The 132,426-nt window shown below is 39.6% G+C and overlaps 2 protein-coding genes across 2 annotated transcripts; both read right to left on the reverse strand.

Annotated features, from left to right (window-relative positions):
* Positions 1 to 1,661: 1,661 nt before the first annotated feature.
* On the reverse strand, positions 1,662 to 74,613 carry arid3c (AT rich interactive domain 3C (BRIGHT-like)). The gene is made up of 8 exons (XM_063898127.1): positions 74,362 to 74,613; positions 73,431 to 74,072; positions 32,159 to 32,231; positions 16,360 to 16,543; positions 12,759 to 13,003; positions 9,946 to 10,236; positions 8,649 to 8,738; positions 1,662 to 7,644 (listed from the first exon to the last, which is right to left on the reverse strand). The coding sequence occupies exons 1-8, from the start codon at positions 74,392 to 74,394 to the stop codon at positions 7,469 to 7,471; spliced, it is 1,734 nt and encodes a 577-aa protein (XP_063754197.1). The 5' UTR covers positions 74,395 to 74,613; the 3' UTR covers positions 1,662 to 7,468.
* Positions 74,614 to 86,646: 12,033 nt separating this feature from the next.
* mamdc2a (MAM domain containing 2a) lies at positions 86,647 to 123,602 on the reverse strand. Its single transcript, XM_063897652.1, has 14 exons — positions 123,450 to 123,602; positions 121,979 to 122,188; positions 106,887 to 107,137; positions 102,168 to 102,252; positions 101,929 to 102,066; positions 99,520 to 99,776; positions 96,615 to 96,708; positions 95,562 to 95,708; positions 91,130 to 91,395; positions 90,524 to 90,620; positions 89,730 to 89,876; positions 89,208 to 89,467; positions 88,521 to 88,605; positions 86,647 to 88,398 (listed from the first exon to the last, which is right to left on the reverse strand). Exons 2-14 carry the CDS (start codon positions 122,145 to 122,147, stop codon positions 88,337 to 88,339), a joined length of 2,058 nt encoding a protein of 685 aa, XP_063753722.1. The 5' UTR covers positions 122,148 to 122,188; positions 123,450 to 123,602; the 3' UTR covers positions 86,647 to 88,336.
* Between the last annotated feature and the right edge of the window lie 8,824 nt (positions 123,603 to 132,426).

Below are 132,426 nucleotides of genomic sequence, written 5' to 3' on the forward strand. Positions count from 1 at the left end.
TCACTGCTTCCTCCTGCTGTGTCAGTCTTTCTGGATGTAACACACCGTGCACAGGTCCATTATCCACAGAGCAACGAGAACATTTCCCCCCAAAACACTGCTGACATTTTTCTCTCTGTCTGCTCACAGCTCCATCCAACACCTTCACTGCAGATTGATGCTTCACCTCATTTTATAGTAGTGTTATTGATTAGCACTGTGCTTGTCAGTGGTGCATAAAATTAACACTGTGTTATAGGGCATGGATTTCTGTCAGCCCTTGACAAGATAACCCATTATCGGACGACCGCTCCTAATTTGTTTTTGTTTATTCAGAAGTATAAAGTAACGTTCAGCCAGCCCCAATAATAAGTCTATTACCTGCAAATCCTCGTCGCACCATCGACAGCCACTAATCTTTGCTGCTCCTAATTACATCAGGATTCTCAACCTTAATTAACCAATCTTTAGGCCATTTTACCTGCTTAATGCTGCACTCAACCAAACTGCCTGCTCTTGCTGAATAGGAGTTTCCCGTCCCCGGCAGAAAGCAAATGTCCTTAAATCTTAGGAGTTGTGTTTTATTGAATTATATGTAGTTTTGTTGTACTTGGGGTTCGGTCTTTCTAGTTGGCAATCACATTTCAGGGTTACCCACACTTTTTTAGGAATAATTACAAATAATAATTACATGCTAGAATACATAGTTTGTCTATGCATGTTTCAGTGCTCATTGGTATGGTGGTGCAAATGCACTTTAACAGCCTAAAGACCTCCATTAGGAGAAACGCACTGCAGCTTCAGAAACAGATATAAATACACAAATGTCCCAATACACATGCAAATGAAGACACATCTTCACCAACTTGAGGAAACATTGTTAAATAAAAGAGCAGCATAAACAAAACGCTGCAAATACAAAATGCTGCAAGAATAGGTAGTAATTCAATCATGGGACACAAAATACTTAAAAAATGTTAAACAATCAAAAATGTATGAATAACAAGAAATGCAATTGTGTGAGTAATATTATAAATGCAGCTGTAAAACAGTGACACTGAAGTTAAGCAAGCATGAATGCAGTTTGGCCTAAAATCAAAGTAGTTCTTTTGAATTTTAATGATCCTTGGTATATAACATTTGGTTTTTCTTTGGTAGAGGGGCATTAAACAGGTAATAATATATAATAACAACAACAATAATAATAATAATAATAATAATAATAATAATAATAATAATAATAATAATAATAATAATAATAATAAAAACCATGCAAGCTATTAGAATTAAGCATTAGCCCTTTAAAATGCTAAATATATCATATAATGTCATGGATGCTTAAATGGCACCAAATTTAGGAATGACCTACAGGCCATTTCTCTGGGAGCCAGGTGATTAAGGGCCACCCTTTATCATGGCAGTGTAAATGCAGGTGAATGAATGTCAATCGTTTGCACTAAAGTCAGAGGCAGTATGTAGAATATTTTTGTAAAAACAAAACACAAACCAAACTTATGAGGGACATTAAAACCTCTGGTAAGAATCTTCAGTAGTATCCTGCTTTTGTAAATTGAATGCCTGTCCATTATAAACCCAGCTCCATCTGCTCTGAATAAGAGGGACAGGTTGTAGAACTGGACTAGGATTCATGACAAGAACAAGAAGGACACACAGTGTTTCACTGAAGTTAAAAGCATGATTTTATTTCTAAATACGCTACAAGTCAAATGGCAAAACAGGAAAATCTCTTTCACTTCTTTTTTGTAAATTTTTAACCCCTGAGCACCACAATCCAGCATTCCCATAATGCACTGGATTTATCCAAGATGAACTAAAGGGAAATAAAAGAAACATTTAAAGCTTCATACACAGCTAATTAAGCGATTAGTGTCTAAAAACTACCAGCATAGCATAATACAAAGTAAACCACATGTTATTTGATTAGATAAGTAAATTCTTTTTTTTTCTGCATGCAGAGCTGTCGCTTTGTCTTTGCTTGTCTGCTCTGCCTTTGGTAATGACCTAAAAATCATGTGAGCGTGGTCACAATTTGAAAAACTCTTTGGTGAGAAGAATGCAGGACCTGATGTGTTCAGTGTCGGCATCATTCAGCAGTATGTACAGCAGGACGTGGACAGGGCTGACCTATGAGGAGCACCTGGATCATGGAAGTAGAAAATGTACACTGTCCTACATGACCCCCTTTCAGAGGCAACATGTGTACCACCATCTTGGACAGCCATCTCCTGGACAATTAAGTTGCTCCAATTTTTGGGAGGGAATGGAGGCGAAGGCATTATACTTAGTTACCTTCAAGGTTCACCTGTCTGTATTGACTGAAATGGAAGACTCTCCATGTTGACTAAAGCCATTTTTGTTACTTCACCTTCAAAGTCTCCAAGAAAATCACCACCCAATGCAGTTCCAATTTACAGAACCTCTGACTGACTCCAGGAACGTGGTACACATATGTAATTGATCATCACAAACGGTAATAAGGTGAATGGATCTAAGACTATTCTCTCTAATCTGGACAGAGGTAAAGTGGGAGAAGCAGCTACTATTGTATAATTGTCTTTCTACTCAAATTCTTGGTGACTTCTTGGAGTGGTTGGGTGTATCACAGGTAAAGAAAAGTCAGAGTTCATGGTGCAGCAGAAGGAACCATCAACTTCCAGAACCCTGGATACCTAAAAATGAAACAACTTCTCCCACTTTGCAACTCTATAGAGGGGTGCAGGATGAGTGTTAGCATTTTACCAATTCCAATTCTCTGAAGTTTTTTGAACTAAGACTACTAACATCATCACGCCGAACATTAGCCACCTTTAGCTTAGCAGTGTGGACGAAAAGTCCTGCAAACGAGATGTAGTTTGTTGATAGCCTATTACCTATTCATGCTTCGGAAAACATAAAAGTAGTTGTAATATGTGGAAATGATCCTGCTGAACAAAATGGGTAAGTAACATAAACGTGTGTTTGCCACAGATCTTATTTTCTGGAATAGAACCAAGTCCAATAGAAAAATCCCATTGCTTTTTTGTTGAGAGAACCCTTGCGATGCTAACTACCAGATCGGCCAACACAAACACATCATCAATGCACCACTATTGCAGAGCTGAGGCCCATTAATACTGATCTGCTATCAGTGTTTCAGTGTTCAAGGATGCAACACAAAGTGTATAAGGAAGGGATTCTTTCCTTGGACCTTTGTCTACCTGCACATTTGTCTGATTGCTAGAGAACACATTTCAAGTAAACATGAGAATCATAAAGCACAACCACCATCTTATTGGCTGAGGATTGTCCTCTGCTGCACGATTGTGTTTGTACAAATTCAACATCACCATCTATACATAAAGTCACATAATATATTATTAGCTTTATCACCAGTAATCAGCCTAGAGTGTTACACTGTCATCATAAGCTAGTCAAAGCATTTTAAATCAAGAACTGTGAACATCTGCATGAAGAGTGAGACCAGGAACACAGCGTCTCAGCGAATACAATCTAAAGGGATCATCCTCTGGGGAACATGAATGTGCTCAGTAGATTATTGGGAACCTGCCTGTTGATACGTTTTACAAAATCTTGGACTGATGGTGTTGCCAGAGTAAAGGTTAAGGCTGCTTTGTTGAGAGAGCAAATGTAATCGAAACCTCATTTAAGTGGTGTAAATTAGTAAAATGATCAAATGTATTGGCCTGTCTTTGTTGTTTATCGAAACATTTGCTTCTAAGAATAGTAAGCCACACATGAAGTGAACTTAACAAAGACGTCAATGATTCCTGCTGGACAAGCTTTTTTTGACATATTTTTGACATTTTTCAGTCGATATGATATATCGGGCTATGAGCTTATATCAGCTGATACATATTCCCATCAGTTAGTCTGATGTTGACTTCAGTGTGATGGTACAATCTGAGAGTCCTTTACGTGCTAAACTGCACCTTACAGTCACTTTGGAAATCAGAGCTTCTGACACCGCCATCCTCAGGACAGGAAAAATATCAAATCTGAGCCATTCATTGTTCCAATCTGCTGTCTTCCCCCCCGCTGTATGTTCATGTTCTCATGCAGATTGGATTCGTTTGACAAGCGTACCTACTGTGTTCCACAAAAGGCTGTTTTGTTGCGCCGGCACAACACCCAACGTAAAAAGCACTTTGAACATGTTGCTTAACTAATCTATTGGTTTTTTCATTGACTGAAAAGCATTTTGTGTTCACACAAATACATGGATATGAAACACCATGGATACACTGGCAATAAAGATTGTGGACATGCTTGTTGGCACAGTCTATAACAAATGAGGTAGATGTGTGTCAATAAAATATTCCCTTCTTTGGTATAATCATACAAAATATGAAAAAAAAGAAAAATCCAGTGATCTGTTGAAGTAAAACATTGGTTTTCAGGTGGCTGTACAATAAAAAATAAATGGAATTTATGAGGTATATCTTGTATTCATTCTATGACTATGTACAGGGAGATTGGTGAGGTATCTGCATTCCAGAAAACTCTTCCAAAGGGTTTGCAACAGAGTGGTGGAGCTGAATGCAACGTTTGCAGCATCGAATATAAAACACAATAAATAAAATCTGCAATTAAATGCTTTAACAGACTTAATAAAAACCCATATATGTTCAAACTACATCCCATTTCCCTTCATAATAAAGACAATATTTGATATCTTATTGATAACTGAGAAAGAAAGAGAGAACTTAAAGATGGAAGAGCTTTCTGATGTTACACAAGTGCATTGCTAAAAAAAAAAGAAACCTGGGTTCTGTTCACAATATAAAACTTGTGAGTGACTGATAACAGTTTCCTACAGACGACATGTCTTTGTGTGTCGCCTCCTTTGTTTCCGATCACTTACTGCCTCGGGAAGAAGTGCTCTGCTCGTTCCTCAAATGATTTCAATGCCATACAAGCACTCTCTTGATTCATCTCTTCCCAAGGCTATGTCACGCCAGCTTTGTGCTTATTATGCATCTTATATGTTAACAAACACCACTGATATATTCTACATGCTAGTGGTCCTGGCTTTACTCAATGTGCGTTGCAGAAGATTTCTTCAAAGAACAAATGCAATGTCATGTGCCGCAGCTCTACCGACTCAGAGATTTCTCTAAGTTTTTCTGACCACAACCACAAGAGTGGGCCAATATGTGGATCGCAACATTTGCTGTAGTGAATGAGGAAACCATTGGACCGGAACAACGTCTGCATCACATCAATTCAATCTGTCTCTTTCCACTCTGCAAGCGAGAGGACAGTTTTTGTCATCAAGTGAAAGAATGATTCTCTGTGATCTTGACTAACAATTTTGTTTTAATACTAATAAATGTTTGAATATTTTGCGATCTTTACTAACTAAAAATGCATTCCACAAGTTGGGGCATTTCTTGTGTCAAAAAAATCAAGTTTATGATCACAGCAACAAAAAAAAACCCTAGGGGGAAAAAGAATAAACTAATGTGGTCAGCAGCCTCCTAACATCCATACTGAAGGTCCCTTTACACTGAAAAACTGAAACGTTGACTTTGATTATGTCTACAGATTTCACATAACTGTATTAGTTGAAAGCAATAATATTAAGTTTAGATACAAAACATTAGGTTCAACTTAATAGTATTGGTTGCAACTAACCTAATAATATAATGTGAAATTTGTTGACATGATACATTTAGCTAAGTCAACGTTTCAGTTGTTTCAGTGCAGCAGACACGATTAGTTAGTGAGCAGTGGCTGGGAGCAGACTATTTCATGGGAAGAATTCTCTCTTTATCTCATATCTCAGCTAGCTATCATAGTTTCTGACAACAGCTAACATACTAACGGCTAATAACTGTGAGCCAAACGCATAATAAACTCATCCCTACAGTGTGTGGTTGATGTCCCAGAATGCAATATACACTTTCTTATACAAATTTGTCCCAGGGGCCAAACTTAGTACTGCATTAACAAAGCCTCATTAGAGCACCATTAAAAAAAGAGTACATGGAGAACTGATGAGGGTCAGTTATTACATCATATTAAAGTAATCAAAAAATAAAAAGATCATATCTATAACTCTGCCTTAGCAGAGTCTACTAAATGTGTGTGTGTGAACTGTGTTGAATGATGGCTTTCCGGATTGGTAGGTTCTTGTCATGTGTATATCCTTGTCAGGAAAATGAATGGTCGGTGGTGCAAGCAATACATCTTTGGTGAAATTGTCCAATTTATATTGTCCAATGTTGGTTTGAGCTGATGCAATTGTACAATTTCTTGTACACAGTGTGTTTAAATTAGGCACACACTAAAAAAACGGAATGTCAACAGATTTCAAATCACTGTATCAGGTTAGTTGAAAGCCATAATATTAAGTTGAACCTTGAAATATTTTGTATTTAAACTTATTATTATGGCTTTCAACTAACTTAATACAGTGATGTGAAATGTGCTGACACAATACATTTAATTAAAGTCAACGCTTACACTGCTCTGGGACCCATGTTCCTCAGGGGTTATATATGTGATAAATTCTTTGTAGTGACTTTAATATTCATTTACTTTTTGTGCTGTGCACAACACAAAACAGATAAATACATGATTGTAGAGGGACCCTGCAAAATATAGTTGTAATCCTGTTTTTTAGATAGTATTACGATTCGATTTGAATATCTTGAAGTGAATGTGCTCATTGTACAAACTAGCAGACAGTGGGCCTGATGCTGGGGGATCCAACTGATCAGTTGACTTTGGTTTGATACTGTTGGATGGCGCTATGTGTTAACTGTGACCTTGTGCTTCCATTAGCCTGCTGGCTAATAAGCAAGCTAACATGTTTCTGATTGTCTGCTGTTTAAGAGAAGAGACTGCTTGCAAGCACACAAACATAGCTCCGTCCAGCCTTAATGACCATATTAATGAGTGTAGACAGGCTTTTTACCCATTACATGAAGATGTCCTGTTAGGACGTGCTTGTATTCTCGCCATAATCTTTGATAATTGGAGCTTATGCTCATTGAAAACGCTGGACGTGTTTACCAATATGGATTTGTTTTTCTTCTTTGGTATCAGCTGTAAGTAGTGAGTTTCATAAAGCAGACAAACATCATTTCCTGCTGAAGGTCAGCTGTTCATCTTTTGATTGAAATGTTGCACAATGAGGATTCTTCATTTGGCTTCACCCAGGTTTCACCAGAAGCTGAAGGGCGACCATGCGTTTGAAGTGTTCAAGACAATAGTAACACTCACAGGTCCTCCAAACACACCGCTAACTCAGAGCAGGAAGATGGGGAAACGGGGGACTGGAAGATTTCTTGCATGTAAAAATGTTAACTACTCTTCAGTCTGACCTAGAAGGATTGTGATGAAGAGAGCCTCCGTCAAAACGAGTTGAGGGTGGCTTTCTCTGATGTGTCTCTAACTGCTTGGTGTCTTTCAGAGGATCTCCTCCCTGGTAAGTCTGGAGAGGAGGTGAAGAGGGACAGGAAACTCAGGGGGAGGAGTTTCTGTGTCCATGGAGCGAGGAAGAGGAGGAGGAAGAGGAGGAGGAGGAGCAGGAGGGCTGGAACTGTGAGGGACTGCTCTTTCCCTGAGTCTGACAGTTGCCGTGTCTCCCGCGGTGTCCCGTCATCGCTGCTATGGCTGACTGCCGAGCAAACAGGACGCCTGAGGAGCAAACAGCAAGTCCAAGTCAGCAAACTGCACACCAAGACCTGCCAGGCTTTAAGTGGGTTTGACTTTATTTAACCCTGATTAACTTTCTTTTATGGGAATGGTCAGTTGTGGAGGAAGTAGTTTGATTCTTTATTTAGAAAACTGCAGTAAAATTCCTGATTTTAACTTAATGTTAATTGAGTAGCAGAACTCACTTTTTCAGTGTTATTGTATTATAGAATATTATCATTCTGTTTATTCACCGATACATTTAATGTTACCATGGTTGAATAACTGTAAAAGAGGAAAAAGTACTACATTTGTCTCCAAAATGTAGTTAAGTAGAAGAATATGTAGGCTAAAATTGAAATACTCAAGTAAGTACATGTATATCAAAATAGTATTTTCTTTTCAATACTTTTTGGTCTATGCTGTGCAGAGACAAATTCAAATTGTGTTAAATTTGTTTTACTGAACATGACTATGTAGGCGGAGTTGATTGAAATGAGGGAGACTGAATAACATAAACTCATTTAACATCTGAAAACACTTTTCTCAGGCCTCAGTTTATACATAATAATAAGAAAATACATCAAATCAATGATTAGCTTAGGACACACACACACACACACACACACACACACACACACACACACACACACACACACACACACACACACACACACACACACACACATACACACATACACACACACACACACACACACACACACACACACACACACACACACACACACACACACACACACACACACACACACACACACACACACAGAGGCAGGCAGGAACATAAGACAATAAGCCCCATCGACCTGAACTCCACAGGCCCAATTTTGAGATATTTAACTTTTTTAACTCTATTGGACTGCCACTTCATTACGATGGATTTTATAGCAAAGACATCAAATTGCGTAGAGGACTAAGCACCAGGGTGCTGCTATAACTTATTGAATTTCCTGCCTGCAATTACATCAGCAAACGGCCCCTCTATTTACCTGTGTAGACAACTCCATTTATTTCTATTGACATGTTGATGCTGCTAATGCCGTTGGTAGACAGGTTCAATGCGGTCTCTTGTCTATCATCTGTCAAGAGAGGAGGCAGAGAACGAGAGAGAGAAAAACTCAATATGAGCATTTAGAAAGGGAACAGAAGAAGCAAGAGGAGCGCTCGCTGGAGTATTGGTGATAATTCAGAGAGTGACAGGATAAGGAGAGCTTTATTAAAGAGTTCTTGGGAGAAAGACCTGTCAAAAGATGTTACAGCCATTTGTACATGTCACTTATAGATGAATCCTATAGCCGCACACAGTGTGAAAACTTCTGAATAGAAGTGACTGGTTCTGAAATAACAAAAGTCTTAAGCAAGGCTGCTGTGATATCAAACCTTCTGTAAACACAAATTTATCTGTCTAAGTGTAACTGGGTGGAGACAAATAATAGTGTTTGGATGTAATCTTTAAATGACAGTGTTTATATGTGAGGGCCAGAGCCAGACGACCAGCGTGGGAATTAACCTGAGAAAGATTCTCACTCATTTTTCCATCACGTATCAAGTGCAAAGCCCGCTATTATGACTAATATGAGAGAGGCAGTGATGCAGACAGAAATGATATCACACTTGAGCAGATAGGCCCCTTATTCTTCCTTTAGCCTCTATCATTAAGTCATATGTGACTTATGGCTTGTCAGGAGCCGCGCTGGCTGCAGCCTCAGCACAGCGGGACGGGCATTTTTACTCATGACACGCTGCATTCTGCCTGTGGTCAACAAGAACTATTTCTTCATCACATCTATGGGGCTTGAGCTTTAAATTACACATGTTATATGATGAACTATGTGCACATTAGTGGTCCACAGCTGGATCTCTCTGGCACGCCATTAGCTGTTTTGGACACCACCCACAGGGGCAGACACACTGTCATTTAGGTCTAATAGCACCACCCAAGCATTTAAAACACCTGATTTTAAATGATGCATCCAAATCAGGATTTCACTTGTTGAATGGTTCAGAAAATACTGCATGGAAATATCATAAACATGTTACAATTAGTAAAAAGATTACTTTTAAGAGGCCATATTCTGCTCCTTCTTAGGTGTATATCAGTATGTAGTGTCTCTCCTGGGACATGTCTCCATGCTTTAATGTTCAGAAAGCTCTTTATGTTTCTCATACTGCCTGTGCTGCAGGAAAGGGAAACCCCCAAAAAGCATGAAATGGCCTCTTTTAACATTTGACTGATCTTCATCAGTGATAAACAATGAATTCAATCTATGATCACATGTCACTCACCTCTGTTGTTGAGTTTGATGTTGAGGGGCAGCTGGGAGGCCATGGCCAGCAGGTTCTGCTGCAGAGCGTGCTGCACCATCCTCTGCTGCTCCTCGGCCACCATCATCATCTTCTTCTCCGGCGGCTCACCACCCTCCAGCTTCTCTCGGAGCTGCTCCAGTGCCGCCGCCTGGACGGCCGCTGCTGCCTGAGCTGCGGCTGCCTGAGCGGCCATGGCTGCTGCGTGATGGCTGCTGTGAGACATGGAAAGGCCCCCGCGGCTGGGCAGGCAGCTGGCCATCATGGACTCCTCTGGAGAAAAGAAGAAGAAGAAGAAGGTAATATCTGTCTCTAAACACACGTCTTCCGGCCTGTGCATGTCACATGGATTATCAAAGTCAAAGTCAACTTTATTGTCAATCTTTCAATTTGTGTGTACAGACAGAGAGATCGAAGTACTGTTTCCCACAGTCCCAATGTACACAAAAGTAAAAGTAAAAATGTACAAATATATATCAAAATGTGTATATACATACACACCTGTACACCAAAAATTATATATATATATATATAAATACACACATGAATATATATATAAACACATGAAAAGGCATAAATAACAGTCATTATATACAAAATGACAATTACTAAAGAAGAAAAGAAAATGTACATAGTCCTCAAGTTCTCATTAAAATGCACTAAAGTTAATAGAAATGTTTTAATAATGGTTTTATTTTTGTATTCATTTACCTCCTAATGTGTGGCAAAACCCTTTCCTAGAGTTCTGCTTTGTGGTAAGATTAAGTAAAGGTTGATTTACTTTAAAACGATGTTGCTGAGGGTTCCATTCCATTAGCACTGGAACCTACTTTGCATTATTCATCATTTGCTGCCCACAATTCTTGCTGATTATTAACAAAATGCCAATATTTTTGTATGTATAGAAGCATCAAATCCTCTCTAACAGTTTATTTAATAATATCATATTAACAAGAACGTGTTTAAGCAACAAAAAAAAGTAGAACGATTGAAGCAAATCTAGAAAGTATACATACAAAATACCTGACACCTCACATACCATACTCATTTATTCATAAGATATTTCAACAGTTTACACAGTACGTACGTATAACGATATCATCCTCATTATATGTACTCGGGGAGGGGGGGTGAACACCAGGAATCACTGTTTCGATTCCTGGTGCGGACTGCGGACCAAGAACTCCTAAACTGCTCCCAGGCTCTGACACATGGCAGCCCTTTTGCTCTGACACCTCTCCAAACAACATTTGCATATGTTTGTTTGAGGCATAATGTTTATGGGTCCCATTTGCACTGTATATATCCCCATTTTATGATTGGAAAAATTCCATTTGAAACATTATGATTAGATTGTTCTTGGCCACTGTGGGCTAATACCTGCAGGATTCATGCACTGAAAAAACTGAACTGTTGACTTTAATTTTTTTATTATGTCAACAGATGTCACATAACTGTATTAGGTTAGTAGAAAGCAATAATATTAAGTTGAACTTAATATGTTTTAATATATTTGATTTCAACTAACCTTATAAAGCTATGTGAAATCTGTTGACATAATGCTTTTAAATAAAGTCAACGGTTCAGTTTGTTCAGTGTGCTTGATTATAAACTACCGTGCGTTGTGTTGGTAAAGCTGGCGGGGAACATAAAGCGACCAACAAAGGCTCACATGGTGCAGAAGGTGAGACCAAGAACAAATGCTTACCCGTCAGGAACACCTGATGCTTCCAGATTTTTCTATTTGTTAATTGAAACAATGTAAGTAATATGTAAACCCCCAGCTAAACGACACTGATATCCAAAATAACTGGCTGATGTCTCCATGGCACGCTACACTGATTACTCAGAGGCTGTTTTTCCTCGCGGAGCTGTAATCAAAGAGCTCCTGGGTTCTTCGTGGGGCATTAGTGTGTCTCGGAAAACGCTGATATGAGGAAGTCCTGCAAGATGTTTCCTCTTTGGGGGAACGAGCACACTACCCACAAGTTGCATGAGAATGAAAGAACAGAAATAAAGCAGCTATTGTGACACTTATTCCTGATGTGTGAACACACAGACTTCTTCTTATGTAGCCGGGTGATCCTGCAACTGTTTCTCAAATAGATGTTAAAAACATCATGTGACAGCTTTTCTTTGACAAAGTGTTCATTCAGAGGAAATGAATCATCCCTTGGGGTGACAGATTTTTATTTGGGTGTCCTGCTGATTGCATCATGCCTAGATTACTTTTATCATTAATATTTCATCACACCAACTGCATGCTTTTGTGCCAGATTTCTGTTTGCAAAAAGTGCACTGCACAATGTTTGTTGAAGGGTTGTTTGCACATATTTTAAAATTATCCCCTGAGTATGTCAACAGAGTCATGTCATCCTTATAACTCTGCTGCGTTACAGTATTTATTTTTGACAAACCTGCTGTTTTTATTCACACTTTCTTTCGCATTTTTTTTTTTTATGGTTGTGAAGATAATGTCAATTAAATGCAACCCTTCATGCAGTTAATGATTCACATTAAAAGCACCAGGCCTTCCAATTTGACAATAAATGCCAAACATTTTAGAAACCTCCTCTGGAGGGGACACTCCATTTACATGCACTAAAACCGATATAACACACTACATGAAAGGGAAAACCCCAAAGAGCACAATATGGCCTCTTTAATAAATAAGTATGGAAACAGACATACTGTAAACAACAAGTGCACATGGAGGAAGTGTTGAGTTTGCATAAACAAATACTTTGAATATACTATTTTATCATGGCTTAACATCTTATGTGGTCTGATGTTACCTTTCTTGATCACAGGCACCTGGGAGATATGGCCAGAGTTGTGCGTGGGCATAGAGAGGTGGGACAAGTGCATCTTCGGTGAGGACATGAGGGTGGGGGTGCCCACAGGAGAGTAGTTGAAGATGGCCGAGCCGTAGCTCTGCCGACGGCCTTCCCGCCGGTTGCTGTCGATAGCTGCCTGAAGCTCACCGGGGGAGCTCAGGCCTCGCTTTTCACATTCATACGGGTAGAGGTACTTCATATACCTGCAGGGAAGGAGAGGAGAAGGAGGTGAATGATTTACTTTGTTTCTGTCACATGTTGTCAATCAGTCGTTCATCAATCCATATGTTTGGAGAGACATCGAAAAAACTGTCCCACAATGAAACCATTACAGTTCAAAATACACTCTTCAACCATTGAATCGTTTAAAGGGTTTACCTGAAGATGCTTTAATTTCCAGTTTTGTCACTTTGGTTTTTTATGAATAATACATAAATTGCCCAATGCCATCTACCTTTAATCAGAGATGGATTACCATGCATTTTAGTAAACTGACAGTCCGCTTTCTCCACTAATCTGGTTTCTTAAAAGTCACGTACATTTGAGAAAGGTTTCCTGATATGGAATAAGAGAAATCACCTAATCCCAGCTAGTCTTCACCCAACATGTTCACACCTAAAATGGGTTGCTAATCATCTTTTTGAGACTAAGGACTGTAGAGTGGAGAGGGAGGATGAAAGAAGGGAGCACTTTACAGAGCAATTTGTCCTCCAATTTAAAATGATCTAAAATAAGACAAAAACTAACATAAAGAACCCATAGAATAAGTTCAATTCCACAGCTGAATATCTGATTGACCTCAGTAACATTTGAGCTGTGAGGAAGAACTTTGTCTGCCTGTCCTCCTGTCAGTTTGCTCAGCCACACCACACACACACACAGAAAGTTACAACCAACACAACGTCCTCCACCAACAGCTCAAACACTAACTAAAGTGTGTGTGTGAGTACTAATATGATGCATGTATTCTTTATCTTTAGTAATCAGGGATCATGGATCACTGTGCATGTTAACACACTTACTGCTACTTTATACAATCATATGAACCCTAAGGGCTTCAGCAGCTAACCTCCTCAAATATAGCCAGTTAATAAACCTATGAACATACTGCAAATGTAGTATAAGGCACATACATCCAGAACATACAGTATATAACCAGGCTTGGGGAGTAATGTAAAAGGATTACGCAATCAGAATACAAAAAAGGGGAACTGTTTTCCCTTACAGTTACATAAAAAAATGTTATGAAATTACTGTTACATTTCTAAAATTGGGGATTACAATTTCACTATAGATGAGTATTTCACACAAAAAAACTGAAATGTTCACTTTAATTAAATGTATGATGTCTACAGATTTCACATAACAGCAAAATTAAGCAATAATATTAAGTTCAGTGGGTTCAATATTATTGCTTTCAACATATGTGAAATTAGTTAAAATAATACATTTCATTTAAGTCAAGTTTCAGTTTTTACAGTGCATTAACACTCGTGCTTGCAGCCACCTTTAAAAGTTTAAAATGTTGATGCTGTTATGAATCTTTAGAGATCTTTAGATTGTGTTCTACTGAGTCTGTCATGAATAATAATACAACAATAATAATAATAAAATAACAATAAAAATAAAATAACAATAAAAATAATAAAAATAACAATAATAAAATAACAATAATAAAATAAAATAACAATAAAAATAAAATAACAATAAAAATAATAATAATAAAATAACAATAATAAAATAATAATAAAATAACAATAATAATAAAATAATAATAATAATAAAATAACAATAATAATAAAATAATAATAATAATAAATAATAATAAATAATAATAAAATAACAATACATTTCATGTATTGCACTTTACATTTTTAGCAATCTCAAAGTGCTACAGAGCAGGAAAAACAATTTAAAATTAATGCAATTAAAACGTATTAAAAATGATCAAGTTCAATAAATAGTTAAAAGGAGAACCTATAAAAGGCATTTAGCAAAATGCTTTTTTAAAAAGATATGTTTTTAAGTTTCGTTTAAAAACATCTGTAGTCTGCGGGTTCTCATGAACATCTTTAACATGGATCATGTGACGATGTTCATGAATGTTGATACAGTCTTTACACGTCCAAATGTGTGTGGTATGATAAGTCAAATGGAGATCTGATGATTTGAACCTCATAATTAGAAACATAATAAAACTGGAGCTGGCGGAAATTAATTAACCAAAATGGCATAGGTAATTGTGTGTTTCAAAATCTAATTGTTGTCTTGCATTATTACCAAACACCTAGTTTTCAGTTTTTCCTGCATAAAAATATCCACCTGTTGGTGAATGTGAAAGTTGTATATTTTTGAGGGCATCTGAAACATCCTTTGCACATAAGATTTGAACTCTATTTATACTGAGAGGTATTGCATTGCAGCACTTTCCGTACAAAGGGTGCAAATATATCTACAATTTGAACACTAATACGTTGAACAATCAATTGATGTACTGTATGATTACTAAATTGTTGTTCTTTCCACCTTGTATGTCTCTCAGCTTACTGTGTGTAACTATGCTTCCTAAAACAATACAGAGACCAGATTCATAAAAACATCCTGCCCTGACGATGATGCATGCTCAGGCTAAAACCTTATATCTTCAACTTTTTAATTATAGCAATTATCTTGCTTTTAAATAATTGTAAGTAACAACTCCTCACAGGGTCTACAGGGTTTCTTCAGTCCTGAAGGCATGAATACCAAAAAAAAGGTGCAACGTTTATAAACCTCCTGAAGCCAGTGCAAAAAATGCAACACACTTCAGAGGTATCAAATATTTCAAAATAATAATAAAAAATATGTTTAGCACTCTCCTGTGATTGTGTGGTGAGGAATAAAGTGCAAACTCAGTGTAATCTAACAACACTGAGACTCCAGATTAAATGCCAAGCTCTCTAAAGACTATAATTACCATGAATCACAGCAAGGACTGGCAGGTAGAGACCACACACGCACCACTGCTGCAGGAAGTGAACATGACTATGCCTTTCACCTGACTGTGCACGTATAATTAAATAAGCCTTTGATAGGCATTTCAAGAAAAAATAAATAGTCGTATTTTCAGATTTTCTCATACTGCCTGTGCTTCAGCACCTCTTTTCACCCTCTGTCTGAAACCAGAGCCCAGTCTGCTTTGATTGGTTAGCTGCCCGGCTCTGTTGTGGTTGGAGAACAACTGAGAGATGTCCCGCCCCTTAGCCTATCACAAACAATGTGTTAGAGCGCTAGTCAACAGAAGCGCAAGTGTTGTGATGTCATTATATTACGGAAGTTAACAAAGTAGTCAAAAGGAGGCGTTTCAGGCAGGTGAGGGTCAGGGGGGAGCATGTGTGAGAGAAACTCCCTCTAAAGGGTACAGAGGGATTTTAGCCTTTGCAGACCATTTACATGCAAAAAACCTATAGTTCACTACAGGAAAGGGAACACACCAAAAAGCGCAATAGAGTCATGTTGGACACACACTGACACACACTTGTGGCGTGTGTGGTGTTGCGGCGCAGCTGCTGGTACTCACTGTGTTCTCAGAGTGAAAGCTGCACTGGTAATGGAGGTAGGGAGGTTAAGGCCTTTGGTGATCTCACGCCATATTTTCTTATTGATGACTTCCACTAAGCCGCCTTTTTCTGTGACGAGCTTGTAGAGCATGTAGAGATCCAACACCTGCTTGGCCATGATAGGAATCCGATTCACTGGAGTCCCTGCAGAAAGCAAACACAATATCCACAATCAATTCCATTAACTTTGGTTCCTCCCGTCAATAGGCTTATGCACCTTCTTATAAGGCCAATTTATCTCGAGCCAGTCACATTTCTGACAGCTCTGTTAACACCAGGAAATATAACTTTCACAAAAAGTTTCTAATATCTTATATGTGCATCCACTGGAAAGGCTTTATCGATTATAAATGCTTCATTAGAACGACATGCAGGAATGATCTCTTGAGAAAAACTGTGCAGATATAATCTCACTTAATTATGCAACACATCAATCTTAAAAGGGACATAAGTTCCTGATGCTCCCAGGAAATGTTCTGTATTTTTATATAACACAGTAGATATCAGACATTAAATAAAGATAAAATAACAAACAAGGTTAAAGGAAGAACAACAGCACCACGGATAAATGAGTCTGTTCAAGCCTGTTTAAAACTCACAAAAACTATCCGTAGAAAACGGAAGGTAATCTTCCATTAATGACTGCCAACCTGTCCCCTTATTAGCAGAAAAAAGAGGCTCAGACAATAATTAGTATTTGCAATTTAATGTGAGGCAATAAAGAGAGAACGACCGGCTCTTTGTGAACATTCCAAAGTGGTTGACCCTGAGATAATTAACCTGCATTTTGCTGATAGAGTTCCATTGTGCCCATCGGATTTACCATAATAGCAATCAATAGAGGCAGAAATATAGTGCAAACAACAGCAGTGGGGCCTTTACAGTGAGGGGGGAGGAGAGCTCTGAAGTATCGTCTGAGGTGGTAAAACCACATCAATTAAGGCCAGTAATTACGGCTTCATTTCGCGGTGCTGGCATGTGAACGAATGAGACACTATTAAAACAAAAGATTGATGTTCCCCTTCTCTCACGAGACAATACCGGCAGTAAATCTGAAGCTGCACTGCCTCCACATCACTCTTTGGAGAGGAAAGTGCCAGAGAGGCTTGATTGAGACAAAAAATGATTTCAGCAGGTTACAGTATGGATGATCCTTCATAACAGGCATGAGGCGTATGAGTTTGTCTGAAAAAAGGGATACAGAATGCAAAGGGACTAATCCAATCTTCATGATCCAAAATCCTTATTAAAAAAAAGTAAAGCACATAAAATATCAAATACATGCGCATCCAAGGCAAAATGTAGGTATCCAAGTAAAAATATGTAGCAGCATTATAAAAGTAATCGAGGCAGCAGCCAGTTATAACAATAATGTGTTTAGCAAATTGCACAAGTGTGATTGCGCAGATCTTATGTACGGTGGCCAACAGGTGCAAACTCAATACAACAATTGACAAAACATGCACAGCGTTTACTGACAGCGCTGCATAAACAAAATGCTGTAAGGAGCTCAAAACACAACGGCAACCTGGGGACACTAAAAAGGGATGCACACAGCTGGGAGCGGAGCGTTGAAATTCAGGGATTATAACGGTCACTGTTGGCAGAGTTAGTCTGTTTCATAACTGTAAGTGTTTCAGAGTACATTGGAAATGACCAGGTTAGCTAGCTAGCTTACAGCAGATCTGCAATGTTATCGGAAGGAATCACGTGATCACATTGTAAGTATAATAGAACATACATTTTAGGTAAGTCTCCAGTGACCGTGACGGTAACATGTTTGCAGCTGTTGGCCACCATACTCATGAGCCTACCATTCATGTGGAAATGATTGCAGTATTTGTATCACTAGAGTAAATTATATTTTGACAATAAAGGAAGTCGTACCCCTGCCATAATCCAAGGGTTAACTGAATGAATGCATAGAGTGTGATTAACAAATATATTTTTTGTGTTACGTGTAAAATTGGTGGTTGATAATGTGGTATGAAAACACAATTGTAGTTCTCCTAGGGTCTGTATGAAGTGTGATTATTATCAGGGAAAATTGACAGTAAAATAACACGATACAAAACCAAAGCAGAAGTACATCGTCTCCTCCTCTGCCCTTCTACAGCTCTATCTTTATTACCGCTGATTATAATGTGCATCCATGCTGATCTATAAAACTATTATTTTGTTGAAGACACAATAGCCAACCAAACAAGGATTGAGGTAATAAATAAAAGCTCAGCCTTTGTCGGACAGAATCTGAGGAGAGACAAGCCTCTTAAAACAAGATTTATGTGCTTTCAATACCCAGGGTGATGTATTTGTCTCTCTGATTCCCTGAAAGAGATATAAGGCATAAAAGAGTGAGGATGGAGGCCTTTTGTCAGCACAAACTATCTCATCAGGTCATGTATCATTATTACAATGAGCAATGGTGGACAAGGTGGGAGAAATCCACTTTGCAGAGTCTAACAGTGGTCTTCAGTTAATCCCTCAGCTGCAAAGACAAGAGGAGTTTGTAATTGGAACAATGTGGAGCATCAGGGGCTCTGGTAGTGCAGTAATCATCTTTATGCTTGGCTTCATCGCTGATGCGCTCACTTTGCACCCCACCCGATAATGGGATGAGAATTTCTCCTCCTCATTGACTTTGCTCTTTTAACCCATGAAATGAACGATTAATGCAGCGTCACAGGGGAAACCAACTGTTTATCTAGCTCTGCTCAACTGCCGAAATTAAGATGAGGAGGAGGGGGGAGCACACAACCTACCACACATTGCCATTTTTCAATAAATTCCATAAAAAATCCAAAGCAAAAAACACTTGAGTACTGTCTGTGTATCAGAGAAGGATACCTCTTATAAAGAAAAAAGGATTGTGTTAAAGCGGCTTTATTTACCATGTTACCCATCATGCTCCAGTGTGTTAGCATGCTAACATGTGTTAATGAGCACAAACACAAGGTAAAGCCGAGACTGGGTTTGCAAGTAAATGGGAATAAAGAAATTACAATTTTGACTTGGATAAACTACATTAAGGATATTTAAAACTATAGTTCTTACAGTGCTCATAAATATTGAGATTAACCGAAGGACAACTGGTGATTGTAATGCCTGTAAGCTGTTTTGTTATTTAACTACCAATACAACAATTTGCTTTAAGGTTAAACTCAGATCAATAATGCAATTTAAATTAATTTATCATAATGTGGACCTGTAGCGGACTGTAAAGACAACATGTAGTTCATCTTCTCACAACTTCTACATAGCAATACAGTATATCTATAAGGAGACAGATCACAAACTCAATAAAAGTGTGGTTTTATTGAGTTATTTAATTATTAATGTGATTCTGGATTCATGCTTTTGGAAGTGGTAATGTAATTGCTCTTGGCTGATAAATATTGTGTTGCCAGATCTTACAGTCTCTCATTGTAACGTCACCATTAGGTAAGGCGACATGGATAACAAATGTAATACCATAATCTTATACCTTGATATCGACATTACAACATTTTTGTACTGTAGTCTGCCGGTGCTATCTGAAGATAAAACTATCCATGAGTTATGTGAAAAGAAGAGGGTAATGCACTGAAAAAACTCAAAGGTTTATTTTGATTAGATGTATTCGGTCAACAGATTTCACGTAACTTTATTAAGTTAGTTAATAGTAAGTTAGCAATAATATTAATTTTAAAGAAATTAAACATTAGGTTCAATATTATTGCTTACTAAGTTGAAATTTGTTGATACGATACATTAAATTAAAGTCAACATTTCAATTTATTTAGTGGGGCAAATAATAGAACAGCTTGTACAGGCTGGTTATTTCATAAAATAAGAAATAAATCAAAATACCTCCTGTAACCAGGAAATACTACGGTATAACAATATTACAATCTCTATAATCCATCAATCAATAGTTTTTTTAATAGTCTATTAATATAATTTTGCCCAGAGGATCTTTGCAGTCCGTACAGCATGCGAAACACCATGTCCTTAGACCCTTTGAGTGATATGATATCAAATCCTAATATTCATAACAATAGAGTATATGGTTCAGCTCCAAAATGTGTATTATCTTCCAATTTGGCAGTCTGAGTTTAAAAGAAAAACTCAAGTTGAAACACCATGGTACCCCCCAGCTTTATTGAATTATTATTATGAAACAAACCGCTGGTAGAAATATTTGCAGATTTAACCTTATGTCCTTCAACGGAAAAGAGCTAACTGCTAGCTTAAAATAGAAGATGCTTCTTTTGCCTTCTGTTTGTGTGATTCAGAGTCAATGGTGTCAGGAAAATAACTGCTTCCAGGATCTCAAGTATGTTTTTAAGAGGATTACCAAATATGAAAGCCAAACAACAAAGTGGAAAAAACTGTCTCGTTAAATGAAGCATGGCAATCAAAAACAAGGAAGTGCGCAGTGTAGAGGAGAGTGCGTACTCAGGGTTATCACCTGTGTCAACCTGTATGGGAAATAGCATATTTTGTCAATAATTTACTTAAATAAACAGTTATTATGACAGAACATGAGCCAGGCCTTAGTTTAGTTTCCCCCTGACTTTAATTTGGTGGATTATGTCAACAGATTTCACATAACTGTATTAGCTTAGTTGAAAGCAATAATATTAAGTTGAACCTAATAGATATTTGTTTTACTTGTTATTATTGCTTTCAAATAACCTAATACAGTTATGGGAAATCTGTTAACATTATATATTTAATTAAAGTCAACGTTTCAGTTTTATCAGTGTGTGTCCGCTCTAAGAAGACTGCACTAACGAGTAAAACATCCAATAAAGAAAGGCGACTCAAAGGTGAAGGCAGGAGCAAAGTAAGGAGGAATATTTAGTGTCACAGCGATCGAAGACTCAGCCATTTTTTAAAGTAACTCTCAAGTAGCCTTTTCTTTTGCCACATAGTATTCCTAAGCAATTAGGTGGGGGACAAAAGTTGACTTATTTGACAAAAAGTGCTGATGGTAAGTCCTCAGAGATAATAATCAATTAATAACCACAGCCCCAGGGCAACAGTAAATCACCGTGGGTATTTATCAACACACAAAGGAGGCCATCACAGCCATTGTCTGCTCCACTTTTGATGGAATCTCTCAGTGAGGATCCCATGTCTCTGCTTCACAGACTGAAAAAACATCACAAAGGTGTTCTGACCATCTGCTGCACGATTCAAGCCATAAAGGTCCCTTTGACAAGAGAACATATCTCTATTGAGGGGAAAGAACAGAAAGTGAGACACTAGTCTGCACTGAACACAGCTTTATTTTTATATATGATATGATACCACCTCTGTCTTTTCCCCAAACTTTAATTTATATAACAGGAAGTCATTGCTTTCATTTTCATTTGAAGGCAACATAATTCCAGGGATCAAAGTGTCCATACATGACTGAATAAATGAAATTGATTGTTCTGCCCTCCTTAAGCATTTGGTAGCTTGCGTATTATATGTGGGGAAATACTGCCACCTAGCGGACAATACTATTTACAAAGTCGCGCAGGTTTACTTTCTTTTTCATTGTCGAGTTGACTTGAGTTAGGAGATCATACGGGTACAGTTTCTGCCGGATTCCTCTTCAAAGACTTACCTTTAACGCGCGAGCTTTGGACATTATTAGTCTGTAAGTGCCTATTCTTTGTTACCACATTCAATGCCATGTAGACAATTAAGAGTTTATGTTGAATGTATGTCTCTACATCTCTAGGATAATTTGTCACTTAGCCATGCTAGCTCTCGTGGTATCATGCTACCTGCTATGTACTGTAATATTATCTTCGTGAGATTTATGTATCCTTTGTTTCTGTTTGTTTCAGTTTTACAAAAAAGAATATCCATGTCCTTTATAAATACTTGCTTGGTGAACAAAGTAAACGGAAGAAAACCAACACTTCTTGCCTCGCTTGAGTTCATCAACTATATTTATTAGACGACAAATTGTTAGCTAGCTGTCTAGTTCTGCAAGCTAGAGAACGCAGCACGAGGACAGCATAGTAAAAAGACTACAGCGCGGCGAGTTCAAGCACAGAAGGTAGCCTTAGAAGACCACGATGCTTCATGCGGGCGGAGCAGAGGGTGACGCCACCGGACAAGCACAAGGTGCTGCCGCTCTGGAGCTACTAGAAAACGGCAATGAGGCAACCCAAAACCAAGAACCATTCCGAACACCCGACTCCCGGTCACAGGTGTCCAAGAAGTCCAACGGATTCTCCGCAACGTCAGCAGCTATCAGAGCAAGCGCCAAGTCAAAAGCTGCACAGGCCCAGCTGACCTTTGCGGAGAGAGAAGCAACAATGATGAGGCAGAAAGCTGAGCTCGAAGCCAGTCTCCACGTTCTCACCATTCAAAAGATGGCCGCCGCCGCTGAGGCAGAAGCTGCAGCCTACGAGGAAGAGGAGGTTGAAAGCGGGGAGAAACATCATGAGCCATACGTCCCGGGAAAGCCTTTAAACGCCTTAGAAGCACTCAGCAGGACTCAGCTATGTTTGGCAGACAACCACCACCGCCAACACATGCTCCACTGCACTCCTACAGACCAGCCGCACATGCAGCCGCGCCAGCTGCTCATCATAGCCCCACGCCACTCATCAGCAAGGTAAAGCAAGAAGAACCTTCTCCATATAAGTCTCCAATGATGCCGCCACATCGCGGCTCTACACCCAGGCCCTCATGTCTTCAACGACAGTGCCGTCACGGAGAAGGAGGAAAGCGGGGAGCCGGATGAGGACACGCCCAGAGTCACTTCCAAGTGCACAGAGATTTGCGGCAACGCAGACAGCCCACGCTCATGTGCCAAGATCTGCCTGGTTAAAGCCTATCCTGCTGGGAGAAAAGAGAAAGCTGTGAAGATGTATGCAGTGCTGGACGAACAGAGTAACAAGTCACTCGCAAAGACAGAGTTCTTCAATCTCTTTGGTCTCAAAGCCAGTCCAGCCCCATACACACTGAAGACCTGTGCGGGGACAACAGAGACCTCCGGCAGACGAGTCAACAACTTCACGCTTGAGTCGATGGATGGGAAACTACAACTCCCCCTCTCCACGCTCATCGAATGTGACATGGTGCCAGATGATAGATCTGAAATTCCATCTCCAGATATTGCAAAGCACCACCCCCACCTGCAGCGAGTGGCGCACAGGATTCTAGATGTGGACCCAAACGCACCCATCCTCCTGCTCCTGGGAAGAGACATCCTCAGAGTGCATAAGGTGCGTGAGCAAATCAACGGGCACACAACGCTCCTTATGCACAACGGCTCGACCTGGGCTGGGTCATCGTGGGTGACGTCTGCCTGGGGACAGCCCACAAACCAGCTGAAGTCAACGTGTACAAAGCCAATGTGCTACAAAATGGCCGAACGTCTTTTCTCCATCCCTGTCCAAATAACATCCAGGTGAAGGAAGGCTACAGCAACACACCGCATCGACACAACCCTCCCTCACTCCCCTGTGATGAAGAGGCAGGCTGGGCAGCGAGCACAGACAGCCTCCGCCTCTCAGTGTTCGAGAGCTCCAGAGACGACAACAAACCGGCTCCGTCAATGGATGACAAAGCATTCCTGACCGTCATGGACAGAGAGGTCTACCAGGACGACGGCCACAGCTGGGTAGCACCGCTGCCGTTCCGGTCGCCACGGCAACCTCTCCCAAGCAACCGGGAACAAGCAGTCAAGCGTCTTGGGTCACTGAGGAGAACACTAGAGAAAAAGCCAGAGATGAAAAGCCACTACACAGAGTTTATGCAGAAAATGCTGGACAACGACCAAGCTGAACATGCACCACCACTGGAGGCAGGTAAAGAACACTGGTACCTCCCCTCATTCTGTGTTTACCACCCAAAGAAGCCGGGTCAAATAAGAGTAGCGTTTGATTCAAGCGCTGAATGTGAAGGCGTCTCCTTGAATGATGTACTCCTCAGCGGCCCAGACTTAAACAACACGCTGCTGGCCGTGCTTCTACGGTTCCGTAAAGAGCCTGTCGCTGTTACAGCAGATGTGCAGCAAAGGTTTTACTGCTTTGTGGTCAGATGTGATCATAGAGACTACCTCCGCTACCTCTGGTATGAGGACAATGATTTAGACAAGAAAGTGGTGGAGTACAGGATGAAAGTCCATGTATTCGGAAACACCCCGTCACCCGCCATTGCTATCTACTGCATGAGACGCGCTGCTGAGAAAGGTGAAGCAGTATATGGCTCTGATGCAAGACAGTTTGTGGTGCTACGCGGGCAGCTACAGAACCAGAAGATGGCGGACCTGCCTGCCGACAGACTCACACCAGAGCCTCCATTCACCAATGTGGGCCTTGATGTCCTCGGGCCATGGGCCATGGGCCATCATGACACGGAGAACAAGAGGAGGAAGTGTAGACAGTAAACGCTGGGCAGTGATCTTTACCTGCATGTCAACCAGAGCTGTCCACCTCGAGCTCATTGAATCCATGTCAACCGACAGCTTCATCAATGCACTCAGAAGATTTTTCGCCATCCGTGGTCCAGCCAGACTTCTCCGCTCTGACAGGGGGACTAACTTTGTTGGAGCCTGTAAAGAGCTGGGCATTAACACGGAAGACACAACCATAACAACATACCTCCAAAGTAAGGGGTGCTCATGGGTATTCAACCCACCACACTCATCACATATGGGGGGTGCATGGGAGAGGCTTATTGGCGTCGCCAGGCGCATTCTGGATGCCATGCTGCTTCAGACCGGATACACCCGCCTCACACACGAGGTACTGAGCACTCTCATGGCCGAGGTAATGGCCATCATGAATGCCAGACCCCTGGTGCCTGTGTCCTCCGACCCTGACATGCCGACAGTCCTCACCCCAGCGATGCTACTAACCCAGAAGATGAGCACTGTCTCCGCTCCCTCTGGGAGCTTCCAGATGGCTGACCTGCATGGTAAACAATGGAAACACGTCCAGTGCCTTGCAAACACCTTTTGGAAGAGATGGAGAAGGGACTACTTGTCCACTCTGCAGGGCCGCAGAAAGTGGACCGATGAAAGGCCAAACGTCAAGGTCGGCGACGTCGTCCTGCTCAAGGACAGCCAAGCCCACAGAAACGACTGGCCTGTGGGAGTGGTTGTCAACACTCTGCCAAGCAGGGACAAGAGGATCCGGAAGGTGGAGGTCAAAATAGCAAAAGAAGGGACTGTTAAAGTGCTTCTGAGACCTACCTCAGAAATAGTTGTTCTTCTCTCAGAATAGTTAGAGAAATGTTTGTTGTGTGCCGACAGAACTTTGTGTGATTTCTGTTTAAGTAAATTTGTAGTGACATAATATTATTATGCCAAGCGGGGAGTGTTCTGCCCTCCTTAAGCTTTGGTAGCTTGCATATTATATGTGGGGAAATACTGCCACCTAGCGGACAATACTATTTACATTTCCTCTTCAAAGACTTACCTTTAACGCGCGAGCTTTGGACATTATTAGTCTGTAAGTGCCTATTCTTTGTTACCACATTCAATGCCATGTAGATAATTAAGAGTTTATGTTGAATTTGTGTCTCTACATCTCTAGGATAATTTGTCACTTGCCATGCTAGCTCTCGTGGTATCATGCTACCTGCTATGTACTGTAATATTATCTTCGTGAGATTTATGTATCCCTTTGTTTCTGTTTGTTTCAGTTTTACAAAAAAGAATATCCATGTCCTTTATAAATACTTGCTTGGTGAACAAAGTAAACGGAAGAAAACCAACACTTCTTGCCTCGCTTGAGTTCATCAACTATATTTATTAGATGACAAATTGTTAGCTAGCTGTCTAGTTCTGCAAGCTAGAGAACGCAGCACGAGGACAGCATAATGATAGTGATGATTAATAAAGGCCCATCTTATCTTAATCTGAATTTAAACAATGACATCAACAGAGAAACGAAATTGATGTAGAAAGTCAGACCTAATATTTGAAATCTGGCCATTAAGGACTAGTGCAGTGATGACGTATCTCTGTCGGCCTACAGTTAGCTTCTCAAGTGCTTCTTTGACTAAAAGCAATGGGATTTTTCCATTGGATTTTGGAATATTACCAAAATCAAGATCTGTGGCACGGCTATGATACTTACATGATTTAAAAGCAGTATAATTTCCACAACTTTATGATTATTGTAGCATAAATGCAATCACCCAAAGGAAACGCTAATGCTAGGCTATAAACAAAAGGTTCAACACGGTCACATGGCGAAACATCACCATCGCTAAGCTAAAGGTGGCTAGTGTTCGGCGTGATGGCGTTTAGTGAAGCTTCACAACATTCACCAGTGGGGTATTTACTGATGAATTGAATATTGTATATCTACAACAAGTAATCCACTGTGATTCATGTATATCCAACAAAATCTATTTGCATGTACATTATGTGTGATATATGTAATTGTTTTAGTCATCACATGAATGCCATACTCAACAATGTAGTTATTTTTAACCCAGACGTTGATTTGTTTGTCACATAAGTGTGCCACTTCTGCACTAAACCCTAACCCAGTTTTTACCACAGTCCTCATTTCAATTGCTAATCCAAAAACATATTAAACAAATTGTTGACTTCGAGACGAGGGGACCAGAAGGGTAAAATGCTAACTCATTTTCGGGGTTTTAGGACTCATTTCTGCACCACTGTATTGCTACTGGTGTTTGGTGAATCCCTGACAATGCTAGACTGAAACATATGCAGTCAGACCAAAGCAACAGTCTACCAACATGATCTAAACCTGTTTATCTGAAGTTAAAACTGTGGACACAACAACAGTAAGAAAAGTAGGTCGCTGTTGAAGCAGGAAGTGGTTCTGTAACTGGATTTAACTCTATCCTTCATTCCTTCTTTTAATCCCTTCATAGTTCAATAATTAGCCACACCAACACCTCCTTCAGAAACTGGATACTAGACATAACCTGTAAGCAGACTCTAGTGTATTAGGTTATAGAACACTGCACGCATTTCTCTGCAAACTTGCCTGTGCACGAAGTCAGACAGTCGTTGGTGTATGAGAGAAATAGTGGGGAAGCGATGATGAGAACATTAGGAAGACTAGCGTGTGCTAGACAGAGAATCATTTATTCACCATTGACTCTGTTTCGGTTTGTAAAAATCAATTAACAAACAAACAATATGAAAGTCCATGTGAACATTTGACTGCAGCCTATGTGCGAGGACTGAATGGCTGAATACAATTAAAGGCAGAAGAGAAATCAATGACGAGCAGTCTGCCATGTTTTTTTAAAGGTTTAATAGATCTGCAACAGCGTCTTTGAATAAGCAGACTGAAGGGGTCCTCTTGTTTCTAGAGTGCCAGTGAATAGTGTTAAAGCACCCTTAGCAGAAATGCAATATCATATGCATAATTGTGCTTTATAGGGTGTAATCACATGAACCCTGGAATGGCGACATTTGACGTGGCACAACATTCAGCCGTTCGCAGAGACCACCGGTCCTGACTGAAAGACGTGGATCATGTATTATTAAACATTTTAAAACGTATGCCATAATTTTCCAAAGTGATTATTTGTTTTTACGCTTAATACTATAAAAATGATCAATTGAAGTTTCCCTGTGTTGGGGAGTGTGGCGTTTGTTCAAATGATTTCCAACATCTTTGAATGGTGATATGCCCAGTGATAGATGTGAGGAGCATATATTGCATAGAGCTTAATTCATTCGAAGATGTTCATACTAATACTACTTATTGGTATTTGTGTGGATTTATACATGTGGACAGGGGATAATGCTGATGTTGGAATTGTTGAGACTGATGAAATTATTTTGGTATCAGAAGCGCTCTGCTTATATTCGGCAGTTTTTAGTGAGCTATGTTTGAGCGGGCTAAGCTTATATCAGGTGAACAGTGCGCATGGAGCCTAAGCTCTGAAGGTTTATGGCTGATGTTGCTCTCCTCATTGGGCTGCCTGCTGTCCAGTGGTCAAGATGTTTGTCATTCAGGAAAGGTAACATTCACTCTGATAGGATTTAAAACAGAGAGTAAGCTGCATGGAATCTCCATATTTGAGAGGTTGTAAAACTCCTTTTCTCACATTTTCCCATTAAACATTAATCAGATATCAATGATGAATGACTAATTGATCTTTTGACAAACAGGAAAAAAAGTCATTCTGCTGACCGAGTGCCAGATGAGAAACCACTCGTGTTACTTTGGAAGGCCATTATACAAATGATATATTTTTTACTTAGGAGGAAGTTTGAAGACTCGCTAGTTTAACTTCTCAATATCCAAAACAGCCAAAGGCCCGTTATTTATTCAATTATTTCATTATTTGTATTACTATCATTGTTACTTGCACATGTTGTATGGCTATAGTCACTCTGGGCATTTGGGTGTGGTTTCATGGTACTTAGTGTACCTGCTTAGATATTTTTACATAGTGATGGCTTGTGTTATTTTCTTCTTTAAACATCGGGAAAGGACAATTCAAGGACTCTTTTATAAAAGTATCACAGAGAAAGCGTAGTATAGCCTCGGAGAGCTTTTTTATTGGAAGTTTAGTTACAACTGCAACCTGCGCTGTGAGCCAAAAATCATAAACGCTCCATGTGCATGCTGAACTCAAAGCTGGCCAAGCCATACAATGACAGTCCAGCTCAGAGGAAAGCCCAAACCTCTTGGTCCGGATTTACTTTTCACTGGGATCTCTACTTAGAGAGCCAGCCTGGCTGACATCTCTTTGTCCCCGCAGAATGACAGTGATGTTTTCAAGAAACATTGATTGGGATATTTGAGCAGTCACAGTTGTCAGAGGCGAGAGGTGAAGATAGGCTGCCGCTGATCTGCTCTGCACTGACAATGTCTCTCTACTCTAAGTCCAAAATCAATCTCTAATTGAACGCTCCAACAACAATCCATACTGTCTCTAAACCCAAGTGACCGCCCAACTACATCATTACTTCGTCAACGTGTGCTTTCTGCAGCTGTCACCACACACAGCTGGACTCCGCTCCGACGGGACTTGCTTTTTGGGATTTCCATAAACGGTAATGTGTCAAACATCGAAGTGTACAGTGTTAACTGCAGCTGGAAATACAGCAGTTATAAAGACAAGTATAAAATGAACATACTCACAATTTAACTCATTCCCCTGAAATGAATTGTTAATCGTGCTCATTGTACCACATTTGTTAATATCAGAATATAAAGAAGGATTCATGTGATACACAGGGTTGGGAAGAATACTTTTGAAATGTAATTCGTAATGTAATCTGATTACGTTCTGCTACGTTTGGATTACTTAAACATTTGACCCAAAATGAAAAATTACAGGGGAAAATAAAAATCAATAAATGTCTTTAGTTTAAGTGTATTATGTCAAACAGAACAATGTGACCTCAGAAAAGAAGATATTTAGGATCAAAAGCCCTCCTAAATTACAGGCTAGGCTTCAGAATAGTATAGTTTACAAATGCTGTTGATTTAAATAGAGGAATTAAAATCTAAAACGTTTGGTTTAATAAATCAGGTGCCACCTACTGAAATCTAAAAATATATTTAAAATAAAGGAGTAACCTTAATGAGAACCAATAAGAAAATTCAGGACGTATGTCTGTCTATACTATATTGATCTTTATTTGACATTGGATTGAAACATTGTATCCTGCTCCTCCCTTAATATTCACATTACCATTTTTTTCCACACAAACTTTAAACATTAACAAATGTTCAGCATTTATATTTGTATTCTTATAGCTGGGAGTCTTTAAGGTTTTAGACTTTGTTTATTTTTTCTTATCCTGCATGGGTAAAACAGATCATTATTTGCTCTCTAAAGGCATGCAATGAAACTGTAATCTGTATCTTTTTTTCTATTCTGCTGACTTAATCACTGATTAATTAGTTACATGTAACCTGTTACGCCCCAAACCTGAACTTACAGAACACACTGGTAAAGGTTGACATGCACTGGTGTTCCAAAGCTAAACATGCGGAACATGTTGACAGCCGCTTATTGTCCTTTGATTCACATTATCAGGGAATTCTTGACTCTTCTTGAATATGTATTACTGATCACTTTTAATATCAACACTGATCAGGGGCAACTATTTTAATATTTGTATGAACTGTGTCATTGAAAAGATACGTCTTTGTGTTATAACACATTTAAGTTTGTAAACATATACTTTCTGATTTAGAGATTCCCACTTTAATAAATCTCCTCTTAGCTTATGGCTGATGTGACCTGTAAACTAAACGTTAATAGTTTAATATTACTGCATTTTGTTATCCAATGTGAACAATTATAACTTATTTTTGGTGGAAGAAGTAATTAAATATTTTCCTAAAAAATACATTAATAATAATAAAAATAACAATAGCAGAAATCTATGAAATGTTAACTAGTTTTATTTCCAGTTCTTTCTTATTAAACAAATGGAGTCTGGTCTTATCTTGTCTGGTAAAACATTTCAATCTAAGAATTGAAAACAACGAATAGATCAAAAACTAATTAAAGACAGTATATCAATAAGTTTGTTCGCTATAACGACTGTGCCAAATCCATGTGTAGATTTTACTTAACACATATGCCAACAGATCCTTTAACTATATAAAATAAAGTTGCAGAAAGGGAAACACTTGGACAATGACATTTAAAAAAAGAAAATCATCTTTAAACTTGAATGCATTCCAACTAACCTTAGATGTTATAATAAAATAAAGATTTTAATTAAGCTTTCTGCCATTAAAATACATAACATTGTTCCTATGCATTTTGATTTGAAATCCATTTTCTGTTCATCTTCATCTTCTTCATCTTCATATGGATGATTAGCAATTATTGTTTATGGAGAATAAACCACACTAAAACCCCCTTGTTTTGATTCCAGGTCCATTGTGCAGCTGAGGACATTATGTATCTGCAGACATGTAAATCATTGTGTGCCAAACAACGAATTCAAAGTAACAAAAACATGGCAGCCTTGGGCTCCTAAAATAGACTCTCATTGTAAGTGGTAGGGCCTTTTATTCTCTGCTGGGTGGTTAACTTCCTTATGTTATGGAAGGGTGTGAACACGCATCTCTTTCCCCCACTACAAAACCAGCGGCTGCCAGCTGAATCCTTACTTTGGGAAAACACAGCATCACACTGCAAGAGGCCAATAAAAGAAAACCTTCGTGATGTTGTGAGGAGGCCAGGGTGTTGCCCTGATCACGCCACGTCTGTAAACATCAACTTGACTTATAATCAGCTGGAATTTTCAGAATTGAGTTTAGATTCAAATAAAAAATAAAAGCTTCACACTGAAAAACCTGAAACTTGACTTTAATTAAATGTATCATGTTTACAGATTTCACATAAGTGTTTTAGGTTAGTGAAAGCAATAATATTACCTTGAACCAAATATATATACATTTTTAGACTCAATATTACGACTTTCAACTAACCTAATACCGTTATGTCAACGTTTCAGTTTCTACAGTGCACTTGCTTGCTTTTTCTGCAGCTTTCAACTCAATCTAATAGACCTTAAAACCACCTTTTGAGAAGTCAAAACTTTAAAAAATCAAAGGTGGCTTTGGTATCTGTTAACAGGTAGTGAACTGAAAAGTAATAATTGTAATAATAATTTAATATCATGTGAAACGTTATGAGAGACTTCCTCCCAGGGCATTTGATGTGCTGAAATGTTATCATCTTGCTATTGATGAACATATCAGGGAATAATGGAGGGGAATAGTGTGAAGTTACACATCTGAACATTTTCTCTGAAAGAAGAAGCTTATTGTTGTGGAAATCACCTACCCCGTTTCTGCATGAAGCTGAATAGGTCATCGAGAAACTCTTTGCGCTTTTCCCCATCGTCCAATTCATACAGCTGAAAAGAAAGGAAAGAAATTGAATGCATTAGACATTTTTACCAGAGAAGAAGAAGGCCATGCATGTTTGATCATTGAGAGGGTGGGGGAGTTTTCATGAACTCTGAGGATTATGGCCAATGCTGTGAGGACAATGATCTGAGACAATCTGTGAGACCTTGAGCCAGAGCAGCTCCTGACCAACAGACGGCTCAAACCTTCAGCACAAAGACTCAGCGCCACACCGCTGCAGGAACAATATCAGGAAGATGCTTTCTGCCCATGAATAGCTTTCTCACATCTTAGAGAGGTATGCCTTTGTCAGCTCGAACCAAATGACCATCAGCGACCCCTTCAAAAAGGTGAGCACAAACATGCTGAAGTTATCAAATGCGATACTATTTTAAATATCCTATGCTCACTTTTTTATACAACAAAACAGAAAAGAGAATATCCTTTTCATTATCCATATTAACTTCCATTCTACTTATGCCATGCAGAATGAGTTTTTTGTTGTTGTTCATTTGTCCGTGGGACCTTATGTCAGGTGGTGCGATCATTTATTAATTATTAAGAAGGAATATTTCATTTTCCATGATCACAATATTACAAAGACTGTCATAATGACCCCATCTTAATATTGAAGGTGTTAACTTATCTGATTTCACATAGTACATTTTATAATAAAGCACATTTTAATCCAGAAGTGCAATATCTCTTATTTAACAACTGCTCTAACTGGCTGCTACTGCTGCTGCTAATACTGTAATAACACTGTGTAATATATACCGTTAACCACTTACTGCTGTTATTGCTGGCTGCTTCTTCATTACTTTTGTATGTTCATTCACTTTATAATGCTGCTACTTACTGTATCTTTACTACCTTTGGATGTGTACTTATTTAATGTGCTTACCTTCTGCTTTAATATGTAAGTCTTCTCTTTTATTGGGTCTTTTCCTGCACTGGATAACAACATTTCACTGGCAGACAAACATGATCATTTTCTATCTTAGGCTTGAGCTCTTATGCCCACTGTAGAGACGAGTTTCTATTTGAAAAGGAAAAGATAAATATAAAGCCTGAGAATAAAAACCTATAATATCTCAGCAGGGTATCTCCGTGTGTCTGGCCCTCCGTATATTTTAGTAGCACTTCTTCCCTTATTGGCATACCCATTATGATCCTCATCGTGCCCTATTCACTGCTACAACGGCAGTGTCAAATAGGCTTTTAAATGGGCCTCTCCAGCCAGATACAGCTGATGGAAATATGTTAGTGGCTATGTTCACTTTCAGTAAGGCCCAGAGCCACGTTAACAGGCCCACTTAATCAATACTGGAAGACAGAGGGATGACCTTTGGAATCAGTGGGGCCCTGTGGACGAGGCCCCAGAGATAATAACTGATCATTTAGAAGTGTATTAGCTGTCACCAATATTAAAGGACCAGAGCAGGTCAGCACTCAGGAGAAAACCATGGGGGGGGGGATGTTAAGGGGAGGGTTCCGGAGGTGGTGTGTATGTGTGTGTTTGTGAGTGCATTGTGAGTGCTGCACTGCAGGCAGTCCATGGTGCAGGCAATATCGAAAGGTAAAGGAACAGCAAGCCATTGCAAAAATGTTAAGTGCACAAATGCAGAGCGGAAGACAATGCCGCAGGATCAATTGTGAGGCCCATGGAGTGCAAAGGCATATATGCAGATACAATGATGAGCATAGGGGCAATGACACATATGTCAACATGCACACAAACACACCACAGCTGGTAAACTCAGCTCAAATATCAATTTTTCAAAGATGTCAAGAGGCTTCAATAAAGACGGCAAAGAATCATTTTCACTTTGGAACTGTGAGTTGGGATTAATGGTGTAATGTGAGAATACGATTTGGAACTTTTGGAATGTGAAATAAATCCATCTTTACTGATAAACCCGTTCACTTTTGAACTTTAATATTAGTTTTTTTAAAGGTCTTTACATTTGTTGTGTCAAATTAACAAAGCCTGCATAGAGCTGTTCTTATAATACTAATTCAGTGTTCATCAAGGGTTGTGACTGCAGCACTGAGGTGTACGTCAGTGTGCATTGAGAACCCTGTATGCAATGCTTCTGATGTGTACTCGCAGCTGCTGGAAGTACACGTTGCCCTGAGGTTCTCACAAGTGTGTAGTTGCAATAATTGTTTTTTTAGTCCTGTTACACACACACCACTGTTCCTGTCACCGGAACACTTAAAATAGATATACAGTTTATACTTAGACAGTGATTCCTGTCTGTGGCCATTAGACCGTTTATCTTCTTCTGTTTAAATAATATTCTATTCTTTTGATTTCATTTAAATTTCATTGGACATATTTCTTTAATTTCTTATGTTTATATATCTTATTGTATCTTCCATTGCAAGTTTTTGCTTGTTGTGTTTTTATAAAATACTTTATATATTTATTCTTCACACAGTTCTACTATTCTACACTCTATTCGTCAGGTTTCCCTGCAAAGAGTTGAGTGAGAAAGGGAAAAGTGACCGGCCGGCATTCCTCTCTGCTGAACTTTGTTTTCTGTTTTCCCTTTGTGTGTGTGTGTGTGTGTGTGTGTGTGTGTGTGTGTGTGTGTGTGTGTGTGTGTGTGTGTGTGTGTGTGTGTGTGTGTGTGTGTGTGTGTGTGTGTGTGTGTGTGTGTGTGTGTGTGTGTGTGTGAAGTAACTGGAGGGACAGACAGGCTGAGGCAGGCTGAAGGACACTGGGTTCAGCTGAACCTGAAGGCTCTCCGGCTGTCAGTCACCAGGTCAGTTGAGGGAAGCTGACGTTGAACTTGGAAATCTCTCCTGGCCTTTTCCTTACACAGAAACTATACCTGTAACTAAAAATCTACTCTTTTATACTTTGTATTTGTGTATATTTTTTAGAAACACTGGCGACTTAACCTTTGAGAACAGACAAAAGAAATAAAAGAATCATTTAGAAAAGACCACACTGAAAAAACTGAAACGTTGACTTTAACTAACCGTAATACGTCTGTATTAAGTTAGTGGAAAGCAATAATATTAAGTTGAACCTTTTATTTAGACTTAATATTTTTGTTTCCAACTTACCTAATATAATAACATAATACATTTAATTAAAGTTTGACTTTTTTTCAGTTCAAGAAAACAAAACTGAAAGTAGCAGCAGATGGTTTGTTGGGATACAAATCGGAACAATATCTCATGATTTCGATTTTAAACAATAAGACTTCTAAGATAGATAGAAGATATACATTTTAGTGAGGAAAAGGGTCTGCAATCTTATTCAACACTGAAAAAAATGAGAAATGTTTTATGTAATAAGTTACAAAGGTTAGTTGAAAGCAAAGATATTAAGTTTGAATACAAAATATTAGTTTCAACTTAAATCTATTGCTTAACAATAACCTAATACAATTATGTGGAACATTTTCAGTAAACGATGTTGTCTACAATATGCATACATGCATTATTCCCTGTGAATCATGTGTGCATAACTAATGTAACTACTAAAGTGAGGTACTTACAGAAGGAAAACACATTGAATATAAATATAGCACCAAGTGGAACTTACTTTTATTCATGACATATCAATCCATCACTATTGAGTTCCGAATAGTGCACTGAAAAAACTGAAACGTTGACTTTAATTAAATCTATTATGTCAACAAATTTCAAGTCAACGTTTCAGTTATTTCAGTGTGTGATATATCTCAATTTGGAGTAGCCATGTCACGTGAAATGAGATATAATATACTGTACAATGACAAGCTGCAGACTGAGAAATGTAAACAAAATGAGATACTCATGAGAAGTGTGTAAGTGACCACTTAGAGTGTGTGTTTGCATGTGTGTGTGAGTAATAATCAGAAAACAATGCTGCTGGTCATCTTCCAGTTGGCTTTGTGCCACCAGTAACAGCTCTCCGCTGACAAAGACACACACACAGCCCCACAGACACAGACACAGACACACAGACACACACACACACACACACACACACACACACACACACACACACACACACACACACACACACACACACACACACACACACACACACACACACACTCAAATAACAGAAGCAGGAGATGTAGAAGCTAATATGAAGAGGCAGGCTGTGCCTTTACAGGATTAAGTGGCAACAACCTGACCATATATTGGCAGCTCTAAGTGTTATTTTACTATGTAACACACACCAACACACATTCAGCGAGAGCCTCAAGTCTCAAGAAAGTAAGGCAAGACGATTTATTAACCAGAAAAGGTAAAGGTAAACGGCTCAAATTGATTCAAAACTCAAGAAGTGAGCGCTTTCAATCCTCCCATATCAATTTGCTTTCTAGGACACTGGACTTTATTATAAGTATTCTGAAACTACATATTTTGAATTGTATTGAAATATTTAAAATAAAAGGACTGCAATCAAAAAGCAAAGAATCCCAGTTACAAAATGACGTAAGTGATAGAATGCCTAATTACTGAGAAAAGGAACCCTGACGAGGGGTACATGAATCAATGATTTGACCCAACATATTGATTCAAAGATGGTTTTATGAACTAAAAAACAAATTTAAGACAACTAGTACAATATTGCACACAGCAAAGTTAGTTAAAATGACAGCATCACTTATGAGGGTTATCTGTTTTCAGTCTTTAAATACTGCAAAAGACCCACCGTACAGTTTACTTCCTGTCTGTCTTCTTCTGCTGTTCCCTTTATTGTTTACTTCCTGTCTGTCTTCTTCTGCTGTTCCCTTTATTGTTTACTTCCTGTCTGTCTTCTTCTGCTGTTCCCTTTATTGTTTACTTCCTGTCTGTCTTCTTCTGCTGTTCCCTTTATTGTTTACTTCCTGTCTGTCTTCTTCTGCTGTTCCCTTTATTGTTTACTTCCTGTCTGTGTTCTTCTGCTGTTCCCTTAATTGTTTACTTCCTGTCTGTCTTCTTCTGCTGTTCCCTTTATTGTTTACTTCCTGTCTGTCTTCTTCTGCTGTTCCCTTTATTGTTTACTTCCTGTCTGTGTTCTTCTGCTGTTCCCTTTATTGTTTACTTCCTGTCTGTCTTCTTCTGCTGTTCCCTTTATTGTTTACTTCCTGTCTGTCTTCTTCTGCTGTTCCCTTTATTGTTTACTTCCTGTCTGTCTTCTTCTGCTGTTCCCTTTATTGTTTACTTCCTGTCTGTCTTCTTCTGCTGTTCCCTTTATTGTTTACTTCCTGTCTGTCTTCTTCTGCTGTTCCCTTTATTGTTTACTTCCTGTCTGTCTTCTTCTGCTGTTCCCTTTATTGTTTACTTCCTGTCTGTCTTCTTCTGCTGTTCCCTTTATTGTTTACTTCCTGTCTGTCTTCTTCTGCTGTTCCCTTTATTGTTTACTTCCTGACTGTCTTCTTCCTCTGATATCTCTGTCATTCAGCTCTCTGTTGCTTTATTATCTTTTTGAGTTCTTGTTCTATTCTCTTTTCTTAACCGGGGTCAGTTTAGACATCATGAGTCCAAAGTGTTGTGCTCTCCAAAATGAAAAACGAAAATGAAAATGAATATTCCATGGTATGTAGTAATAGACAATTTGTAAAGCAGAATATAATACTGGACTAAACTCATCTGACAAAAAGTATGCCGCATGTGTAGAAAAGCAATAATATGTGTATTTAGTTTATGATTAATTGGCTGGTGTATGTTTCAAATTGATATGGTTTATCATTTGTCGATAATAACTATATCTCAACTGTTATTACTTGGAAAAATTAAGTTTCAGACACATTCCAGTTTTTATTGCTATTTACACACACAATTATTTCATGAGAAGAGGTGAAAAATATATGTATTCTAACTTTATGGGAAATAGTGAATATTACCTTTATTATTCTTATTATTTGTATTTTTTGTTACTCTTTTTATATGTGATATTTCAACTCTTTGTTTGTTTATTAACTTGAATGTATTTGTACTATTACTGTTCTCTTGTTCTGCATGGCGGGAAGCTAATGGGTGTCAAAGATACACACTTGTGTATTTTGTTTTTGATACTGTATGTAATTCAAAGTTGCTATGTTGTTTAAGGAAAAGGCTTTAAGTAATCTGTGTATACACTTAACAGATGCATCGCAATATTCTAAAAAAAAATGCTTTAAAGGTCTGCACATATGTGTTTTAAGTGGATGTGTGTGTGTGTGTGTAGAGGACCAACATGTCTGCTTCTGCTTCTGTGCTAAAACACAATGACCAAAGCCATTATAAGCAGCTTTCACATGTCATCTGGGCCACTTCAAAGGCCAACATGGCCTCCAGCCAAACAGACAGATACAAGGCACAGTAAATCAGTGCAGACACCACCTCACCAGGCTGCTCCTCCCACCCTTTAATCCTCAGAACCTCCTCCATCTGATCTCTTCTGCTCCTGCAGTATTAATATGCAACAATGCTTCTGCTTTCTATAAGAACACATGCTTTAGATCTAAGAACACCGTTGTAAGTGTGTAAGCAGAACAACAACCAAAATGTGAACTGACAGAAAAGGAGCATTTTAGAGACACATGCATAATTAGGGTTTTGTATTTCATTATATGTAGGCCCCTTGTTGTTCTCTCTCCTCTGTCAGCTGTTCTGTTCTGTAGGCTAATACTTTAAGTGTGAATCTATACGCCTACTGCCTGAATCTGCTTTATGGTTTCACTTTATTTGGTTCATTTGTTCTGTTTTTAATGCAGCAGGTGAACCTGTATGTTCATTAAATAGTGTGTGTGAGCTTAACTATACTGAAAAAAACAGAATGGTTGACTTAAATTTAATGTATTATGTCAACAGATTTCACATAACTGTCTTAGGTTAGTTGAAAGCAGTCATATTAAGTTGAACCCAATATTTTTTATTCAAACGTGATAAAGTTGACATGATAAATTTGTAAAAGTTAACGGTTCAGTTTTTTTAAGTGTGTGTGTTGAACTAAAACGGAGAGTTTTCTGTCAGCTCAGATTGTATTCCTGCTTTTTTAAACTGTAGTATGTGCTCATGTGTTTCAGTCTTGGTGTGTAGGCTGCTGCCTGAATATGCTTCATGAAAGGCAGATTTCCCTATCCATAAAATAATTTCTGATCCTAAATATCTTGGTTTCTTCTTTTTTAAGGTTACACTGATCTGTTGTCTTACAAAATACATCTTATTTATATTTATTTTATATATATATATATATATATATATATCCATGTGCAATACGTTCAATACAGAGGATATCCAAAAGTAACAGAAAGTAATCAGGTTGAATTACTTTTATATTCTGATACTCAGATTAGGTAGTAATTGCAACGGAATACATGTTTTCAGTAACCCTGCCAACCCATGCTAATTACTTATTCATGTTAAAGCTAAAAGAAATGTTCTCTTCAAATCAAGTTAAAAAGTAAAACTACTGCTTGTCAGTTTGTAGTTAACAATTATTTATTTATTTCACAATGGTTAGCAATTTTTATTGAAGGAGCCTGCATCTCTGAATGATTAACATTGGTGGTTTTGAGGATGGAATATTCAACATGATGTGCAATAGTATAGGCCAGTCGCTCAACACCCGATCTTCCATTGACCAATAAAGCAGCAGTGTAGCACCAACAACACGTTGTCATAAGTCATGAATAACAAGGGAGGGAAGATGTTCTAGGAGTTCTAGAAGTGAGACTTTTTTGCAATTGTACTGTCCAATGATTACTTTTATACATTTTTGATAAAGCCTCCACACCTTAATGTGTGGTCAAGGTTTCAGTTTTTCCAGCGCAGTCCCACTACAGACCAGTTCCTAAGATCTTTTCCTTTAGTGTGTTGGCCGGGATTTTCCCGCCCTTATTGTGTTTGTCCTGGAGCTCTCAAGGCTACTGTTCAAATTATCCCCACATGAAAACCACCATGTCCTGCATTCTTATCAAAAATAGATTTAAAAGCCAGTGACCCAAAGCAGGTGTGCAACATTGGTTAACAAATCCCTCACCACCACCTCGCCCTCTTCCTGTTGCATTTAACAGCTCAGTGTCCCATTACTGAGCCTGCCTCCACTCAGATCTCCACCAGTGCTAACACATTCCTCCCTAGTAAAACACTAACTGTAATTTTTCTGTCTAAATGGCTGGGTCAGTGGGTCAGTCCTGAGCGGCTCAGGGACTCTGATTAATTACTACAACCAGAGCGACAGGACAATTAAGTCCCACAGCTGAGGAGTTTTAGCACAGTTTAATGTAGTGTTTCCCACACTGAAAAAACTGAAACGTTGACTTTATTCAAATGTATTATGTCAACAGATTTCACATTACTGTATTAGGTTAGGTGAAAGCAATACTATAATGTTTAAATAAAAAGTATTAGGTTCAACTTACTATTATTGCTTTCAACAATACAGCTGAAGAGAAAGACATACAAAAAACATGTTTCTAACTTAATTGTCAGTGCCTATCAGACTGACAAAAAACTGTTTCTCATTGCATTGTGACATGTAGGCATGGATTCTAGAAATGTAACATGTAGCTTTTCAATGTGTTTCACTTATAACCCTGTTGACTAGTAAATCACACACTTATGGCCTGGCCTTTTATTACAAAAGGGGGTACATTAATGAACATGTTTTCGAGGAACATTGATTTAAATTACAATTTGAAGGTAAATGAGATCTTCTAAATACAAAATACTTTTCTGCTCCTGAGTTCATGTGCCAAACTGTAAATCTTCAAATAACAACTGGCACTCAAATAATGCTCAACATCAATTTAAATGTTTTACTCAAATACCCATTTATTGATTTCATTTCTACTAGTAACTTTTAATTTACACTTTGGTAGATCAGTGATAAGCTACTGTTAGGTTTAAAGCCTAGAAAGAAAAAGATTCTAGAGGTTTTTATTGTGAAACATCTCTCCAGGAACTGTTGAATTTGTGATATCAAATCATTTGACAAAACAGAAAGCCAAAAGATTAGGGAGAGTTTGAACGTGTGATATGAGTCTGTTATACTGATTTTATTAGACCTTTGGAAATGTACATCATTCAGATTTTCTTTTACCAAATTAATATTGACGAACTGTAAGAGCCAACAGCATCAATGGCTGATAAAAAAAGACACTTTTGAATACATTCTGCCAAAAGTATAACTTAATAAGGGACATTCAACATGAAGTTGTATCTCTATGATGACAATGTTTTAGTAGAGTGATGTAAAGACCCTGCATCACCTAACTGAAGAACATTCATTTTCGTTAGCACATTTTTGGATGTGCTTTAAATGTGCACATCATTGAGATGAAAACAAACACTGTAAACAACAAAGTGCAATGATTTAGGTGGTGAGGATAAAGAAGATCACAATGAATGTCAGAATTGTCAAAGAAACGTCCCCCCCCACCTCCACCAACACACAGAGTGTAACTGCAGCCTCAGCATGAACAGTCAATGAGCAGCAGGCAGTGTGTCCAACACAATACAACAGCGGCCGGCTGGAAGCTGCTCCATGTTACACGATCTGCTGACACACTGAGGTCACGCTCAATTCACTGAATCTCCAACCGCTAATCAGGCAGATCCCTCTCCATCACTGCACCCCCCGGCCTCAGCTCTGCTGCAAACTGCCCACTACCGAACCCCCAATCCATTTATATTATTTTAAGTGTTGGTCTATTTTATTCAACAGTTAAGATTTTGGGTACCTTAATGTAAAGCACGTACTACACTGCAAAAAACTGAAACCTTGACTTTACCTAAATGTATTATTTCAATAATGGCAATAATATTAAGTTAAAATAGAAAATAATTGGATTAACTTAATATTATTTTTTTCAACCCCATACAGTGCAGAACATGTGGAATTCTATATTATATTATATTATATTATATTATATTATGTTATATTATGTTATATTATATTATGTTATATTATGTTATATTATGTTATATTATGTTATGTTATGTTATGTTATATTATGTTATATTATGTTATATTATATTATGTTATATTATATTATATTATGTTATATTATATTATGTTATATTATGTTATATTATATTATGTTATATTATATTATGTTATATTATATTATATTATATTATGTTATATTATATTATGTTATATTATATTATGTTATATTATATTATATTATATTATGTTATATTATATTATGTTATATTATATTATATTATATTATGTTATATTATGTTATATTATGTTATATTATATTATATTATATTATATAACAAACAGGGGTGTTATGGTGTGCACTGTGGATGACATGACATTCCTAAGGTTACAACATTTGGAATAAATCATTTACTCCTTCATGCTTAGAACTCGTTCTGTCATATGTGCACCATCTCACGTTACTGTTGGCACTGTGGAGACGCAGGAACTGCTCTCATGTTTTAAACTATTCCCAGAGGTACAACAGCCTCCCAGCGCTCCAAATAGACCTGTTGAGGAAGTTGGAATGCTAACAGGAGCAGAGGTGTTAATCAATGTCAGACAGGCAGCTGTTACACATCTGATATTAAAATGCAGCTCCATGTCAGGAGGCTGCTCAATGTTCTCTTTATAGACCTGCTTTTCTGTTGGGCTCCATTAATTTATTCTTTGCCAGAGGTTAAGTCTCCTAAAAGAGTTAAAGCTAAACGGGAAGCATGTGATAGTATACAGTAGGTCATTAAAACCTGGGCTGATGTTAATTCTAATTTAATGGGATTCAAAGAGCAGCAGCAGTCACAAAGTCCAGCTGAAAACACTCGCTATATTAGATCTGCTCCAACATATATCTCGGCTGTCATTTAAAGAATTTTTGTAAGCTAACATAACCAAAACAAAGACAATCAGTCATATTAACGTGACCTGTGTAAAGTGAAATAGTGTTGTGCACTTTATCTACAGACTGCTCAGGTAACTGTGAGCACATAACTGAATAATGTCCCTCATCTACGTATATTATCTTCTTTTGTGGTAAATTAATCAGTTACGGAGGTGCAAACGCGTTACAACGGCCCAAAACAAGTAGAAACACGTCGCAGCTTTAGAAATGATGCAAATAAAAAAATATAAATGTGCCAAAACACACGCAAATGAAGAAACGTCTTCACCAACTTGATAGAATTTAGAAAACATACACCAACTTAAAGCGCTGCATAAACAAAAAGCTACAAATACAAAATTCTGCAAATAGAAAATACTGCAACACAATGAAACCGGTTTCCTCGTTGTGGAAAGGACTTCTGCCACACAATAAAAAATAGTCTTTAACCTCCAAAACAGAGCTGTGAATGTTGGAATTGAAGGTTGTGTAGCGAACGGAGGAGTTTTAATGAAAGTCTACTGAAGACACAGATGATTGTTGTTTCAGTTTGAGTCATCACACAAAGCAAAAACATGAAGATTAATTATTTGCCTACCTGACGGGATGAAGATGAAGATCACCATGAAACATGGAAAAGAGAAGAAAAGAACAAAGTTAGACTGAATGAATTATAAAAAACCACTGCTGAAGTTGACTTTGAATGTCATCTTAACCTGTCAATCTCACAGACATGTTGACCATTAATCACACTTGAAAGACAGACTACATGGATAAATATTAATATGCGACCTGGAGAGCACACTCATGATTGAGCTAATCTTTACCATTTGCCCTGTTATATTTTGATAATGGGTCACTATCATTGCTGTTGCACCATACGAAACTCACAAAGGGTCTGAGAAATGTTGCTCAACGGAATAGTTTTGCAATAGGTCACAAAAGTCTACCTAAGGCGTCTGCTATCTGCTCTATAGCTTGTGGATACAGAGACACATCCATCATGCTGAGTCACCTTTAACCACATCTTTCATAAATCCAGGCTTAACCTTTAAATTAATTCCTTAATGATTGCAAAACTTTCTGGAAATGGATCAATGAACTGTAACAGTGGCAAAACATTTATAGAATATCAAACTCTGTTGTGCTATCAATGCAAAATATGTCACATGTACTGTGCAAAAGAACATTTCATTGCTGTTGTTTAGCTCAAAACAAAGCTGGTCTGTATACTTCATGGCCAAACGTTTGTGGACACCCAAACAATTTATATAATTTGCACACAAACCAGTTGAACATTGGATGAAAAAACTGTTATCATTTATATTAACAGTTGCCTTTTGCTTCTATTAAAACCAAGCGTCAACCTCCGTCTCTAAAATCCAGCAGGGGGCTCTACTGGTGGAACAAAATTCAGATTTTATAGAAGTCTATGAGAATATGCTACTATCCAATTGTTATGTTTTTTTGAAATGTTGCTACAGAGTTTATAGCCTCAAACTTTAGTTTCCTTTAATACCTGCATGATGATCATTTAGTATATTGTGATTTCGTGAATTAGATGATAGATCAGGGTATGCTTTAGGGCAGGGCTTCCTTGTGATTGACATGCTAGTACCTGTCTTTTGTGCCATCTAAGTTTCCAGCTTACAAGTTTCACAGTGTTTGTTATTAAAGTTCTTGCTGCTTGAATATGTGTTGATCGGTGTCTAATTTTAGTTTGCGCCACCCTTAATGTCCATGTGAATAGAAAAACAGCATATCAACAGCTAACCAATATGCCGCACTTGAATATTCAAAACAGCAGACAACCAACCAATGAGTGAGGTCAGAGTGACTAACTCCACTTCTTATACACAGTCTATGATTCAACATAAACTGTCCTGCATTTCAATGTCATACACCATCCTCTCCGTGAGTTTTACATGAAAACTTCAGTGTCTTCCTGTAACAAAGGTACAATTAAAATGTCCTGGTGTGGCCTTCAAACCCAAGGCCACAGGACATTTAATTTCCTCTATATTAACTAGACTGCAGAAAATGTCTCTTGCTGTAACAAAAATGTATCAAACGAATCAGATTTGCTGCAGTTTGATACATTATTATTAACATTTTGAATGACTAAATGTAAATACCGCATTGAAATCCCGGCATAATGTGACATCAAACGGTATACGATAATGTAAGATTCAGAAATATACTAGAAAGTAAGTATAAGGCCTATTTTAAATGTATACATGTAAGCGTCTTTGCCTTTTGGGCAGCATTATGTTGCTAGCGCCGTTGTTTTATGGTGTGTGTGTGTGTGTGTGTGTGTGTGTGTGTGTGTGTTTGTGTGTGTGTGTGTGTGTCTGTCTCTCTTAATTAGAATTCAGTGAAGGAAGGGAACAAGTTCAAGTTTGTGTCCCTTCATGGAGCCATTAATTGTGTAATGTTTAACTGTTGTGAAAGGCTTGGTTTAATGTACAGTGATAAAACATTACCTCCTCTACTTTTAATTAACCACATCCTGTGGACACACTCTGGACTCACTCTCCTGCCTAACTGAGGCCACGCTGACCTCTGTGATTAACTCTGTCAAATCGTACATCCATTCAAACATTAACTCCACTTTTAATGACACAGACGCAGGTGTGATTAAAGGCCTGCAGGTCCAGGGTTTTGGGTTCGTATAGTGGAGCTGCAGCAGGCCTCGGGGCCCGAAACAGGGAAGCCATCTAGAGCTCAAATTAAGTGGAGGCAGAATTAAATCACATGCTGCCTTAGAGGAGCAAATCAACTTCAAGATTTGTTGAAACGGTTGCAAAGGAAACACTGGCTCGCACTGTGCTTTAGGCACGTCTCAAAGTTTACCATATGTCCTCAGTCAATTCCAGGACACCTTTAAGCCTCATATGGGAATCAATTTGGCGCTACTAGAAATATGTTGTAGATGGTCAAAATAACATTGTGTGGTAAACAGTTAGAAGGGCTGACTAATGTCTCCCCCTCCCCTTTCTGTTCCCAGCTCCAAACCCATACAGTAGATTAGACATAGATTAACCTGCTATGTGGACCCGAACAATAGCTGCCTGAGGCCTCTATGTAAGGGGCCTCAAATCAGGTAATAATACAGGAGTTACTGAATGCATGTGTGTTCAGATTGTGCTTTAGTGGTCCAAACATGGTTGTGTAACTAAAATGTTTTCATTGTAGACAAATTTGGCTTATAGTTTTTATGCTAATTATTTGTCTTTTTTCTTGTTAGTTGTGTTAATCAGTATGACCTTACTGGGATTTAGTGAAAGTAATGTGCATGTGTGTGCACTGAAAAAACTGAAATATTAATTTTAACTTTAAAGGAAGTGAAGACACAACGTTCTGCATGACACTGTGTCCTGTATTCAAATAGATTTCTGAATCCAGTCGTCATTGCTCAGTCTGCTGGAGATAAACATTGTTCCTAAACTGAAAAAACTGAAACGTTGACTTTAATCAAATGTATTATGTCAACAGATTTCACATATCTGTATTAGGTTAGTTGAAACTAATTATATTAAGTTGAGCTAATTAGGTTCAATTTAATATTATTGCTTTCAACTAACATAATACAGTGACGTGAAATCTGTTGACATAATACATTTGATTAAAGTCAACGTTTCAGTTTTTCACTGTGTGTGTGTGTGTCATGTTAATAAATGAACATGTGACCAGTGCCACAGTGTGACTCAAGTTATGACCAAACATGGACATTGTGAGTAATTGTATGAGCTAATACAGTGGTTCAGGAATACTGCATATTTGTACTGCTGATATACTACCTGTTGTTCCCAGGAAGGACATCAGACAGGCCCTCTGCACACTGCCCTGTAATCTAATTGACTGGACATCTTTCAGCCTAATGACAGATTGAAGGAAACCAACCAGGTGTCCACTGTGTGAGTGTGTGTGTGTGTGTGTGTGTGTGTGTGTGTGTGTGTGTGTGTGTGTGTGTGTGTGTGTGTGTGTGTGTGTGTGTGTGTGTGTGTGTGTGTGTGTGTGTGTGTGTGTGTGTGTGTGTGTGTGTGTGTGTGTGTGTTGGGGGGGCATGTGTGTGCGTGTATGTGCGTGTGTGTTTGGATAATGCTGAATATTTTCTGTTACGTCCTTAACAGCAAAAATAGCAGTCCATTCATTCAGTCTAACCAGCACAAAGCATATACACTGTACAATGACAAAGTGTGACACTTAAAAACAGATGCGTATTTCTTAGCCCACAGACATTTTATGACATGAGTCCATATCATCTAATCCAATGAAAATGAAACATGCTGCTACCATTCATTCAGCTGTTCTTCCAAAGTATTTGATTCTGCTGAAAAACACCCAATTGTTGAGTTGGAGTGGGAAACCATTAGCTTACTCTGACTCAACATTGGAATGTGTGTCCAGGTAATAAACAAGGAGCCATCTCATGTTCAGTGTCCAATCATGTTGTGCCTTTTACTCAGACTTGAGCCTCCTGGTCATGTGACAAGCAGACTCATGTTGTCTGTGGTGAGGGGAGAATTAGCCATCGATGACTCTACTTTCAAGAATCTAGAAAGTCAGCTTCGACCTCATCCTTGGCTTCAGGTCTTGTCAAACAAGTTTCAAACACCTATAGAATCGTCTCCTTTGAAATCTAATAATATTTCAGTGGAGAGCTAATGAAAGGCTCATGGGCATGAGTTCCTCAGAGTATTATTGCCTTCATCAGCCAAATGGCCACGTCAAACAGAGGATGGGTAATTGTGTGGCCATAAAAAACGTGGGTGCTAATTTTGAGTCTGCTACTAATGTGGACAAGTCTACGACATCAATCCCCACCCTGGGAACCACACCTAGACAGCCAGACAGAAGGCTAAATCCCGCTGCTTCAATCAGTTGCACAAACTCGCCTTGCATGCCTGGTTACCAGTCACTGAAGTGCCTTAGTGCTCACAGGAGGATAACAACCAACTGTCTAGTCCTCACATCTGATAAGCTTTTTATATTGGCTCCACGAGTCCCATTCAATGTGTCATGTGCACTGAATAAACTGAAATGTAGACTTTAGTTAAATGTTTTATATCAACAGATTTTACATAACTGTATGAGTTTAGTTGAAAGTAATAATATGAATTTCAAATGAACGATAGTAGGTTCAACTTAATATTATTGCTTTGAACTAACCTGAAATGTGTTGGCAATGGTTTAAAGTCCACGTTTCTGATTTTTTCAGTGTGTCCAGTCCATGAATATCTATAGGAACTGAGTCTCAATAAAGTCTCAATTTAAATATGTACTCCCTTTTCATCTCCTGAATACATGACAAATATTCTGCTATGCTTTCATTCCATCACGTACATCTCATTTTGTGCTTGAGTATTACATAACACAGCACAATTGGGGATTTCATACCACACCTTTTCTCTGCCCGTTAACAAGCCATAGCATCTTTCCACCGTGTGCCATTTAAGCACATTAGTGCACTTGGACTGAACGAGAAGAAGCCATTGAAGATGGGAGAAAAAGAACCCCCGACTTCCTCATCATAAAATGGAGGGGAGATAACGACGACCTCACCATCGCAGCGCCTAGGCCCCAGCCTGAATGGGAATGAGAGGTGGAGCACTTCAATCCACTTTACAGGACACTCAAACCTTAGAGACATCTTTATTTTAGAATAGCAATTGTGCCAAGTCCTGCCTTTACTAAAATACTGACTTCCAGTGTTTCAGGTTTCAGTTTGATGTCACAAACATCTCTCAAAGTTGTTTTCAAACTGTCAGACTTCAGATGAGACACAAGCAGATCGGTGGTGTTCTTCTCCTGGGTTTAGTCTCTCAGGATACGTCTGTTCTAAGCCTCTGATTGGTGGAGCTAGTTGGCCTATTTGCATGCAACCTTAGAGGAATATTTGAACACTTCACATTAAAAATAACTGCATCCCCTTTCTTTAAGGAAACATGTATTTGATTTGTTTTTGAAAATGTTCAATTTAACAACATTAGCTTTAAAAGCGTGAAGTAATTTCAAGGAGGGTGGGAGCATTGTTACAGTGCAGTAACTACAGAGCAGTGAAATGAACTCTGCTTTTAGAAAATCTTCACCCAGTACTAACAGAGAAGTGTCTACCAACAAAATGCATTAGCTTAGCTTTGTTATCCAGTTTAATATTTTAGAAAATGAACTTTAATCTGATTAGTTTTTACAGATCCTTGACATTCCTCTACAAATCACTGCGTTATTAAACAAAGAAAAAGGAACTTGTGGCCATCCTTCAGAAAGACTGAAATATGAAGCGGTCCTCACAAGCACGGTTACAAGAACCCATACACACACTCATGTGTACACTTGGAACCACAAACAGAAGCACGTTCCTCTGGTTAAGGAGTGTGTAAATCTCACTCTCCCATGCTTCTCAGGCATCCATGTGGGACTCCGCCAGCTGGACGTGTGCCAATGCAAGCTCTGGCAGAGAAGTGAGCAGTGTAAGTGCTGTGAGAAGGGTCAAACAAAGTGCGTTGTGACGTGGGCACTGGCAGACTTACAGGAGCCGGAGGACGCGAAGGCACACCGCGGGGACCGCCGCTGCTGCTTCTCTTCCCCAAGGCACCGGCGAGCCCCTTCATCATCTCAAACACAGATTCCACTGCAAATACCTAAAGCTGCCGTACAGTAGGGACACAGATGGGAGGACCTGAGGCTGGAGGCCAACTCCAGGCAACACACACAGTAACAAGAAAGCAGACCTTTAGCATATGAAAGACGGAGGAGAGACCAGCTGGTGTAAAAGTCAATCATACCGTCAAAGAATCATTTCCACACAAACAACGTACATTACACATAACAATATAAAAGTGTGGGAGTGAACTTGAGAGTGGCTTGACAGGTAAGTTCAATGAGCAAAGTTTACCCTCAGGCAAGCCTCAGTGGATCTCATGGAGCTTCACACTTCACAGCATAACCAGACGCCGACTTTTACTCTCTGTCTGCCAGTGTTACAAAGTAGCTGCAGCAGTTAGGCAGCAAAACAACAACATAAAAGAAATGTAGGGCACCAATTTACAATATAAAATCAGCCTTTATGCAGATGATATATTTTTAAACTATTAAACATACTGTTTGTAATCTGAATAGTTGCTCATATATTATATACCATGAGTAAGCAGGATAGGCACACACACCATTTGGTTTCTGTGCCAAATTCACCAGCACAATAATAAACCGTTAATTTTTGTTCATAGTCAAAATTAAAGTTATATTTACCCAGGATAAAAAACTCAAACCAAAGAGCAATGACAGCCCATCAGGTGTGGAAAGGGCTGACAGTCATGTAATAAAAATGTAAAAAACTCTCTTTACATGACATCTGTCCCCTGCATGCCAGATTTCAGTGACAGTCACCTCTAACACTGAAATTCACTTAACCCCTTACTAAATGGAAATGATAAATTGTGGAAACTATAATGAGTGATTGCTATAATTATGTTAGACTAGACGCAGCAACATGTGACTCTAGTATGGGAGTAGGGTTTAGAGTTATACTGCAATCAAGTAGTGTGCTGTAATTTGAAACTGCAGGAGATGAATGCAATAAACACACACACACACACACATACACACACACACACACACACACACACACACACACACACACACACACACACACACACACACACACACACACACACACACACACACACACACACACACTCTACCTCTGGTCAATATAGAACACATAACTAGCTGAGAGCAAAGTAAAGTCTTAGCCTGGCCCAGATAAAGAATGGCAAAGAGCTCCCCCTCCTCTTTCCTGTAACTGTGTGTGTGTGTGTGTGTGTGTGTGTGTGTGTGTGTGTGTGTGTGTGTGTGTGTGTGTGTGTGTGTGTGTGTGTGTGTGTGTGTGTGTGTGTGCCTGTGTGTGTTTGTGTGTCTCATTAACCTCAGCAGTAGAGAAGGGGAGCTTTGCCGAATCAACAGCTCTTCCCTGTGTGTGTTGGCCTTTTATAGGGCCTGACAAGCCAACTGCCATTCCCATGATACCTTTGTTTTTATAGGGCAGTCAACAAACATCACCCCGACCGAGCACACAGGAGCCCCAGCACTGCTCTGAACCCAGGAGCCGATCCTCGCTGAGTCCACCATGGCCTGGCTGTAGCATTTCATTTTACCATTTATGGCAAGGAGTTTTCTGGTAGTGACTAACTTTTTATTTCATATGTTCATTTGATAATATATACATGAGATGTTGACAGGGCACTATTTGATTGAAATTGATGTACTCAATTCTTACATGTCAGATAATGCTTTGCAAGAAATGTAAAAATTGAACCAAAAGCAAACTTGGAGACTAACTGCTCATTAGCATTTATTTGGAAATATGAATAAATAATGGAAAATGATAAAGGCATTAACCCCGCTCTGTGAGTTCATCATGAGGCTGCTCTTGACGAGGGGCCGTTTCAGGGTTCCATTCATTTTTCCCTTTTTCCAAGAAAACTCAATTTCTCGCATGCACTTTGTTTCTGTGTGCTCCTTTACATCTTTCGCAGGTAAATTCTTTTTCATCTGACAGTAATGTAAGCAGATCAGGTCAACATGGGTTTATTTCGATTACAGTTTAAGGCAAAGTGACGGTTTATAGTGCTCCTAAGTGACAACATATTACATCCTATTTGATTAAGTGTACATGGTTAATAAAGTGCCATATGGCTTGGGGTTTTTTACCTCTAGGTTAGGAATTTTAGGGATTTTTGGGGTCCCTTTTGTTGTCCTGTGCATGCAGAAAAGAAGCACGTGCTCAGTGGGCAATGCAGGTTCTTCAACCTTTAAATGATTTTAAAAAACATGTGCTCCAGTTACTGTAACAATTCTGTATTTTTGTAGACTTCTATATTTTTGAGTATTTTACCTTTTTTTTTCTTGTTTCTAGTTTTGCACAATTCTGAATTACAAGTTGCAGTAGGTGAAGAGTAAAAATAAAGGTCACATGGAAAGTCCACACTGTAAGAATGGAGGCAGATAATAGAGAGCTTCATGTTGTCGACAGCATTTCACACATCTGACAGTTCCATGAGCTAAATTCAGCTTGTATTGTTCAGGGGTGAAGGCAAAAAACACAACTTATATATATTCAAGGTTCAATCCGGCTTCATTTGGAAAAAGGGCTTAAAGAAATCATGTGTGTATTTCTGTGTGTGTGATATAATTTGTAGTATCTTGGACATCTGCTTACACAACCGTGGCCGGAGCTGCCTGGAGTCCTGGCAGGAAATACCAGCCCTGTGTGATGATGTGGCACTTTGAGCCATAAATTTACCATTCCTCCCCCTTCCTCCCCTGGTCAGCTCACCCCATCCCCCACACTGCTTATTCACATCCACTTACCTTCTTTCTCATAGCTTTCTTAAATTCTGTAGTGGGGTCTCCTATGAACCTTGTAGAGGATGTTTTCATTAATACTATCTCTTTTTCAGTAAAGCAGGCCAAACTGTTCGAGTCTCAGCCCGGCGACTTCCTGTCATGCCGCTGTTGTTGTGTGTCACTTGATATATGGTCAGATTTGCATCCATCTATTAGATGAATTAGGTTATGGTAATCCAATTAAAATCTCACCAGCAGAAGAGCTGCTGCAGGGCTCAGCAAAGGAAGTGAAGACACAACGTTCTGCATGACACTGTGTCCTGTATTCAAATAGATTTCTGAATCCAGTCGTCATTGAGAAGCAGTAACATGGATCAGTCTGCTGGAGATAAACATTGTTCCTAAACTGAAAAAACTGATAAGTTGACTTTAATCAAATGTATTATGTCAACAGATTTCACATATCTGTATTAGGTTAGTTGAAAGTAATAATATTCAGTTTAAATACAAAATATTGGTTTGAACTTAATATTATTGCTTTCAACTAACCTAATACAGATATGTGACATAATACATTTGATTAAAGTCAACATTTCAGTTTTTTCAGTGCATCTTGTGTCACAGGTGCCAGCTCCTTATCAAACCATTTTTTTATGTAAGACATTAAAAACAATAAAATATGGAACATTCATTAATGCCAGCATGTGAATCACTTGAATGCATCACCCTACAGCAAAGTGAAAGTTTTACAGTAATCTGTATGTCTTAACAATTTTGTTCTTCTTCCTCATAACTTCTTAATAAGAAATTGTGAGTTAATTGATGTTGGTGGGTTGAATCGGAGAAAGTTCCCTTTCATATATTTATTTATTTATCATTATGGATTAATGATAACTGTAAACTCTTATACGTTTACTTTAATTTAATTACATTACATTTAAATACATTCATTTCTTTTAGCCTTTATTTTTTACCTGCAATTTCAATCATTCCGGATGTTTCATTTGTAAAAATTGACTCAGATTTAATGTAGTATTGTAAATGTAATGTTGATCTTTTATTGAAAAACAATTCATTGTAATTATTTAATTGATTAGCAGTAAATGGACAATTAAGTTTCTATTTTTCCCGAAATCCAAATTACAACTCTCTAAGAAAAGACCTGAAGTATAAAGCTTTGCCGTAAAGATAATATTCAACTCTAGGAAACGTTTTTGCAAGCTATTTGTAAAATAATAATAATAATTAGCTCACATCTAATAGTATGTTAATAAATCACCTATTTTCCACCCTTCCTTTCGGTTTCTGGTACAAAATAAGACATGTGAAGACACATTTAAGGACTCAGAAGCACTTTCTAAAAATATATGAAGTCATGCTTGTACATGGAATAGTATGTGTTAGTACAAAGCAAACTATAGGAGCCTCCACATGAAAAAATGTCAGTTCCTCTTACGTCATGTCACTAAAGGTCGGCCTGTGGGGCTTTGGTAAGCTGATAAGCCACTATAAGGTGATAATAACCATATAAACTTCAAGAAATACTTCCACTATACACTTTTTATTATTAACACTGGAGAGGTTTTTTTCATTTAAAAAAGTTGAGAGGTAAGCGGTCCATGTCCACCACACCCTTTACATAAATGGCTGAAGCCTCATGTGCTCAAACAGTAATCTGTTGTTTTAATCTGATGTTGATCCCCTCAGTGATCTCTGACCAACTTAGGTATGTAGGAGCGCTAAGCAGCGTACTGATGGGCAGCTTCTCACAAGTAGGTCAGAGGCCGTCAAACAGAGCTTATGCCAAACAGAAACAAAGTGTCAGCAAGCTCATGCTAGATTTCACAGGAGTACACGCCGATTAAAGAGGATCGCATTACATGGCAGGCCCACATTCTTTAAGTTACAGAGAGTTTGTATGACTGCACAAACCCATTGTGTTCACACAACACTTCTGTTACTTTCACATCGTCACCTACTCTTCCGACAAACAAACCCGTACTGTCACAATGCCAAAATAAAATGAATAAATAAATAAGGGTTAATGTGCAGCGAGGCGCTCAATAGTAAAAAAGGACACCGACATGGTGATACGGATCTCAATGGCTAACTACTAAATTATCCAACGACTTGATTCACAATATTGATTTAAAAATGATTTAGTTTAAGAAAAAATTATCATATTTTCTGTTAAGTAAAAAATGTCCATTGATCCTCCTTAGCAATTGTAAATGTAACCTCTGTGGGAATAATAAAGGATTTCTGATGGTCTGTTCTCCGTAGCAGTGGCCTCTTCACAGGAATTTAAAACTTCTGAAACTTCCAAATTAACCAAACAGAATTGAGTATTCAACTAAGCCATGAAATAAAAAGGAAATCTTTTAAAATATTCAGTTTTATCAATTATTTTGATGGTTAACTAGAATAATCTTGATCTGCTGATGGAGGAGTGCAGAGCACACAAGCCCAAGCAGAAATGAACATATTTCCTGTTGGGAGGGATCACAAACCTTTTACTTGTTTACAGGTCTTTGTTGTGTTTGAGTGAAAAAGACTTTCTGTTTCTGTCAATCCACTTAATCTGACAGCTTTTGTTGTTATGGCAACCTACGCCTTCGCTGTCACTAAAGAAGATGTGGAGGAGTCCCATGGTCTCTCAACAACATTTCAGAAAAATTCCCACAACTTCATGTGTTTTAAATACTATTTTAAAGAGGCCCTATTCTGGTTTGGGATGTTCCCTTTCCTGTAGAGTGTTCTATTGGTTTGGGTGCATGTACATGGTCTGGGTGCAAAGGCTAAAATCCCTCTGTTCCCTCCTTTAAATCAATAATGTGGATGTCTGTTTACTTCTTTCTAAATATCCAGAAACACATTTCATTCAAATGTATTGATTATTTTTTGAGTGGTTCAGCATATTGGCTAAATGAAAATTGGATTTGAGTACTAAAACACTGGATGCTTGTGAGGGATATCATCTCTGCTTCATCAGAAACAAAAAGAGTTGAATTCCATTTCGACCGAAGGTTGAGTGCCACAGATAGTTAGTATTTAACAGTAAAGCATGCAGCCTCACCTTATTCCTCTCGTGGTATTACTGAGTATTGGTTTGACATGGCTCCCTGAAGAAGGCCCCTGTCCACTAACATCCTTCCTCACACAATCATATGAGGCCGGCTCGACTCCAACAAAACAACAGCACTTTTTCCTACTGCTGACTCTCTCACAAATTATATAGGTCTCCCTTGGCTTTTTTCCAACAAGGTCAATATTGATTTTTCATTCCCACGTGAGCAGCACTGAATAATCTTTTCCATGTCCATTTCTTACTTTGCTGAGACATTTGTCATCAGCCTGGATAGGACTGGAGATAAAATTGGTGAGGCTTCTTTTTAACATCATTAGGTTTCATTCTGGAGAAAATAGGATAATGTCATCTGTGCTGGCTGTGAAAAATAGCTGCTAGTGTCAAATAAACCTGGATTTACTTCACACATTATTAATGGGATCGCCATTTTCCTTAGTGTCCTGGTCGTGGGTGAATCAAAGTGACCCATTTATTTCCCCATGGCCCCCCACCAAGCTGGCCATAAATTAAAGCTCCTCTTGCAGCGCTGCTAGCCTTCCTCTGTTTGTACAACGTGTTTTCTCAAGCAATCTCACCAGAAGGAAACAAAGACAGGAAGTACAACTGCTTCCTTTTTTTCGCACTGAGGAATCCATAAGCACATTAGGAACTATATCTAGTTTGTATTGATTTCAGCTACACTTCGGCTTGAATTTACTGATTGCTTCTCTGACCCTGTGAACAAAGAGCACACTTCTATCTGGATTTCTCTTTGTCACAACTAAAATGACATGGGAAATGTCTCTATTTATCACCCAGTGTCCATGCAGTCACTTTTCGTTCTTCCATGCCTCTGTCCCCTTTTCATCCCTTTCATTCCCGTCACTAAGTGTGTGTGTTACGATTCTTGTAGCAAGCCTGGACAAAGAACCATGCAAGCAATTTCCATGTGCCAATAAGCTGTGGAATTCCTCTGGGACCTCTATATAAACAAAAGGACATGATGTTTAATATCATCTTCAGTACATGGGATCCATAGAGCTGTGCCTCGCATTTATCATCATTACATTGGAATCACTACTAAAATCAGTAATTGTTGATCTTTCAGGGTTGGGGATTGCACGGAATAGGAATCGGGATACAAAAGAAAGTAACTGTATTCCCTTACAGTTACACCTAAAAAGACCTAAACAGATTTATGTTACATTTCTAAAAATTGGGGATAACTAGCAGGATCACAATGTTACAAAAAACTGTAAAGAGCATATTGTAATGAAAAAGAGCAAATTTAACCCTAACCCTTTTATTAGCTAATTAGTTAATCCTATCGACAGACACTTGCTTTGTTTTTAAATGAAATATTTGTAGATGCATCTCAAATGTTGCATAACTTTATATTGTATAGTTAATAAATAACACAAATCATCTCTGTCACGGCTGGTCCACCTTTCCGAGAACAAACATTAAATTATTATTAATTTTCCTGATTTTACTCATTATATCCATAGTGTCATAAATCCATAAACCTTCAAAGTCATGGATCAGTTGCCATAACCAGCCTTTCTGGATGAAAGTAACAAATCAATTCATAGTAGATCCATCTGCTGCTAGATAAATTGACCAATTTGTTTAGTGTCAGAACATTAAAAAAAAATGTCCATCTCAATTTTTAGCCTACATTTCAATTATTTGTTTTTCTAAAGCAACATCCCAAAACCAAAAATGTATACATTTTACAAATAAGTGAATGAAAAGCAGCAAATTCCTCACAATGTACAAAACTGCATTAAATTAACTTTAATCAGAAATGCATTAATCAACCACTCAAATGAGATTTACAACTCAAGTTAACATTCACACACACAGGGTTCCACCTGTGTAGGAGGTATACACATTCACACTCTCACACACTGTTGACACTGTGCTCCGTATTTTGGACACTTGACATTTTACATTCCTGCTCATTAATTATCATCTGTCCTGTCAGGGTTATTATCACAGGGGCTTTTCAGAATGTAATGTTTCAATAATGCCATAGTGGCTTCACTGTACTAGCATTAATTATATTAGGTTGCATTATAAAAATTATGAAAATAATAATAATAATAATAATAATAAACACTAACAAGATGCAGATATTGTCGAAAGGTGATACAAATATATTTCTCTGAACATACAACTCCGGAGAAAATTAAGTGACCACTCCAAATTTTTCTTAAATCTTTATCTCTACATGTATGGCAGCCATTCCAGTGTCTGTTGAATTACAACACAGAGAAAAATGTTCAGTAGTTTATAGAATACAATAAAAACAACATTTAACTCAAAGACAAATCTATAAATAATAGAACAAGAGAAAATGATAATGTTGAAGTGGTCTTTTAATTTTTCCGCGGCTGTATATCCAAATAGTACATTATCGAAGGTGAAAGACATTACATTTTAAATCACCACGCTACACTCATCCAGTCACATGACAGCAGATCTGTCTGCATTAGTGTTACCATCCTAATGTGTAGTCATGGCTAGCTGGCACAGTTGATAAATGAAGCTGCCACATTAGCACAACAGTTCTCACTAAGACGATGGATGGATTGATGGTTAGAGAAGATGAAAAAATATGGAGATGGGAATGGAGAAATGTGCGTGCCACTCCTAATGGAGGGGGAATCCCCTCTACATTAATGTGTGCTGATGTTCTGCTTCATTTGTCAACATCTATGAGTTAAGAAGCAGAAGCACAACACAATCCGCTGAGAGTATAGACAAAGAACAAGCATGAGCTACTGTGTTATCCCCCCACATATCTCATATTATCCAGATGATCAGATGCTCCTAACGCTGCCTGGTGACGGGGAATAAACATTTGAAGGTTCATGCAAATCTTCCACACTGATTTCCCTGTATATTTGCTTCTGTAATACAATGGCCAGAAGAGACTTCAACCCTTCCTCCATCTGAACGGATGACACTGGAAGACTACAGAATTTGATTGTGAAACGACGTCAAAGCGAAGTAAATCCACCAGGCATTAAAAATATGTTATCACAAAAACAAATGGTGTGGAATAATGCACTAAATTGTGAAAATAAAGTGAACAGGACAACAATAATCACACATTAGTATCATTACATACTTTTAGCTTTCATCACATCCAAAATGTTACTAGTTTCTGAATTTAGCTTATTGAGCTTTAAGGCTTTTGGCTTTGGCCTTTGGTAAAATAGGGGGTGACTGTTTTTCTAAAGCAGTTGTATAGAAAACATGACAAATATTAGCTCAAAATGTACAAAATAAAATGTGTATATTTAGCTGCTAAATCCTCTTCTTTGTTCCCAAGAGTCTCTCTTCGCCTTGTGTTAGCTTGATGCTAGCTGTAAAAGTAGTTTGTACACGCTTGATTATATTTTAGTAAAAGTTATGCTGTGTTTCAGTTAGGATACTCTCCTTAGTAAGCATGTCACCGATGTGAACATTTGCAGTATGTAAATGGAGCGGAAGCGTTGTTTCAAATCACATTAGGCTGCTTTGCCCTACCCGGAAATGACGATTGCCACTGTTACCTAGCTAGCTTCCTACGATCAATCACTTTAGCAAAGCAAACAGATTGTCCATGAACCCTAACTTTTATATGTAGTGCTGTGTTTACCAGAGCAACAACAAGTTCCATGCCTTTACTTCAAAGAAATGCTGTGAACTGGCCTTTGAATTAGCAGACAAACAACATTCCTGTACCAAACAGCTCAGGTTTAAACTTGAAAAAGTCCTTTTGTCAATTACCCCCAGATGGCTCAATTTACCACTTGACACTGATCAATTTACTCCTTAGATTGGGCAAGTTAAGACTCAAAAAGACCACTTTTTTTGTCATATTTCCATGGCCCTGTGTGATAGATGCATTGTTATCATTTTTGATTGACAGAAGACAACCTGAAGTAAAGGTTGTTGCTGTCATTTGACGTCTATCTAATTTTCTTGCCAAGAGGACAACATAAGTAAGACATGGCTCATCTTACCCCACTCCCCCCTTCTCACAATGCACTTGTCTTGTCATATTCTGTATTGGGATACACTTGTACACTCAAAACAGCAAATATAAGTATGCAAGAGAAGTATGTGATTTGAGACACAGCATAAGTTATCTATGAGAGTGTAATGCTGATTTATTTCATCAAATGTCATCCAGTACTGTAGGTGTAGCTCCTGCTAGTGTGGGTAACCTGACACTGTGCTCCTGCTCCTGTTGATTAGTGACTGTGGAGGCTCTCTCAGTAGAGTGTCACCTCACACTTCTCTATCAGCCAGAAAGGGTATTGTCTTTCCATGGGGCTGCAGTGGTGCGAGAGGAGGGCAGGAAACATGAGCAGCAGCTATAGTTAGGCTGATGTCGCCCTGTCACTCCCAGTGAGATGAGTGTGGGGAGGGGCGGTGTAGTGGCATCTGAGATAGCAGGTCAGTGTGTGTGGGGGGAGACAATGATTAGTAATGGGGGGGGAGTTAGCGACTGCCATGAACACTTGAATGCCAGCCCACTGGCTCTGTCCGGCTAGAGGAAACACTTGATTTTATCTCCCTGATAGTGGAGGCAGCAGCAAAATCAACAATGGTGGGTGTCAGGTAAATGTAAGATGAAAATCATAAATGCGGAGAATTAGACTGATATATAAAAGATAATATAAACTAAAATACCATTACACATAGGGTGTTTTCTCAAAATCGGTAATAGTAAGGCCTCATCATACTCAAATTGGACAAACAATTATATATCATTTAATTATTACAATCTACCTGGTACAATGTCTCAGACACACTTACATTTGAAACAAATTGTGGGTACAACATTTAAGATTGAGTTAGGGTAATTTGGTATTTTCAGCAAACTACAGGGAGTTTATGATCTATAGATCTAAGTTGTGAGAATGACTTTGTGTTAATACATTAGAACAGATAAGTATACAATCACCACTTCCCAACTAGAAAATGATTTATGGCATTGAAATGTTTGAAATTGCTTTTACCTTTATATCTGTTCAAAATAAATAAATAAATATTATTGAATGGTTAAAGAAATGGTTGAGCAGACTTTTTGGACAGAGAGGGGTGATTAGAGGTGAGTTTATACAACTTGATTATAAGTGTACTTTATTTGACCTAATATGCGAGTATCAAATCCTGGTGCTCTCTGTGCCTCAGTGACTATTTACTTTCACTGTGCCCATGTCAGCAGTCCTTCAAAAAAATCACTGAGGTTTTCTTTCTATAACCTGACAGATGAGTGATTTGTAATAACGGTAGAATGAACCATTGTTCCAGCTATATGAGGGTTGGACAGTAGGACAAAGGTGAGCTGACAAAAAGGGAGTCTGACTATACATATGCTTACGACAAAACATGCACATTGAAGGGTGCTTGAATACAAAATGCATGCAAAATCTCTATAGAGTACTCCATGCAAATCACATGCAAAGAAGCCATGTGTTGATTGACGTCAGGAAGACGATGAACAAAGCATCTCCAAACTCCGCGTCCTTGTTTATTTTAGTGACTGTATCTTTTGGTCATCTCCTCAATACTCATTTAATTGTTTTTACATTCACCCACTGTCCATGGTATCGTAGCCAGATGCTTGTGTATAGCTAGTGTCTTTAATCATCATGAAAATAAAGTCCCCAGTAAGCGGGATTAACAGAGAGGTTAATTAACTTATGTTACACCTGATCTTGGTCCGAACAGATCAGAGCAGACACGTCCAGATTACCCTCAATCTGGAGCCCCAGCAGAGACACTGAGACCACGGCGCTAAACTGCACACACACGTCTGCTTCTCTATGTGACATGTGAGTATATTGGAGAGCACTGATACACAGGGGCCCCTCAGGCTTCAATAGGAATGTAATGGCATGCATTATGCGCACACACACACCTGCACAAACACATTAATCTATGACAGGAGGTACAACAGATGGAACTGGTGTGTGTATCTCTTTCTGTGTCCGTCAGCTTGTTGCATTTACAGCCACCCCCACCTTTAAAATAAGTTCAGTATATCGGTTCATGTTTCAAACCTTCCCGGGGTTCAAATGAGCACGAGTTATTCACAGTACCTGGTACTATGGGGATTGCTAGTCGCTACGTCATCATATCAAAAAGGCCACTTCCGTGTCAACTCGCTGACATTCTAATGGTTTCTACTACTGTCAGCGACAGTAAAATGGTACAGTGCTGTGTCCTGTGTTGTAGTAACAGAAATTATGTCGACAAAACCATCTCTTTTTACCGATTTCACCTCGAAGAGAATGAGAAGAAGAGATGGCTGAAGTTGAAACAGTAATTTGGATCTCAAATGATGAACAATAATAACAGGCTAGTGATTACTAGCTAGCCAAACCTCAGATGTTAACAGTGTTGTGCATGAACTAGTTCAAAAGAAGTGAACAAATTCATTTTTCTATGAACTTTGAACTGAACTTAACATAATTTTAACTAACTAACCCTCATCGAACCCTAAGACAGCTAAAAGACAATCATAGAAAGATAGTATAGAATCGGAGGATGAAACCCTCTTTATTGTCACATACAGTACATGCACACAGCAGAGCACACACAGTGAAATTGGTCCTCTGCATTTAACCCATCCTAGTACTAGGAGCAGTGGGCAGCTATCGTGCCACTGCCCGGGGAGCAATGGGGAGGGGGGATTGGAGGTGTCCGGTGCCTTGCTCAAGGACACCACAGCAGGGCCTAGGAGGTGAACCTTCCATATTTTCAAGTCTGTTCGGGGACTTGAACCGGCGACCCTACGATTCCCAGTCCAAGCCCCTACTGACTGAGCCACTGCTGGAAAGCAACTCACAGCCAATGTTTACATTAGATATATAGCGCTAGCTACCAACCCTAAATTCACTAACCTGTCTAGCTATGTCTCTAAGACATTCCCGGTGTGTTGTAACGTTATTTACATTAGCAAAACGTGTAAAGTTGTATGTGAAAACAACTAAGCTCGCTAACCCTTACCATACCCCAACACAGCTGAAAGCCAGTCAGCATCGCCCCGTGTTTACATTAGCTAGCACTACCAACACCCTTACTTTCTCACCTCAACATCGTAGCTTTTTTTTTCATTGAGGCCTGGACTTTCCCTGTTAGACTGCCACCTGACATTGTGCTCACTGATATCACCCTATTTGAATTATATGAGTTTAAACCCTTCTGAACAGACTTTGGGATGTCAGCCAAGTAGGCTGTCACTATAAAAAGTGACAGGTTCCTGTGCTGTAGCCATTGTTGTTTACATGACCTAAAAATGCTAATAGAGCTCCTGCGGTCACGTGACTTTTGGTTGGGAGCCACCATTTTGGCAGTCAACATGACCACCGGTGCCAGTGTTTTCTTACCGAGCGAGTATACTTCTCATTTTAATTCAAGTGAAATTCGGCTTTATAGTACAAAATTAGAGAGATTAAATATAAGCGACCCATATAATTCACCCGGTGTGCTTTTCAAGAGCATAACCTCCTGCTCTGAAGACGATGTACCCGACTTGCGCTACGCAGACATCCACAGCTATCTTGTAAGCTTTCCATCAGTGTACTCAGGAGACTCCCTCAGAGCGTACAAAAGCTTGGAGGCTTACAAATGGTGTCAGTCCGGCTTCGTAAACAACATTCAATTCATTTGTTTACCACTAGCTTGCTACAAGCTAACTTGCTAACTGGCTAGGCTGCGCCAGAGCCACACTTGTTGAGTTAAAAAGGGACATCACAGTGTCCGTTAGCTATAATAACTGGGTGCTACTTCTTAAATTAAACTAATTAAATTTAATTAAACTGACCAGAAACTTTTTGTAGCATTGTACTGTATTCCTTCACCCACCTGATATGAAGTGATCACTGCATAAGCGAAAGCCAACGGCCGGGGGGGTCCCCATCTTTCAGTCTTTTTCTGAAGGCTCCTGGCTCTTTTAATCGCTCCAATCCACTTCTCCCTCCTCTCCGCGTCTTTAGGAATGCGATAATACGATACACCTTTCTTTTTCCCACGCCTATTTGTGCAACCTGGTGCACAGCAGTTATCCACCATCCTTGACAGTCTGCCAGTGCCTGTCAATTTACTGCCGCGATGACTGCCAAAATGGCTGCCCCTGTCGTATCTCGTCACGTGACCAGCATATATGACATCATCTGCAGGAGCTCTATGGGCACGGAAGTGATTCCTAACGGTCCCTGATGTCACACTAGCCATGGCCATAGGAACATCTCGGTGTAGGTTGGCAATCTTTCACTACTAAAATGTGGAGTTACCACACAGCAGACCTGTGATTGGTCAGAAATAATTGCAATTATCATTTAATATCATCATTTAATAGGCCTCGCTCCTTTTTTTATTCACTTGATGCAGATTTTTTATCATTGGCAGAATTGGAAAATCTGCCGTACACTACAGTTTCAGTTAAAAAGTGCAAAAGTTCCTCTGTTGGAACTTTTACGAGAAAATGTGTTGCCCCGATGATGTCAGCAGTGTTACGCCGAGGTGCAATGGCCATCACAAGAGAATATTGGCAAGTAGAAGTACCAGAGTGTAGGAATACTCTGTTACAGTAATAGTCATGCATTCAAAATGTTCCTCCAGTAAAAGTAGAAAGTATTCTCATCAAAATGTACCTAAAGTAGCGACAGAAAGAATAATATATATGATATGTTTTGATTATAATTATTGATCATTAAAGTGTAAAGTAACTGAAGGTATTAAATAAATGTAGTGGAATAAAAGTACCTGATTAACCTATGAATTGATGTGGGTTAGAATGACAGAGTATAGTAGATCTACTTAGTTACTTTAAACTAGGGCTGTCAGTCAATTAAAATATTTCATCGCGATTAATCGCATGATTGCCATAGTTAATTGCGACTAATCGCAAATTAATCGCACATTATTTATCTGTTCTAAATGTACCTTTTTAAAAAGGATATTTTCTAGACAGTAAACATCATTGTTATTGCAACAAACTGAGAGGAAGTTATGAATCTTTTTTACAGTGTCGGCTCTCCAAGGCTCTAAGAAGGTCGTTTTGACTCTAGCAGAGCCTCATCCTCCACAGTGTTCACTGACCTACAGTCTGTAGCCACCATTTAGCTATTATGCTGTCCTCTGTGGGGTCTCTGAATCAGCCTTGGTCAGCGAGTGGTATTTTAAACTCGGTGTACTCCGGAGGAAACTTAATTCACTTTGCAGCCCGTACATATTACCTCTTGGAGAAAAGCACCCGGCAGGTCTTTATAGCTCAACTTTCCATTCAGTGACTTTTCTTTCTCCATTTGCAGTGTGTTTCTGCTGTGATCCACAACGTTACCATGGTTTCCTGATATTTTCTTAAACTACGGAGCGGGCCGAGGGTCACAGAAGGCAGGCGCGATAACGCGCGTTAAAAAGAATAGTTCCGTTAAAGGAAGGTGCGTTAACGCCGTTAATAACGCCTTTAACTGACAGCCCTACTTTAAACCATTGGGTACTGTCCGCAGTACCTAACGTAACGAAAAGGACCTTCTACTGAAAGTGACTTGAAGCGACATTATATATATGAAACTCCCATACTGTGTTTTTATGAACCTATTTGCTCACCAGGCTTATTTTGGAAACACTGTCAGGAAAGTGAACATTTCCAAGTCCTCATCATACAACAATCGATTGAGCAGCAGCGACAGATCCTGCTCAGTACACCGCGGAGACCTTGACACACAAACTGACTTTTATGGCAGCAATCTAATCTGCTTGCTTGGCGTTTGACTATCAATGATTACTCAATCTTGTTAGTGCACAGCAGCTACCCAGGTGGCACATATGCACATCCCTAGTCATTGAGTGTACAGCTTTTGATTACATACATTGGGTCACAAAAATGCTGATTGGCCATTATAGTGAATGCAAATGAGGCTGAAGGTCGCCTATATTGAAGAATCAGTGAATTTTCTGGCTTTGTTATCTGTGGCCTCTGCAGGCAGGGACTGATCTGTGTGCATGCCATACTGGCTTTCTTCAGAACAACGGAGAACATCGTGTAGTTATCATTCTTGGTTCATGATAATGTATTCACAGCATCATCAACCTGCTCACTTAAAAACATCTCAATCATATGTTAAGTCATTTAGTATCAAACGTTCTCACTAAAGAAACATTGCGAGTTGATTCGACTGTTGCAGTGTTTTACAACATGTGTTCTTGTTTAAGGGTTTTCTGGGGAATTAGAACACAAATAGCTGTTTGTTGGTCCAACCAACATCACATTCAATGATCCAAAAATGAGAGCAACAGCTAATTCTCACTGTTTGTTATTTCAATGTTTATTTATTAAAACTACATTTCATCAATTGGCTGACATTGCAGCCATCTAACTAATTGAACAATTGTTGAATAAGAACTTTGCCAGGGACACAGGAGTACACGTGGATACACGTTTTGGTCTTTATTTAGATGGGCCCCAAGACACTCCCTGTGAGGGGACCTTTCCATGCTGTTGTTGTTTCGTCTTTATGGTTTTTCAGAAATGGGATTAAGTGATTTTTTGTTCGCTTTGTGGATCATCATAAACCAGGTATTTAAAATGATTCAGCAAGTTCAATTTCCTAATATTTTGGCTTTGATAGAATGCCTTGTTGTAGGGTCGACATTGATATAACCATACATGAGTTCTTGAAAGTTCATGCTAAATATTCAGATATATGCTGGCTATACTCTAGTGCAGGCAAATAAAGAGACGTGAATGGATGCCTCAAGTTGTGAATTTGTTCTAAATGGAGCAAATTGAGGTTTAGAAGCAACCATGCAAAGTAAAAATGGTTTAACCAGAGCCAAACCAAGACTGGACTGAAAGAATCATTGCCTCGACATCAACTAAATGAAGATTGCTGGAACATTTCAGTGGTTCTTTCATATTCAGTCTGAAGAAACCTCTACACCTTTACAAACCATAGGACAGGAGGATGTAATATCAAGCAAGAGTAAAAGAAATACAAAATACCAAGTCATTTCTGATGTAAAGTGCTATGAAGATATCAAATGTATCACCGCCTTACTATTACATCTATAGGTTATTTATCATCTTTTTTACTCTCACTTTTACTTCAGAAACTCTTCACCACATTTATTTTCAGCCTTTCGTTTGTGTGACATCGCCCCCTCTTAGAGGGCCTGCTACAAACCCAATAATCAACCTTAAGGGCCTCTCAGGGCCCCATAACTAACGACGTGAAGCACTGCACAATTTTATTGTGCTACACCACATTTCTGTTATAACAAGGTTAGCAGCGACGATATGGAGCACAAAGATCTAAAAACTGATACACATGCATTTAATCAAAAGATAACACATCGTCATGGTAATTCTGAGGGCCTCCCCAACAATGGCAGGATGGAAAAAGCCAGTCAGAGACGCAGCGGTGAGGCAATGTTTGCCCAACAGTCAGGTCTCGTAAACAGAGAGGGGGGCTTTTGCAAGCAGCTGCAGAAATTCCAGGCTGCTGCGATTAAAAAGTAACACCCACATTGAGGGTGGGGGGGTGTTTGAACAAGCTAACCCTGCCTCTGTTTTAATGAAAAGAGAAGAGCCATTTGCAGAGAAAACAAGTATGTCTCACGGCGCACTGAGCGGAGCCCACCTTTCACTGCATGCTCACTGAGACACAGAATGAGTAGAGGAGACACAGTGTGTGTGCATGCGTGCATGCGTGCATGCGTGCATGCGTGCGTGCGTGCGTGCGAGGGAGGGAGGGAGGGAGGGAGGGAAGGAGGGGAAATGAAGAGATCAATGTCCTAATGATACCGGGGTTCCTGCAAGCTGCGTCAATTCAGTGTTACAATGTTTTCAGGACCCTTTAAATTCTTATGTGAATGGAAATCATATCAATTCGATCGATTGGTTGATTCATTTTCTCATTTAAAATAAATCAAAATGGACTGTTTGATGCGGGCGGGGCAGTCCCGTTGCTGAGTGGATACAACGCCAGCAAATAACACTTTGCGAAAAAATCAACTTTAAACGCAGTCAAATTAGAAAAACTAGCATGGGATATGGAAGCTTATGTTTGCTAATTTATACCTTTTTATCTAATGTTCTGTGTGGGTCAGTACATTAAGAGACTCCAATTGCTTGTAGGTGTACACATAGAGTACTTGGCCAGCAAACTGATTCTGATAGTCTTACAATAGATTGTCGAACAGGGACCATCTACAAAAAAGTACCACAAGAACAGGACCTTATTGTAGTACAAATGTAAAACATTACAGATGAATTCAACCATTATTAAACAAATACCAAAAAACAACAGAGGGAAAGTCCCAGATTTATGGTACTTTATGGTGCTCAACAAATTTCAAATAACTGTATCAGGTTAGTTGAAAGCAATAATATGAAGTTGTAGCTAACATTTTTTTATTTAAACTCAATATTATTGCTTTCAACTAACCTAATACAGTTATTTGAAATCTGTTGACATAATACATTTAATTAAAGTCAACGTGTCACCTTTTTCAGTGTAGCAATGCCTAACTGACTGACACTCTCAAACACACACACACGCACGCACACGCACAAACACTTCCGATCCTCCTTTTGCTCTTTCACTTCTCCTGTTTTCCCTTTACCCCACCAGCCCGTCCGTGTGGCAGCGCTCTGTTAGAGTGTAATGGCGCACAGTGAAAGAATCCAGGAATGCCATTAAAGCATTGCCAGTGACGGAGCACATTTTAAACTGGGCTACAGCTGTTGGATGAATATGTGGAGAAAGGTTTCTGGAGGGGCCCCACGCACTTCACCTATTGACCGTATTGGCTGATAAAAAAAAAAGAAGGTTGCTATGTGAATGATTCAAGTTTAACAGTAGCTTCATGAGATCAGACTGGGTTTCCACATCGCTGACAGAATGTTGACGCAGGGGTTACGGTGCTGAGCATGTGTCTCTTTCAAAGCGGCTCTCCCTGCTTGCTTTTATGGTCACATTAAAGTGGGTGTTGCAGGGGTGGGGGGGAAGGGTCAGATTGAAGGGCTGATTGTTTTTCAAGATGAGCCCTTGGATACATGGCAGAGAAATACTAAAGAAACAATCCAAGAACCAGTGTTTTCCTTAGCTTGAATACATCTCACTGTGTACTGTTCACTGTTGTACACTGGTGAACTTCTCAAGGGATACATTTGTTTCCATTCATTTCTGTGTAACCCCCGACTGGATGTTCACTGTGGTGATTTACACAAATTCCAGAGTGTGTTAATGGATTTTCCAAGCATACAGAAAATGAATGGAAATTAACAGCTGCATGGAGGTAGCTTGGATTAAAGCTCCCCAAAACTGCCACATAAAGATGAATGACAGAAACAGGAACTAGACTCGTTTTCTCTCATACAACTCAAAGAGCCTTCCTCAACATGCTAAAACACTGACCTCTTTGGCATTGAATGAACTCAGTACTTTCTGTATCTTTTGTTAAGAGGTCTAAATTGAATACTGCTTATGAAGATCTCCACTGCTGATAGAAAGAATTCCCTCACCTACAAAATATATATGAACATTTTCATCTTCATTCCTGAGGCAAGGAACAGATTTACCTGGGTCACAATTATTTAAATACCACATTTACTGGATCTCATTGACAATGATTGTTGCCTGGAGACAATAGATGGAAATGAGTATTTCTAATATAATTACAATAGATTACATATACTTTATTGATCCCAATTTGGGAGTTTTTGATAATAAACTAAACGTATATGATGTGTACAATGAATAAAAGGCTTGAAATTGTTATTTTAAATTACCTACATATCAATACCAGTATATGCCTCCAAAATGAAACCCTAATTGAAACTGAATGAAAGATCAATAGAAAATGCATTGATAAATTGGCAGAAAAAGTTGAATGTTAGGAGCTGAGATTTGGTTCTTTAAAGGATCATCATGAAAGCAATCCTGTGATGCGTTTGTTGACTGACTGCACAATTCCCTTACAGTCGTCAATATTTGGCTATAATCTATAACATATAATCTATAATCTATATAATAAAAGAATGGTCATTTTTACACTACATATTGGGAAAAAAGAGCCATTCAACAAATATCTGAACATGTCATCTTGTCTGTTATTGCATGCTTGATTCAAAACAACTGAATTCATGCCATATTGGTAAGATTTCAAATCTGTTTTCAGTTTTAATCAATGTGTTTCAAAAACCAGTGGAGTAATCTACATAAACTATGATAGATTAAGTAGCTGCACTTGAATACAGATGATTGTTCTGAAAACATTCACATGTCAGTGGTTTAAGAAAATGTGCCTAAAAGTGTGGATCATTTGAGTGGCAGGGGGAGGGGAGTGAAATCATACACCGATACAGCTGACGCTCCCCCTCCAGCCCTTCTATAGTTGTTGGAAAAACAAGCTGGAAGACGTACAATCCACAACAAGGAGTGGCTCCTATACTGACACATCCATTACATGACGGGGAAATGTCACGTCTGGTGCTTCATAATCAGCTCTGCTGTCTGTCTGTGGAGGTTTCCAGCAACGACACGAGAAAGGGAACTGCTCTGAATTTTACTGATTGAAGAGAAACTGTTCAAACAAGTCCTTTTGTCTGAAATTCAGGCCTCAACTCACACTGAAGGAACTGAAACATTGACTTTGATTACATGTATGATGTCAACAGATTTCACATAAATGTATTAAGTTTAAATACAAAATATTACATTACTTAATATTATTGCCTTCAACTAACCTAATACTGATATGTGAAATCTGTTGACATAATATATTTAATTAAAGTCAACGTTTCAGTGTTTTCAGTGAAGCCTCTAGAAATGACTGTCTTTAAACAACACAGAGTAGGAACACTGCATACTAATTAAGGAAATACATTTGACTGGAGGAAATGATTTAAGTCAGTCTTGCAGTGAATTTAAAGAAGAAATCGCGCACATATATTTCAGGATCAAACAACCATCCACTTTGATGCAACTTTATGAGAATGTTCTTCAAATCCAAATTCACCAAATGTTGTAATATGTCTTACTGTCATGCAATGTTTCATCATTCATGCACTCCAGGAAATTACTTTTTTTTTTGTTTAATCTCACTTTTTTCAATGCATTTCTGAGTATTCCTCTCAGTTTCTATATTTCGGTGGATCAAATCCACATTTTTTCATAAATGATGAAGCACTTCCTCTAGAAGCTAATCATGCTTAAAAGCAGGCGGCATTGTCTTTCCATTCTTTCCAGACTGTTCCAGTGCACTTTGAAAATCACCTTGCAGAGACCACAGCCGCCACCATCAACATTATATCTGCTTTAATTGTTCTTGGTCACATTATTGCCGTGTGGTGAAGCGCTGCGGATTCTGATCCATGTGCACATTCAGCAACAGAACTGTGTGACACTAAAAGCAAATTCAAATAAGTTAACTTTAAATAAATGTATTATGTCAACAGATTTCCCATAACTGTATTAGGTTAGTTAGATATAACATTCTGTTTAAATAAAAAATCGTAAGTTCAACTTAATATTTTTGCTTTCAACTAACCTAATACAGTTTTGTGAAATCAGTGTTTTCAGCGTACATTTTTTCTGTCATTTGTTCAGGATAAGGATAGTGCAATATGAAGGCTAACATACTGTATCTACACGATTTTAAGTGTGTGTGTGTGTGTGTGTGTGTGTGTGTGTGTGTGTGTGTGTGTGTGTGTGTGTGTGTGTGTGTGTGTGTGTGTGTGTGTGTGTGTGTGTGTGTGTGTGTGTGTTTAAGAGAGAAAGCATGGTCGAGTGTGTAACAGCACGCGTTTTTGTTTCTGTTTCGTAATAGTTTGGCACCGAGCCGACTCACACACACACACACACACACACACACACACTGCCAGACAGGGAGATCCCAGCATTTTTGGGTGTGAGCCAGGCTGGAATACCACCAGATCCAGTTTCCTGCATTTCCTGAGCCTCTGCCAAAGCTCCACGCAGCGGCTTCTCTCTCCTTTCCTCCCAGTCTCACACACTCTCATTGCTTTGCATCTTTTTGTCGTCAGCATATTTTCCTGTCACCAGGAATTTATTTTATGTTTTACATTCTCATCTCTTTGGCTCTTCTCCTGCTGGGTCATTAAAACTAAAATAAGTTTCACCAGCTGCCTGTCATCATTCTTTACAATAAATATTTTGGTTATGGTTCACCTTTTCTGTCTATTTAGGAATGGAAAATGTGATGAAAAATGTATTTTTATATATGTTTATTAATGTAATGTTTTCTTGCCTGAAACGCCTTCCTGTTGTTCCTGAGGTGTACACATGTGATTTAGCAGCTACTGTAAACACCGGCAGCTCCCATTTGGTTCAGATCAGATTAAAAGTTCTCCGCCTCACTGAGGCCTTCTTATATTTAGCCCACATCTTGTTCCTATTTCCAAAGATGCATTTACTGCCACCAAATGTGGTTTTGTTTTGCAGCTTTGAGCATGCTTACTATGCTGGCTCCACTCTGTCTGCCTAGCAGCCATAAGCATCCTTTTATTGTCCCATGACCATTACATTGAATGACTACATACAAATGACCCCCACAATAACAGCACATCCTGAGGAATCTCTCAGGCGTGCTGCCTGATGTTACATGGAGCACGCATGTACAGACACAAGAACATTTATAATAAAAATAATAACTATAGGTAGATCTTAAATCTATTTTCTGAAGCTTTTCTGGTGTTTATAAGATGTATTAACTTAAGAAAGGAATTCTTACTTACCATGAAATCTCAATGATGGCAAATGTCAAGCAAGCTATCCACTAACATGACTATAAAGCTGAAGATTAATTATAAAATACAGCATTAATGACTCATAGATGTGAAGGGAAAACAACGATTGAGCGTTCTCTGCACACACTCATCTCACCATCCTCCACACGTAATTGTCTCTATATTGAGGCTATTGGTTTCAGCCCCTATTCAAATTGCATTTCCATGCATCGGGCTGCTTTAATGTGCAGCGCTAATGCAGTCACTAATGTACACATCACATTTAAGGAAGACTGTAAATGATTCATCATAAATAAAGGATGACATGGAGCATCCACAATCGCTCACACAGTATAGATCTGCTGCTGCCGGCTGGAAACATACACACAGCCGTTCATCAATCAAATAACTCAGTGTCATTAACCAGCTGCTAACAAAATAAAAGAGCAACTATGAATTCTTCTTTATAATGGCTTCAATACAAATTAAATAGAGTTTTCTAGATATATATGAATAATAGGAAAAACTTTTGGGCATTAGTTTGTAAAAAAATCAATTTGAGCAACTGGCAACTTAACTCATGGAAAGGTTTTGAGCAACATCTTTAAAAATGAATCATCAACGTTTTGTAATTGAATTATTAACACATCTAAACAATAGTCACAAGGAAACGCCTTTTAAAAAACAGGCAACCACAAGCATAGTCTTATTAATTGTAAAGAGATGATTAAATGCACTTTATAGTCTGTAATTGTTTACAGTGTTTGTGTCCCATCCAATACTGCTAGTAAAGAAGAAAATAAATTAGTCTGGAGCTGTTGTGAGTCTTCACAACTTGTCAACTTATGAGTTGTTCTTTTTATATCTGATCTTTAGCTGAGCATTAAGACCTACATTATTCTGGACTCATTTCGCAGTTTGTTAGAAAGCCTCATTCTAACAGAAACTGATAGCTGACCATATTTTACATGTCCATTATTATCTGCAAATACAATCGACACAGAGCCTTTAGATAGCAGACTCTTCATCACCATGTTCTTCTTCAGAAAGCACAACACAGCAACATGAAGTGACGCTCAAAAACAAGGTATCCAAATGCGTAAAGGAAGGCTAAGAGGGCACAAGAGCCTATATTTTAAATAGAAGGCAAATCTGATGAAGAACCGGCATGGTTATTCAGAGATGAGCGCACAGACATGACTGAGTGAAGACAAACGTTGGAGGGACTTTGGCGGTGTCCTACCTGTTTGAACTGCTCCTCGTAGGTCCAGTCGTGGTGCTGGGGCGGTGGCGCCGATGGAGACTCTGCACGCCGGCCCGGGGCGAAGGCCGCCGGGACTCTGGCCATGAGATGCATCGGGGTGCTTTTCGGAGGGAGACAGGCTCCCTGCAGGAGCGAGGACTGCCGGTGCTGGAAGTGGTTCAAACTGACATCGTCTTCGCCCTCCTCGTCTTCATCCATCATGTCCTGGTCCTCCATGTCCTCTCCCTCCTCGTCTCGCTCCCTGTCGTCGCTGCCCGGTCCGGAGCTATCCTCGTCGGCTCTTCGGACCTCCATATGTGGGAGCATCACTCCGGGGGACGAGTTGGCAACTCCAGCCGCCAGGGCTCCGCGCATCGCCGCCTGGTAGTGTCGGAAAGCCAGAGCTTGTTGGTGGATCTGGGACTCCACCATGGAGCGGAGGTCTTTCTCCGTCTCCGCCTGCCGGAGCTTCTCTTCCAGGGCCAGTCGCGCTGCCTGTTGCCGCTGCAGGTTCTCCATGACGGCTTCGAGCTTCATGCCTCCGCTGGCCGGCTGCTGGGACTGTGCGCCGGGGAAGAGGCTGTGAGAGGAGGCGGAGGGAGCCTGCAGGGGAAGGCTGCTGGCGGACGAGAAAGAGCCTTGCTGCGGGGAGAGTGTGGTGGTGAAATGATTATCGGCGGCACTTTATAAGATTAAAACACATGCTCTACCAATTAGCCTCATTACACAGTTTGGCTCACTGCTGCTGTAATATAAAGAGGATTAAATGTAACACAAACAAGTGAACGTTACAAACTTCACAAAATTAGCCGATAAAGTGTCGACAGACAAAGTTTCTAATGGAGTGACATTACTAGTTGTAAGTGGATTTGGAAAATAAACTATGTAAATAAGTTAGGTGTAATAATCCAATAGAAGCCTGGACGCTTACCAAAGCAGATTTAGTTGCTATATTATCAACCATGCTTCTGTCCGTCAGATGCGCCAGATATTATGAACCAGATCACAGGAGTCTTGCTTCAGTCCGCGTAACGTTCCGCATTCAACATCCAGACATGTAGGTCTCGATAGGCGGAATAAATACTTGAAATGTGTTTGCTGCTGAATGCTGGAGCCCCGATCCGCTCTGGCAACAAGTGGTGACTGTAGAGAGAATGACCTCTGGAGGTGGAGATCAGCCCCCTGCTCCATCTGCTAACTAACACGTCAATACTGACAAATACTACAGTCTGAGGCGGGTCACTGCGACCTGTACAAAATATAAATGATTACGTGTATCTGTATTTCTTGTAATGTTTGATTTAAGCTGTTATAAACCGCAGGTCAATTTTAAAAATATTAAAAGTTTAAAGTAAAAAAAGGACTCCTTAGGCCTAGCTACTGTCCAAAAGTGGAATACTTCCTTATGCAGACCAGTTTTTTAAAATATTTTTTATTTTTTATAATTGCAATATACAGTATATGGATGGTGATCCAGTGGATGTAAAGTTAAGGAAACTCTCCATAGAAAAATAAAAAGTAAAATAATAATAGTAATTATAATAAAAATAATAATGGTTATTATTCAAATGCATTTCATTTTTTATGTTCATTTTTATATATTATATTTTTTATTTGATTTGAATCACTCTTTGGTGTTTTACACTATTTTCATTGTTATGCATCTGTTTGTTGCACATTAAATCACATGTTAATTAGAGATTAAATTTAAAAGTGGACTGTATTTTTCCGTTTCTGATCGAGGTAGCCTTTCTCATCGTAATAATGCAAAATCCAGTTCTGTTTATTGATTTGCTGGGCCAGCCATAATGTCCTGCTTCCCCCTCTGTATAAAACAGTATTTAACATTTCATTATCACTACAATCAGAACTATCCTGACCTGCGACGGTACAGAAACACAACCTTCATGTAGCGGCTGCTTACAGATGGAGAGAAAAAGGACACATGTACACATTGGCAGTCTCAGACCTGCTGCATAACTATGAGATTACACTAACAGCCCCCCCCCCTGCCAGGTCCATCCCACTAATACATAATACAATGCTGCTTCTTCAGATGAAAGCCCACTCGCAAAGACAAATAAAAATAATCCTGCATTTCCAGTGTGTCTCAAGGTTCAAGGGGTTTTTATTATCATGTGCAAAGTAGCTACAGTGTAGTTATGGTAATAAAAAACCTTAAGTCCTGGCCTCCTCCAACAATGCACCATGTTATGAATAGGACATAACACAAAATAAGAACATAAATAAACAGGGCAAAATGAAACAGTTGTTTAAATTAGAGTGAAATAGTGCAGGTTATGTTGCTCGACCAGTCTTTAAGTAGCCTAGTGCAGAACATGTTAGAAAAACAAATGAACACAATAAGCTAAATGATGTATGGTGTGTTGAAAGTGACCGAGTATATGCAGGATTCTATGTATATACAATTAAATATACAATAACAGAATGAAGATCAAAATTAAATATTGTACAGGGAAATACATTTGCATACTGTTTGATCTACTAACTGTTTTTGTAATCATATCCACGATCACATCACTTTAAATCTCATATTTACTTTCAAAAATGTTGTTTAAAGTGAATTATAAATGTCCATGTCTGCACTGCAGTTATAATATCATTTCTGTGAACCCTGCAATTTGCCGCCATTTACCACGGTGACACTACAATTAAGGCTTACTGTAACGTGGGATATATCATTTAGCTGAAGCAAATCAATTATCATCAGCAGGGTCAGCACCGGCCGGTCATCTGTTCGCACAGAAGAGCTGCTTCCCTGCACTTTGAGCCTCATTTAAAAAAGGTTTGCCCAACATTAACCTGAGCTGTAAATCAGGTTTTATACTACCAGCTTAAATTCAAACACTGCATATGTTTTTATGGAGTCATGAAAAGACCGATTTCTCCTAACAAAGATGAATAGTAATAAGGAGAATCACACAGTGTTAGTTTGAGCTAAAGAAGCTACATCAATAAAAGCCTGAATTCACTGAAACAATGACTTTAATGAAATAAATTATGTCAACACATTTCTGTCAAACTGTATTAAGTTAATTGTAAGCAATAATATTACGTTTGAATACAAAATATTAGGTTCAACTTAGTATTAAAGCTTTCAACTAACCTAATACAGTTATGTGTGGTTTATTGACATAATACATTTAATTAAGGTCAAAGTTTCCGTTATTTCAGTGTGCACCAGCATGCTAAATATTGAAGAGCAACGTGCTGCCACAATTTACACAGTTTATGCTCATGATCAAATCCTCTCAGTCAAAGAGGATTTGGAAGAGAAGATTTGATCATGGTCTGCAGCACAGAGGCCGACATGCCCCGGGCTCGCATCTCATTCAGAGATTATATCTTCATCTACATCAAAATCTGAACTTGATATGACCATGAAGCTATGCAATCAGTATCAGTAGTTCAGGAAAAGTGTCCTTACTACAACTTAAACCGTATCACTGAGTATACAGTATGTACTAGGGCTGCATAATGAATTCAAATGTCATCGTCATGGCAATATGGATTTATGCAATACTCAAATTAGAGAAAGAAAATATTTGTTAAATGCAAAATATGTGTTAAAATACCATTTTATATGAAGTATTATGGAGCTGAGGAGATATCCCAGCCTTAAATTGTATTCTACAAAACTCATTTGCTTGGTACATATTCTCTTAAAAATATCACACCATCGTCATCAAAATATTTTTCAATGAGAATAATGATGCAATAAGGATCAATCCTTCCAATATACCTCATTTGATATAACTCATATCATTATAATAAGTTTTTTTTTTTTTTTACAAATTGTGCATATACTGTAAAGTGATTAACCTAGTGACATATTCCAAACTGAGGAAGGGGCTGTTGACAGGGTCGAGTTGAAGCCGAGTCGATGCATTTCCCTGTAGAGGGGTTTAATAAAATAAACAAAGAAAAATATCAGAGATGTCTCTCCAGGTGAGGATAGCAATTTGAGGGTGAGGTAGAGTAAGACTGCACTGATACTTGCATTAACTGCAATAGGATTATATAATCAGGATACAAAAAAAGTAACTGTAATCGCTTACAGTTACATAAAAAATGACATAATCCGATCACTGGTAAATTCATAAAATGGTGATTACTAGCAGCATTACAGTGTTAGTAGAACCTAAAAAGAGCATACAGTGTGTGTTGTAAGAATCAGATGTTCTCTCTCCTCTGTCAGCGGTTCTGTTCTGTAGGTTAATACTTTAAGAGTGAATCTATACGCCTACTGCCTGAATCTGCTTTTCGGTTTCACTTTATTTGGTTCATTTGTTCTGTTTTTAATGCAGCAGGTGAACCTATATGTTCATAAAATTGTGTGTGTGAGATTAACTGTGTGTGTTAAACTAGAACGGAGCGTTTTCTGTCAGCTCAGATTGTATTCCTGCTTTTTTAAACTGAAATATGTGCTCATGTGTTTCAGTGTGGGTGTGTAGGCTCCTGGCTGAATATGCTTCATGAAAGGCAGGTTTTCCTCTAAATAAAATCATTTTTGATACTGAATAACTTGGTTTCTTCTCTTCTAAGGTCCCATTGTTCTGTTGTCTAACATAAAACACTTCAGTAAAAACATCTTATTGATATTTATCTCCTCTTGTATAAATTTGCATTTCATTTGATATTGAGGAATCAGTGTACATAATTACCTCAAGATTATGATACTGAAGTTGGTGACACTTTTTTATTAACAGGTAACTATATGTAATTGCTAGTATTTTTAAGTAACAGTCCTAACCCTGTATATTGAACATTTCCCGGTAAGCCCAATAACTGCTGAGACATTTCAACGTTTTATTGTAAGGTATTTTATCAAAGCATTAGCATTAATTGTTTAAATGGCCATGAGGAGCCGTGGTGTGTCGGCTGGTATACAGAGACAGTGTGTTGTAGAACAGCGCGGCCCAGTGGAGGATCAGAAGCCTGCATGCTGAAGATCAGCTGGCAGTGCCCTCCTGTTTTATTTCAAACTGATCTCTGAACCAAACCATGACTCCTCTGGTCTGTTTACGTGCATACCGTGCATCATAAAAATGCAGAGGAGTGAGAAGCACTCAGATCTTGTACTTGAGTAAAAGTAGAAGTATCAGAGTGTAGGAATACTCTGTTACAAGTGAAATGCTCGTATGTCCCTAACTGACAGCTGCTGCTCAATTACAAACTGAAAGTCGCGCGGTTAGTGCCGGGTACGAGTAGAATGAAGCATTCCTTCTTCTATTAGGGGAAACTACCGTTCACATACTGCTGCTGCTTCTTATGGTCAAGAGTAGTACTACAGCACATGAATCACGAAACACGCAGACTGGCAGAGTGCAATGCCATAAAAAAAGATCCGGGGCTGCAGCCCCCGAAGCCCAGCCCTCCGTCCACGCCTGATGACAGCCCTCCCCCCTCTACCACACAAAACACAATTTATATGAACACCACAACGAAGGACATGTTGGTAAAACCGGCACAGCTAATTCAAAATATATGAATTAATTTGGGGATACATTTTATAGGCAGAATTAATTAAATCGGCACGGCGGCCTACATTGAAAATAACTTTGCCTACTCTGTCGATCCTGTCATCCAGTTGTATCGGGTATTACTGCTGATATTAAAATGCTTCTCGAAACTCCTTGAAGACACAAAAATCCTCGGTTTTCTTACTTTTTTGAAACTTCAGAATTTGTATTTACCGCTAATCAATGACAGCGTTGTTTTCCCTCGATAGTGGGCGGAGCCGTAATTTCCCCCGGATGTGACGCATGTGTTACTCTCATCTAATTGACGTTAGCTCTGATGCTAACTAGCTACTGTTCCACTAGTTTGACAGCGGGCGGAACTTGTCATAAAGTCAGCGATGATAAAGCCCACCTATTTAGAGGGAAGATATGATTGGTCATTAGACATTACTCTCTCATTGAGTTACTATAGCTGGGCCTTCTGTGCATTTATAGCTGGACCACCAGTCACCTCCTATCGTCCCAGTAGGCAGATTTGAAGGATTTATTTCTTTGGAAATTTTAAATACAATTAAATGAAGTTATTTTTGGTAAAACTGATGAGAAATATAACTAAAATAATATTGTTTTATCCTTGTGACAAGGTGTGGGTATATGTAAATATGGGACATATTTTAATTTTTTTGTATTCATCGTTTCCTTTTGTTACTTTTTATTTTATTTTTTTGGTATATATACCATATATTTTTTGGTATATATATATATATATATACATGTTGTATTATGTCTTTCTTACCTTTGTTCAGCTGGCTAACTGTTAATAACCTTTGGATTATTTTATAGTATTTATTCTTCTGCCTATTTACATGTGAAGTATATCTTGTCGCGATGTTTGTGAAGATGATGAAGAAGTCTAACTGTATGTATGAACAGATTTAATACACCACACATGCTGCATGGGTATTATCTTATGCGGTACGCAATATTGTTTAGCATTTTGAGCTCCACTGAAAAATACTGAAACGTTGAGTTTAATTAAATGTATTATGTCTACAAATTTCACATAACTATAGGTTAGTTGAAAGCAATAATATTAAGTTGAAAATAAAAAAAATAGGTTCAACTTAATATTATTGCTTACAACTAACCTAATACAGCTATGTGAAATTTGTCTCTGTGCATTGTGAATATGAAAAATGCTGCACAAATAAATACTATTATTCTTATATTAAACAGGTTTATTTCACTCCATCATAGCAGAGTCTATATAAAATGATGTTGTGTATTCTGCCGATTTGAATGTCTCAGTACTTTTCAGACAGCTTCACCTGACCATGCCTCCTCCTCATCCTCCATGTTTCTAGTCTCTCATAAAGTTGGGAGCTATTGGTGATTTGAGGAGTGGCGGCTCTTGAGACAAATCTTCAGCGTGTTCCAGATGAAGGGTTATTGAGCGGCCCTATGCCTTGAGCCACGGAGAGGTTGACCCCTCCATCCTGTCGATGATTAACCTCCGGGGATTGTCGACCAAATCGCCGGGTGCAATCGATTGCTTCACAACTGTCACACACTGACCACTTCCTCTAATGACGACCAGCTAATTAGTTGCTTCTCACTGCAAGGGCATCAACTCTTCAATAATTTATTTAGCCTTTTTTATTCTTAGAGGTATAATGTCCTGTTGTCTGTGCATGTCTATCTGTCACCCTACTATTGTCTCAGTCTTTTTATTACAGCAAACAGGACCACTAGATTAGATCTAAATTCAGCCAAGGGTTGCAGCATCAGATCAATTCTCAAGTGTCTCTATAAATGATAATCCACCTGCTAATGTCTTACTTCACTCCTCCTCTTGAATGTAACCTGCACTGACAAACAAGCACAATAAATCCATAAAGTTTACACTCATACAAGACTCAAAATGAAGTGGTTGAATTGAGTTTCCTTATCACAAAATAATTTACACTAAACGTTCCACAATGACCCGTTGCACTGCTGTAGGCTTTATTAACTCATCATTGTTTTCCAAATCACAAAGAACCAAGTTTTTTATTTACATTGGAGACAGTAGTTTGACTGAAAAAAAGGGAAAAAAAGAGGTCCTATTCCGCTTTTTGGGGTGTTCTTTGTCCTGTGTAAAGTGATCTTAAGTGCATGTAAATGGTCTACAAAGGCTAAAATTCCTGTGTTCTTTCCAGAGGGAGTTTCTCTCCTGCAAACTTCTCTTTCCCTGGCCACATCAACCAGCTCTGACTGGGGGATTCCAAGGCGCTCCCAGGCCAGCAAAGAGATATAATCCCTCCATCTAGTCCTAGGTCTACCCCTTGATCTCTTCCCAGCTGGACATGCCTGGAACACCTCCCTAGGGAGGCGCCCTGGTGGCATCCTCACTAGGTGCCCAAACCAACTCAACTGGCTCCTTTCAACGCGAAGGAGCTGCGGTTCTACTCCGAGTCCCTCCCGGATGACTGAACTTCTCACCTTATCCCTAAGGGAGATGCCAGCCACCTTGTGGAGAAATTTCGGCCACTTGTATCCGCGATCTCGTTCTTTCGGACATGACCCATCCTTCATGACCATAGGTGAGGATAGGAACGAAGATGGCCCGGTAGACAGAGAGCTTTGCCTTCTGGCTCAGCTCTCTTTTCGTCACAACGGTGCGGTAAAGCGACTGCAGTACCGTTCCCGCTGCTCCGATTCTCCAGCCCATCTCACGCTCCATTGTTCCCTCACTCGAGAACAAGACCCCGAGGTACTTGAACTCCTTCACTTGGGGTAAGGCCTCATTCCCTACCTGGAGTGGACAGTCCATCGGTTTCCTGCTGAGAACCATGGCCTCAGATTTGGAGGTGCTGATCCTCATCCCAGCTGCTTCACACTCGGCCGCGAACCGATCCATTGAGTGCTGAAAGTCACAGACCGATAAAGCCATTATGACCACATCATCTGCAAAAAGCAGTGGGGCAATCCTTAGCATACCGAACTGCAGACCCCCTCCCCTACGACTACGCCTCGAAGTCCTGTCCATGAATATCACAAACAGGATTGGTGACAAAGCGAAGCCCTGGCAGAGGCCAACCCTCACCGGAAATAGGTCCGACGTGCTGTCGAGGACCCGGACACAGCTCTCGCTTTGGGAGTTCAGAGATTGGATGGCCCTGAGTAGAGACCCCCTCACCCCATACTCCCGCAGCACCTCCCACAGTATCTCCCTGGGAACCCGGTCATACGCCTTCTCCAAATCCACAAAGCACATGTAGACCGGATGAGCGTACTCCCAGGCCCCCTTCAGGATCCTTGCGAGAGTAAAAAGCTGGTCCGTCATTCCTCGACCAGCACGTACACTTATGAGCATCCTTATGTTCGAACATGGTGTTTGTTATGGCCAATCCATGACTAGCACAGAAGTCCAGTAACAAACCACCACTCCGGTTCAGATCAGGGGGGCCGTTCCTCCCTATCACGCCCCTCCAAGTGTCTCCATCATTGCCAACGTGTGCAAGTCTCCCATCAAGACTAAGGAGTCCCCTTCAGGAGCCCCATACAGGACTCTTTTCAGGGTCTCCAAGAAGGCCGAATACTCTGAACTGCTATTTGGTGCATAAGCACACACAACAGTCAGAGTTTTCCCCCCCATGACCCGCAGACGTAGGGAGGCGACGTGGGCGTGGAGGCGTGGGGTAAACTCCAACAAAGTGACACTCAACCGAGGGCTTGTGAGTATCCCCACACCCGCTCGGTACCTCACACTCCGGAGAAGAATAGAGTCCACCAGATCCAACTGGTAACGCTCCACCACCTACTCCACATCCCCAAAGCCAACTTCTGCCGCCCGGGTCTGGTCCGTCGAGACCCTCTGCTTTCACTGCCACCCTTCTGGCAGAGCACCCGACCCCATCGCTGTTTCCCGTAGGTGGCAGGCCCGTGGGGGAAGCGGAGGTGTAACCCGCGTTGCTTTTTCGGGCTGTGCCTGGCCGGGCTCCATGGCAAGCCCGGCCTCCAGACGCTCGCCGACGAGTCCTCCTTCTGGGACTGGCTCCAGAAGGGGACCCCGGGCTTCCTCCGGGCTGGGTATCCTGGCTTTCAAGTTTGTTTGTCATGAGGTCTTTTTGAACCGATCTTAATCTGGTCCCTTACCTGAGACCAATTTGCCATGGGAGACCCTACCAGGAAAAACAAGGTTCCAGACAACACAGCCCCCAGGTTCATCGGGGTACACAAACCTCTCCACCACGATAAGGTGCTGGTTCTCAGAATGGCCAGAGGAACATATTATGGATATTTACAGACTGCAATATATATATATTTGTTTCTGTCAAATGTTTAATGGCAGCAGGTTACTACACCAGATGTTTTATATTGGAATTAATCACACATAATTCAATGTAGTGTCATTAATCAATATGTTTTGTGAGAAAATAATATGAAAACCACCATGTCTTTTTTGTATCAATGAGACAATTTAAATAAATTCTGTAAAAATAAATAACCCACATTATTTATTTATTGCAAAATATCACTATCTTTCTGAATCAGGTCAAATCATTTACTATAATTTTTATTCATTGTGTATATTTGTATTTTTTTGTTTCATATGTATAATTGAAAGGTCCTGATTGTTATTGTAATTTTATTGTACTTTGTTCAATAGAAATGAAGGTGTTCAATTCTATTCCAAGTAAGCAAAATATGATAAAAAATGTTTTAATAAATCTATTAATGATATATGTACATATGTATACGTACATATATCATTTGGATGGATTCAAGATCCTGATTACTGCAGTAATACTCATACTCTGTTACAGTGATATTTCTCTTTCACTGCCCTCCAGTGGTGCTAACTGTTCCTACACCTACAGAGCCTCAGGGTCATTATAATATAAAACCATACAATACCGTCTGTTGACCTGAGTCTTCAACAGTATGTGAAGTAGAAGAAAGATGATAATTTAATCCCTCTACTTTCAAACCAGTGGTTCAACGTTTTCAAATAGCTGTCAACCAATCTCCACACACAATATATAATTTATTACTTTGAATCTTTGGAATTATTCACTCTGTGTAAATAGTTATGTTTTTATATCTTTTAAAACTTTTTAGTGGACATATGACTGTTTATCTAGCTCTCTGTGGCTTTATCTACATCAAATCTGATTACATGTTGCACAGAAGTCCACTTTAAAATACAACCCACCGTAGTTTGCCATATATTGCCATATTTTCATTGTGTAAACAGATCTGCTTATTTCAAATGTTTTTTTTTGTTTTTTTTAGCCTTGAACATTCTTTATTTAAATTTAAATTTGGCATAAATATCTGTCTTTAGCATTTTCTTCTTTAATACTAGAAAGTTTCTTAAAAATACTCATTTTATTATCTTTATATTTTTGACCTACATTTACAACTTATTTTCTTATGTTGTTTATGTTCACACACCAAATCAAATTCCTTGTGTGTCTAAACATACCTGGCAATACATTTGATTCTGATTCTGATTCTGACCTGCCACTTGGCCCCAGATCTTTGTTGTAATGTAATCAACTTTGCTGCCTCATCGCTCCATAAGTTTATATTATAACAATTATAAAGTGTGAACATGCCATGTGATTGTTCTTCGTGCTACATAAAGTAGCACTGAAATGCTGTGTGAGTAATGCCTTTTCTTTTGTAGTTAATTCATAGTCATACATGTATGACATTATTGAATGTCAAACCGCAGCAGCCTGTGGAATACGATTCTGATTATGTTGTTTGCCTTTTTTATACATGCAGTAAATATCCTGCAATACATTACTGGCTTTTAAAAGAAAAACATGCAGTATAACCGCAAATAAGAAGGCTTCATGGCTGACAGCAGAAACAGAACAAGTTCATCATAAATCACATTTGCATTTTCTGGGACACCCTCCTATTATTGTGTTGTAATTTGCATTTTTTACAATTTGGCCTGATGGTGGCGCCAAATGAATATCAAAGAGTTACCAAGACGAGGTGCATCATTTATTCCCATAAAGAAATGGAATATTCTGAAAAAACATTTGTAGGGGGGCGCGCCGGCTTGTGGTGGAGAGATGGCAGTGACTCAGCAGTAATCTGATTACATCTTTTTGTGTAACTGTAAGGGAATACAGTTGCCATTTTGTGTGGTCTGATGACTTAATCCCGTTACATACCTTATCTGTTCCTCCCTGGGCCTGCTCTTTATTGTCCTCTTCACTGGGGGAGATTCTCTCAGTGGCTCCTGAACAGGGACAGGAAGGAGAAAAGGTTCTTTTCTGTTCCAGGAACCTGGTGAGCAGCCTGCTTTTACTGTTTGTCTCATTAGTCCATTTACTCAAGTACGGCTCTTAAGTACATTTTGAGGTACTTGTACTTTACCAAATATTCTCAGTTTGTGCTATTTTATACTTTTACTCCACTACATTTATCTGACAGCTAGTTACTTTTTCGGTTTGGATTATATTAGCTAATACAAATTATTATTAAATAAACATACATTTACAGGTTAAAAAATATAAATCATATAGAAGTGTATTTGTTTTATGGCTTGTATATATTTACAGTATATTGCAGTTGAGGAACCTGTGACCCAGCTACACTGTAGTTATATATTATATGATAGTAAACCCTTTGAATCTTGAATATAAAGTTATTCAAATAAATTCACCTTTATCAGCTGCGCTAAAAACACATGAACAACCATAATTCATTTTCAGTGTACTGACAACTTTAGTGTGTCTCATGAACGGTAGGTGCAGGATACAGATATTAATATCAAAGACATTGTGTCATCAGATCTCCGTAGTTACTTTGGTGAGAACAATGTTGTCATGGCAGCTCCTAGGCTCTGGAATTCCCTCCCCCAAAATCGCCGTGTTTCTGTGTCCCTAACACTCTTTCAGTCCCGCCTCAAAACCCATCTCTTCACCTATGTCTATCCATAAGCCCCCCTGCCCCATCAACTTCCTGTTGACTGCCTTTAATTTTTTTGTTTGTTTTGCTTGTCCTTTTTTGTCCAACCTCCCTTACACTGTGTTGTAGTGCCTGGGGTAAATTGTATGGTAAGATTAACTGGAAAAAGAGTGGTGCAGGAATGAGTCCTAAAACACTCCATGAGTTAGCATTTTCCACTTTCGGTAACTTCGTCAGTAGTCAAAAGGTTTTGAGTGTGTTTTGGTTAGATGCCTGAAATTAGGTTTGTGGTTTAGACAAGCTGCAGAGATTTTCACGTTTTATTATATGACATGAAATATGTCAGTAAATACTTCACTGGTGAATTTCTGAAGCTTCTGAGTCATAAAAAAAAACGGATGCTAACAAGTTAGTAAATGAGACTAACTTCATCACGCTAAACATTGGCTGCTTTTAGCTTAGTGGTGGTGAGCATAGCCATGTGACTATATTGTATTTTATAGCTTAAGCAAGCCCTATTCTGCTTTCCCCCTCTCCTGCAGTGTGTTTTACAAGTTTGTGTGCATGTAAATGGTCTGTAAAGGCTAAAATCCCTGTGTTCCTTCCAGAGGGAGTTTCTCTCCCACACACTTCCCCTTCTGCTTCTGCAATATTCTGAAATCATGTGGAAAATTCAAATGACTTTTCGTTGAGGGAATCAGTGAAATGCTATCTTCCAGTCATCGGGCTACTATATATCATCACTGCACCACTCTTCATCATAAACGTAATCATAAAAGTCATTAAGAAGACAACAAGAAAAAGCCAGAGTCCAGACATCAAAATTATAAGCAACATTTAATCTGGTTAAGAGGTTAAACAGGAAGCCTGGTACAACAAGATCTCACAGACAGAAGACTAAGTGCAGCAGAGGTGTAGCGTGTATCTCAGAAGGTCTGCATGAAATATATGATACTCATGAGCCACCATCAAGGGAAGGTTTCCAGCACCTTACTGACTATTCGCATCACCAGACACCAAATAAAAAATGTTGTATGTGTAGACCTGATAATAAACTTGATCTGATTCTGACTACATGTTAAATGTAAATCCTGACAGGAATTACCAAACATTGACCAGTATCTGGAAGCGCTTAGATTTTTGACTGAAGACTAAAGCTGGACTCATGTCCTTTGTCACAGTGGAACTAACATTAAAACATCTCACGAAGAAATAACCAAATAAATCTACCCAACATCCACACAGTTGTATGGCAGAAGCCAATTTGTGAATTCAATCAATGGATACCTTTAACAAAATATATACAGAACAGAGTTAATGAACAAACAATAAAGCATCAGTAGATACACAAAGAAAGGATTATAAAAAGAGTATTGCCTATTCTTAATGTTGTGTGCTTTCTTTCATGGCAGTGATTAAGGCTCATTGTGACTAACCACCAAAGTGTGTAATTATATGGTTCCCCACGTTGTTCGTCCATAGAGATTTCCATTTTTTTGCCCAATTAGACTAAGCCATGACACCCTGAGCTACAGTGGCCAACAAGTTCCAACGGCCCAACACATTTCCATCAGGAGAAACACGCTGCACTCAAAAACGATTCAAATACAAAAACACAAAATGCTGCAAATAAAAAACTGACATAAAATGTAAATTTGATTGTCTTATTTTAACATGATTCCTTCTGATATTACAGCAGATATACTGTCAAAACACTTAAAGATATGAAAGAGATTAATTCTGCCAACGGAGACAGTTGGACAACTTTATAATCCTGAACGTCACCAAGCGCTCCAGTCCCAGCTGTGTGCGTCACTTTTTAGTGTCTCCTGGTTTCCGTTGTGTTTTGAGCATCTTGCTGCGTTTTGTATTTGCAGCGTTTGGTTTATGCTGCTTTAAATAAACGCTGCGCATGTTTCATCAAGATGGTGAATGTTTTCCAAGTGCTGCGCATGTGTTGTAAAGTGGATGAAAATGTTTTTTCCTTTGCATGAAACTTGTAATTTGTATTGTTTTTTATTTGCATTGTTTTTAAAACTGCAGTGTGGTTCTCCTCCTGTTTTGGGCCATTGTAATGCATTGGGCTCTGTTGGCCACCGTACTGAGCAGAAGGTCAGTTCAACCTTTATTGGGATGAAATCAGCTATTTGACATGTTTTTTTTTAACATTCTGAATAGAAACCCTGTGTACCTGATAGTAAATGTGGTTATGATGTAGCACATAATTAGTGCTTTATAACTGAAACACCTTTTTTTCCCTTAATGTACAGCAAAGTTTAAAAATATTTGTATGAGCAGCTTTAACACAGCTGTTGTGTATTGAGTATCACAAGGACAAGTCAAGATACAAATGTTTGAGAATGAACATGACAGGCTGAGAAGTGAAGAAAGACAGACCCACACTGCACTAGAGATACTGGCTGCAACACAATTTTGTAAATTGTTTCGGTGGATTATTCACACTTCTAAAACCCTCAAACATTTATAGAGAAAGACGTCCCCGCTGTCTCAGTTCTCAATCTCATTAAAATACTCAGAGAAACCTGAGTACGGAGCGAAGTCCCCGGGATCTGAGGAGGAGGACAAGACAACAGATATTACTGTTACACTCAGGAAGAAATGCACACAGTATTGCTTTAAGGCAAACATTACAAATATCCATCACCTGTGGATCAATACTTCTGTTACTAACCTTCACAGGGTCCTCTTTTAAAGGAGATGTCATCAATAGCAATATCACTTCGTAGTGATGGGCCTCGGATGGCTTCAAATATTATCTGAAAGAGACACAAACCATGTGACTATTGAATATTATGTACTAATATTAGATTATATCCAGTTAAATTGTATTGTTATTATAAATATTTCACTCACAGTTCACATACACGTATAGTAATCTCTAATTCTAGTATTTACTTTTTTAGTTAAGTTTCTACAATAAAAAAACACATTTTTTTCACTTTGACTGCTTATGGTTAATGTTAAAAAATGATGATGTTATATTTTGTATTGTGATCTGTGCATGCATTTGTATGACATTGGTTTCCTATCACTTCTCATTTTCTGATACTGTAATATTATTTCAGCCCGTTTATCATTACAGAGGGAGACTTGATAATGTTGTAATATCGCCAAGCTGCAGTCCTTACACACCTTTTCTGTCGTGTCTACTGTGACTATACACAGTTAAAATGGTTAATGCAACAGTACTTAAACCGGGTTGGTTTATTTAAAGCGAATAGTCCTGCATTTTTCCAGCTCTTTGTATATTCATGGTTTATTGCTTTATTGTATGTTGCTTTGGATAAAAGTATCATTTCAATGTAATGTAATGTACTTCCTGTTGTTTTTCTCACTCTCTTTGGTATTAGCCGGTTACCTGGTGTCGGACATCACATTGGTAGTCCACCATCGCCCTCATCCAGCTGACGCTCTGCTCCCCCCGGCGTCTCCACAGCAACGTGTCCTGCTCTCTGTCACTGCGGCGCAGAAGAACGCTCAGTATGCCGGAGCCAGATCCGTACATGTGGTAGAAGAAGATCAAACACTGAGGGGACGAGGAGCCCCGCAGGTCAGAGGTTAGCAGTCGAGATTTGTGACCCGGACGCATCAGTGACGCCTCGATGTACATGAAGTAACCTGGGGAGGCATAATGAATTACACATTTATGGGATGTTTTATCTCAGCTGTACAAATACAATACACAAAGAATACTGTGTAACTGAGATAAACTGGTATTATCATCCAAAAGCCAACTCCACTGTTTTAAAAAACTGCAGAAATAATGTGAATACATGATGTCAACGTCTCATCTTTAAGAGTGGAATGATACATTAATCCTTTCACATCACACATGACCTCTGAATGAATGAACAAAGCAATGGAGGAGGAAGTGACTCACCCACCCCAGTGGTGTGGTCTCCTCTGGGTCCCGTATAAGAGGTGGGGGTGTGTCCTCGCACTCGCAGCCAATCGGCTTTGTCTCCTTTCTTATCCTGTATGTAGCCACAGACTCCACTTTCAAAGTCACACTGGCCCGGGAGGGAGCCTGCGGAGCAAACACACTCGGTCAATACAGAAGGTGTGCAAGTTTTGGATGAAAACTGGAACAGTGCAGTGTGTGCAGCAGTTTACTAAACCTCCAGGATCATTCTGGGATGGGAGCTAAACTAACTAATCAACACTAAAGGCTGCTCCACTACCGAGCATGCTCCTGGCTGCACTATAAAATCTGAAACGTTGAGTTTAATTAAATGTATTTTATCAATAGATTTCACATACTGTATTAGGTTAGTTGAAAGCACTATATACAAGTTCCAATAACAAATATTTGTTTCAACTTAGTCAATGTTTCAGTTATTTCAGTATGATGTGCAGTAGCTGGAAAATAATATGTAATAAAAAAGAGAATAATCAGGCCAACCCAGCAATGTCTGTTTTGCCCAGAGACCCGTCTTCAGCATTTTTCAGCTCAACAACCCCTAAGCTGAATGAAAGAGAAAGCAGCACCAGGGACCCTGGCCTACTAAATAAGTATACAATTGTAAATTGAACTGGGCCTCAAATAATGTGTAGCGTGGCAACTCAAGAACATAAAATACTGTGAAGGCAGGTGCATTTTAATATACATTTTAATTCAATTAAAATAAAAGGTTTTAAAAGAATTAGCCCCCCCTGAATAAGTAGGGTTTGTACCTGTTGTCATCTGACAGTCCCCCAGGCTGACAGTGATGTCATCAATGGCTACCAAGCCACACTCCCAGAAGTTCTTACATATGCTGACAAACACCACCTGGGAAACAAAAAGGACTGAATACTGCTATTTGAGCATTTTTATCCATCTATCCGTCCTTCCGTTCATCCATCCATCCATCCATCCATCTATCCATCCATCCACCCACCCATCCATCCATCCATCCATTCATCCATCCATCCATCCATCCATCCATCCATCCATTCACCAATCCATCCATCCACCCACCCATCCATCCATCCATCCATCCATCCATCCATCCATCCATCCATCCATCCATCCATCCATCCATCCATCCATCCATCCATCCATCCATCCATCCATCCATCCACCCACCCATCCATCCATCCATCCATCCATCCATCCATTCACCAATCCATCCATCCACCCACCCATCCATCCATTATCCATCCATTATCCATCCATCCCTTCATCACCAAGACGTTTGTAAATCATTCAACCATCAACCTGTGTTTCCATCCTTCCCAATCAGAAGCATTAACGTCCACATACAATATATCATCCATCATATGAACCATGTTTTATACCTTGGAAAGCATTGGCTTCATGTAAGTGATCTCCACCTCAGTCCATACATCCCTGGATGTGTCGGTCAGGCTCCAAACCTTCTCCTGGGCCACATTGTTCTCATCATAAATATAAAGGGCCAGAGCGTTGTCTACTTTCCTAAATCCATGAAGCAGGTAGTAGAACCTCAGGCAGTACTTGTGGTTCCCTGGTAAAAGGGGACCATGAAGTCGACCCACATAATCCGGTCTCGAAGAGAAAAGAGTGTTAACCAGGAGGAAACAGCCTAGAGAAATAAGATGTAGAACACAATATAAAACAAAGATGATGGTGTTAGTTCAGCCACAATGTGTTTAACTACAATGGTATGCCGTTTAAAATACAATACAGCGTCCATAATGACGATCTTCTTACCAATGTGTAAATATGAAAGGAACACTTATACATTCAGAACAAATTCCAAAAATTCACACCTTCATTCAAAACTGGTACAAAGTATACATTTAGGTACATTTAGAGGTCAGCCACAGTGCTGAGCAGATTTCCAAAACTACAACACCTACAAGTCTCTCCATGGCCTCATCAGACCTCCTCCATCCCTACACCCCTACACGGAGTCTGCGGTCCTCGGAGACAGGCCTTCTGTCTATTCCTCGCACTCGCCTCTGAACCGTTGGTGACAGGGCGTTCAGTGTTGCGGCCCCCACCCTCTGGAACACTCTTCCTGCAGAGAACCGCAATGCTGCCTCCCTGGACATCTTCAAATCCTCACTAAAACACTCACCTCTTCACCATAGCCTTTGACCACTAACTCATCTTAGTCCCCCGTTCTTCTACCACAACTGCCATTTCTGTTTTCTATACTATTTACTTTATTTTTCTATTCTTTTATTTGCCCTAGTTTTTTGTTTGTTTATTTGTTTTCTGTCTCAAAAAATGGAAAGCGGCCTTGGGTACCTAGAAATGCGCTATTTAAATTAAAATTATTATTATTATAATCACTATTTTATTAGTGCACCAGTTTATGCATTTAGAAAAGGAGTGTAAGTGATTTCAGTATTTCCACAATCTTCCATGTCTTCACCATAACGCATCTTTGCTAGCTTTATACTAAGAAATGCAAAGTACTAGTTATCCCATCTTACTGTCAAAAGGACAACAAGACCATAGTAAGATAAACGGTGGAGCAAACTGAAAAACATCAGGCTGTTGTGTTCACTTCATCTATGATTGTCTTTCCAACAAATACTAACCCCACTCACTAAAATATACATTTATTATGTTGCTAAGCTGAAGACTTGATTCTGATTGGTCAACTTCGACATTCCAGTGGTATTTAATTTTAGTTAACAGACCACTGAGAAAAAGAACAGAGTGTTGCTAAGAAATCCCTTTGACTATGTGCAGTCATGTCAATCCCATAACACCATGTGATACTTTTTGAATATGTATCTATATATTTGAGGAGAGCACGGAACTTTGGATTCATGATTGCTGAACCGTCCCCAGTTAAGAAAATAAAAAGAGAACAAGAACAAAACAAATGAAAGGAAAGTGGTTATAAGATAAAAAAGTAACGTTCATATTTCTCCTTTTGATTAATATAGAGCTGAACGTTCAAAATAAAGCACGTTAGAAAGTTACGGCATAAGTTTTAAACTGCTTAATAAGCCCCGTCACTTTCATGAAACGCATTTCTCCGTCACGATCGGTTGTTTCTGTGAACAGCCGAATGTTGTGTCATGGGAAATGTTGTGGCCGCAAGGAATTTTGGGACAGCATTTTCTCCTTTCCTTTCCTAAAGGAAGATCCAGTGTTTCCTAAGATAAAGGAGGTTATAAAGGAAGTTTCAGAGCTCCTTTCCTATCATCTAGAGCAGGGGTGCCCAACCAGTTGATCGCGGTCTACCAGTCGATGGCGGGCTGAGTTCCAGTCGATCGCGAGAAAATGTTGTGTGTAGGCTATCCTCCTACTGTTGTGTAAAATAGGCCTACATTAAAACTTCCAACCTAAAACATCTTAAATAGGCACAATGAACTGCTGATCGCGTGAAGCAGTGTGTAGATTTGTACAGCTATAGTAAGGTAGATCAGGCATAATCACAGAAAACATCTCACGCGCTTCTTTCTATCTGCGCGCGCATGGTATGGTTGCTAGGTTCTAACTAAGGACTCGGAAGGGCGTGAGAAGCTTGACTAGAGCGAGTGGATACTACCATGGCGGCAGAAGCTAAAACATCTAAAACGTATTATTTTCATTCAGAGTGGGAGGAGGATTATTTTTCGTGTATTCGAATGCCAAATCCATCTGTCTTATCTGCAATGCAAATGTGGCTTTACCAAAGAAAGGGAATTTGGAGCGGCATTTCAAGACGGTCCACAAGAGCTACGATACAAACTTCCCAGCTAAATCACCACTGCGCGCCCGAAAAGTCAAGGAATTGAAAAGCCAGCTAGCAGCACAACAGTCCATTTTTACCAGGCCCAATACCACGAGTAAGGCTGCAACCATAGCTTCTTATCGTGTCTGTCGTGTTCTTGCAAAAGGAAAGAAATCTTTCAAGGATGGTGAGATTGTGAAAGAAGCGTTCATGGAAGCCGCAGATGCGCTTTTTGCCGATTTTAAAAATCGAAAGGAGATTGTGTCTGCTATTCAGGATGAAGCCTTTCTTACTGATCTGACTGACAAGCTCAATAACTTGAATCTAGAGCTGCAGGGTAAGAACAAACACATCATCAACATGATCAGCTCCGTGAACACCTTTAAAAGCAAGTTGCAGCTGCTATCAAGCAGGTTGCAACAGTGTGATCTGCAGAACTTTCCACACATGGACACAGAACTTAAGCGTCAGGGCACAGACTGCGCGGAGCTTGAGAGTGCACGTTATGATGATCAAGTGCAAAGCATCTTCTCAGAATTTGACAGGCGCTTTACTGACTTTGCATCCATTGAGCCTGTTGTCAGTTTTCTCAGTTTTCCATTTGGGGAGAATATAGATGTGGATTGTATAACGTCCAAAGTGGCATCACTCTTCAACCTGGATAGCGGTGCTATTGAGAATGAGATCCTCACACTATAGAATGACATTGAGCTCAAATCAAGAGCTACACCTGACACAAATGTCCAATTCTGGAATTTAATGCAGAAAGAGAAGTACCCCAACCTCAGACAAACTGCAAAGAATTTGACTGCACTTTTTGGATCAACATATTTGTGTGAGTCTGTGTTTTCACATATGAAAATCATTAAGTCAAAATACAGATCCACCATGACTGATGACCACCTTGCGGCCTGCTTACGGCTGGCACTCAGCTCCTACTGTCCGGACTATGAGAGACTAGCTTCCTCGTCTCAGTGCCAGAAGTCCCACTAAGGTAGAGAACCACTTTTCCAACCTGAATTAGGCATTGTATTAATTGGGTTGTATGTTGTTGTGTTGTTACGGACCAGTCCTAGGCCTACTTGTGCTTATTCTTTGCACGACGTACATTTACTTCAATAATGTATTATTATAGTTAAAACTTGATCTTTGTGTCAGAACATTGTGTTATTATATAGGTGCACAATTAATTGTGTCTACGCTATGGCTTTCGATATGGCTTGGTAGATCGCGACACACTATCAACTTTAAAAGTAGATCTTGGTTCAAAAAAGGTTGGGCACCCCTGATCTAGAGAATTCCAACAGCTCTTATCATAGCGGCCACTGAGGTACTTCCAGGTCATTCCGCTCCATTAGGAACCTTCCTAAGCTAAACTGACTATTCGACCGTACCCAGGAAGTAAACACTAAGGGGAACAGCAAAAGAATATAGACAGGAAGTAAACACTAAGGAACAAGGTTTGGGCTCTGGCAGTGTTTAAAGACTGGTTGGTGAAGATGTGAACCAACTTGGACAGTTACAGAAACCTCAATCAGTGCTGCCCTCATTTTCTAGCCATTGTTAAAAATGACTTTTAATATTAGAGTGATTGAATGATGTAGCAGCTTAGTGTGTGATCAGATGAGTATATTTCATTGAAATGTTGCTTATAATAACAGGGTAAAATACACTAATTCCATGGTAAAACAAACACAAAGGGCAGCAGGAAGTAAATATACCATGGGGCGTGATTTATGGTAGGGGGAGTTATGATATGTCCCATTGTTTTCGGATAAGTTTAAATCTCCTCACCACCGTATTCAATATCTAGATGTTACACTTTGTGCCTATGGTATGAATTTTTTATTATTTATTTCAATGTTTTTGAGTGTATGTTTCTTAAAAATGGCAATTAATTTTTTTTTTTTAAAAAGGCAATTAAAAAATATATATATTTCCATATAGAAAATGAAGTTAATGTGCAGAAAGAAAAAAAAAACAGCAGACATCTGTGAATTGTGTGTGTGCGTGTGTGTGTGTGTGTGTGTGTGTGTGTGTGTGTGTGTGTGTGTGTTTACAGTGACACTCACCTGCTCCTGTGGTATGGTCTCCCATCCTGTAGGCATTAGGCTTCACTGACACTCGGCTCCATTCCTTACTGTCTGTTTTCTCCTGATGGTACAGACACAGCCCGTCTTCAAAGTCACAGTTGGCTATAGAGGGGTCAAAGTTCGGCTCTGGAATCAAAAACACAGCATCACAGTGAGACCGCCTTAGTGGTATGAACAGTGTGCATCGTTCAAGTAAAGGGGGATCTGGGGGACGGTGTTAAAATGCTGGAGTAGCAGCAGAGAGTCTCTAGAGAAAAATAATGATTCGCAGGAAGCATCCCTTCTGGATTTGAATGATAAGTGACTGATTTGAATGATTAGTGACTAATTACTCTCCCTTCTCCCTCGTATAATCATCCACCCCCATATAAATGTAATCATTAACTATAATTTATTAGACTGCATATTGAAGGCTTACCATCTAGAAAATATTTTCTTGTTTCATGAATAAATTATCAATTTTGAAAGCATGGAAATCCTGAGTGAAAAGAAAAGATACATTTAATTTTAAATTTGTAAACCATTTACAGGAACACAAACCTATATAGCACACTACAAGGAAAGGGAACACACCAAAAAGCATAATAGGGCTTGTGTGCATGTAAATGGTCTGCAAAGGCTAAAATCCCTGTGCTCCCCCAAGAGGGAGTTTCTCTCCCACACATCTGCGCTTCTATTTGCTTGTGCTCCAAGACATTGTACGTGATAGGCTGAGGGGTGGGAAATCTCTAAGTGGTTGACCAATCACAACAGTTCTGTCCAGCTGACCAATCAGAGCAGACTGTGCTCTGAAGGTGAAAAGGGAAAAAGGTGCTGCAGCACAGACAGTATGAGAAACATAAAGAGCTTTCTGAACATTAAAGCATGGAGACATGTCCCAGGAGAAACACTAAATACTGATATGAAAATGAAAATGAGCAGAACAGGGCCCCTTAAAAAATTGCAGCCTCTTGTGACCACAAGTGAAGTTTCACTTTCAGTGCGATACAGAACAGTCTGTGATTGTTGTCAACCACCCCGCCCTATAATCACCTGTGTCAGTGTGGCAGAACTCAGGGGAAAATGAGATGTCATCTATTGCCACGTATCCGCCTCTGGCACTGTTGAAAGCCACCTCAAATACCACCTGGTAACACACACAGACATAACCAGCAACTGTTACCAGATGTGTGATGAGTAATGTGTGACTTCAACTCTAAGTCATAATTTTTCCTGTCTGAGTCCGAGAGAACATGCTCTGTGAAAGGTAGTGAACATGTGGTGATAGATAAGACAGCTGTAGAGGCCACACAGTGACATCAGTGTAGCATACATTCAAGAACATGGGTGAGTGAGTGGAGTGCTGCTTGATGGAAACGGTCTGTCTGACTCTTGGCTCGATCGGAAAGAGGCGCTGACCCAGTTTGTAAAGTTATGCAAGCTCTTTTCCACAGCGACAGCAGCTGCCTGTGGGAGGCGTTCTGGCTGAAAGCACAAGCAAAAGAAACCATAAAAGTGCAGTGGAAAGGAGGAGTGAGTGTGTGAGAGTGTGTGTGGGTCAACTCAGCTGCACATAACACAGGTATGAGAAAGAAAAGTACCAAATGAGTTTTCTCTTCAATGATATATTAGGAGAAATATGATCTTTCTAGACAAAAAACAAATGGAATAAAGTGGAATAAGAGACTGACAGTAACATTTGCCAGTACAGCAGCTGACACGAACACTGGACTAAAAACATGGAAAGTTGAAATAAGTTAATTACAAAGGAAAACAGTCCGCAGAAACACCTTTCTATATTATCACCTCTAAAAAAAACAGGAAAAGAAGCCTCAGAGTCAACCTTGAGACTGAATCTTTCCAATTATTCTGTTAAAGTATATGTCAGTTTTCCTAACATGATAATCCTCGGCTTGAATATCGGTGGATAACAAATATTATGTATGGCTTCATAGCAGTCCATTTGTTTTCAGTGCTCTTTTCCTGAAGGCTGGGAAGTAGAATCAGAGCAGGCCTTGTTCCAAGTCTCCGTTGTGGAGGCGGCTGCTGGGAGTTGTGGTCAAAAGGTCTTCAGTGCCTTTCATGGAGGCACCTAAGAACACGATGGTGGACATGGGTGAAGAAGGAGGCCGGCACGCTGTAGGTATTTTTGGCTTGGTTGACCCAGGAGTCTCCTAAAGCAGTGGACAAGTACAGGGAGGCCAGATGGGCTGTGGATTTGGGAGGAGGTCTGTGAGGCTACAGAGAAGGGCTTTTGGTGACCTTGGAGCAAAGTGTGGTGTTTGCAGCACAAACAACTTGTTATTATACAGGTTTCATCTCATAGAACTGCATTATGTTTTCTTTTTTTAACCAAAAAGTTATCGCACTGAAAGCACAGAGCATCTGTTGGTGTGTTCTGCAGAATGGAGCTTTAGATCTACATCTGCATGCACACTGCAGGACTATTGTGGAGTTTTTCAGCTGCTGCTGCCAGACACACTGCTGCTCAGTCCAAAGGTCGACACAGACACAGAGTGAGGCCGAGGATGAGCTTTTCTCCACAGGCCAGAAGGAGCATTTATATGCAGGCTGCAAAGCCTCAGGACGATGGATCAAAACAGATCAGAACCTATGTGGCAGACTCCAGGAAGACAGCCTGCTGTTGAAGCAAAATGTCATAGTGGTTAAACAGTTTAACTACACTTCTGTTTCGGTTTGTGAAGAGATTTGGGCCTGAAAATACATCTTCCCATTGACTTTCATTGAGAAAGAGATGTCTCAAAAGCAGCACCGATTTTTGTTTAATGGAATTCAAATTGCCAGTTCAAATACTCAAAAAGCCCTTGTATACATTTTAAGCATAAAAGTTGCAAAATGCACTTTACTTTGGCTACGCCGAGACCAGCTGTGACGGAGCTGATTGAAGGGCTCTATGGGCCCTATGGATGGAAGATCACTGGAGGATCCAAGGAAGAACCGAGAATTTCTGTACTCTAGAGGCAGGCCATGTTGGCTTCATGTGCCACTGAGCAACTGTCGTAGAAATAAACATCCCACCTTCTGCGCTGTATCCATTTATGAGAGATTATTATGGGAAGAGGTTGAGATCCTGGCTTTAAGTGCTGAGTTTCTATTGACAACTACACTGTATTCTACATGTCCCATGATGCAACTCGATAAAAGATTTTGTGAGACCCTACCTCCCTGTTCATTCCTTCCAAACACCACTGGCTTTGTGACAGTTTGTGGTGTATATATATGTTGATAAGAATGTTTTCAGGGTTTTTCAAGAAAAATATAGTATGAAGGCGCTAACGTCACATCCGTCCCGTACAAATTACGGCCCCGCCCACTTTCCGGCAAAAATAATGCATTAGAGCGAAGCGGAAAATAATAGTTCCTTCATGTCTTAAAGCCAGTGAGTAATATATTGCACCTCAAACAACAAATAAATCCAGAGTTCCGGTTTCTTTACTTCCTCTACAGAAAAAAAGGAGTGTAAAAGAAAGGATGTAATTCAGAAATCTCAGTTTCAGTGTCAGCCTGCTGCCTGCCACTCGTCCACCGGCAGATCCACCGGACATCCATCCCCTATTTATTCTCCGTAAAAACAAAGCTGTCTCTCCATTTTTTGAGTACTTATACAGTTTTTGGTCAACAAAAATATAGTTTTTTTACGGGGAAAATTGGCGTTTTGATCTGTAAGACACGGTTGTAAGTATACAAATGTATGGTTAAAAACATGCGTAACATTGACTCCGACGATGTCATACAAGTTGGATGGATTTAGATTAGAGACAGTTAAGAAAAGAAAACATAGGGGAAGCTGGTCTTATCTTTAAAAGCATCAGGCAAATACATAATATCATCTTGCTTGCACATTGCAGTGATATCGGATTAGCATTCAAAGAAAACCCACATATCATCATATGAAGCTGAACTTCTCACGATTGTAAATGCAAGCTCCAGTACTGACCTCCAGGGGGTGGGGGGCCTTAATATCCACACTGACCAGAGTCCAGCCAGCCGTAGCAAACACCTCGGGCCTCCACATCTCCTCGTAGTGTCCAAGCTGGTCTCTGGTGAAGACTGAGAAGATGTTCCCCCTCTCCTGGTCTCTGTTGTAGTAGAAGGACAGGCAGCCGGCCAGGGGCACCGTAGTCATGGGGGAGGTCAACTTGGCTACTTCCTGGAAGTGCTTGGCGTACACAGAGTCCACATACATGTAGTGTCCTGGAGCAGGGAGAGATAGTGATGAGCTGAAAGGACACATTGATGGGTAGTTTATTTAAAGGATGTGTGTGTTTTAACGCTGTGTGTGTTGTTACGCTGACTCATGTATAAAGGGATTCATACACACAGGCACGCTCACAGAATGCATTGAGCGCTATAAAGTGGTGCAGGAATGAGTCCTAAACCCGGAAATGAGTTAGCATTTTACCGCTCCCTCTGTTTGAAGTCAATGGATTATGGATGTGTTTTTGGTAAGATTACATAAATAAGGTCTGAAGTGAAAACAAACTTACAAGGTGTTCATGTTGTGTTCTACAACATAACATACACTACCCACTGGTGAATGTCTGAAGCTTTTTCGTTTCTTAAAAAGCAGCGGTTGCTCTGATGTCACTCAATGAGGCTACTAAAGTCACCAAACAGAACATTAGCTGCCGTTGGCTTAGCAAAAGCATGTGACCACTGTAGCATAACGGTAGCTTTTCATTTCTGGAGATTTGCATAGATGTGGAATATTTTCGTGCTGAACAAAAGGTGTAAGTATCATAAACATGTGATGCCACAGATTTTATTTTATACGATATTCCAAAATCCAATAGAAATTCGTCATTGCTTTGAGTTGAGGGAGCCCTTGTGATGCTAACTCCTGGGTTGGCCTAGAAAAATAAATAATCACTGCACCACTCTATACTAATCCCTCTATAACTATTACTATGTTGTCAGCTTTAATCATATAAAGTAGAGACGAATAACCCCCATGGCCAAACCTGCAAGTTTTCATCCAAACCAAATAAAAAAGCAGTTCAGTTCCTTGGCCAGCACACCTCCCTGATTACAGATGCTGCCTTCACAACCATAAATCCACGTTAACTGACTCTCAAACTACAGAGCATTTATATGCATCTGGATCCAGATTGTTTTAAGCAGGTACACTATGAACTGTTATAGGTGGGAATATAAGAGTGGATGTTCAACGGGACACTGATCTGTATACAGAAGCTGAGGCAGCTGGTGGAGAGTTAGAATTTCCGTAAAACCTAGAGGACTCAAGGATTCAAAGGCTTTATTTGGAGTATGAACAATAGCTACAGCCTAGTTTTGGCAATGAAAATCTAAAGCGTCATGCTCCCCCAACAATGCAACATATTATATACCTAAGATGAAGTAAAATACATATAATTGTGGAATAAAGTAGTGCAATAGACAAAATGATTTAAGTAGGTTGACTTAAGTCTGAGACTGTGAGTTGCTGTTTAATCTCCTTTGAAATTGAAGCCATGCAGGTGCAGAAAGCAGTGGTGTCTGCCAGCTGTAATACCTCAGTACTGTCCAGAATACTGCACAATAATAAGCAGTTGGGAGCCGCAGACGCAAACAGCAAACCACAGTAGTGACAAAAAGAAGGCTGTATGCTTAGCCATACTTTGGCAGAATGTGTTTGGAGAGTTTAGAACACACAGATCATAGAAATGGACAGAAGTGGAATGTGCAGTAAGTGTTTGAAAAGTTTCTAAGGACATTATTTCGGCTTTTTTAAATGGTAGTATGTGCGCACGTGTTTCATTGTTGGTGTATAGGCCACTGCCTGAATATGCTTCATGAAAGGTAGGTTTTCCTATACAATTTCCTTATGTCAGAATATTCTTAAGAATTTAAAGTGCATTGCTTTGTGTGTGTGTGTGTGTGTGTGTGTGTGTGTGTGTGTGTGTGTGTGTGTGTGTGTGTGTGTGTGTGTGTGTGTGTGTGTGTGTGTGTGTGTGTGTGTGTGTGTGTGTGTGTGTGTGTCTTTGCACTGAAAAAACTGAAACGTTGACTTTAAATGTGTTATGTCAACAAATTGCACGTAATAGTATTAGGTTTGTTGAAAGCAATAATATTAAGTTAAAAATAAAACATTTTTTTGTTCAACATAATATTATTGGTTTCAACTAACCTAATACACTTCAGTCTGTGTATTTATTTGTTACCTTTTTTTTACACTGCAATTCTCATGTCTGAATATTCTTGAGAATTAAAAGTGTATTGCTTTTGACTTATTGTGTGTGTGTGTGTGTGTGTGTGTGTGTGTGTGTGTGTGTGTGTGTGTGTGTGTGTGTGTGTGTGTGTGTGTGTGTGTGTGTGTGTGTGTGTGTGTGTGTGTGTGTGTGTGTACCTCTCTGGTGATGGTGGCTGTGACTGACAGGCAGGTGAGACTCGGGCTCTCGGGCCACACTCCCCCCGACGTACCAGTTGACATTTGGGTTCCAGCTGTTGCTGTATCCGCACAAGTGATGCTCCTCAAAATTACACTCTGAACAGTACAGACAACCATTACTCCTTGTTGATACATGAATACGGTTTCACATCAGACTATACGACATAGGAGAAAAACATCTAAGGGAACACACTGACCTATACAGTAACCACTGACAATGTGAATTTCAAAGATGGCCACACTGTTCCCTGAGCCACGTTCAGGTCGACCTTCCAACAGAACCTGTGGCAGGAAAAGAAAATTCCAAACATTATATTCTGTCACCGTATCAAATTATAACATCTCATAGGATCTGCATTAAATAATAAACAAATCAAGTTCCATCACATCATGTTCCATCAAATCAAGTTCCATCACATCATGTTCCATCAAATCAAGTTCCATCACATCATGTTCCATCAAATCAAGTTCCATCACATCATGTCACTGAAATTAAAGCCGGACTCCGACTATGTACGTTTTGAAATCCAAACCAATTTAAATATTGGTTTGCATCCCACAATGACAAGAACTTACCAACTTCTTAAAAATCTTTTCTCTACTTTACTGGTAACTACTGCAGAGAATGGAGGTGGTGTGATATGTTAATATCTTTATTAAGAACAAATATAAACATATGTGCACGGCCTAAATCATCCCCTAGACATCAGAGCTATCCATACAGTATCATATATCATTTCACGTGTTATACCACATGCTATATCACTTGTCATATCACCTATTACATGTTATATCAAAGGTTATATTCCATGTCACATCACATGCCATATGAAGTGTCATATCACACGCCAAATCACATGCCAAATTATATGTCTTATTATACTGTATGTCACATCCCCTATATCATGTCATAAAACTGGTTGTATTACATTTTTCATCAGCTGCCATATTACGTGTCATATCACCTGTCACATCACATGTTATATCACATGTCAGGTCACTTATGTGAAATGACATCCCATACCCCATCACATTGCCGGCACGCCTTTAAATGTAAATGCTCAAGGAGCCAGGCCTGATGGCCTGCCATTGTAAGTCTGGGAATGACTCTGACCGACTCAGCAAGTGTGAAAGAGTTCACATCGGCCCACACAGAGAGACAAGCCTTCCAGGCAGTGCACTGGAGCACACTTGTCAGTAATAAGTCCCAATCTTCCAGATACAAACATCGGGCTGCCTGCGGCCATGCTTAAAAAACTTAAGAGAACAGCTAGCCTTTAAATATAGCTTTAAGTACCAACATGATGTAGTTTTGTTTTCCTCTCATAACTCATGAGACTCACAGCATAGTTTCCAGTTATTACCACTGAGCCATTTCTTTTATTTCACAGTCTGTTTATATTCACTTTAGGAATTGTTCTGGATGGAGGAGGTTAGCACTCCTGTTGACAATAAAGAAGCTAGTTAAATTTAGAAAGACGCTGAGATGACATCACCATGCTTTTATGACACTTGATGGCCTTGGCCTCAAACTCACTTTTAGGAGCGTTGACTTTCTTTAAATTTAGATTAGCAAAAAAGAAAATGTATACAACACATGTCATTTTTAAGGAAAGAAAAACTGCTTTACAAAAAAGTATGGACAAAAATGTACAGTAAGTAATGAAATTACAAATATTATGTATATAATATTCTGCTTTATACTTTGTTCGGGAAACAGCGATGGGGTCGGGTGCGCTGCCAGAAGGCTGGCAGTGAAAGCAGAGGTCCTCGACGGACCAGACCCAGGCGGCAGAAGCTGGCTTTAGGGAATTGGAACGTCACCTCTCTGGGGGGGAAGGAGCCGGAGCTTGTGCGGGATGTGGAGCGATACCAGTTTGATCTGGTGGGGCTCACCTCTACTCACAGCGTCGGCTCTGGAACCTTACTTCTTGATAGGGGTTGGACTCTATTCTTCTCCAGAGTTGCCCAAGGTGTGAGGCGCCCCGCTGGTGTGGGGATACTCACAAGCCCCCGGTTGAGGGACGCTTTGTTGGAGTTTACTTCAGTGGACGAGAGGGTCGCCTCCCTACGCCTCCGGGTCATGGGGGGGAAAACTCTGACTGTTGTGTGTGCTTATGCACCAAATAGCATTTCAGAGTATTCGGCCTTCTTGGGGCTCCTGAAGGGGACTCCTTAGCCTTGCTGGGAGACTTCAACGCACATGTTGGCAATGATGGAGACACTTGGAGGGGTGTGATTGGGAGGAATGGCCCCCCCGATCTGAACCGGAGTTGTGGTTTGTTACTGAACTTCTGTGCTAGTCATGGATTGGCCATAACAAACACCATGTTCGAACATAAGGATGCTCATAAGTGTACGTGGTACCAGAGCACCCTAGGCAGAAGGTCCATGATCGATTTTGTTATCGCATCATCGGACCTGAGGCTGCATGTTTTGGACACTCGGGTGAAGAGAGGAAAGGAGTTGTCAACTGATCACCATCTGCTGGTGAGTTGGGTCGAGTGGCAGGGGAAGCCTCTGGACAGACCTGGTATGCCCAAACGTGTAGTGCGGGTGAACTGGGAATGTGTGGAGGAATCCCAAGTCCAGGAGGCCTTCAACTCACACCTCTGGCAGAGCTTTTCAGGCATCCCTGTGGAGGCTGGGGACATTGAATCAGAGTGGGCGGTGTTCAAAGCCTCTATTGCTGAAGCTGCGGCGGGGAGCTGTGGTCTCAAGGTCTTAGGTGCCTCAAGGGGCGGTAACCCTCGAACCTCCTGGTGGACACCGGTGGTCAGGGAAGCCATCCGTCTGAAGAAGGAGGCCTTCCGGGATATCTTATCCCTGGGTACTCCTGACGTAGTTGCAAGGTATCAACAGGCCTGAAGGGCAGCAGCCTCAGCCGTGACCGAGGCAAAGCAGCGGGTGTGGGAGAAGTTCGGAGAAGCCATTGAGAAGGATTTTCGGTCGGCACCCAAGTTGTTCTGGAAAACTGTCCCACACCTCAGGAGGGGGAAGCAGGGAACCATCCAAGCTGTGTACAGTAAGGATTGGACGCTGATGACCTCAACTGATAGGGTGTTAGGGCAGTGGAAGGAACACTTTGAGGAAAGAGGCGGGGCTGGAGTATGAAGGGGGATCAACTCCAATCTCACGGGGGGAAGTCACTGAGGTAGTCAAACAACTCCACAGTGGCAAAGCCCCGGGGGTGGATGAGATCCGCCCAGAAATGCTGAAGGCTCTGGGTGTTGAAGGATTGTCATGGTTGACACTTCTCATCAACATTGCGTGGAAGTCGGAAACAGTACCGAAGGAGTGGCAGACCGGGGTGGTGGTTCCTCTTTTTAAAAAGGAGGATCAGAGGGTGTGTGCCAATTACAGAGGCATCACAACGATCCTGGAGGGGGCCTGGGAGTACGCTCATCCGGTCTACATGTGCTTTGTGGATTTGGAGAAGGCGTATGACCGGGTTCCCACCTGGGAGGTGCTGCGGGAGTATGGGGTGAGGGGGTCTCTACTCAGGGCCATCCAATCTCTGTACTCCCAAAGCGAGAGCTGTGTCCGGGTCCTCGGTAGCACGTCGGACCGATTTCCGGTGAGGGTTGGCCTCCGCCAGGGCTGCGCTTTGTCACCAATCTTGTTTGTGATATTCATGGACAGGATTTCGAGGCGTAGTCGTGGGGGAGGGGGTCTGCAGTTTGGTGGGCTAAGCATTGCACCACTGCTTTTTGCAGATGATGTTGTCCTAATGGCTTCATCGGTCTGTGACCTTCAGTACTCACTGGATCGGTTCGCGGCGGAGTGTGAAGCGGCTGGGATGAGGATCAGCACCTCCAAATCTGAGGCCATGGTTCTCAGCAGGAAACCGATGGACTGTCCACTCCAGGTAGGGAATGAGTCCTTACCCCAAGTGAAGGAGTTCAAGTATCTCAAGGTCTTGTTCTCGAGTGAGGGAACAATGGAGAGTGGGATGGGCTGGAGAATCGGAGCAGCGGGAGCGGTACTGCAGTCGCTTTACCGCACTGTTGTGACGAAAAATGATCCAGAAGGCAAAGCTCTCTGTCTACCGGGCCATCTTCGTTCCTATCCTCACCTATGGTCATGAAGGATGGGTCATGTCCGAAAGAACGAGATCGCGGATACAAGTGGCCGAAATGGGATTTCTCCACAGGGTGGCTGGCATCTCCCTTCAGTCATCCTGGAGGGACTTGGCGTATAACCGCTGCTCCTACGCGTTGAAAGGAGCCAGTTGAGGTGGTTCGGGCACCTAGTGAGGATGCCACCTGGGTGCCTCCCTAGGGAGGTGTTCCAGGCACGTCCAGCTGGGAAGAGACCGAGGGGTAGACCTAGGACCAGGTGGAGGGATTATATCTCTTCGCTGGCCTGGGAGCGCCTTGGAATCCCCCAGTCAGAGCTGGTTGATGTGGCCAGGGAAAGAGAAGTTTGGGGCTCTCTGCTGGAGCTGTTACCTCCGCGACCCTGACGGATAAGCGGGAGAAGATGGATGGACGGATGAAACCAAAACAATGTCCAAAATTACCCACAAGCCATTTAGAGGAAGCCAATGCAAGATCTTGAAACTTGTGTGATAACATGCTCTCTTCCCAGGCAACATCAGCAGCATGAATACACCAGTCTCACAAAGAGGAAGTATTCTATCTGACTGGGACAGCAGGCTCCTCTCTTTGGATATGTTTTAAGTGTTAAAGGTTGTGTTGCAAGTATTGCTCTGGAAGAAAAGAAGGAAAGACAAAAACCTACTGCAATTACCCTGTAGCAGTTAAGACACGTTTCCATTTTAGAGGCCTGTGAGAAATGCTACGTTGATAGGAATGCCTGGGACATGAGTGGAAGAAATATTGAATTGAATACAGGAGCACTCAACAGAAGGGAGGAAGAAAAACTACATGTTTACAGCAGGACACTGTGATTACCTGGTAGGGGGTGGTGGTGTTAGGTAGGTCCACACTTGCAATGAGCCAGCTGTCAGAGGCTTGGTTGGCAGTCCACATCCGGTAGTCAAAGTTATCCCCATCTGGTCTGAGAAAGAGCTGCAGGGACCCCCTCCCGGTGATCTGGTAAACCAGCCTCACACAGCTCCATTCCTGATGGTCCAGAACCGGACTGACCAGGACAGCCTGCTGCTGCTCCTTCAGGAGGGCGGAGTCCAGTGTTATCACGTGTCCTGTGAACACAACACCAACATACATTACATTTCATTTAGCGGACACCTTTATCCAAAGCGACTTCCAATGGATTCAACCATGAAGAAACAGATTTTAAATAACTGCGTTAGGTTAGTTGAAATAATAGGTTCAACTCATTATTATTGCTTTCCACTAACCTAATACAGTTATGGGACATTTGTGGACATAATTAATGTGATTAAAGTCAACGTTTCAGTTATTTTTTGTGTATGAATAAGCCAAACCATTTTTAAGTGCTACTGCATCCCCTTCATAGTAAGTCCAAACTTTCTTAGTGGTACGTACAGAAGTGATATTCGCCAAGTTGCAGTTGTAATATTCTGTCCTGATGTAAGTTGGGAGCTCGTTCCTAAAATTTAAAAAAGGCCCCAGCTGTATGTGGTGGGGCAGCAACATGCAAAAACTATTATAGTATGAAGCCTATATATTCTCTTTATGTATATCTTTCTTCACTGCATCATGTATTCTCTATTTTAAGGCCACCTTAGAGCCCTTTATCACATTCTACTAAAAAGACTTTCTACTGGGAACTTCCTCATTTTTTTTCCAAAGCATCCAACAGGGCACTTTAACTGCAATATTGTTATAAATATTATTATTTTTTAGTTATAAAATGTATAAAACGATCATGAACTCAAACTGAATGGACAAGTTTCCTAAAGGCATATAGATGTAGAAACTAACACAGGAAGCATTGAACACATGGAGGAAGTTGAAGGCAGTGCTGTAGCAGTGAGGATGAAACATGGAGAGGTTCAGAGTGCAACACTGCACATGTAGGTCATTCATCTTTGGATATGTGTTTTTGTTGTTAGCTATATTATTTTTATTGTTTAAATGAAAAGAGACAATAATGTACTGTATTTCCTGAAGCAAACAGTAATGAATGGAACAAGACAAAGCATTTCCATCTCCACTTTATTTAACAGCTGAGAGTATTTGTACCCATTTGCACATGTTTGAGAGAGCATTGAGGCAATTTAGTGAACATAAACAGAGTTTATGGAGAGCTGGCTAAAGTGCCGTCACTTCTAAATGTGGTTGGGAAGGGGCATTATCTGTGATCCCTTATTTGGTCAATTGAAGAGAATCCTCCTGGCAGGAGAAGCCTTTGAGCAGAGAGATAGCCAGGAGTAACCGACACATGTACCATGTCTGCAGGAAATACTGAAGGAACATACCAATAAACACCATGAGGCACACGCAGTTGTCAGTTTGGGAATTCAATGCTGTACTCAGGTTTTGCTCAAAAGAATGAGCATGTTTCAAAATGTTCATCTGCACCAGCATGGGATTGTACAGGGGTAATATGAATATAGACTGATGCTTTAAAGAGGCCCTTTAGGCTCTTTTGGTTTTCCCTTTCCTGTAGTGTGTAGACTAAAATCCCTGTGTTCCCTCCAGAGTGAGTTTCACTCCCACACACTTCAATGCCAGAATCGCCGCCATTGAACTATTTTGTTTACTTGAGGAACATAGTGACAGGGAAATTTCTGAAACATCTCTTACCGATTGACAAATCACAACAAAGCTGGCCAGCTAACCAATCAGAGCAGACTGGGCTCTGGTTTTAGACAGAGGGTGAAAAGAGGTGCTATAGCAAAGGCAGTATGAGAAACATGTTACAGTAGAGACACGTAATACTAATATGAACCTGAAAATGAGCAGAGTATGTCCTCTTTAACTGAGTGATTTAACTGAGTAAGTATTGAGGTAATTACAATTTTAACAGTATTAAAATAAATAGTGGTACTAATTTTGGAGTTTTATTCGAAGTTGTCCCTATCATGGATGTCCTCAATTGTCAAAACATTATTGAGGTGCATTGTTTGTTTTCCTAATAGATAATTGATTTTCACCAACTTCCGAACATACATGTCAACCTTTTTCTACTGACTTGTGATACTTTCCTCACTTCCAATCAAGGCACATGAAAGTGTATTTAGTGCCGTGGTCCATGAAAACGAATTATATTTCAGAGTAGATGCAATTGCCAGTTTGAGTAAAAGTTTAAACAGTATGGGGAATTGTAATAAATACCATGTTATTAATGATTTCTTCCCAATTCACACATGCAGAGCTGCTGTCCCACAATAAACGTATAGCCTACATCCTCATCAAAACTATGCAAAATGTGCGTCCGGATCAAAGCACAGTCATAAACACGATGGAGCGTGCCTTCTGCAGACACACAACATGTAGGAAGCAGTTCCAGAGCGAGGAAACATTAATTATCCCTCACCGTCATTGTACCTCAGTTCCAAATTCACTATTATTCACTGCAGGAGAGGAGATGAGCTGGGGGGAGGAGAGGTTTGTTTTTTCCTTTTTTATTTATTTATTGCAAGGATCCTCTCATTTAAGAGCAAGAGAAAGGAGAGGAGAGAGGGATTCGGTTTCCAAAGACCCTTTAGTCAAATATTTCTTTACAGAGAATAAAAAACAAGGAAACAACCAGTCACTCAAACACAGGACTTAGAAATTAGAAATTAGCTTTCCTTCCACTCCCACAGAGCCTCAAGAGACCCCTACAGCCCAAATCTGACTGAAAGCCAGCACATGGTCTATCGTGTGATTAAAGGTGTATTCCACCCCCAGTCTGGCTTTCAGCAGCACCTCCAGGACCGGCAACAATCCACACTCCAGGCTGGACCCGGTTCCTGCGGTCAGACACATAGCTAACGTAGCAGCACCGGATACAAAGTTCAACAGCACAACCTTCTTCTTGGCAGAGTACCGCAGAGGAGAGGAGAAAGTGGAGCTGGGGGCAGAACAGAGAGGAGAGAGGTGGAGGTCTGTGGGGAAGAAAGGAGCTTGGGAGAGGAGCTGAGGGAGAACAGAGAGGAAAATATAATGTAATGAATAGAGGAGCAGGGGGAGACAGGAATTAAGGGGGAGGACAAACAAAATGGAGCTCGGTGGGGGTTCGAAACAAAAAATAAGAAGCTGTGCACTGGCAAAACTAAAACGTTAACTTTAATTGAATGTATTACGTTAACAGATTTCACATAACTGTATTAGGTTAGATGAAATCAGTTTAAATAACAAATATTAGGTTCAACTTAACATTATTGCTTTCAACTAACCCAATACAGTTTAATGAAATCTGTTGACATAATACATTTAATTAAAGTAAATGTTTCAGTTTTTCAGTGCGCACACACACACACACACACACACACACACACACACACACACACACACACACACACACACACATACACACACACCACACACACACACCACACACAAACAAAGTCTGGTTAACACAAGCTTAACAGTTTTTCAATTTTTGTTCTACAACACGAAATATGCCATTGAATCCCCCGTTATTGAATTTCTGAAGCTTTTACATGTCATGAGAACGGCAGTAGCTAATGAGTGCCTTAATAAGACTACTAAAGTTAAAAGGGGTGCTGAACAAACCTGTAAGTATCATAAACGTGTGTTTGCCACAGAGCTAAGTTTCTGGAATATTCCAGAAAACAATGGAAAAATGTCATCAGTTTGAGTTGAGGTGGAGGTCTGTGAGGGAGGAGTGAGTGTTTATCCCGGTCCAGCAGCGCCTGCAGTCTTTGTCTCTGAAGTCTCTGTTTACTGAGTCTAATCACCAAGGATATCCATCCTGCCATATACCACAAACCCTGCTTCAAGTTCTTTTTTTTGCTGCAGCCTCCTCAGCTCAAGCCACATTACCATGGCAACCAAACAGAAAACACCACCGTGGTCCCTTCTTTTTTTTAAGAGCCTATTTATTGCCACAGCGGGTGTAGTCTATCACCATGTGCCCGACTGGAGCTCCTGCCCGCTCAGTCTGTGGTGTACCACGCTGAAGCTGCTGTTCGGGTACTGCTCTGTTTCCAGCTAAAGGGAGAACACTCTCAGAGGAACAGGCTTGGCTGGAAGAAAGATGGCACACACGATTTACAGTGCAGCCACTTATCTCAACAGTGGGAACATAAACTTTGCTGACAGATTATCCTAAACAGAGGGAGCTGCTTCGCTGGAAAACAAGACAAAAGAGGGAGTCAATGAGAAGGTGTGACTTTACATGTGGCATGTGGGGACACACTCCAATAATGCAGGAGATCAAAACACAGCGCACCTCTCACTGATGTCTGAATTGTATCTAATCAACTCGTCTGTTAAAGAGGACATATTATGCTCATTTTCAAGTTCATATTAGTATTTAGTGTCTTGTCTCCATGCTGTAATGTTCAAAAAGCTCTTTATTTTTCTCATACTGCCTGTGCTGCAGCACCTCTTTTCACCCTCTGTCTGAAACCTGAGAACAGTCTGCTCTGATTGGTTAGCTGACCAGCCATGTTGTAATCAGTCAACCACTTCTAGATGTTCCGCCCCTTAGCAAATCACATACATTGTGTTGGAACGCTAGCCAATAGATGTGCAAGTATTACATAGTGATGTCATTGTCATTTCGGGGGGCGGGGGGGGTATTACGCCTCAAAAAGCATAATAGCATAATAATCTTTAACAATTGGTCACTGATTTATGATATTAGGTGATTTATTATATCATTTTCAAGCCAGGTCAACTTTCATTGCCAGGCATCTCCTTTTAAATACAGAGAAACTGAAATCAATCGCAAAATCTCCTCAAAAAAGGGAGTTTTACCTGTGACATCAAAAACAAAATGAGAAATACACACTTACACTTGGTTCCATGTAGTTCATTATAAAGATACAGTGAATAAATCCCCCACCCCCGGATACAGATTCCATGATAATGATTCAGAAGTGATCTTTATTTGACTGTAGCTGCTAACAAAACCATTAGTGTGCACACACACACACACACACACACACACACACACACACACACACACACACACACACACACACACACACACACACACACACACACACACACACACACACACACACACACACACACACACACACACACACACCTACCTCCTTGGATGTGTTGTTGTTTCCCATGAGATATTGCGCAAAGATAACACATTTTCTGACACATATATTATATCACTTCTGGAAAGAAGTAAGATTCTAAGTTCTTTCCAAACACTGCATGCCCTCAGCTACAGCACATTTTCCTTTCTAATGAACTCAGAGAAGTTGGAATAAACATCCAGTCAGAGTTTAATTTCATCAATAGTTGAGCAAGTTCAAGTTGAGTGATACATATCTGTTCACAGTGCTCACATGTTTATATTATAACCAAAGGCAGTGCATTTCCCAAAGTCAAGGAAGCATAATTGCTAGAACACTTCCTTGCTAGTCGCGTTCTACGGAGAATGAGGCTAGAGTGCTACCTGGTGTTCGGAGTGTTCGGAGTTTGGAATGACTAGCTAGTGTGGACGCGCTTCCGCTCCCGCTTTTAATATCCCTCCCCCCGTAAACAAATGATTGTGCGCCACCCTCAGGCGCACAAAAGCTTCGGTTTGCTGGGTTGTCCCTAAAAAAAAGAGTAAACACAAACATACATATATACACGTAAATAATCATTAGTTTATGTTATATGGTCAGGAAATGCGCACTAATCGGTTATCTTGTGAGCGAGTAACAGTGGCGGGTAAGCGTCTTTAACACTGTCAATCCTTTCCTTTCTCTTCATTAACTCGCGATCTTTACATCTCTGCGTCAAAATCAGTAGGCTAAGTTGTAGTCATGGCAATGCCAGTGGTAAATATTTTTATATTTTAATTGTTGAAATTGTTATTGGTGAGAGTAGTTTGTTTATAGCTACGTTGCATACAATCCATGCAAAATACGTATCCATACGTTGCAAAAACATTTGAATAATCGCACTGGTCTTTCAGCTTCATGCATTTTCTTGCATTTACATTATATGAATAACGTAATACGGCACAAAATATTTGTGAAAACGTTAAACTAACTTCACTTACATTTGTACTGCCTGGATTCCGCCATTTCAACTACACCACGCAGCATGAACGTAGAGGATTGTGGTTATTCTTGGTCACTAAGGATCCATCGATGCATCCTTGAAAATTCGCAGAATTCTCCAAAACAAAGGGCGCGAGACTTCCGGTGGGGTAAAATGGATTAGGCAATGTCCAGTCTAGCTCCCGTGACTTTTATTCATTTACTTTTTCAAATCCCCATAGTTTTGCCTTTGGCCATCGCCAAGTAGATACTAAATCCACTCTGAACACTTTGATGCTGGATTATGGCTTCCAAACAACCGAAATCGGGCAAGAAGGAGCAGTCTGCCAAGGGCGAACTCACGGTGGCAACTGGCGGTGACTTCAACATGGCGATCTTGCCTAGCCAACTGGAAGAACACCAGAATGCTATCTCTGCAGATTTCAAGGCTACTATATCTACGTTTGAAGCCAAACTAGACTGCATTCAAACCACAGTCTCCGACCATACCCACTCAATTAATTCGCTGAATCCAACGCTAACGAACAAGACGGACGCATACACATTTTGGAATCGATGTGTGCAAAGCTAGCTGAGCATAATACCAAGCTACAAACTAAGCTCACAGACCTCGAGTCTCGCAGCCGCCGTAACAATATCAGGATCGTTGGCCTACCTGAGTCCATCGAAGGGCTTCAACCCTCCATCTTCTTCTCTGAGCTTCTGTCTGAGGTCCTTGGTGACGGCGTTCTTGAGTCACCACCGGAGTGTGACCGAGCACACCGTACACTCTCCAACAAGCCAGGACCGGGTCAGAAACCGAGACCCGTGGTCATCAGGCTCCACAGATTCCAGCAGAAAGACAGGATCATCCGTGAGGCCAGGGCTAAAAGAGGCAAGCTTCAGTACCGTGGGACCCCCATTGCAATCTACGAGGATTATCCGTCTGAGATAGTGGAGCAGCGCAGGGAGTACCGAGAGGTGATGTCTGAATTTTATCAACGGGGCTTCAAGCCAGCACTGCTTTTCCCTGCGAGGCTTAACATCACACTGAAGGATGGAGCCAGGAAGAGACTTTCCTCCGTTTCTGAGGCAAAGGATTTTATTGCAGCCAACTGTTCTGGTACCGGCTCTCAAGCATCTTCCTCTGTCTGAATGCTTAGATAACGTTAGCCCAGTTTATTAGCCCGCCGTGGCTACTTCAGTAACTTGTCTGACCTATTAGCTCAGTGGGTTTTAAGTACGGCGTGGACACGCAGACAGTGATGTGTTTTTGTTCACGGCTAATAGTTATTTTCTTGGCCTGTTTTAATTGACTTCTTATATTTTCCTTTTTTGTTCCTTGCCGTTATGAACGCCTGTTGACAGGTCGCGTGAGATGTGGTCCGTGGAGTATCGCTTTTGCCTCTAGAGGACGCAACGGCTCCATCGATGTGGGGCTGTTGCTCTAGATTATTTTCTTGTCCACCTGTGCCTTTACCGTTCAGAGACTTTCTTTTGCACTTTGTTTTATTGCCTATTATGTCTCATTTAAGGTATCTGAATGGATAAAATACATTGTATTTACTTGTTGGACCGGCTGTTCATGCAGATTTTACTGCACTAAATTGTATGTGTGTCTTGCTCTCTGTTCTCAATAGTTTGGCTTTGGCATAGATTTATCTGCATAATATTTGACAATTTCCTGTTCACTTACCAATCCACTTGTTCTGTATGGGATAATATGGGGGTGGTTTACTGTTTAGATAGGGAATAGGACCCCGGAAGACTAGCGTTAGTGTAATTACATAGATCTGAGCCAGAGTGCTTGATTATGTTGTGTATTTTGGGTTTAGCTCTAGGTATGGCCACATGGGTTTTTCTTTTATTTTTTGTTATTATCATTACCATTAGCATTTTTCGTCGTCCTCTCCTCTTTCTCCTGTGCATGCAAGACAGTGTTTGTCCAGGTCAACTTCTCTTCGAGGAACTTCCTAGCTGATTTCCGCCATTACAACGACAGGTAGAGGAGTGCGCCTTGTTTCCTGGAATACTAAGGGCATGAACAACGTTACTAAAATTGGTACGGTAATGACACGGCTGCAACATCTTCAAGGAGATATCATATTCCTACAGGAAACTCATCTTAAATCTTCTGATACCCTTTGTATTAAGAGGGCATGGATGAGCCACTTGTTCCACTCAAAATTCTCCGGCAAAGCCAGAGGGGCGGCAATTATTATTCACAAGAATGTCAGATTTGAATTGACAAATTCAATATCAGATCCTAATGGTCGCTATGTCATAGTTTCGGGCATGCTACAGAACACACCAGTAATACTAGCTTCTATCTACGCTCCCAACTGGGATGATGATCATTTTTTTGTGAACCTCTTCGCTCAAATTCCCAATGCCGACAACCATCGTATTATTATGACTGGAATTTGGTCCAGAACATGGGTCTCGACAGGTCATCGCTCACACAACCTACTCTCTCCAAATCGGCCAAGGTAGTACTGCACAATGCATCACAATTAGGACTCTCAGACCCCTGGAGACTTATCAACCCACAAAGTAGAGCCTTTTCCTTCCTCTCGCACAGGCATCACAATTTTTCACGAATTTATTTATTTTTACTCGATAACAATTTGATTCATCTGGTCAATTCATGCGAATACCATCCTATAGCCATCTCAGATCATTCTCCCACCTTGATTGACATCGCTAGCGAATTGGGCAGCCCCATCTCCACCCTTGAGATACATGATGCAATAAAATCAATGCAAAGTGGGAAGTCTCCTGGCCCCGACGGCTATACAGTCAAATTTTATAAGACATATTCTTCCAAGTTATCACCAATTTTGGCTAGAATGTACAATGACTCTCTCCAGTCTGGCCGATTACCGGAAACTTTGTCCATTGCCTCTATATCCTTGCTTCTCAAGAAAGACAAAGATCCTACTTCCTGTGGTAGTTACAGACCAATCACACTGTTAAATGTGGACTGTAAGATACTGGCCAAAATACTGGCTATCCGCCTCCAACGTGTACTGCCAGATATAATTTCATTGGACCAAACAGGCTTTATGGTGGGGAAACACTCATTTTTTAACACAATGAGGTTGCTCAATATAATTTTCTCTCCTTCCTCTAACACCCCCGAAGTCATAGTGACACTTGACGCAGAGAAGGCCTTCGATAGGGTTGAGTGGGGTTACTTGTTTTTTATTCTTGATAAATTTGGTTTTGATTCCCAATTTATTTCCTGGATTAAACTCCTATATGCCTCTCCATCTGCCTCTGTACACACTAATGGCATTCGATCTCCCCCTTTTTCTCTCCAACGCGGTACACGCCAGGGCTGTCCTCTTTCGCCACTGTTGTTCAATATAGCCATTGAACCTCTCGCTATCTGGCTCAGAAGCCATGATAGGTTTGAGGGCATCACGGCATGGTTCATAACTGTCTCTGTACGCTGATGACCTTCTTCTTATGATCTCAAACCCCTTATCCTCTCTCCCCCCCATACTGTCGATTTTAGATCAATTTGGCCATGTATCAGGTTACAAACTAAACATTCAAAAGAGCAAAGTATTTTTTGTAAATAAAATGGCAAAGGCACTTCCCCAATCCATGTTCCCCTTTAAAAGGGTTGTGGAGGGGTTCACATACCTAGGGGTGTTTGTTGCAAGCTCTTTTAAAGACCTGTTCCCTAAAAACTTTCAGCCACTACTAGATAAATGCAAAGCTGATATGTCCAGGTGGGCCTCCCTTCCCCTGTCTCTTGCGGGTCTTGTCTTATAAAGATGGTCATCCTGCCAAAGTTTCTTTACCTTTTCCAACACATCCCAGTGTGCATCAATACATCTTTTTTCACTGATCTTGATAAGCAGTTGACTGCGTTCATCTGGAACAACAAGCCTGCGCGTATTAGAAGGTTGTGTCTCCAACTCCCTAAATCAGAAGGGGGCCTGGCGCTCCCCAACTTTCGCCACTATTTCTGGGCCTCTAACATTAACAAACTTCTCTATTTGACTAACTGTAAACTTTCAGGCCCCTGCCCACCTTGGGTACATATCAAGTTGTCAACTTCGGCTTCTTTATACTCTATAATCTGCTCTCAGCTCCCTGTAGCGACCCATACAAAATTTGAGTAACCCAATTATTACTAGCTCCATAAGCATTTGGCTCCAATTCAGGAAACAGCACGGGTTACATAGAGCTTCGGTTCATGCCCCAATTTCAAACAATCACCTATTCTCCCCATCGTGTACTGACCCGGCCTTCCGTGCTTGGTCGAACAGTGATCTCGCAACGCTTGATGACCTTTACGAGGATGGAGTCTTTTCATCCTTTGAGTCCCTGTCAGTCAAATTCAACCTGCCCAACAGTCATCATCTCTTCCGTTTTTTCCAAGTCAGGCACTTCATCCAAAAGCAATTTCCCCATTTTCCTAACCGCCCCCCCCCCCCGAATCACCAATTGATACATTTCTCACACGACCCTGATTAAAAGCACTTGGTTTCAGTTTTCTATGGCCAGATTTGTTCCCTGAGTCCGGGCCCTATGGTACTTCTTAAGGAGCTCTGGGAGCGTGATCTAGGTAGCAACATTTTCGATGATCAGTGGAGTGACGTTGTCAACCTAGTCCATACATCATATATCTGTGCTAGACATGGCCTACTCCAGTGCAAGGTGCTCCACAGAGCTCACTTTACCAACGCTAAGCTGGCTAAAATATTCCCGGGCCGGAGTGATGCCTGTAACAGATGCAATCAATCCCCAGCTGATCATCTCCACATGTTCTGGACTTGCCCGAAGCTGGACAAATTTTGGTCTGACATATTTGGAACCATTGAACAGGCTTTTAACACGAAGATAGACCCTAATCCTATGACTGCATTGTTCGGCCTCCCCCCATCTGAGAATATGCCCACCACTATACGCCGTGTCATTGCTTCACCACTCTACTAGCTAGACGTTGTATTCTCTTCAAATGGATACATGCTCCCCCACCAACACATGATCAGTGGATACGGGATGTCTTACAGTGCCTGCAGATGGAGAAGTTAAGATTTTCAGTAAAAGGATCTCTGAAATCCTTCCATACTACCTGGGACCCACTATTAGGCCTTATCAAAGATATCCCTATCACTCCCTACGCTGAGTTGCAGGTAGCTCTCTGAAAGGAAAAGAATAAAATAAAAGTGACCATTCATATTACTGCTCTTCCACCATGACCCTTTGTCTTTTGCCCCGGACTACTCCACTATATTTCCTTTTCCCTCTTACCGAAACTTTTTTTTTGTTTTTTTGTTTTTTCTCACCAGGACGACAATGTCTACTATTATTTTCTTCCTTTTACCGGATTCTTACAGACTAATTTTGCTTAACTTGACTTTATTTTTTTTTAATTTAAATTTAAATTTAAATATTTTTTTTTACTCATGATTTCATCTGACTTATTCAGTTATTTTATTATCTGTGGCATAACCATACCCGTGGGTGGGGGGTTGGGGGGTTAACAATAAAAAATAAAACTGTAAACAAGGACTCTCTACAGACCCTGAAGTGATTATGGAGCATAACATCTTTCTTATTTTATTTTCAAGGAGGTCCTCTGAAATGATGCACTGCCTTTTTTTTTTTTAAATCACTTTTATTCCCCATTGTCTTAATTTTATAATTTGTATACACCTGTACTGTTTTGTATTGACTATTACTGTTCTTACTTCCTGTCATTGTCTGGATTATGACTTGTTTGGAATAAAAACATTGGTAAAAAAACAAAAAAAACAAAGGGCGCAAGTTTTTGAGTTTTCTCGACATTGGAACAGTGCTTGGCGGCGCTCTATGACGTACCGTCCTTAAAAGGACGGCAGTTGAGCATGCTTCCTTGACTTTGGGAAATGCCAAATTACCATAATTAATTACCATAATTACCATGTAAGGTATCCTACTTTTATCACAGGGTTAGTTTCAGTGTATGCATTTGCGTACAGATTGTGTTACTTGCACTCCCTGCTTGAACTATTTTATTCCTATTTTTTCTTGAACTATTTCTATTTGTTTTTACGTCTTAGGTCTAATGTATCTTTCGCACTTAGCCTTGACCTTAGATTTTCACAACCAAAACTATGCTTTAGCTGTTGTGCATATAACAGTAAAGCCTTTACATATTTATAAGCATTGCTCAAATGCAAATAAACTGGGGAAAGGCTAATAAAATGTATCTCATTCACACGTAAAAACATGATAATCTAACGGCAAGTAATGCCTATCACTAATATCGCTCTACTCCATTATTAGCATCAATAGTGACACAAGGCCAGGACCTCTGTCACATTAGTAACACCCTATTTAATTGGTGCTTTAGATCATTTCTAAATCAAGCAGTATATAATGCTGGCATGGGATTCAGTGAGGGAGCATTTCATTACAAAAACATCTTCCCTCGCAGGATTTAACCGGGTCATTGACATTTTTTGTGGAAAAACCATATCATGTCTGAAAGCTTGTCTGAACAGCATCTTTAGGCCATGACGGAAATACATGTCCCAGCCATCATTTGACGCCACAGTGTAATTATTACTTCTGTTGGGAGCGATGAAAGAACACCGGGAGGTCGAGGAAGATGAAAATGAAGAAAGAGGCTGAGGTGACCCAGCAGTATCAAGTTTTTACTACAAAAGAGGGTCGAGGGGGAGTGAAGGCTCTGTGTCTGCAGACTGGTTATCCTGAAAGAGCTGCTTTATGACAGGGAAAACCCTGGTCATGTTTTATGGGTGAGTCTTAAGTGACTCACACACACACACACACACACACACACACACACACACACACACACACACACACACACACACACACACACACACACACACACACACACACAGCAACTCTCAAGCATTAATAATGAAAATGGTGCAGGAATGAGTCTTTCAACCGAGAAAGCAATCAGAAAAGGTATCACTTCCGGTTCCTTCTTTCTGTCGCTCAGTGGTTCCCAACCTTTTTTGTCTGGTGTACCCCTTGAGTGGGTCACCATACTATGAGAAGTCCCCCGCTCGTCTGCAATGATTCGCCTACATTTTTTCTTGCGTTAAACCCTTTGCATCATATTTAACCCGACTGATCCATCGATGAAGATCACTTGTATAACTCACCTTTAATACAAATGCATTTAAACTTGACATCTACACTTATTGTGAGTGAAAACAATAATATTAAGACTCACTTCTAGCAGTTTCAACAAGCTTTATTAAGAATAGAGCTTTTACTGAGACACTTGAGCTTGCTTGTCGTTCATAAGCCTTAGTAGTTCTGGGGCGGGACACCAGGCTTATGAACATTGATTTCAAATGTTTTTTTGTTTGGAAATATATTGCAATCCCTAATCTTTCTACGTACCTCTGCAATCCCCTCAAGTACCCCTAGGGGTCCCTGTACCCCCAGTTGGGATCCACTGTTATAGAGAACGTGTTTCTGGTTGAAATAAGGTTTGAACACAAGTTTAAGGGAATTTCACATTTTGTTCTACAACATAAAATAAGTGACAGAATACCCCATTCTTGAATGTCCAAAGTTTCTATGTGTCATGAAAACAAAGGTAGCAAATGAGACAACTAAACATCATCACGAACATTAGCAGCCTTTAACTTAGCGGTGGACACGCTGCCATGCAACCATCATGTAGCTTGTTTACAGCCTAGCGTTAGCTTTTCACTTCTGGCGATCACATTTACGCTTCACAAATTGGTGTTAATATGTGGAGATTATCCTGCTGAACAAAATGTGTGAGTATCATAAACGTGTGTATGCCACAGACATTATTTTCTGCAATAGGCTATTCTAATATCCAATGGAAAAATGCCATTGCTTTTAGAAGAGGGAGCCCGTGCAATGTTAACCTCTAACGTTAAAATCTACGTTAATAATCAATCAGTCAATAATGAGTAACGCAGATTTTTAACCTTTTCACAGCAGAAAGACTTCCTTTCTCTAAGATCATTAAACTGATTTTAAAGAATAAAAGAGGAAGTAAGTCTTTGTGATACCATTCAATATGTTGTGATCTTAAGCAAGTCTATATATTGCAATCTTTCAAATCCAATGTTATGAAACTATCAGAATAAAGAACACACTGTATGCCTTGAATATTAAAAAGTTTAACTTCTGTGCATCATAACAGTCCCTGAAACATCCAGCATCAGCAGCAGGTTTTGAGCAATATGAGGCGCTGTGTGCCACAAATCCTTGCTTTGCTGATTACTATTAATGACACTCAGAATTCATAACATCACTGTTTCAAGTGTATTTTTTGCAGCACTAAGAGATACGATTGTAATAATGAAACTATCTTCTACTATTATGAGCAAAGTTGCACATTGCCAGAGCACACACCACCAATAAGATATGATAATATAAACAATGAACAGAATACTGAGCACATGACCTTTGAGGAGGGCAGGAGTGCAATATCCTTCAGGAGGAGTCACAAACTACCAGATAGTTTAAATTCTGGTTGATGGTTACTTCTCCCTTTTTGTTGCCATTATTGCTTATATAAACATTAACAACACTTTATTAAACAACAATAACTCACTGCACATAAGGACTTACAGTGGCCACTGTTTTCTATCCATACAGTATCTACATGTCTAACTTTATCGCTTGTGAGTAACGCATTTCATATAACAGGATTAAATAATCAAGATACAAAAAGAATGAACAGTATACCTTACAGTTACATTCTAAAAAAGTTTTATATTTATATTTAAACTTAATATAATAGCTTTCAACTAACCTAATACAGTTATGTGAAATCTATTTAAATAATATATTTAAAAAGTCATCATTTCAGTTGTTTCAGTGCAGATTGTCTTCATGCTGTATATAAATGGCAGTATCGTAGAAAATGAAGTACTGCAAGTTTGTTTATGTCAAAAAGCAAAGCTTGTGATGACGATGTACCTTCTTCATTCATGCTCCAGGTGCCATACTCCGGGTCTGATTTGTAGCCGCAGGTGCCAAGCTCAAAGTTGCAGGAGCCGGGCAGCAGGTGCTGCTGGGCCCTGAGGAGCCCGACCAGCAGCAGCACCGCCAGGGGAGAGCAGAGCAGCGTCCATACTGCTGTCTTCATCTCTGCTTTCACACGATCCTTACACGTTATGGTTGCTTATCCTAAAAAATCAAAGACTATAGTTAAAAGATTTCTGGTGCAACTTTCTGCATGTTTCACCAAGGTTTTCAGTGGTGTAAAGTAACTAAGTACATTTACTCAATTATTATACTTAAGCATAATTTTGAAGTACTTGTTCTTCTACCTCACTACAATTCAGAGGTAAATGGTGTACTTTTACTCCACTACATGTATGTATACAGTAGGCATACTTACGTACAATGTTGAGGGTCTGTTACTTTACTTGAGTATTTAAATTATTTGCTACTTTGTACTTCTGCCCCAATACAATTCAGAGGTAAATGGTGTACTTTTACTCCACTACATGTATTTAGTCCCTTTAGTTACTTTACAGATCTGGATTAATGATGGTAAATATGATCAGCCCTTAAATCAGACTTTAGTTCACCTGCAGTAAATCCAGCAGCTACCCTGCAGTATACAAAGCCATTCAAACTAGCTGCACCTTTACCAGCTCTGAGAACACTTTAATGATCAATCATTATAAAACATATCAGAGATATTATTCTGAAATGGACCAATCAAACAATGACTACTTTTACTGTCGCTACTTTAAGTACATTTAGATGAGAGTACTTTCTACTTTCACTGGAGGAACATTTAGAATGCAGGACTTTTACTGTGACAGAGTATTCCTACACTCTGGTACTTCTACTTTACTCAAGAACAAGATCTGAGTACTTCTACTTTTACTCAAGTACAAGATCTGAGTACTTCTACTTTACTCAAGCACAAGATCTGAGTACTTCTACTTTTACTCAAGTACAATATCTGAGTACTTCTACTTTTACTCAAGCACAAGATCTGAGTACTTCTACTTTTACTCAAGTACAGGATCTGAGTACTTCTACTTTTACTCAAGCACAAGATCTGAGTACTTCTACTTTTACTCAAGTACAGGATCTGAGTACTTCTACTTTTACTCAAGTACAATATCTGAGTATTTATCCCACCTCTGGTGTAAAGTAACTGAGTATATTTACTAAGTACTGTAATTAAGTTAAATGTTGAGGTACTTAACTTTAGTATTTACATTTTCGGCCAATCTGCACAATGAATACTTTTACTTTTGGTACTTTAAGTACATTTTGATGCCAATACTTTTGTACTTTTACTTTTATTACTTACTGAATGCAGGACTTTTACTGTAACAGAGTATTCGTACACTTTGGTACTTCTACTTTTACTTAAGTACAAGTTCTAATACTGTTTCCGCCTCTGCCTACAATAAATCGGATTTACCGTGCAGAGTGAGGCTCGCGCTGCTCATCCTCTCCGCGGTGCAGTGGGAACTTTATTTCCGGTGGTCTCTCGTTAAATCCACATAAAACTTCACCGCGAAAAACTTGTCCAAACTCTCAGGGTTGTTTTTCACGTGTTGTAACAAAGTCAGCGGGAGAGATGGATGAACGGTGGAGGAGGGGGAGGAGGATGGGCAGTGTTGCTCTCCGCCTACTGCTGATGAGCCGGCTGCAGGGCCGGAGCACGCTGCTGCAGGGCCGCATCCACACGCTAATGGGGGGACCGGGTGCCCGCTTTGTGCGGAACTGTTTCGCATAAACCAACATTTAAATGTTTCTTGCATGGAAAATGTTATCTCCGTAAATCAACCTTAAGAAGGCTTGTCTATATTATTTTAAAGACGCAACCCTAAACATTTTCAGCTAACACAATGTAAAAGTAGGGTATTACCTATGGGTGTATCCGGTCGAGGGCCAATCGGACCCCATAGAGTTTTTGTGCGATTTACCAGAATTTATTTTCAATCACGTATGGAGGTGATTACGATTTGAAGCTTCACTAAATGCGAAACTTACAAGAAATTCCGTGCTATGGATACAATCCTGGTGTAATCAAAAGGGGATAACCAAACAGAAAAGGTAACAGCAGCTGAAATAAAGAACATTAACTAGCCTCGAAATGTTTACGGACAATAGGATTTTTCTTAAATTCAAACCAAATGCAGTATATTAATTCCTTCACTTGCACTGTTTGTCATTGTTATTTATAAGCTAATAGGTTGGATGGACATTATATATAATAGTTTGCGTTTCACTCCTTTTGGTTCCCTCTTCTTGAAGTCAATTCATTTTTGAACGTGCTTTTGGTTATACCCGAAATAAGTGATAAAAACATCGCCTAAGATAATTTTACTATTAATTCTATGACATAAAATATGTCGGTAACTTGTGAATGTGTGAAGCTCTCAGTAGCTGCTAACAAGTGACTATGAGTACTCAACATGATCACACCAAACATTAGCCGCCTTAGTTTAGCGGTGGTGATGTGCATGAAGGATTCAACTATTGTAAAACATAATGTTAATATTTGAGATAACCTGCTGACTAAAACATGTAACATGTTGCCAAAGATCTTATCTTTTTCAATATTCGGAAATCAAATAGAAAAATACCATTGCTTTGAGTCAAGGGAGTCCTGGCAATGCAAAGTTTTGGGTCGGTCTCCAAAAATTAATCACCGCTGCCCCACTCGAGAAGAAAAATGACATTATTTCGCCCTGGAGTTCTAAATCAGTTTTGTGTTTGTGTGTTTTGCAGTAAATCTGAAAAAAAGGGTCCCCAAAACTTTTTTCTAAACAAGTAAGGCCCATGGTTGATCGCTTTAACATTCATGACTGTAAACAGCTATGGAGGGACAATATGCATGGGAACAGATCAGGTGAGGGGAGAGAGGTGAATGCAGGGCAGATTGGTGCGGCAGGGTCTGGATTGAAGGGAGAAAAGTCTGATGACATCTAGTGGACAGGAGAGGGAAGACGCTGAAGAAGCCTGGAAATAGTGGGACAGAGAGACCGAATGCAGGAATACACACATTAGAGACGGAAAGTGTGACACATCAAAAGCAGGGTGAAATGTTCCAGAGGTGGAAGAAGTACTCGGATCTTTTTCTTAATTAAAAGCAGAAATACCACATTGTCAAAATACTCTTTTACAAGCAAAGGTCCTGCATACAAAATCCGAACTCAAGTACTGTATTCAAGTATGATTTTGGATTACTTGTACATTAAACTTCTACCCCATTACATTTTGGCAGCCAATATTTAACTTTTAATGTAAAAGTACAAAAGCATTACTATCAAAATATACTTAAAGTACCAAAAGTAAAAGTACATACTGTGCGTGATGTCCAATTTTACAATATATTTTTTAACTGGATTATAAATAATCATGCATTAATGTGTTCATCACAGCTGCTGGATATCTGAACCTATAATTTGATATCATAGTTGTTGTGTTTATGTTTTAGTTTATTTATATTTTGTATTAGCTTATCATTTGAATAAATAAACTAACTAGTAACTCATTTTGTTAAATAAATGTAGTAAAAAGTAAAATGCTGGCAGCCAAGATGTAGTGGAGGAGAAGTATAAAGTAGCGTAAAATGGAAATACTCAAGAAAAGTATAATTAACCCAGAATCGTACTTGAATACAGCACTTGAGTAAATGTACTTTGATATATTACACCACTGGTTATATCACAACCTCTGATACCACAATACATCAGTAGTCTCAAAGCACTATGCAAATGGGGGGATGAACTGTGTCCATGCGGGTTCATCTGCCACTACATCCCATATTTCCTGTTTCAAAATGAGAGTAATTGGTCCAGGGGATACACATCTGATATGAAATATAAGTGGGCCCTGCAGGATGGACCCAGAGCTCAAAACTCAACCGCTGCTACTGTGGAAAGATATTGCACATCTGGATATGGTTATATTTGAAATCATCACATCTGAATACATAACACCAGCCGTCTGCTTCTGATTACAGAAATCTGGGTCGCTTGAGATAATGATGTAACAGAAAAAGTGAAGGACACTGTTAGCACTGCTCTTCTACTCTCAAACTCCCAAATGCACAACACTTAAAATGAATTCATATGTAATAGGAGAGTTTAAATCCATGGGGTCTTAAAGGATCATACCAACATGTATTTGTTTCTTTATGAAACATTTGTATTCCTCCCATAAGATCAACCTTAGTAGTAATCTTTTCCTGTTCAATTATTTTAAACATGCAACCTACAAAAGTAAAAAGCCCCTAAAATAATAAACGTAAAAAGGTTTGCTTACAGAGAAATGTGGACGATAACATCAGACGTACTTTATTGATCCCAATTTGGTAAAGGCTTTTGCCACAGCAGCATGTACAGTAGGTGCTTAATGAATTAGAAGTTAGTAAATAAAATAAAAACAATAAAGGTATACATATCAGCAGTAGAAGATAAAACAATATGAAAAACTGTGAAAATATACATATCAATAATCAAGGATATATATCTATAGATATATATTAAATATACAATATAAATATACAACACACAGAATTAAAGGCAGTGTACATTATGCTTGTCGAGCCTATCAAACTCACGAAGTGTAAACATTGAATACAATTCAAACTTCACAATTTACATTTGAGTTAGCAGAATAATTACAGTTTAAAGTCAAATGCAGAATGTCAATTTCCGTCTCTTATGCTTCACACTTTGAAAGCAAATATTGTACTTTTTGCTTCAGTACATTTAGAAGAAGATGAAGCTTTATTAATTCAGTTTTCACTTTATTGCTGCATTAACCACACACAGGTAGGTGCATACATGCACATGCATATTTAGTGCACTCATAATTGACACACATTACAGTTTTTGTAGGGTATATGCATCTGGAGAGGTGCCAGTGTGAAGACTACCAGTCTCTCCGGCGCCAGGGAGCAGTTGGAGGTTCCTTGCTTAAGGGCATCTCGGCCGGGCCCAGAGGTGAACTGGCACCTCTCCAACTACCAGAACCTGAACCGGCGATCCTTCAGTTCAAAGCCCAAATCCCTACAGACTGAGCCACTGCCGCCCTTTATTTGACAACATTAGTTACTTTGCAGGTTCATATTATTATTCAAGAATATAAATCAACTAAGGAATTAGGATGCACTTTTATAAATTAAGATGGCAGAATAAAACGTGTTTTCAAAGTTAGCTTTACGGATCCCCAAATATAATCCCTTGATATAATAAATATATAATTCCGTAAATGGCTATTCCACATTAAGCCTTCTTCTTGTTTGGGTACCTTGAGTATATTATGATGATAATACTATTATACCTTATCTTAAGTTAAACTTTGAATGCAGGACTTTTACTTTGAACAAATGTCTACACTGTAGTACTGTGCTTAAGTAAAAATATGTAATTCTTCCACATCTGACCTCTGAATTTACCGCCCTAATTCAAGTTGAGGTGAAAGGAAATCTTACATTTGTGGTTCTCAAAGCATTTAATATTTGTTGTGACAAATGCTGACAGATCTGTGGATTATTTGTGATGTATAAAAGGACTCTTTTTTAGGAAAGACATGCTGCTATGAACGTTTCAATGCAGGGAGAACCACAAGCATTTTATTGGCGTGGAGGCTGAAACCCCGAAGACAGATTCCTTTGAAACCTGGACATCTGCATGAATACAGTAGTAAGTATTTTAATCCATCTGAACGGCTTCTATCTTTCTATCCATGTATTGAAGATCTTTCTGTGGCAGGTTAATGCTCAGCACCTTATCCCTCATGGCCAGCAGCTGTTCCCGATAAGCACTCTACAGCAAGGTGCTGGGAATCCTCTTTAAGGAGAGCCTGAGGGACACAGAGGTAGAGCAGGGAATCTACATTGACAGCATGGCTGCACTTTGTGGGTTGTCTTCGGTTGTTTTTCAAGATTTGAATTTGGCTGAAGAACGATATACAATCATATTATTTTGTCAGATGAAGTCTGACTTTATCTTGCATCATCAAACAAGGAGTAAATAAAAAAGTATTGCAGGAGCACAGAAACAGTGTTCAAATTCTACTTTTACAGATTTGTTTTGGTTGTGCGTTCCTTGCAAAGTCATGTTATAAGTGTTAAAGGAATGTTTTAGTATAAGTACATTACATTTTAGGATAATTAATGAGTTATCAGTCAATTCTAATCAAATCTATGACTTAATCTTTCTCTAAAAAGGCAGTGTAAAAACAAAACAATGCAGAAATGTTAACCACTCTGCTGCTAACTGATAATGAAAATATCTGTGTAAATATTGTTATTAGCTTAAAGGGGTATAAAATAGCCACGTTTATAAAAGAGACCCCCGGTGCTGCTGGATTAAAATAACGGGTATCTGTTCACATTTTCACTCTCAAGAGGCGATTAGGTTTTAGGATTTTGTCGTGATTTGTGGGCAAATTAAAAATCCAAGAACATAAAGATTTTAAGTTTACAGTAAACAAAGAAAATGGGTACATTTTATAAAAAAAATATATAACAACCCGTGCAGAAAAAAGTCAGTATTCTCATCCAAAATTCAAGCAGATTGGGAAATGGAGGTAGGCTGATGAAGGTGTGGGTGTATTAACACAAGATACAAGGAAAACAAACATTTAACTTACCATCACGATCACTGAGGAAACATGCTCAAAGAACTTCTGACATACATTGGACCTGGGGTTTAACTCTGTATTTATTTGAGGATTGAGTGGTGCACAAAGGAGTGCTTCAGTCTGATTTGGGACCCTGTAGCACAGATTAGATGGTGACAATTCATATTCTCTGTTCACGCCATGGCTGGCTCAGAGATGATGTTAATGTGTTATTTATGGTCAGTGGATTCATGGAGTTGAGCTTAAATCTTTGAGAATATTTTCAACTGGTGGAGCAGTTTTTTTTTTAAAGTGGTAGACTAACACTTGCACCATGCAGTACTGTAGTACTGTCGAACTGTCAAACTCACAGATGACAAGAAACATGTGTCTCCCAGAAACGTTAGCTCTTATTTAGGTGTAGGTCTTATATCAAGTGTAAATACACATTCTGTCCAGAAATTAGACAAACATACTTGACAATATGTTCCAGTTAGAATATAAGTTCCTGTTAACCCAATTTTGATGTTAATGCTTCCTTTTTTCCAGATCTTCAGATTTTGCCTGGCTGATGACTCAAGACAAAATAAAGCTGATCTTCTGATCCGATGCAGCTTGCTTTCTTGTCTTGTTTAGCTTTCAGCTTAAAGCTTCTACACTACTGTGGCTTCAATGGGCTGGTTGAATTACAAGGATGGGTTTACAATTTTCAAAGTTTGTCTTCTTAGTTCAAATATAATCAGGTACCTAAACACCAGTTTTACCCAAAAATGTTTGGCTACAAAATTCAACAGCTGTGAATGATTATGGGCATCCTTACAATGTAGAATTGGAAGGTTAATTGTGGTGCAAAATCTGTCAGATCTTTCAAGTCACTTTTTTTAAATTACTTTTTTAGAATTGCTTCTGTTATTTTGTTTTATTGTATTTATTCTTAATCGATGTGTTTTGTATTGTATCACAATCTTTCCAGATTTGTGTTTTCAATAGTTTGAAGAAGTATTAAGTTGTAAAAACCTTCAGTTCTATCGCCATGTGTTGTGTGGGACAAAAATGAATGCTCTGAAATCACTGCAGGATCTTCAAATCTTCTTCAGTATTTGGCAACAGAAGTCTGAACATAGTTTGAATCTTCATGGTTTATTGCACAATGAATAACCATGCTGCCTTTTGCAGCCATGGAAAAAAATGAAGAGACCACTTCTCTTGTTTTATTATTTATAGATATGTCTTCGAGTTAACGTTTTTTTTCCGAAAAACTCCCAAACTTTTATGTACTGTTTGTGTATTCTCATCCCTTGGTCTCTTCTCTCACTAAAACAAATGATGTAACCTGCTTATCAGTTACCCTTTCTGTCAAAATGCTCATGGATACTTGAAGCTGTTTGTGCTGCTTCACTTTCCTAAAAGAAACAAAGACTCAAAGCAACCACAGCTGTACTTCAGAGAGAGTCCTTTCCCTCAGAGACTTGCAGTTGGAAGGAAAACAATCAGATTTTCAAATGACTAATAATTCTTGAAATGCAGTCATTTCTTTTGCAAAATGATGTTTTATTTATGCCTAAAAGCAGTGGTAGAAAGTAACTAATTAAATGTACCTTTTCATTTAAGTACTGAACACAATTGATGTACTTTTAGTTCAGTTGAGTTTTTTTTCATTGAATACTTCTACTTTACTACATTTTAGTAGCAATGTTGTACTTTTTACTCCACTTAATTACTTTACTTTATAAATTCAGATTTTGACACAATACTTACATGTTTGATTCAGAGTTGTTTTCATGTAAGTATTGAGTGGATTAACAGAAAATTATCTGGCAGCACTTTTGCTGCTTTTGCTTTAAATTATAGTTTTTTTGCAATGTCTAATTTTACTACCCATACTTTAAGTACATTTTTATTATCGTACTGAAATACTTTTACTCAAGTTTCATGCTTGTGCAGTGCTTTTACTTGATATTGAGTATTGTTACAGTGTGGTATTAGTACTTTTACTACTGCCAGTGCCAAAGAGCTAAAATAGAGCTATACAAAATAGCATGGCATGGGCTTTGATTCTTATTAGGAAAAAGTCATTTAAGTGGAAGAAACCTCCAGGATAGACATAGATTTGTCTAGAACATAGTCAAACTCAAACGTGGAAAAATATCTGGGAGGAAAACAAGCAACTTTCAATTTCTGCCAAAACTTTGCCAAACAACTTTTGTGCAAAAGAGGATGCACTTTCATGTCAGTCATGATAGAAGAGACCATCATAATACTGACTCCCCCCCATTACAATATTAAGGATTACATTATTGCACAATACACAAACTATATCTAAATCCTGCACATGTTGCACATTTCCTGTTCCACACTGCTTCTTTTTACATCTGCATAGCCCTCCACTTTGAATATGGAATGTTTCATATTTTATTTAACTGAATTCAGTTCCTTACATATTTATATGTTGTGTTAATGTCCTTATTTTTAAGTTGTTACCATAGTATTTAAAATTGTTTTTATAATAGTATTATTTTTTGCTCTTTCTATTAAAAAACAAACCTACGTATTCTTCTTTGTGTTTTTGTATGCAGCATTCAGAGGAAGTTCTAGCAAACTTCCTTGGTAAAAGACAAAGATAATCATTTACTATTTACTTTATTTAAAATACTTTTTTGCTCTTCTGTTGTTCTTTTTTTCAATTTTCAACTTTTTATCTTGATTTTTTTTAATGCATCCTTTTTTATACGCTGTCTTTGGCTCTGTTGTTGCTGTAGCAAATGTAAATTTACTCTCTGTGGGACAAATACAAGTTTTACGATTCTGATTCTGACATCCAGATCCACAACGTAATGAATAAGATAAAATGATTAAGCATCAATGTTTTTTATTGCTTACACAACTTCAGAATGAGCAGGTTACATAACGGCTTTGATAGTCTTTGGCCATTTAACAGTTGACTCCCCCACTGTGGCTCCCCCATCAGGGTAACACACTTTTTCCACAGATGCTATACTCTTACGTAAGATTGTTTGAAAGTGGCAATGAGAGACTGTCAAGCTGTTCCATTTCCTAAACACCTCTCAAGACTTATGTATTTAGATCATCAGAGAGTTTTCTGTATGCAACCTTATCTTAGTTTATTTCTCCAATCTGTGATTTACTTTATCAGAAATCCAAACCATTGGAAAGCAGGATATACAGTAGAGAAGTTGATCAATTATAGGAGAAACAAATGAAGTGTGCATTATGTGAACAAATTATGCATTGAATAATTGTGTGTAGATGAGCTTTATACTTCATACTGTAAACCTATCGTTTGGTGCTACAGTAGCCACATGTCTCCCTCTTCTGGCAGGTTTGCTGAGTACAATATCACTATGAAGTGCCTTTGGTGTCCTCATCAGAAACACTCAGTCATCATGGAAATATAGCCGAATAATGAAACTCTGAGGTCTTATTATAAATGGCCAAACATTTACACACATATCAGTACAATGATAAGTCTCTTGAAATGTGGTTCCTTAATTTTATACCGTTTTTTTCATTGGATCTACATGATTTTGGCATGTCCCACACACTGCTCTGCTAACTACAGTGGGTAATAAGTGGTTAAATGAGACTAAATAATAAAAAAACTAAAAAATAATATAGTTTTATTGTCCACAACAAGTTATTTGATAAAACGAGTCATTTTGAGCATGTATATTCTATTTTCATCATCATATTGAACATTGTGCATGTGTCCCTGAAATTCATGTCCACCCTGTCATTATGGGGTAACTGCCCATTTAAGAAACCCCCTGATGTCTTCAGTGACGTCACTACCATCA

Source organism: Eleginops maclovinus, chromosome 12 (genome assembly GCF_036324505.1).
Source record: "Eleginops maclovinus isolate JMC-PN-2008 ecotype Puerto Natales chromosome 12, JC_Emac_rtc_rv5, whole genome shotgun sequence".
In the NCBI taxonomy this organism is placed as follows: Eukaryota; Metazoa; Chordata; class Actinopteri; order Perciformes; family Eleginopidae; genus Eleginops; species Eleginops maclovinus.

Coding starts and splice junctions, on each gene's coding strand:
- arid3c (XM_063898127.1), bottom strand. CDS start 74,394: ATGGTTGATAATATAGCAACTAAATCTGCTTTG. Junction 32,232..73,430: donor ACGAGGAGCAGTTCAAACAG/GTAGGACACCGC, acceptor CTTTCTTTTCAG/CTGTATGAATTGGACGATGG. Junction 8,739..9,945: donor CATCAAACTCAACAACAGAG/GTGAGTGACATG, acceptor CTCTCTTGACAG/ATGATAGACAAGAGACCGCA.
- mamdc2a (XM_063897652.1), bottom strand. CDS start 122,147: ATGAAGACAGCAGTATGGACGCTGCTCTGCTCTCCCCTGGCGGTGCTG. Junction 91,396..95,561: donor AGACCATACCACAGGAGCAG/GTGAGTGTCACT, acceptor TTATTTCTCTAG/GCTGTTTCCTCCTGGTTAAC. Junction 88,399..88,520: donor TAAAAGAGGACCCTGTGAAG/GTTAGTAACAGA, acceptor CCTCCTCCTCAG/ATCCCGGGGACTTCGCTCCG.